This window comes from Podarcis erhardii (assembly GCF_964252035.2).
Source record: "Podarcis erhardii genome assembly, chromosome: 15".
NCBI classification, from domain to species: Eukaryota; Metazoa; Chordata; class Lepidosauria; order Squamata; family Lacertidae; genus Podarcis; species Podarcis erhardii.
Genome location: NC_138505.1, coordinates 21,453,697 through 21,597,875, shown reverse-complemented (window position 1 = coordinate 21,597,875; position 144,179 = coordinate 21,453,697). Strand labels below are relative to the sequence as shown.

Here is a 144,179-nt window from a genome sequence, read left to right as displayed (position 1 = left end):
CGTATGTCTGAAAGGAAGCAGAGGAACTTGTCTTACACTGGCTATTTGCACAGTGTTGTTTAGAAGGGACGTATCTCAGTCTGCTTTGCAAACAGAAGGTTCCAGGTTCAATCCCTGGCATCCCCAGGTAGGATTGGGAATGTCCCTTTTTGGACCTTCTGGAGAGCTACAGTCATTGTGGACAATACTGATCTAGATGGAGCAATGGCCTGAATAAATATAAGGTAGCTTACCTGTGTCTTATGTCTATTGGTGATGGATCTCCAGAGTCACCTGCTAAAAGATCCCTTAAACTGGAGATGCCAAGAATGGAACCTTCTGCATGCCAAGCACATCCTTTAGCTAGCTACCTGAGCTGTGGCTCTTCCCCATGAGCTCCAACACAGTTGGGAATCTGGTTGGGATGGAGGACTGCACTTGAGAGTGCCAGCAGAATCCAGGGAGCAGGTGTGCCTTGAAGTGGCATGGGTGGGGATGCAAGGTCAAAGAGGCAAGAGGATGGAACAACTCGCCTCTGAGGAAAAGTATGCAGTGTTTGGGGCTTTTTAGTTTAGGGAAAAGGTGAGTCAGGGATGGTATGATACAAGTCTATAGAATCATACCTGGCACAGAAAAAGTGGATGCAGAAATGTCCCGTCCCCCCCTCATAACACTATAACATGTGGACATTCAATGAAGTTGAGTGTTAGAAGACTCAAGAAGGGCTTCTTTACACAGTCCATCATTCAACTATGGAACTCTCTCCTGCAGGGGAAGCAGTGATGGACACCAATTTGGATGGCTTTCAAAGAGGACTGGACAAATTCACAGAGGATAAAGCTATCAGCGGCTGTGCCCTGCCTCCTTGGTTGGAAGCAGGAATGTTTCTGAATACCAGTTGCTAGAAGTTTCAGGAGGGGAAAGTGCTCTCATGCTTGGATCCTGCTTGCTGGTTTCCCATTGGGGCATCTGGCTGGCCACTTTGAGAACAGGATGCTGGCTCTTCTTATATTCTAGGAGGGAACGACCAACAACCAGAGGCAGAATATGGCCAACTGAAGACCAAAGAGTGGTCATTGCCCAAGCCTGACTTGGAAACATTATAGTTCAGCCAGGTCAGGTAGAAACAATGTGCTCTCTGGAGAATGTCCTTATGGTGTATCAATTAGTTTTCTTTCTTTTATATTCCACCTTCTTCCATTGTAGAACTAAAGGCTGCACAGTGGTACCTCGGGTTAAGTACTTAATTCGTTCCGGAGGTCCGTACTTAACCTGAAACTGTTCTTAACCTGAAGCACCACTTTAGCTAATGGGGCCTCCCGCTGCTGCCAGGCCACCGGAGCACAATTTCTGTTCTCATCCTGAAGCAAAGTACTTAACCCGAGGTACTATTTATGGGTTAGCGGAGTCTGTAACCTGAAGCGTATGTAACCTGAAGCATATGTGTGGTACCACTGTATACATGTGGTCTCCAGGCAGTCACCCATTTATCCACTGACCAGGTCCAGAGCTATTTTGCTTCAGTAAATTTCCATTTGTTGCTCTGCTCCCTTTCTACCTCTGGCATTGTTCACCACTCACTCCCGCATGGCCCCTGGGAGAATGCCCAGAAGGGAATGAGACCCTCAGGTTGGAAAAAAACAGCCCTGCCCTATTATCTTTCTTGGATCACATCTGCACCATACATTTAAAGCACATGGCATCCCCTCCAAGGAATCTTGGGAGCTGTAGTTTATGCCCCATACAGCTGGAATTCTCAGCACCCTTAAAAAACTACCGCTCCCAGGATTCTCTGGGGGAAGCCATGTGTGTGACATGGATGTGACCTTAGAGCCACTGTACCTGATCACCATTATGGTGCAGCAATAAACCTTAAGGAAATAATAAGACTCCAGGAAGCTCACAGGTAGGGCATGGAGGCAAAAGCCCTCCTTTACTGAACATAAGTAGAGTCTTGCTGCTGGGTCAGGCCAAAGGCCCATCCAGTATCCTGTTCCCACAGTGGCCAACCAGATGCCTATGGGAAGCCCACAAGCAGAACCTGAGCATAAGAACCTTCTCCCCTCCTGTGGCTTAAGACCATACTATAAGAGCAAAGAGAGAGCCTGCTGGTCCATCTATTCCAGCATCCTGTTCTCACGGGGTCAGCCAGGTGTGCAAAAATTGCCTTGATTGAGGGAGGGTGGAGAGAGATGCTCAGGGACCACCAGTGAGGAGCATCCTGCCTCCTGCCCCTCTGAGCACCGGCCGTTTGACACTCAAGCCGCTCGGCAGTTTGATGGACGAGGAAGTGCTGATACAGCCAGCACTGTCTTCCGACTAACATCGCTCGATACTTTGCCGAATGCATCCATTTATACGCCGTGATATATAAGGCTATCAAGCGGGTGCACTAATAGCTCCTGCGAGGATTGGGTTGGGCTCCCCTCCCCTCCCTTCCCGCGGTCCAGGGAGGAGGCGTAAATTTAGCAAAACAGCTTCACTAACCTTTGCCTGTCTATTATGCCCAGGCCTCTGGGGCCTGGTTGGAAATTCACATGTTGCCTAGGCTGGCCAAGAGTGGAGATGTTGGGGCCTCTGCCTGGCTGTAGCCAGCCCCACATTGCATGAAGGACTGGTCTGCTAGGAAGAATGAGGCACTGCCCCCAACAACCTCACTCTGTGCTGAGCCAGTCTTCACCTGCCTGCCTTCTTACACAAGCAGTCCAGAGGGTGGCCCTAGCTATTAGCAGCCTCCCCTTTCCATGCCCTTGTAGAACTCAGCATGGAGGAGGGGAAAACTAGAACTGGCTCTGCCTGTCATTGCCTCTGGCGCCACCTACTGTTGGCCTCCTGCCTTGCACCCTGCATTTCCCAATGGATGCCGGGCCACGGCCTTCACTGGCCCTGCTGTGCACCCTCCTTGAGTGTCTTTGGCTTGCTGGTTATGTCCTTGAGCTCTGATCTTGCCTCCTGCTTGCCTGGATGGAGGCTGTGTGAGAGTGTGCCTAGAAACCAGTCTGCCATCTTTCTCGCTCCACCCACGTTTGCCCTGTGACTGGTATGTGGCCCCCTGAAGGTCGCCCAGAAAGGAATGTGGCCCTCAGCATGACAACAGTCCTCCACCTCTGCCATTTGTTAAAGGCAGAATCTGGTTCCACACCATCATTCTTTCTGCTGAGTAAGTTGCTATGGCTCTTCTGGAGAGATAGCTCTGTATTGTTGTACCAAGCTGGCTCTCAGTCCATTCAATCAGTCAATGACTCAGTTCAAAGACAGGCGGTGTGGGGGGGAGATAAATTGGACTTTTTAGTGTCAAGAAAAGGCAAGTAGAGACTTTATCTCAGGGGTGTGGGTTCGAGCCCCACATAGGGTGAAATATTCCTGCATTGCAGGGGGTTGTGCTAGATCAGCCTTTCTCAACCTGTGGGTCCCCAGATGTTGTTGAACTGCAACTCCCATCACCCCTAGCTAGCAAAGCCAGAGCTCAGGGATGATGGGAGTTGTAGTCCAATAACATCTGGGGAACCACAGGTTGAGAACCGCTGCGCTAGATGGTCCTTGTGGTCCCTAACATCTCTGCAATTTATGAATATAAAATTATGCATGAAGAAGAGTTTGGAAGAAGAAGAGTTTGGATTTGATATCCCGCTTTATCACTACCCTAAGGAGTCTCAAAGCGGCCAACAATCTCCTTTCCCTTCCTCCCCCACAGCAAACATTCTGTGAGGTGAGTGAGGCTGAGAGATTTCAGAGAAGTGTGACTAGCCCAAGGTCACCCAGCAGCTGCATGTGGAGGAGCGGAGACGCGAACCCGGTTCACCAGATTACGAGTCCACTGCTCTTAACCACTACACCACACACAGCGCAGAGAAAATGGATAGAGCAAAGTTTTTGCTCTTTCTCTCAAAACACTGGAACTGAAGGTTGGGAGAGTCAGGACAAATAAAAGAAACAACTTATTTGTGCAGCACAGAATTAAGCTATGGAACTCACTGCCACAGGAGGCAGCGATGCCCATCAACCTGGATGGTTTTATAAGAGGACTGGACAAATCTGATGGATAAGGCTATCCATGCTGGCTATGTGTTGCTTCCACAGTCGCAGAGATTATGGTTCTGATGACGAGTTGGTGGAGACCTCAGGAGGGGAGAGTGGCTCTTGCGCTAAGGTCCTGCTTAAACGGGAAATTAAACGGGGTTGTTTCCCACAGTTGTCAGGGTGGCCACCGTAAGAATCGGATACTGGACATGTGGATACCTCAGTTGGTTAGAGCGTGGTGTTGATAACGCCAAGGTCACAGGTTCGATTCCCTTATGGGACAGCTGCATATCCCTGCATTGCAGGGGGCTGGACCAGATGATCCTCAGTGTCTCTTCCATCTCTGTAATTCTATAATTCCGAGTGCACTAGCAGAAGAAGAAGAAGAAGAAGAAGAAGAAGAAGAAGAAGAAGAAGAAGAAGAGTAGTAGTAGTACTAGTTTGGATTTGATATCCTGCCTTTCACTCCCGTTAAGGAGTCTCAAAGCGGCTAACATTCTCCTTTCCCTTCCTCCCCCACAACAAACACTCTGTGAGGTGAGTGAGGCTGAGAGACTTCACAGAAGTGTGACTGGCCCAAGGTCACCCAGCAGCTGCATGTGGAGGAGCGGAGACGCAAACCCGGTTCCCCAGATTACGAGACTACCGCTCTTAACCACTACACCACACTGGCTCTCCGCTAGATGGGCCACTCTTTTCAAGCCCACAGTTGGAAAGACAATAAGATTCCTACCAGAGTGGAATGGCAAACGAAGTTGTTGGACTATGAGGAAATGGCAAAGATGACCAGGAAAATCAGAAATCAGGAGGACCAAAACTTCAGCAAAGGATGAAGGAGATTTATATTATATTTGGGAGACCACTGTAAACAGCAGAATTCTTTAGCAGGTCTTAAAGAACTCTTGTAATGAAACAAAGACTTTGGACATAATGGAGAACTGGAAAATTAAAGTGACTTATAGTATGCAGTTGAAAAGGTTAAGTGAACAACCCAAGGAGGGGAGAAGGGGAGGCTAGAGATTCGGAATAACATGGTGCATTTGTTATTATGTGTGATTTTGAATGTGACTATTAATTTGTAGAACCAAATAAAAACTATTAAAAAAGAAGAAGGATGGGCCACTCTTCTTATGCATATTAGTCGGTTTAATGATTAACCACCTAAAGCCCTTGAATGGCCAACAGTCCTTTGACAGATGAGTTAAACCGCACCCCTTCTGGTTTCTAACTGGCTTGCAAAATTGGCAGAGAGGCACGGCTTAACCCGGCCTTTGTGGCCACCTCCCTTTGAGGCACAGATTACCCTGCGGATGTAGTCAAGTTTAACCAGCCCGGGCCACCGTGGCTTTTTTTGTGCGAGGCGTATAACGTTGGCGGCTCCATCTCATCCTCCTTGCGCGACAGCAGATAACATTCTGGGGTCAGTTTGCCCGGTGGGGTGTTTTCCTTGGGGACACTCTTCGCCGGCTGCCAATATTGTTCTTCTCTTCCAGAAGTGAAGCTTCCCTCCGCCCCCAACCTTTGAAGTCCCCAAGGTGGGGTGGGGGGCGGGGACGGTGGGAGGGAGGGAGGTATGATTCCAGAATCAAATATTCTGATTGTTTTGTGGGGAGACGATGCCATGCCACCCCGGTGCGAAACAAAAGAGGAAATCACCATAAACCGGGGGTGGGGTGGGGGTTACACACAGCTGCGATTAAAACGCAGCAATTGACTCGGGTCCCTCTCAGCTGTGGGGCAGGCCGAGTGGGATTAGATCTGATTCACAAAGGAAGGAGATTGTTTTATCGGGGGCGGGGGGGGGGAGAAGGAAGCAGGGCCAGGAAGGGTCTGCTCAGAACACATGTCAAAGCCCATCTTTACATTCCAGTGTCAAACCGTTTTGCTGAGAGAGAGACACGGCAAGGCGAATGGCATTTAGCTGCCTGGTGAGAAGAAGGAAGAGGCATTTCGAAATCAGCTGCATTTCAGGGGCTGGGAAGAAGGCAATGCAAAAGCGAGAAGGCAGTAGCTGAGTTACTTGAAAGGCTATGTAACCCCACCATGCAGGATTGGTGGTGGTCCTACTCCAGGTGCCCTAGCTCAAGGTAATTCAGCAGGTATCCTCTAGGAGCCAGGCTTTTTCACAATTCCTTACTAGCAATACATACCCTCCAACATTTCTCTGATGAAAATAGGGGTTAATAATAATAATACCCCACTCATTTGACTGGGTTGCCCCAGCCACTCTGGGTGGCTTCCAACATATATAAAAGCATAATAAAACATTAAACATTAAAAAAAGCCACCTTCCCTATACAGGGCTGCCTTCAGATAGCTTGGGGGCTGGATAACTCCATACCCTCCAACATTTCTCCAATGATAACAGAGACATCCTAAGGAAAAGTGGGACATTCTGGGATCAAATCAGAAACCGGGACAGCTTCTGTAAATCCAGGGGTGTCCGTGGAAAATAGAGACACTTGGAGGGTCTGGCCATATCAATATACCTCCCTCAGTGCACCTACATTCCATTTCTAAACAGTTGATATTCTGTGACATCACAGCAGCTCAGCAAATCGGTTTTGAGCATGGGAGGAACTTGCCAATATCTGCTAGATGGCAAACATTTTCAAAGCTCTCTCTCTCTCTCTTACCCACTCTCTCACAATATCATAGCTCAGTAATAAGAACACCTACTTTGCATGCACAAGGTCCCAGGTTCTAGGTAGGGTTAGGAGATACTCCTGCCCGAAACCTTTGGACAGCTGCTGCCACTCAGCGTGGGCAAGAATGAGCTGAATGGACCAATGGCCTGACTCTGTATAAGGCAGCTTCCTCACATCTGTGTTAAAAAAAGGCTTCTGAGTCTCACGGCACAAGGCAGAAACTGGAAACATCTGAAATGTATGGACGAGTGTGGAGAATATCTGGCCGGGGTTCCATGGCGAAGAGCTTAAGAACAATACAGGACAAAACTGCCTGTGTCTCTTTGCAATTGGATGTGCAGCTAAACAGGCCCCTGCAATTCTAGCTCCTTGCCTCCCGCTAGCTCAGATGGAGAAGTTTGCTCAAGCGGCCTGACGCTGTGCACCTCAGGATGCGCAAGGCTGTTAAACAGCTGCCCAGCGTCCTCCAGGCCACGTGCCCTGCAGGCAGCAAGCCTGCGCCTGCGACAGCTTTGCAGTTTTATCAAGTGCCCAATTAAAATACTCTCACTCTGGTCGAGAGACAGCTGTGTCCTGCAAAGGCTGGGGTGACTTGACGTGTCCAGTCCAGCCTCTCACACTCTCCCATTTGCAGTAACAGGGGCTGCCCTGTTCCCAGACGAGGGTCCCCTCCTTCCTTCTTTCCCGCCCTGCTGAGTTTTCTGCTTTGCACATCAGATACCATTTTTGTCTGAACTGCATGCGGTCGTGACGATCGAGGCTGGAGGTTTCGCTCCGCAGGATCATCGCCGACCATTTACATAGCCCCTTTCCCCCCACCCTCCAGATAATTGCTGCATCTCCCCTGAAGTAGAATATGAAGCCCTGCAGAGGCAAACCAGCTTTCTGATATATTGGAAAATATTCCTGCAAAATTGCAAGAAGGGTATATAAGAAAGAGCTCTGCTGGATCAGAGCAACGGCCCACCTAGTCCAACATCCTGTTCTCACAGCAGCCAACCATATTGCTCTCCCTTATTGTGGATTCCAGCAATGATCAAACCTGTCCTGCTTTCATCAGACTGCGAAGCCCATACTGCAGTGCGATTGTGAAGGACAGACCCCCCTACGGCAAGAAACTGCTCAAGCACTGTACCTGCACATACGCCATACATTTCAAGCACATGGCTTCCCCCAGAGAATCCTGGGAACTGTAGTTTACCCTTCATAGAGCTACAAACCTCAGCTCCCTGAACAAGCTACAGCTCCCAGGAGTCTTTGAGGTAAGTCATGGGCTTGAAATGTATGGCAGGCGCATGGCCTTAGATAATCATCTGCAGCTCTGCTTCATCTTTCCTTCCCCACTGTCTGAGATTAGATTCCTGGTAAGCAAAGGCAGTGTCAGGAGTTCAGCCTACACTCGAGTAGGACTCTGGCAGAGACACATGCCCGATTGGCATGTTCTCTCCCTCCTGTTCGAGTGTTTGGGAGCTTCATAAGCTTTCTTCAGCCCGAACATCACAGCAACTGATGCCAACAGACATTGGCACACTTAGGGATCTGCAGAGTTTGTGCATCTTGCGTGACAGACCTCAGCAACTCAGCATATTGGCTGATCTACTTTATTTACATATAAACACACACGGAGCACTGCAACACGGCTCCCTCTCTCTCTAGCATCAGACAGCAAAGAGAAAAAACAAACAAAGGACAATAGTCCCGCTTCACGGAACACAGCAACACAAACATCCTGTCTCTGTCACTTCCCACTCTGTGGAGTCAAAACATATACCGTCATGTGAAAGACAAAAATCCCATGACTGCAATCATAGATCAGGAATTCTAACAGGCAGGGCCTCCTCAGAGGTGGCACCATGCTTATGGAATGCCCTTCCCAGGGAGACTTGGCTAGTGCCAACTGCGTTATGATTCTGGCACCAGGAGAAAAATGTTTTTATTTGCTCTGGATTTCCAGCATGCAACATTTACTGGTTTAAATGACTGTTCTATCCACCTTGCTGAATTTTTATCTGATCTGCAGTATTCTTTTAATAGTGATTTTTATCTATATTGGAAGAGTGTGTCCTCTTAGCCGATGGCACTTTTTCTTATACAGAGTGCGCAGTGTTTAGCTAGGGAATCTTGTCTAGAGAGCAGACTTTAGTTGTTACAAGCACACAAACACTCAGAGACGCTTGTAGGTAAGAAAATAATAAAGTTGTCTGTTGTAGGAAAGGCAAGTTGGATAGAAAAGTTTCTAGTTCTCACCAAACTAATCTAGAGAAGGACAGGGAGCCATGCTTGTGCCTTTGTTCTCTCAGATGATAGCTCCTGAGTGACCTATCATCCTGAGATTCAAGAAGAAGTTGTAAAATAAGATGCCTCCTAAGACCTATCAGTCTAAACAACAAAGAGACAGAGAGAGAAGTCAGCATAGAGATCAAGGTACGGAAATTAGGCTAGAAATCTGGAGGTTCCTCACCTTCTCTGTCTTAACTCCATGCATTCCAATCTTTTGCAAGATGAGTTACACCCAAACTTCTAACCATCTACAGTGGTACCTCAGGTTACGTACTTAATTCATTCCGGAGGTCCGTACTTAACCTGAAACTGTTCTTAACCTGAAGCACCACTTTAGCTAATGAGGCCTCCTGCTGCTGCCGTGCCGCCGGAGCACGATTTCTGTTCTCTTCCTGAAGCAAAGTTCTTAACCTGAAGCACTATTTCTGGGTTAGCAGAGTCTGTAACCTGAAGCATATGTAACCCGAGGTACCACTGTACCTATTATTCATTCATTCTGTTGCTTTCTCTGTTTTTAATTCCCAGAGTGCTGTGCCATGAAGCTCTCTGAACAAATATGGAAGAGTGCTGTTAGACTTCCTCCACGTTATGGAGGCCTGGCTGGCCTCATCTACAAGTCAGGCATGTAGTGTTGCTGGTGTTATAAGAATTCTAAGGTCCCAAATATAAAATAAACGTTCCTAAATGTACAAGGCAAACACATATATAAGTATATAAACCACAAGTGCCTGAAATAGGAGAGCAATCCTGAAGCCATTTTGACTCTTCCAGTGACCTCAAATATTTCTCTGCAAGGAGGAAGGAAATGGCAAACCCTCCCCATTGTCTATTGCTTACCTGTCTAAAAGGCATATGCGTGTGTGAATAGGGTGAGCCTGTGACCTGGATTCAGGAATTAAAGTATTTACCATCACAAAAGAATGGCCAGGCTGCCCAGGTAAAGCAATCAGTGACCATTATCAAGTATCCTGGCAAACAGGATTTCTGCTGGAGACCACCTCTTTCTGTGACGTATGTATGATGTTTTCTTGAGTTACAGGGTGGGCAATTTCAAAAGTCTATATAAGGGCTTGCACACTATTGTTCTGGGTCCCTCCTGCCCCCTGTGTGTGGTCGTGAGCACCCTGCTGCAACAGTTAATAAAGATCAGGCTTACTAGCTTCCTTGCTTCTCAATATTCTCCGATTGGCATCGCTTCTCGGCCTTTTGGCTAAGATCAAGTGTAGTCTCAATATTCTCTGATTGGCCTCTGTTATTTTCTCCTTCCGATAGGGGACCTACTTACAGACTCTGTACGGGCTCTTGGATACCCCATAAGGGGAAAGGAGCAGTATTTTCTCATAACACTGGTCTCATGCGATGGAACGCTCTTCCAGCAGAGATTCAGCAGGCACCCTTGCTTCTGACTCCTAAGAGACTTATTTTCATGTTGATCCATCCAGTCTTCCTCTCCCCAGTCTTATGGGTCCACTCTTTTGTGGATTTAATAATTTCATTTATTTATACTCACTCGTGAGAAAGGCTTCAGGAGCAAACCCTGAGGGGAAGTCCCAGCCCATTACCTTGCAGAAATCTTCAGGAGAGTAGAGTCCCTAAGGCGGTTGCACACCTCCTTCCAGCAACTCCTGCAGCCAAGCTGGTGCCAGATGTATCGCTCTGCTTTCCTTTGGACCACATCAGTGAGGCTGAGAGGGGACAACCCAGGACCTCCATGCACACTGCCCAGGCTTGCACCCCAGAGAGGTCATTTTTGGTGCTGCTAATGCAGGGAAAACAATGCAGGAGGCAGCAGTGATGAGTTACTAGTCTTTGCAGCCACAGCAGGTGCTGTGATTCTCCAGCAGTTTGACTTCACCCTGGAGGTGCACTCAATTGTCTCTCAAGACAGCTGGACAACAACAACAACAATATATTTGTGAAATATTGTTGCACACTGCCTTGATGTTATGCATGAGATGGTGGTCTATAAATATTTTACAAATAAATAAATTTGATAACAAAAACCAACAGCCTTGCCGATTCTAAGGGGGGAGAAGTCTGGTAGTTTTGAGATTTTTTTGGGGGGGGGGATGTTTGGAGGGGGTGGTGCAACCTTGGGACCCCCTGTGTTCCATATGTGAACAATTTATTTTATTTATTTCCTGAATTTTATATTCTGCTTGATTGTAAAACAACGAAATTATCAGTAAAAACAGTGAAAAACATTTTTTTTTAAAAAAAAAAGCATTCAATTTTTAAATGAATAAATTGAAATTCAGATTAAAATATTTGGAGAGGCTTGCCTAAACAAAAATAAGAGCAGAAGAACAGCCTCCTAGATCAGGCCAATGATCCACTTAGACCAGCATCCTGTTCTCACAGTGGCCAACCAGCTACCCTTAATAGGAAACCAGTAAGCAGAATTCGTATAGTAAAAGCTATGGTTTTCCCAGTAGTGATGTATGGAAGTGAAAGCTGGACCATAAAGAAGGTTGATCGCTGAAGAATTGATGCTTTTGAATTATGGTGCTGGAGGAGACTCTTGAGAGTCCCATGGATTGCAAGAAGATCAAACGTATCCATTCTGAAGGAAATCAGCCCTGAGTGCTCACTGGAAGGACAGATCCTGAAGCTGAGGCTCCAATACTTTGGCCACCTCATGAGAAGAGAAGACTCCCTGGAAAAGACCCTGATGTTGGGAAAGATGGAGGGCACAAGGAGAAGGGGACGACAGAGGACGAGATGGTTGGACAGTGTTCTCGAAGCTGCCAGGATGACTTTGACCAAAGTGCGGGAGGCAGTGGAAGACAGGAGTGCCTGGCGTGCTCTGGTCCATGGGGTCACGAAGAGTCGGACATGACTAAACGACTAAACAAGAACAAGCAGAATTCGAGCACAAGAGCACTCTCCCCTCTGTGGTTTCCAGCAATTGGTATTCAGAAGCATTGTTGCCTCCAGCTGTGGAGGGTGGAGCATAGCCATCAACTCATGGTCTTCTCCTCCATGAATTTGTCCAATCCTCTTTTAAAGTCATCCAAGTTGGTGACCATCACTGCCTCCTGTGGCAGTTCAATCGTTTAACTATGTGCGGTTTGAAGAAGTGCTTTCTGTTGGGCAGAGAGAGGGGGGGGGTTTGGAAGAGATTCTTACTTGCTCATAGCAGAGTTAGCCCAATGGCAATTACTTCGAGCACATTAAAAATTGGTTAGATTTTCATCTGCCCTCATCCACCTTTAAACAAACATTCCACACCAAAACATTTAGGTTAGAATAAATCACAGGCATTTAGCTTTGTAAACAGGTGGACATTTTCACTTCCAAAAGTTTCAGAAGTTACAGCAACCACATCTCCATCCACTGGCCGTAAAATAAGAAAAGGGGTTCCAAGCAAATTAAAGGATTTAGTTTCTTTACAAAAAAAAAATAAAATCATGTGGTCGTTGCAAATGCAGGCAGTAGAAATATCATTTTAGAGAGTTTCATTCACTTGTTTTTTCTCTACAGCTGGGAGCCATGCTGCAGCTCCAGCTTCTTTGAGGAAGCTCAGAGAAAGGGAGGAAGCAAAGCCTGCTGGAAGCCTGCTAAGTCTCACCCACTGGCTACTTGAGCTCAAGGCTCAGGTTAACCCTTTCATGAACATGAGCTAATAACTAACTGTTACAACATTCCTCCCCACCAGGTGCCAAAAAGAGTAAAGTGAAGGCACCTGCCTGACGTCAATAGGCAAGGAGTTCCAAAGTGTGGGTGCTGCCACCCTAAAAGCTTGATTTCATTACAGCGGTGCCCCGCAAGACGAACGCCTCGCAAGACGGAAGACCCGCTAGACGAACGGGTTTTCTGTTTTGGAGGCGCTTCGCAAAACGAATTTCCCTATGGGCTTGCTTCGCAAGACGAAAATGTCTTGCGAGTTCCTGCGGGTTTTTTCCCTCCCCCCCCCTTTTCCTAAGCCGCTTATCAGCTGATCTGCTAAAAGCCGCTAAACCGCTAATAGCGCTAATCCGCTAAGCTGTCAATGGGCTTGCTTCGCAAGACGAAAAAACCGCTATAATAAGAGCCTCACGGAACGGATTAATTTCGACTTGTGAGGCACCAATGTATATATATGTAACATCACTAACAACAGAAAGTGTGGGTGTTTGCTCTGAGGAGCTTGCAATCCAAATGTATACAGTAAAGGAAACCAGAGAGGAAGGTTACAGGTAAGAAGGATCAGAATATTTTTCATTTCTGTGGGGGGGAAATTATGCAGATCTGTTTTTGCCTGAAGGCTGCTTTTATACTTCGAATACATCTGAACGACAAAAATCTCAAACGAAGAATCTTATTTGAATGCGTTTGCATAAAAAATTGATGCTGTATATAACACATTCTTTCTCTGAAAGTTTCTGATATTCCTATTATAAGTATCATTGGGTTTAACAGTTTTAAGAAAAGAACTGAATCTTGTGCAACTGAATATGTTAAATATTGTTGCCTTAAATCTCACCACCTAACCTCACCAAGATAAATTACAACAGCAAAACTTGGAAGAGTCATAAAGTTGGAAGGGAACCCGTAAGAGCCATCTAGTCTAATTCCCGGCAATGCAGGAATCACAGCTAAATAATCCCTGTTTAAAAAACTCCAAAGTTTAGGTAGTTAATTAAAAAAAAAAAATCAGATGAGGGATAAGGAAATATTTTGAGAAGCATTTCAAATTTCATATTTCATATTTTGAAATACACACACACACACACACACACACACACACACACACACCACTCAGAGTAGAATTGAGTGGAGAAACCTTATGCACCATTTCTGCTGATGCGAAACTTCATTCAAAAAATCAACCATGAATCAGACCATTTCGACAAACTTCTCGTCTTGTTTCAGCTCATTTCTCAACCTGCTTTTGGTGCTGGGGGTAAATATATGTCCCTGAAGTTCAGATTTTTGGTTTTGTTTGTTGGGTCACATAATCAAGAAACTGGGATCTTGGCTAGCAAACAATAAAGCTCCAGTATTCAGCTCTCAGTTTCACTGTTTGGCTTGTGTGTCCTGGTGGACCAGTGAAAGAGGCTCCAGTGGAAGTTTGCTAGTTGGGACCACTGGTCTTCAACTAGTAGGTCAGAATCCTCTCCTGGGTCACAGCCTGAACCAAGGTGGGTCACAACAGGAGCACTACCACCAAGCAGATACAGTGGAACCTCGTTTTTTGAGCGTCTCAGAAGCCAAACGATTTGGAACCCAAATGCTGAAAACTCGGAAGTGAATGCTTCCATTTTCAAATGCGCCTCAGAAGTCAAACAGCTTCAGGGGTGCATTTCTCCATTTTCTCAATGGACTTTGCCGACTGACCATTGCGCCTCAGTTGTCAAACATTTTGGAAGCCAAATGGTCTTCCAGAACGGATTACGTTCAACAACCAATGCTCCACTGTATAGGGCAAAAGAATAAGCAATGAATCCCCAAATACATAACTGGGCTTAAGGCAGGTCCTTGGTCTGAAATGGTTCAAGTCTAATGGTTTAGACTACCTTCAAAACTGGATCAGGGTTTGATTTGATACCTCCCCCCCCCCCGAGGTTTAAACTCCAAAACCCACAGCTGGACAACACCTTTGTTGTCTAGACTGCAGACCCTCCAAATGTCCCTATTTTCCAGGGACAGTCCTTGATTTACAGAAGCCGTCCCAGTTTCTAATTTGATGCAGGGGTACGCATACCTCAAACATTTTGTGAATCTTTGTACTTTTGTCCATTTACTGTATTTATTTTCCCCGATTTGAACTATAAAGTGGTGATTTTCTTGAGTCAAAATGAGAGTACCTCTTAACATTTTTTAAATACAAAAAAGCACTGGATGTCCCTATTTTCATCCAAGAAAAGTTGGAGGGTATGGAGTTAGTGACCCCTGAGCCATAGAGTTACCTTTAGTAACTCTGTCCTCCGAGGAGATAAGTACTGGTAACTATACAACCTTTAGAAGACATCTGAAGGCAGCCCTGTACAGGGAAGTTTCTTTTAATATTTTGTGTTTTACAGTGGTACTGCAGGTTACAAACACTTCGGGTTACAGACTCCGCTAACCCGGAAGTAGTACCTTGGGTTAAGAACTTTGCTTCAGGATGAGAACAGAAATCGTGCAGCGGCAGTGCGAGGCCCCATTAGCTAAAGTGGTGCTTCAAGTTAAGAACAGTTTCAGGTTAAGAACGGACCTCCAGAACGAATTAAATTCATAACCAGAGGTACCACTCTATCATGTTTTTATATGTGTTGGAAGTTGCCCAACATGTATAAAAATAATAGCCACGGTTGGAGGCAGCAATGCTGGTATTCAGGGGAAAACCAGAGGAAAGGGCTCTTCAGCATCAGTTTGGCCGCTGTGAGAACAGGATGCTGAAATAGATGGACCATTGGTTGGATCCAGGAGGAATCTTCTCATGTAGAGACATTCTAGGAGGGTGAAGGCAGGGCAACCCACAAAGTCTTGATCGAGGGTACATGGGGCTGGTCACCACGAGAGCTGGACGTGGGGACATATGGGCCGTTGGCCTGATCTCGCAGGCCCTTTGTGTGCGCTCATGCATTCCCATGTATGGGCTCGCGGTCCTTCACCCCAAGATATTCACAGCCTCTCCCCCGCCATAGCCCCAGATGGAACCATTGCCCGGAATGGAGAGGTTGCTGGAAATGGCAGGCAAGGCAGGCCAGAAGTAATCAACCCGCCGGGCGACCCTTCACCCCTTCCTCGGCGTTACACATGCCCGGGCTAATACACTTGAGTCCAGCTGCTTGAGCAGCTGACCCCCCTTCCTCCCCCCCAAAGGCCCCCTTGCTGACAAAAGGCCTATCTTCTCTCCACCTAAATGATTTAAATTCTAATCAAACATCATTTATAGTACATCTCGCAGCCGTCTCCTGGGAACGGCTCCCACGTGAGCTGTTGCCAGGGCAACCAGGGGGTCTCATTTCAGAAATGTCAGATTGCATTATTGTCTTCACACTTCTCTGATAACCTGGTGTCTCTCTCCTCCTCTCCAACATCCCTGTGGTTTTCACTGTCTCCCCCCCCCCCTTCAACTCCTCCCCGCACCAATCCGCTGCCCCCCCCCCTTTGCAAACCCCTGCATCCCAGGAGAAAATTACCAGCTCTATTTCATTACCTGCTCTAGCCTCCATCATCACCCCTCCTCTTACACACACACACACACACACACACACACACACACACACACACACACACACACTTCTCCCCTTTGGGGCTAGACTGTGTGGTCTGGTGTCATTTCATTTCACTCGATATGAAAATGAGACATGGATTTTGTGTATGCGCGCACCAGCGATGATAGCACAAGCACAGTTGTTCCTGCGAATCTCCCTGGAATCAGGCTGGGGGTTTTTTGGGGGGGGGGAGGTCGGGAGGCTACAGGTTCTAGACCTGGTTCCTGTCACCCACGGCTAGGAGACCCAGGAGAAATCTGGGGCTATAGGAGCAAGGTGCCTGCCACAGGCCTCTTACGTGGCTTTTAAAGATCCGTTTCAAAAGGGAAAACGTATTTTCAGCAAGGAACAGAGCTGTTCCTTGTACACCAAGTCATAAAACACACACATTTCAAAGACTCAAGGGAACTGTAGTTTTTTTAAAGGTGCTGGCAATTGCTGCTCCGTGAGGGGTAAACTATAGTTCCCATGGTTTTTGGGGGGGTATGTGTGTGTGGAATGTGCTTTACATTTGCAAAAGAGCAGTCTCTGTATAGGAGAAAGACCTCAGAGCAAAAGAGCAGTCTCGTCTAGGAGAAAGACCAGTCAGTCCCTCACTTTGATTTAGTCTGACACCTCATTGCATGGGACTGTCCTTTGGTTTGAAGGAGCCCAGAGCAAAATGCCCTCTGCATAACGCCTCCTACATCAGTGAACCAGCAGTGGGTGCCCAATTTTGCCTCACCAAAGAAGGATGCACAGATTTGCATGTGCTATTTTTTTCCTCTAAATGCAAATTTAGGGGGAAAAACTCCCCTAAATTTAAATAGAAATACAGTTCAACTCGCTGTACTGAGGAAGTTTGTGGGTCCCTCCAGATGTCCTTCATGTGTGATGATTTGTTCTCGCAGCAGACACACACGAACCTGCTTTCTTTTCTTTATAAATTTTTTATCAATTTTTCAACATATCGTTTTCAACAATAATTAAACGTACTTTTACATCTTATACAATTTTTTTACTTCCATCAATCACATCTGAAAATTGTCCAATCTATTCTCTTAATTTACATTTCTTATTTTCACTATTACAATTAAATCTCATAACTAATATCTCTCTTCTTTCTCTTCTTTGCAATATTTCATGTATTTCTCCTTACAAAACTTCTTGTAGTCCTACTAGCATAATTTGTTGATTACAGTTGCTCTTCAAATAATTCGTATATTTCTTCCAATCTTATGTAAATCTCTGGTCCCGCAGGTTTCGACTCCTTCCTGTCATTTTATCCAATTCTGCGTAGTCCATTAATTTTGTCTGCCATTCTTCTTTCGTCGGTATTTCTTCTTGCTTCCATTTCTGAGCCAACAATACTCTTGCCGCTCACACACAGACCTGCTTTCAACACTGTTGGTGCCTGCAAAAGTTTGCACTCCCCATTGCTTCTTGCTGAAATCCGGTAACTTTTTAACACCACAAATGTTCCAGTTATTGTTGATGACATTGATATCCTGCCATTCCTCCAAGTTGCTCAGGGAGCTCTCTTCAAGGAGCTCTCCTCTTCCTCCCCTTTTAAATCCTTATGACGAACCTGAGAGTTAAGCTTAGACTGAGAGACTATGACTAGCCTAGGGTCACCCAGTGAGTTTTGTGGCTGAGCAGGGATTTGACCCATGGTCTCCTAAGTCCTAGCCTGACACTCTTAACCACTATGCAACACTGTCCTTCTCTTGTTGCACTGGGGCACCAGGGTGTCGCTCCCGACAGCAAGAATGTGGTAACGCTGGAGAAGCGTGGCAGAAGAATGTGCAGCACGCCTGGCATAAATTCACACTAAGGCATTATTATTGCATCCATGACATGTTTCAGGCTACACCTGCAAAATACAGTGGACGCTCGGGTTGCGAATGTGATCTGTGTGGGATGCACGTTTGCAACCCGCAGCGTTCACAACCCGCGTCTGCATGTCTTCGCATGTGCGGGTTACGATTTGGTGCTTCTGCGCATGCACAAAGAGCGAATTAGCACTTCTGCGCATGTGCAACCGCCAAAATCTGGAAGTAACCCATTCCGGTACTTCTGGGTTTTGGTGGTCCATAACCCAAAAAAACGCAACCTGAAGTGGCTGTAACCTGAGGTATGACTGTAATCATAATGATTCCAGTCTTCAGGGTCCTGTGACCAGGAGGTCTATGGCCCCATTTTTAGCTTGAATTTAAAGTGCTATGATATCATTTTAACAGTCATGGCTTCCCCCAAAGGATTCTGGGAGACTTAGTTCGTTAAGGGTGCCAACAGTTGTTAGCAGGCGCACACACCCCATTCCAATCAGAGAGGTAAAATTCCCATAGTTCCCTGGGAAGAGGGATTGATTGTTAAACCACTCTGGGAATTGTAGCTCTGTGAGGGGAACAGGGGGCTCCTCACAATTCTCAGCACCCTTGCCAAACTACAGTTCCCAGGCTGTTTTGGGGGAAGCCATGTTTAAAGTGTCACGATTCTGCTTTGGATGCCTTGTGTGGATGGGGCATTAAAGATCAACTTCGTTGGACTGGTCATGTTGTTCGGATGTCTGATTATCGTCTTCCAAAGCAACTACTCTATTCCGAACTTAAAAATGGAAAGCACAGTGCTGGCGGTCAACAAAAGAGGTTTAAAGACTCTCTCAAGGCAAATCTTAAAAAATGTATAAACACCAACCATTCGGAAACACTGGCCTGCGAGCGCTCCAATTGGAGAACAGCCTTTACCAAAGGTGTCATGGGCTTTGAAGGCACTCGAACTCAGGACACAGGGAGAAATGTGTTAAGAGGAAGGCACGCTTGGCAAATCCACACCGTGATCAATTCCCACCTGGGAACCTATGTCCCCACTGTGGAAGGACGTGTGGATCCAGAATTGGTCTCCACAGTCACTTATGGGCTCACTGTTGAACCCGTGTTTATGGAAGACAATCTTACTCAGCTATGAGTGATCACCAAAGAAGAAAAAAGATTTATAAAATGCCATTGGAATGTGGAGCAGTCAGGGCTTGAAGTTGCCCACCCACAGGTAGCACTTTTATAGCAGGCAGATCAGGCACACAGGTCATCATCTTCTCCACGATGGGGAGATATTCCATGTTTTTATTGCCCTCCCCCCTCAGCCATTATTTCTAAATTTGCATCTATACTTACGCTCTAAAATTTTTGGGCACACCCACATAGCACATTCCACAGAAAGCCAATCCTTTGCCCTTCAAAATTTAGGAAATGTTCCCTCAGAAAATTACACATTATTTTAGCACATAGAACAATCCCATCTGTGGGCTCTCTTAATTACTCTAAATATTTCCTCTGCAGAAGGAAATATCTTGGAGACCCCTTTCCCAATAGTTCTTTCCCTTACAAACCCTACAAATCCTGCCTTAAGAGCATATTTTGTGTGTGAATAGGGTATGCCTGTGACCTGGATTCAAGAATCGAAGTATTTGCCATCTCAAAAGAATGGCCAGGCTGCCCAGGTAAAGCAACCAGTAAAACACTCTCAAATTTCTGTGATAGACCGCCTATTTCTGTGATGTATGTATGATGCTTTTAGGGTGGTCTTTGGTTAAGGGGTTGGGCAGTGTCTAAAGTTTTTAAAGAGACTTGCATACCTTTGCTCGGGTCTCGCTCACCTCTTTGCAAGGTGGGGGTGGGAACTCTGTTTTGCAACATAAAAATAAACACCTGCCTTGCTTTTCTGGATCCTGCCTCCATTTATTCTTCTCTGACCAACCATGAACTTAGGGGACTCAGAGTCCCTTGGGGAGTTGGGCAGCAAAAGCCATCCCCCCAATTTTTCTACAACACATATACCATATTTTTTGCTCTATAAGACTCACTTTTTCACTTCTAAAAAGTAAGGGGAAATGTGTGTGCGTCTTATGGAGTGAATGCAGGCTGCGCAGCTATCACAGAAGCCAGAACAGCAAGAGGGATTGCTGCTTTCGCTGCGCAGCGATCCCTCTTGCTGTTCTGGCTTCTGAGATTCAGATTTTTTTTTCCTTGTTTTCCTCCTCCAAAAACTAGGTGCATCTTGTGGTCTGGTGCGTCTTATAGAGCGAAAAATACGGTACATTAGATTTTGTGTAGCTTTCCTGCAAACTGGTCTCCTTTTACTTAGTAAGGCATCAGCGGCCAACCTGTTTAAAGGGCACCCCATATATATCTTCCCCAGGGACAAAATAAAGACACTGTTTGATCAGGGGCAGGGACCAGGAAACAGGGATTGTCCTTGGTTAGGGATGGGGGCAGAAATTAGATCCGGTTTGCATTCAAAGGCAAGCCTGCCTGATTTGCACATTCCAGACCAAAGCGAAACCGCAGCCCACCTTCAAAATTTGCCTTTCTCCAAATTCTGCAAGGAGGTTCCTCCAGCTAAGTAAAGTGTGCAAAGCTGCATGGGCGCAAAAGTGTGAGTAAAAAGACATGCGTTTGTGATAAATGAAATGTAAAAATTCATTGCATTGGGAAAAAATTCATTGCATTGAAGGAAACTAAAAACTGGGAGATCCCTATCCCTAGTAAATAGGATGCATGGATTTTGGGCAAATCCCCTGTTCTTTGGTTGCCCTTGATATCCAACTCCTTCATTGGCAACCCTTTCCTCATCCCTCCTCTTTCCTTTTCCTTGTGTGTCATGTGCTTTTAAACATTGGCCCGTAGGGCAGGGCCCTTATTTACACACTGTGTGTTAAGAAGAGTTTGGATTTGATTTCCCGCTTTATCACTACTCGAAGGAGTCTCAAAGCGGCTAACATTCTCCTTTCCCTTCCTCCCCCACAACAAACACTCTGTGAGGTGAGTGAGGCTGAGAAACTTCACAGAAGTGTGACTAGCCCAGGGTCACCCAGCAGCTGTATGTGGAAGAGCGGAGACGCGAACCTGGTTCACCAGATTACAAGTCTACCGCTCTTAACCACTACACCACACTGGCTCCCTGAGAATCTTTTTGACAAAGCGGTGTGGGGGATTATTATTAATGGCACTAATACAACATATGCCCCCTTAAAATCCCCCAATGGTTTTGGTTCCTGCCTGGCACGTGTGTGCGCCTGGGCACATTAGAAGGGAACACGTCCACTCGCAGACAGGCACTGCCAAGTCAGAGTGGGTGGGCTCTCTCTGATGAATGTGTGCGCCTGTAATGAACCTTCTCTGCGAAGAATAAACCCGCCCTGGCCCAGGCGGTTAATATTTAACTGAATCAAGAGCCATAAATATGGAAAATGGGACTTTTAATTAAATAAGCAGCTTTTAAAAAGACCCTTGGGCCGGAGAGGCTTTTGTTTAAATATGATTGATTGGTCTCCTTTTCTCGTCTGCTTGTTAAAAGTCCAACGAGAGGGGCTGCTTGGTCCCTGTCACACTCCAGAGGCCTGGCTGCTTACAGGGATGTCTTCCAGGTGGGCCGGGCACAGGGGGGCAATTTCTGAAAGAAGGAGAGTTTCGTATTTTAGTGGGGAAGGGCCTTAGCTTGGTGGTTGGAGAATCTCCTTTGCAGGCAGAAGGTTCACAGGTTCAATCCCCAACATCTGCAGGTGGGGCTGGGAATATCACCTGCCTAAAATCCCAGACAGCAGCTGCCAGTCAGTGCAGACGATACTGGCCTGGATGGGCCAATGTTCAGACTGATATAGGAGAACCTCCTATGTCCCTATTTAATTCAGCACTTCATTTATAACACTGAGGACTAGAACCTCATTGTTTTTCCTTTAGAGGAAGGGCTGCAACTCATTTCATTTCACTTTTAATTTGTATACAAACTTTCTATATTACTAAAAAAAAGGTTAAAAGGTAAAGGACCCCTGGATGATTAAGTCCATTCAAAGGTGACTATGGGGTTGTGGCACTTATCTCGCATTCAGGCCAAGGGAGCCGGCGTTTATTTACAGAGAGCTTTCTGGGTCATGTGGTTTACAAGCTGAAGAAACGACAAAACATACAACCATCACACACCTTACAACAACACGATCCAATGCAAATAATAATAATAATAATAATTAATAACAACAACGTAACTTTAACAACTTATATCAAAATAGTATTCAATAATCTATTAGAATATAATTCAATGGTACCTTGGTTTCCGAACGTAATCCGTTCTGTAAGACCGTTCAGCTTCCGAAACGTTAAAAAACTGAAGCGTTTTCTTCTGGAAGCATTTACTTACAGAAAACTCAATACGGAAGCCGCGTGGCACGTTTGACTTCTGAAAAGCGTTCAAAAACTGAAGCAGTTACTTCCGAGTTTCCGGCATTTGAAAACCAAAACGTTCAACTTCGGAGACGTTCGAAAACTGAGGTACCACTGTAGTACACAAAAAACAAATGTCAGCGAATAATGATTAGATATAAAATCACTCTTAACAATTACAACAATTAATTACTAGATTATAAGCAATGTAAATAACAGCAATAAAAATAAGGCAATAAATAAAACCACAATACAGGCAAATCTTGTTAAAGGATCAAATTGAGGAACAAAGAAACATAACTTGCAAAATGTTTTTTTTTCCAATCCCTGAACTCCTCCTCTCTCTCTTCCCAGCTGCTGCTTCTGCTGTTCTTAAAGTCATCGTCTGGGAGAGGCTCCTTGGGCTGGAGGGTGGGACAAGGCAGGTGGAATAAACCATTCCTTGACAGCCAGCACAAAATCTCTCTTTCCTCAGTTGTAGCGCATCTGCTTTGCATGCAGAAGGTCCCAGGTTCAACCCCCAAGCATCTCCAGGGGTGGGTTGGAATATCCCCTGCCTCAGACCCTGGAAACCCTGAGGCAGTGCCGGATTTACGTATAAGCTAAATAAGATATAGCTTAGGGCCCAAAAAAATTAAAGGAAAAGAAAACTGGATGTACATTTCCAAAATATAAGATAAAAAACAAATAAAATAAAACCTACATACAGTACAGCAACAGTGTTTTGTGTTGTAAGTCATGGGCCCCGCCTGCTAGGCTGCTCCCTCAAATACCACTGGTTTGTTCATTTCTATATATAGGGTGCCTACATTCTGCATGGACTGGTTACTTGGCAACATGTGCAAATGGCTTTAGATACCTATCAGGTCCATAAATTACCATATAGCATATATTCAACACACAAAAAAGTGACAATTTGTTGTTGACAAAGGACAGCTGGACATATAAAGGGCCCCATTACCTTCTGTAGCTTAGGGCCTCATCAAACCTAAATGTGGCCCTGCCCTGAGGAATAGATGTGAGCATGCTGACAAAAGTTGTGATGGCTTGAACCCTGGACAGGAATTCATACTGCAACAATTTGCCCGAGGTCTCATTTCTCCTTGTAATACATCAGTGAAGAAAAAAATAAACGCGCTCTTGGATCTCTGCATTGCCTCATTTGCAGGTGGAGTGTGCTGCCTTAGCTCTGCACCACCAAACAAAAATTGTATGCAGAAATGCACAAGCCATGTGCTATTCTAAAAATACAGCTGGTTACTTTATATTGAGTCAGAATATCAGTCCACCCTGTTCAGCTCACACAGACTGGCAGCAACTCTCCAGGGTTTTGGGCAGGAGGCTTCCCCCAAAGTATTTATACACGCAGCCTATGGAACTCCCTTCCACATGGGGCTTTGATGGCCACCAACTTGGATGGCTTTAAAAGAGGATTAGGCAGTTTCTTGGAGGCTAAGGCTAGCCATGATGGAAGCTAACAAATTTATGAGTTTGTTGTGAATAAATAACAAACTAATGAACTTATGATCAATCTTGGTTTGAATTATGCAAACAATAAATTTTGTTGGGTCAAAGTTAGGACTCATTTTCCAGAGGTACGGCCATACTAAGTTTGACTTGCAAAGCAACTAATTTTGGATCTCAGAAGTATCTCTTAGTCAAATGACCAGGACCAGCCCAACACGTTTTGCTGCCTGAGGCAAAGGTCAATATATCCCCTCTCTCCTGTTTCCATGTGCAAAAGCCAACCAGTTTGGCAGCTGCATCTTACTTTGGCACTGTAACTGGGTCAGAATCCCCTGCTGCACCTGAGAGATGCTGGCTAGATTAGGGCTGTCCAAGGATGAGCTCAAGGTGTTACTATTAGCATGTAAAGCTCTCAACATCATGAGACCAGTTTACCGGCAAGATTACCTTGCCCACTTCAATCAGGTTACAGGTCCCACATAACACCATCTTTTGGTATGGCAACACTTACAACTTTGGAACTCCTTGCTTGTTGACGCCAGGCAGACACCTTCACCATATTCTTTTTGGTACCTGCACAAAGCATTCTTGTTTAGACAAGACTACCCAAATGCTTGGGACGCGGGTGGCGCTGTGGGTAAAACCTCAGCGCCTAGGACTTGCCGATTGCATGGTCGGCAGTTCGAATCCCCGTGGCGGGGTGCGCTCCCGTCATTCGGTCCCAGCGCCTGCCAACCTAGCAGTTTGAAAGCACCCTCGGGTGCAAGTAGATAAATAGGGACCGCTTACCAGCGGGAAGGTAAACGGCGTTCTGTGTGCTGCGCTGGCTCGCCAGATGCAGCTTGTCACATTGGCCACGTGACCCGGAAGTGTCTGCGGACAGCGCTGGCTCCCGGCCTATAGAGTGAGATGAGCGCACAACCCTAGAGTCTGGCAAGACTGGCCCATACGGGCAGGGGTACCTTTACCTTTACCTTTTACCCAAATGCTTACAAAACTGATGTGAGTTTTAATCAGTTTTTAGTCTATTGCCATTTTAACTTTTCATTATTCCTCATTTTTCTTAGGTACAGTCATACTTTGGTTTTCAAACAGCTTAGGTCTCTAACATTTCGGCTCCCAAAGGCTGCAACCCCGGAAGTGAGTGTTCCAGTTTGCGAACTATTTTTGGAAGCCAAACATCCGACAGGGCTTCTGTGTCTTCTGATTGGTTGCAGGAGCTTCCCACAGCCAATCAGAAGCCACGCTTTGGTTTTTGAACGTTTTGGAAATCTAAAGGACTCCTGGAATGGATTCCGTTCAACTTCTAAGGTACGACTGTGTGTGTGTGTGTGTGTGTGTGTGTGTGTGTGTGTGTGTGTGTAAACCGCTTTGAGGTTTGTTTTCTGCAGTCAAGCAGTGTATCCCTTTTATGATATAAAATAAATTGCTGCCCACCCAGCAAATTATGAGGCGCCCATTGAAACCAATCAAATAGTCACAGACAGTAAGCTGCCTTGTGATGGTGCTCAGGGCCTTCCTATTGTGTGCCCTGGGGAGACTAGGACAAACCCCTTCGCCGCATGAATCATTTCGAAGCGGACAGTGCCCTCCAGATGTGAAAAGGAAACCCATGTCAAGTTCAAATGGCTTGATGAGGAGTAATTGCCCCCAGCTGTTTTAGGAATAACAGAACTGATAGCACAGAGGATGGAACTTGTGGGTTTGATTGATTGGTTGGTTGGTTGGATGGATAGACAGATACACAACTAAGTTCTACTTAGCAGAAGTGTACCTAGGATGCAGATAGCACTGTGGTCTAAACCACTGAGCCCCTTGGGCTTGCCAATCAGAAGGTTGGTGGTTCAAATCCACACAACAGGGGTGAGCTCCTGTTGCTCTGTCCAGCTCCTGCCAACCTAGCAGTTCGAAAGCATACCAGTGCAAGTAGATGAATAGGTACCGCTGCAGCAGGAAGGTAAACGGCGTTTCCGTGCGCTCTGGTTTCTGTCATAGTGTTCTGTTGTACCAGAAGGGGTTTGGTCATCCTGGCCACATGACCTGGAAAGCTGTCTGTAAGCAAACACTGGCTCCCTTGGCCTGAAATGAGATAGGCACTGCAATCCCATAGTCGCCTTTGACTGGACTTAACCGTCATGGGGTCTTTTACCTTTTACCTAGGGTCCCTTGCACCCTTTGGCAAGGAGATGTATCCACCCCCCCAATCACTTTACTTGAATAGATGCATTAGAAATTCCTACATTTTACACAACCCAAGGCGAGCAGAGGAGGAAGGGCAGGAAAAATTCACACACCTTTGTGTCACAGTACAAGAAGGCCATGAAGCTTCTTTTTGAGGTGGAATCTACATGCATATAAAAAGTGTTCTGAAAATGCTATTTTAAAAAGCGTTTTAAAAAATACATTGAATTTTCCATAAGGCTCACCTTCGCCATCTAGTGCCACATTATATATTGCACTAAAAACACACTACAAACATTTTATTTGCGGCTGTATAGCTGAGTCCACATGGGTCTCATCCCGCTGAGACAGCAGGGCTGTTTTGTCATGCAGGCATGCGTCATATACTCCATAGGTGACTTCGGCGTCCTTCCCTTTGGCGTGCACCCGCAGCAAGGGCCGGTTTCACTGATACCTGCGCACAACTCTGCAACTCAGAGTAAATCTGAAGGAACCTCAGCACATCACATCCATTATTTTTTATGGATATGCTCTGAGCGGGACTAACATTGGATACAAATCCAGGTGAGGGTGAAATATTGATGGCCAGCAGTCATTCCCAATGAAACCTCCACGCAGGTAGGAAACTTTAAGGCCACATTCACGCCATGCATTGAAGGCACTATGATGCCACTTCGAATAGTCTCAGCTTCCCCCAAAGAATTCTGGGTGCTGTGATTTGCTAAGGGTGCTGAAAATTTTTAGGTGACCCCCTTATTCCTCTCAGAGAGCTACAATTCCCAGAGTTCTCTGGGAAGATGGATTGACTGTTAAACCACTCTAGGAATTGCACAGTGCAATGGTTCCTAATGAGCTAAGTTCTTCAAAAGCCAAGCCAGAAGCCAAGGCTTTTGAAACTATTGACATTTCTACAGTAGTTTTTGTTATGTGAATGGTGCCATGGACCACCAACTGGGAACCACTGGTATATGGTACAGTGGTACCTTGGGTTAAGTACTTAATTCATTCCTGAGGTCCGTTCTTAACCTGAAACCGTTCTTAACCTGAAGCACCACTTTAGCTAATGGGGCCTCCCACTGCCACCGCGCCGCCGGAGCACAATTTCTGTTCTCATCCTGAAGCAAAGTTCTTAACCCAAGGTACTATTTATGGGTTAGCAGAGTCTGTAACCTGAAGCGTATGTAACCTGAAGTGTATGTAACCCAAGGTACCAGTCTTAAAAGAAGGACAGGAGAGCCTCTCTTTTATATGCAGAAGATCCCAGGTTCAAATCCCCAGCATCTCCAGGTAGGGCTGGGAGGGACTCCTGCCTGAAACCCTGGAGAGCACCTGCCAGTCAGTGTAGGCAATATTGAGCTTGATGGACATGGGGTCTTACTTGGGATACGCCAGCTTCTTTTTCCTCCCTTTTCAATCAACCTTTTGTTCGGAACAATGAGGGCTAGAATCTTGCATTATTTTTGCATATCCGTATCAGAGCTTTGTGTGCAGAAAGCCCCAGGATCGGTCCCCAGGTAGGGCTGTGAGAGACTCCCTGCCTGAAACCACTACCTGCCAGTGTAGACACTGCTAGTGTAGATGGACCAAGGGCTAGGCTCAGTAAAAAGCAGCTTTCAAGGTTTCCTCTTGGGCAGCCGAAGTGATGGAGGTGACTGTAAGTTGCCTCTGGCTCAGCTAAGGTGGCTGGTCTTGCTGAAGCTGTGTGTGTGTGTGTGGAGTGACATTGGAGCTTAGATGCGAGATGGTTACACATACACATACACATACACACACACACACCCTCACACCCTCACACCCTCCATGGCCCCCTCCTCACACGCTGCTCATCTGTGGTGGTTCGCAGCTACCTGAGCTAAGAAAAAAGAGAGAAGGGGGGGAGAGAGGCAACTCATCATCCGAGGGGTCCAGCCACTCGCCCCGTTGCCATGGCAGCAGCTGTGGCTTGGCGGAGGCAGGCATGAGTGATGGCGCAAGGATGTGCCCCAAGGCTCTCTCCATAAAGCCGGGATACGGCAGCTGTAAATCGCCCTCCTCGGAGCCGGTGGGCCTGGAGGAGGAGGCAGCCTCGGCCCTTCCTGCCAGGGAAGAAAAGAGGGAAGAAAAGCAAAAAAGAAAGGGATGGGGGGAGAGCGCAGCAAGGAAATATTGAAGGCTGTCTGGGCCCTTTTGATGGAAGGCACATGCCATCCCTGAGCATCTTTGGGGTGTCCAGGTGCATGCATGGATTGTGCAACAGACTGAACGCTGGCCTTGGATCTGGGAAGGAGGGGCATTGTTAGATTGCAGCTCTCTCTTCTGCCAGGAATCCATTGTCTTCGCTTCCCCCCTCCTCTTCCTCATCCAATTTCTTATTTCTTTCTCTTCATATGTGGCCACCAAAACTGGGCTGTTATCGTCCCTTCCTTCCTCTCCTTGTCTCTCCCTCCCTCCCTCTGTTTCTGCCTCCTTCCTTCCCTTCTGCCAATGCTGTTTCCAAAGACCAATCCAACTCTTTGGCTTGGTTTTTATGTAATAAGATCAATTCAAATCTCAAATTGTGGGACGAGCCCTGGCTCAGTGGCAAAGCATCTGCTCTGCATGCAGAAAGTTCCAGGTTGAATCCTCAGCCACTCCAGGTAGGCCTGGGTGTCTCCTCTGCCCAGAAACGAAAGCGATTTGTTGGTCAAAAGGTTCATCAACCTAAAGCAGTAAAATGAATAATGGTGGATTCGTGGAAGGTCAGGTCATCTTAATTGCAGAGAAAAGTGAAACTGAAAGTGTTAACCACGGGCTGCCTCTGAAGCAGACCCACTGAAATCGACAGAGAGGATTAATTTTGGCCGATTGATTTCAATCAATCGGCCAAAATTAGATGACGCCTTGTGCGTCTCCTTCCAGCAACTCCTGCAGCCAAGCTGGTGCCAAATGTCTTGCTCTGCTTTCCTTTGGACCAAATCAGTAAGGCAGACAGAGGGAGCATTGTCATCGGGGCAGCCCAGGACCTCCATACACACTGCCCAGGCTTGTGCCCCTGGGATGTCAGTTTGGTGCTACTAATGCAGCGGTTTGGCTTCACCCCTGGAGGTGCACTCCATTGTCTCTTGAGGCAGATGGGTGCCTACAACACCAACTTCTGAGCAGAACTTAGGCTACAGCCCTCTGTCTGCTATAGGACCGATCACATTTCAAACCATCCTCCAGCCGATTTGCAACAACCGGAAGGGCATGGCCCAGTCCAGTCGCTGTCTTTCAGCCTAACCTACCTCTCATGGTTGTTGTGAGGATAAAATGAGGAGGAGAATTGTGTGCACCAACTTGAGCACCTTGGAGGAAAGCTGGGGTATAAATGTAATAATCATAATACAGTGGTGCCCCGCAAGACGAATGCCTCGCAAGACGGAAAACTCGCTAGACGAAAGAGTTTTCCGTTTTGGAGGTGCTTTGCAAAACGAATTTCCTATGGGCTTGCTTCGCAAGACGAAAATGTCTTGCGAGTTCCTGCGGTTTTTCCCCCTCCCCCCCTTTTTCTAAGCCGCTAAGCCGCTTATCCGATAAGCCGATAAACCGCTAAAAGCCGCTGAAAGCCGCTAAGCTGCTAATAGCGCTAATCCGCTAAGCCGTCAATGGGTTTGCTTCGCAAGACGAAAAAACCGCTATACGAAGAGACTCACGGAACAGATTCTTTTCGTCTTGTGAGGCACCACTGTAATACAGAAGGTCACAGATTCAATCCCTGCAATCTCCTGGTAGTGCAGGGAATCTTCTCTATCTGAAACCCCAGAGTACTGCTGCTCAGTCAGTATAGATGGCGGCTCATAGAATAATAGAATTGTAGAGTTGGAAGGGACCCCACAGGCCATCTAGTCCAGCCCTCTGCAACGCAGGAATCTCAACTAAGGGAAAGGGACCCCTGACCATTAGGTCCAGTCGTGGCTGACTCTGGGGTTGCGGAGCTCATCTCGCTTTATTGGCCGAGAGAACCGGCGTACAGCTTCCGGGTCATGTGGCCAGCATGACTAAGCTGCTTCTGACGAACCAGAGCAGCGCACGGAAATGCCGTTTATCTTCCCGCCGGAGCAGTACCTATTTATCTACTTGCACTTTGACGTGCTTTCGAACTGCTAGGTGGGCAGGAGCAGGGACCGAGCAACGGGAGCTCACCCCATTGCGGGGATTCGAACTGCCGACCTTCTGATTGGCAAGTCCTAGGCTCTGTGGTTTAACCCACAGCGCCACCAGCGTCCTAATCTCAACTAAAGCATCCATTATATGCGTACTACTACCCTATGACTCAGATTTTCAGGAGCTTCACTGTGACCAGTCTTCCCTGTTCCGTAGTATTAGGAGACTGTTGGAGAGGCACCTTTCAGGGAAGGCAGAGCTTGCTACTGGAATACAACTTACCTAGGGATTGGTCTGAGTGTGTGATTGTTGCTGAAACTTGCCCTCTGTTAGTATTCAGCCTGAACCTTGCGAAAGGTTGCCTCGCCAGAGAGCAGAAGGGAGGGGGGGAGAAATCTTTGCCTTTCATTCCATAGATTTATTCTGCATTCTCTTTTTTTTTTTTTATAATAATTTTTATTGATTTTACAACATAAAGAAAAAAACAAAACAAACATAATGCGACTTCCCCAAACCTCCCCTTCACTGCATCCAAATTTCAAAATTTTTAGCAATTCTTCATCCCATTTTTATATTTAATTCTCTTTAAAAAGAGTTTCTGCTTTATAAATTTCGATTTATAGCTGTAATTCTTAGTGTCCAATCCCCTGACATCTTAACATTCCGAAATTTTACAACAATTTTTAAGATAGATTTTAAATTTTTTCCAGTCCTCCTCCACTGTCTCTTTCTTCTGGTCACGGATTCTGCCGGTCATCTCTGCCAGTCCCATAAATTCAGTCACCTTGGTCTGCCATTCTTCCAGAGTAGGTAATTCTTTAGTCTTCCAATACTTCGCCAAAAGGATTCTTGCTGCTGTTGTTGCGTACATAAAAAAGGTCCTATCTTTCTTTGGTACCAATTGGCCGACCATGCCCAAGAGAAAAGCCTCCGGTTTCTTTACAAATGTCCACTTAAGGATTTTCTTAATTTCATTATAGATCATTTCCCAGTAGGCCTTAATCTTTGGGCAGGTCCACCAAAGGTGATAAAAAGTTCCTTCACATTCATTACACTTCCAGCAATTGTTATTGGGCAAATGATATATCTTTGCAAGCTTGACTGGGGTCATGTACCACCTATAGATCATTTTCATTATGTTCTCTTTCAGGGCACTACATGCCGTAAATTTAATACCTGTGGTCCATAACTGCTCCCAGTCAGCAAACATAATATCATGACCAATATCTTGTGCCCACTTAATCATGGCTGATTTAACCGTTTCATCTTGTGTGTTCCATTTTAGCAGCAGATTATACATTCTAGACAAATTCTTAGTATTGGGTTCTAGCAATTCTGTTTCTAACTTTGACCTCTCCTTCTGAAATCCTAGTTTTCTGTCCTGCTTAAAAGTTTCATTAATCTGGTAATAATGTAACCAATCTCGGACTTTAGGTTTCAATTTCTCAAAACTCTGTAGTTTCAACTTTTCACCATCATATTCTATAATTTCACAGTATTTTGGCCAGTCTGTATCCATGTTCAATCTTTTTACCGCCTTAGCTTCCATTGGTGACAGCCACCTGGGGGTTTTACTTTCAAACAAATCTTTATATCGATTCCATACATTATACAATGCTTTCCTAATAATATGATTTTTAAAATTTCTGTGTACCTTTACCTTGTCATACCATAAATATGCATGCCAACCAAAACTATTATCATAACCTTCCAAGTCCAGAATATCTGTATTCTCAAGAAGTAGCCATGGTTTCAGCCAGCAAAAAGCTGCTGCTTCATAGTAAAGTTTTAAGTCCGGCAGGGCAAAGCCCCCTCTATCCTTTGCATCAGTCAAAATCTTGAATTTAATTCTGGGTTTTTTGCCCTGCCAGACAAATTTAGATATATCTTTCTGCCACTTCTTGAAACAGTCCATCTTATCTAAAATTTGCAATGTCTGGAACAAAAACAACAATCTCGGCAATACATTCATCTTAATTACAGCAATTCGGCCTAACAAGGAAAGTCTCAATCTTGACCATATATCAAAATCTTTCTTCACTTCAGCCCAGCATTTCTCATAATTATCTTTAAATAGATTCACATTCTTAGATGTTAAGTTCACCCCCAGATATTTTACCTTTTTAGTAATTTCCAAACCCGTTTCTCTTTGAAAACTATCTTTTTCCCCCACCGTGAGATTTTTTTCCAACACCTTTGTCTTGTGTTTATTCAATTTAAAACCTGCTACCTGACCAAATATTTCAATAAGTTCCAAAACTCTTTTTGTGCTAGTTTCTGGCTGTTGTAGTGTCAAAACTAGATCATCTGCAAATGCTCTTAACTTATAATGTTTGGTTCCGACCTGTATACCTTTAACCAGCTGGTCTCTTCTAATCATGTTAAGGAAAACCTCCAGTACCGATATAAACAATAGAGGGGAAATTGGGCATCCCTGTCGTGTCCCTTTCTCTATTGGAATTTCATCCATAACCATACCATTTACAATAAGTTTGGCCTTTTGCTCAGAATAAATTGCACTTATACCATTTTCAAAGTTCTTGCCTACCCCCATTCCTTGGAGATTCCTCTTCATAAAACTCCAACAAATATTGTCAAAGGCTTTCTCTGCATCCACAAAAATCAAAACAGCTTTTCTATTTATGTCAGTTTCCAAAAGTTCTAGAATATCTATAATATTCCTCACATTGTCTGACAAATGCCTGCCTGGTAGAAAGCCTGTTTGGTCCCTGTGAATCTCCTCTAACAGCACTTTTTTGAATCTTTTTGCTAGAATGTCTGCAAAAATTTTATAATCCACATTCAAAAGTGATATAGGGCGGTAATTCTTGACTTGATGTTTCTCAGTTTCTGTCTTTGGTATAAGTGAGATAAATGCTTCCTTCCACGATTCGGGAGCCTTTTTCCCCTCCAAAATTTGGTTGCAGACTTCTTTCAATGGTTGTATTAACCAATCCTTCAATACTTTATAATATCTCGCAGTTAATCCATCTGGCCCTGGTGATTTTCCCAGCTTCATATCCTGGATGGCACTCTCTATTTCTTGGTCTGTAATTTTCTCGTTTAAACTCCTTCTATTGTTTTCAGAGATTTTTGATAGTCCGTATTTTCCAATAAATTCTTCTATCTCCTGTTCATTTTTTGGCCCTTGTTTGTATAATTTCTTAAAGAAGCTTTGAAAACAATTACTTATCTCATTTGGTTTATTAATAGACTTCCCATCTACTTCGAGTGATGTCACTGTGTTCAATTTTTGTCTCTTTTTCAGTTGCCAAGACAGTAGCTTCCCACATTTATCTGCAGATTCAAAAGTCTTTTGTCTCATTTGTTTAATTTTCCATTCTATTTCCTGGTTCGTCAATTCCATATATTGTGTTTGATAAAATTTTATTTCTCTTAATATCTCCTGGGATTTAGGCTTAGATCTCAATTTCTTCTCCCCTTCTTTTATTAGATTCCAAATTTTCTCTTTCTTCTCATTCTGCTTTTTCCTCTTTATTGAATTCTGTTGTATTAGGAAGCCACGCATCACGGCTTTACTTGCGTCCCAAATGATTCTTTTTTCTGTATCTGATCTCAAATTGATCTCGAAGTAGTCTTTAAGTGTTTCTTGGGCCTTTTTGCAAATTTCCCCATCTCCAAAGAGAGTGTCATTCATTCTCCATCTGAAGGTTCCAGCTGTTGTCAGCTTCATTTCCATCTTGACAGCATTATGGTCAGAGCAGGTCTTTGGGCAGATTTCTGTTTTTTTAACCTTTGATGCCAGATTACTAGAAATCCATATTTGATCAATTCTAGTCCATGTCATTTTTGCTTCAGAGAAGAAAGTCCCCTCCCTTTCCAGAGGGTTCCTAGTTCTCCAAATATCGATCAGATCCATAGTGTCAGTCAGGTCAAAAAAAGTCTTTGGTAGTCTTCCGTCATTAGAAATTGTTTGTCTTTGGGCCTTATCCATGTTTGTAGAGACAACTCCATTCATGTCACCCATCATTATAATTTTAAAGTCCAAAAAGTCCATTAAAGTCTCATGCAACTTCTTAAAGAATTCAGCCTTCCCCTCATTTGGTGCATAAACTCCGACAATCAATATTTTTTCTCCATAAATTTGGATTTCCACTGCCAGGTATCTTCCTTGGTCATCCTTAAAGATCAATTTTGGTTCAAATTTTTCCTTGACATAAATCACAACTCCTCTTTTCTTGACTCTATCTGATGATATAAATTCTTGTCCTAATCTCTTGTTTGTTAAAAGTTTTCTATGTATCCTGGCAATGTGAGTTTCTTGTAAACAGATTACATCTAATTGTTCCTTCTTTAATAAATGAAATACTTGGCCCCTTTTTCGAGGGTGGTTCAAACCATTGCAGTTCCAGCTAAAGAGTTGCAGAGACATTTTGGTTACTGGGTAGACCTTCCACCGACTGCACCAAGTTGTTGTTCCTCCTCGGTCGGTGCTCGGTTCAGTCCAAATGATAGATTTGAGATGTCCGGTACTTCCTCCTCGCTGACAGTTCCTTTCTGAAGATCCTCTTGATTTCTTTCCAAAAAGATCTCTTTATCCTGGTTTGTTTTTATTTTAATTTTCTTCCCTTTGTAGCTAAAGGACAGCCCTTGTGGAAATTCCCACCTAAATGGGATGTTATTCTTCTTAAGTAGATCAACTAGTTCTTTAAATTGAGATCTAACCTCCAAAAAGTATTTAGGAATATCCTTAAAGATTTGAATCTGAGAATTTTTAATGACCAAGGCCTTCTGGAAATGTAGGTTCAATATTTTGTCTCTTTGTTCCTTTGATCCTAAGGTAATTAAACAATCTCTTGGCTTCTTCCCTTGCTTCCTGCCAATCCGAAAGGCTGAGGTTATCATGAATTCATCTTCCTCTCCATCTAGCTCATCATTCCAGAAGTCTTGAAATTTATCTGTAAGGAATTCCCCGAGCTTGTCCTCTTCCTCTTCTGGAACCAGTCTTAATTTCAGATTCTTACTTTTCCTTTCCAGTTCTAGTAGGGCTAATGCTGAATCATGTTCATGTACTTTTTTTACAATAGGCGCAAACTTTCCTTTGGTTTCTTCAGCGGTGGACCTAGCACTCTCAGCTATTTTCCTTGTTTCCGTAGATTCTTGAACCAAACGGTTTATGGAATCTGTATTAGATGAAATTGTTGTTGTATTCAGGTCTAGTCTTGTTGTCAACTCCGTCAATTTCTTTGAGTTCTCTGTAGACTGTTTAGTGAGTTCTGCAGATTGCTTGGTAAGTACTTCTAGTGACTGATTTATTTTAAGCAGGGCCTGTGTCATTGACTCCATTGATGCTGCTGTTATTTTTTCTTGTGCAGCTGCTGCTCCTGATAAGGAGCCTCTTTTTTGAGCTTGTTTTTGAGCCTGCTTTGTTTTACTTCTTGTTGAAATCTCTTCTGGCGGGTTGCTCATAACTCAAGGTCATTCACACAGGAAAGTTGCAAGTGGAAAATCCCACTGGATACTCCGTAATGTAGCTAAAGCCCTCTAGAGGAGGAAATTGTAACCATCCAAAGGCACCCAGAACAAAGAAACAGAAAGTCCAAAGGCAAAAGTCCCATTAAAAGTCTTTAGTTTGTAACACTTTACTGTTGAAATTGTAATCCACCAAAGTCCCAAGTATGTTTCAAAATAAGTCTTATTTTGTAGCCGCTGTCCTTTGACAGCTCACTTGACAGTTCCTTTTTTCAGGCGATCGCTGCTCCGGCAGCCTGACCAGAAGTGTCAGCAGCAGAGGTTTTTTATTCCTTATCCCTTTCTTTTGCAGGTTAAATTAATTCTGTTTCCTCCCCCCCTTCTCCTGCACTACAGGGGGGAGATCCTTTCGATGTCTGGTTTAATAAGAATTAAGAGGAAAGTCCGTTTAATCACAGCTCAGTCTTTCATTGCTCCGTTAATCATGCAGATCCGGGAGGCTGACTTCCTTAATTTTTGCCTTCCCGTTTTCAGCCAAATCTTCTAAATTTTTAAGTCCCGTTTTTAATTTTGCGTTCTTACTCACGGGTATTGTTGTTGCCAATCTTTAGTTTCAGAAAGGAATCGGCGCTCTCCGTTAATGGCGACGCGGCTTCACTCCGTAAGCTGGGTAGCGATCCTCAGCACCGCGCTCACCCCGATGCCGCTCCGGAGCCTTTAAAAAGGCTCTTTCACGATGCCGGGGGGGCGCAAAGGTGCCCACCGAATCTCCTTGCTCACAGGCTTCAGCGCCTGTGATTTTAGGGGTCCCCCGCTTGCCGTAGCGGGTAAGACCCGAACTTACGGAGCAGTCCTGCCTCGGAGCTCGAGGCTAGGACCGCCATCAAACGCTGGCGCCGACCGGAAGTCCTGATTTATTCTGCATTCTCACTCCCTCGTCGTGAACCCAAGGCATCCTCAACGGACTGACTCAGTAGAGAACAGCTTCCTGTGTAAACTCATGATCCACAGATTATGAGCACTGGCGATTTTTGCTCCAGTGGTTTCCCTTCGGTCAAGGCACAATCCTGAGCTTCCTGGTTTATTTATTTTTTTTCTCTGTTGAGTTTTAGTGGGATTTTAGGATGGTGCTCATACCCAGTGCTTTTTTTTCCTAAATAAAAATGTTTAGGGGTACTCTCATTTTCCTACTCACATTGAAATATTGCCCCTCAATGAGGCCAAACTTAGATTCAGGAAATATTTAGGGGTCTGCGTCCCGTCCCCCCCGAAATAAAGCACGGATCGTTCCTTTGCCTCTTGGCTCTGATTCTCCATGGCACAGCTCCTGGCTCCCCCGTGCCTGAAGGCTCATGCCTGATGGACAAAAAAAACAAGCAGAATCTATCCCGGCTGCTGGGGTAAACCTGCCCCCCCCCCCGGTACTCCAAATCACTGGGAAGAACTGCAAGGGGAACAACCCTCTCCACACCCCCTCCCCCAATCTCTAGGTAAGGAAGAGGAACAGAAACGGCACCCTCTGGTGGTGAGAGAGAATACTGCTAGACCTTCCTAGGAAGTGGAGACTCCATATTCTCCGGTTAATGTTGCTCGGCCAACTCTAAATTATCACCTCTCCCTGTTGCCACAGGGAACTCCAATAAGAAGGCAGCAGACACAACCATTCCACCTCATATATGCCGCTTACTTTTTCTTCTTTTTTTGTAAAAAAGAGGACTTAATAGCTCTGGCATTGTTTGACATTTGGGTTTTACTCACTGTAGAAAGCAGCACTAATTACTTCTGCGTCTCACTGCAGCGGCAGCAAGCTCAAGGATTTTTATGGAGTGCCGGAGACAGCTGTGGCAAAGTCCTACCTGCCGCCTGGCGTGGAACTGGTGAGATCCACATGCACCCCGATCCAACACCTCTTGTGCTATCAATACTTAGATCAGCCCAGAGGCAGTATGGTGTAGCAGTTAGTGCGTCGGACTATGACCTGGGAGACCAGGGTTCAAATCCCCACTGGGTGACCTTGCCCCAGTCACCTCTTCTCATCCTAACCAACCTCACAGGGTTGTTATGAGGACGAACAGCTCTGGCAGTAAGTCAGAGGGGAACGGTCGCCAGCAGGAGGCTGTGGGCTCTCCTTCCTTGGAGGTTTTTAAGCTGAGATGGAGGAGCCACCTGTCATGGATGCTTTAGCTGAGATCCCTGCATTGCAGGGGGTTGGACTAGATGACCTTTGGGGATCCCCCTTTCAACTCTACAATTCTATGATTCTATGAAATGGGGCAGAGAACCATGTACGCCACCTCGAGTTCCCTGGGCAAGAAGGTGGTGCATAGATGTGATAAATACAATGCAATAAAAACACACCTCAAGTAGGGGCCTGGGGAGGAATAAAAGAATGAAATCATTAGGGCAGGGATGGCGAGCCTCAGAGCTGGGGAGCAACGTGGCGCTTCAGATCTCTTTGGCCCTTGGGAATCCCCTCGGATCACACTCTTCAACATCCCTTCTTTCGCCTGGGTGGAATGTGCCATTGAACTCTGATGGAGGGTAGAGAGGGCCCTGCTGAACCAAGGGTCATGGTTTTGAGCCCCACCTTGGGTGAAAGATTTCTGTATTGCAGGGGGTTGGACTAGATGACTCTCACGGCCCCTTCCAACTCTTGAATTCTATGATTCTATGACCTGGCAGCTGGATCAAGCCAATAGCCCATCCAGTCCACGATCCTGTTCTCCCTTTTTGTATGCCACAACTGCAGCTAGAATTTTGCTGGCCAAATCACAAGAAGTACCAACAGTGGAGGAATGGCAGATGAAGATGATGGACTTTAGGGAGCTAGCCAACCTGACCGGAAGAGTCTGCGAGCAGAAGGAGGAGGAGTACCAGGAGGAATGGATGAAATTTAAAGGCTATTTAGCTAAATATGTTAAGATAATTTAAATAGAAACACTTGCAAGTACCAGATTGGTACTTAGGATTTAAATATGTGAAGTTATAGAATAATATATCTAAAGTTAAAATGGAAAGAAAGAAAGATGTTAATTGATTAAGTAAATTTTATGAGAAATTAGTTTTGGAAAACTGTTACAATGATATACATAGAAACTCAGCCAGGGGGATTCAGGGAAGTCACATAACAATGTTAACAGAAGTGGAATTATTATAGCTAGGATTTATGTTTTTTGTTTTTTTTTGATGTTTGTTATAAATTTGGAAAATCAATAAAATTTTTGAAAAAGAAAAAGATCCTGTTCTCCCAGCGGCCAACCGGATGCCGCAATGGGAAGCCCCGCAAGTAGGACCCTAGTGCAAGAGCTTCTCTCCCCTCCTCTGAGGTTTCCAGATTCAGAAGTATTGGTGATTCTGGCAGTGGAGGTAGAACAAAGCCATCGTGACTCGTAGCCACTGATCAAAGGCAACAGGGTGAGTGGTCCACCAACAAGGAAGCCTCACCAGCTTCAGCAGCCTGCTCAGGAGGACAGCTGAATGGGCTTGATGGACCACTGGCCTGATCTAGCAGGCTCCTCTTATGTTCTCATGTTTAATTACAACTCCCGTTAGCTTTGGCCCCTGGCCATTCATGCTAGGGCTGATGGGGTTTGTAGTTCCGCAACATCTGGAAAGCCAGAAGCTCCCCCACTTTTGTCCTACAACAACAACAATTTGTTACTTATACCCCACCCATCTGGCCGGGCCTCCCCAGCCACTCTGGGTGGCTTCCAACAAAACATTAAACATTAAAAACTTCCCTAAACAGGGCTGCCTTCAGATGTCTTCTGAAAGTCTGGTAATTGTTGTTCTCTTTGACATCTGGTGGGAGGGTGTTCCACAGAGCGGGTGCCACTACAGAGAAGGCCCTCTGCCTGGTTCCCTGTAACTTGGCTTCTTACAGTGAGGGAACTGCCAGAAGGCCCTTGAAGCTGGATCTCAGTGTCTGGGCTGAACGATGGGGGTGGAGATGCTCCTTCAGATATACTGGACCAAGGCCGTTTAGGGCTTTAAAGGTGAGCACCAACATTTTGAATTGTTTGGGACCTATGCCAATTCCATTCTTGGTGCTGGACATCTCTGCCCTTTTCAAAACGGGCTGCAGAAGGACTCCCGACGACCGTCCTGGCTGGATCTCCCTCCTCACTCCTTGTAAGATGCCTCCCTCCTCCGGCTCCTCCTTTCCCCAGCCAGGAAGCCGACAATGAAAATTCACACCTCCCGAGGAAATTATCTCCTCCTCGCTTAATTCTCAGGGCCGCAAGAGCTGCCTGGACAAGCCTGTGCAAGAGAGAGCAGTGGCAAACCATCCCCCGCTTCTTCTTCTCTCTTTCTTTCTTTTTTAAAAAAGGAGGGGAGGGAGCGAATCTTTCAAGGAGAAAATCCCCCACTGGCTCCACAAGGCAGAGGTGGGAATGAGATGCAGCTGTCTCTGGTGGGGCCCAGTGAGAGCTGCCGATTTCACGCTTCTGGATGCAGTAACTGGATTCGAAAGACGGCCAAGCGGATGCTCAAACGCCTCTCCTCTCCCAGCCCCTCGGTGGCTCAAAGAGTGCTATCAAATGGGGAGCAGCCTCTCCTCCCCACACCGCAAGTAGTGAAGGGCACCCATTGCAGCTGGACCACAGCCAAGAAGCCACAGCCAGCTTCCAGCAGAGATGAGCTAAGCTGTCCGTTTTTGTTCCTATCAGTTTATTATTATTATTATTATTATTATTAGTAGTAGTAGTAGTAGTAGTAGTAGTATATCCCAAGGTGGTACACACAATTCTCCTCCTCCTCATATTATCCTCACCACAACCCTGTGAGGTAGGTTAGGCTGAGAGAAGGCAACTGGCCCAAGGACACCCAATGAGCTTCATGCCCAATTGGGGTTTGAACCCTGGTCTCCCAAGTCCTAGTCCAGCACTCTAACCCAGGCTTCCTCAACCTCGGCCCTCCAGATGTTTTTGGCCTACAACTCCCATGATCCCTAGCTAGCAGGACCAGTGGTCAGGGATGATGGGAACTGCAGTCTCAAAACATCTGGAGGGCTGAGGTTGAGGAAGCCTGCTCTAACCACTACACCACATGGGCTCCTATTAATGCAGGTGGTGGTGGTGGGGAATGTTTTGCCCTCCGGATGTTGTGTAACCTTTGGCCCGCTATGCTTGCTAAGGGGTTTCTGGGAGTTGTAGTTCCGCAACATCCAGAGCCAACAGTTCTCCACACCTGCATCAGCGCCAGACATTTACAGCTCTCTTATCCCACAGTCACAGATTCCCACAGAGAATCCTTGGAGATGTAGTTTGTGAGGGATTCTTGAGAGCTGTTAGGAGACCCATATTCCCCTAACAGAGGTACCATTTCCAGAGTTCCCTGGAAAGAGGGGCGGACTGTCAAATCACTCTAATATTGTTTGTGTGCTTTCCAAAGGTGGGAAATGCAGAAACCGGATACTGAGTGTGCCACCGGCTTCATCCAGGATGGCTTGCCTTGCCTATCTTTGGGTGAATTTCTCCAGCTGGACCCATCTCCCATTTTGGACTCTTCTGCAGGGGGACTTTCCATGATAGAAGGCTGCAGCATTTAGGACTTATGAGTTCAGAGGAAAAGCAAGGGAGAGGTAACCTGGTTAGACAGTAATAAAATTATGCATACCATGGAAAAAGTGGATGGAGAAAAGTTTCCTTTCTTTCTCTCCTGATGCTAGAACTCGTAGATATCCCATGAAGATGAATGTAGGAAGAACGTTGGAGCAATTTCTTCACGCAGCACATAGCTAAACTGTGGAACTCCCTCCCACAGGATACAGTGATGGCCACTGGTAGATGGCTTTAAAAGAGGACAGGACAGATTCATGGAGGAGAAGGCTGTTGATGGCTACTAGCCCGGATGGCTATGCTCTGCCTCCACAGCTGGAGATAGTAAAATGCTTCTGAACACCACTTGCTGGCAACCACGAGAGGGGAGAGGGCTCTTGAGTTCAGGTCCTGCTTGTGGGTTACCCAAAGCCATCTGGTTGGACCCCACAGGAGAACAGGATGCTGGACTAGATGGGCCATTGGCCTGATCCAGCAGGTTCTTCTTAATGTTTTAATCTATTCTGGTGTCCCACACAACTCTGGTGCTTCAAACCCTACCAGGATTCCTATTTCTGCTCTTACATCCCTGGCTGCAAATGCTGTGAAACTGAAGGGAGAGCAAAATAATGGAATAGTGAACACTAATTGGGAGTAAAACAGAGAAACCAGGCAGTGGGAACAAAGGATAGGTTGTTTTATATTAGGACGTGCTCCTTACAAATAAGTTATGTACATATTTTCTCTCTTTCAAAACTATACAAGTTATTAAGGAAGGGCAAAAACTGAACTGCAGATAGCTTTTTCTTCCTTTTGCTGGTTCATCAAGCCGAGTTGTTGCTTTTCCTAGCCAGGAAACGGCAGGCGAATGAAAGTGATGAGTGCCATCGCTTTGAAGCTGCTTGTTCAAAGGACTCTCCTCTTTGGGGTTCACGGGACAGATCCACTTGGCTTTGAGGAGCGGCCAGAACCCCCTTGTTGCTCTCTCGGCCGTGACTCAGTTCTGAACTGGCGCTGGCAGGAGAGAGAAAAGATACAGAGTGTTACGTGGGTGGCTTGATCCTTGGAAGGGAGCATTCTGCCCAGCAGAACTTGGAGCACCAGGGAAGGACCTGAGGAAGCTCATGTAATTAGGACATTCTGACCCAATACCGCGGAGCTGCCCCTCCAGTTTCACGCTGCCCCCAGCCAGCCCCACCTTGCCTGCCTTCTTATTTACAGCTATTCCAAGGGCTGGCACTGCTTGCCTCCTGCTCTTTCGTCTTAGGCCTCATTCACACCAAATGTTTAAAGCAGTGCAATACCACTTTGAACAGCCATGGCTCCCTTCACAGAATCTTGGGAGCTATCCAGGGTGCTGAAAGTTGCTAGGGGACCTCCCCATCACCATTCCCCTTCCAGAGCTACGTTTTCCAGAATTCTCTGGGAACAGGGAATGAAGGTTAAGCCAGACTGTTAGGGGGGGTCACATAACAAGCACCCTTAAGCCTCTATCCCTCTTCCCAGGGAACTCTGGGAACTGTGGCTCTAGCAGAGGAATAGGGGTCTCCCAACAACTCAGCATCCTTGACAACCCCCAGTTTCCCCAATCGTATGGCATGAATGTGGCTTTAGTGCTGCCCCTTGCGAGGAGGAGGAGGGAGGACGAAGCTGGAATTTGTTGGCTCCACCTCTCAATGGCTCAGGCTCCACCTACGGCATGGGCTCCCCACGTTCTGCCCCACTGGACTCGACAGGCACCTGTCGCCTCTGAAGCACACTGCAGCCGAGAAGGTTTGGACAGACAGAAAGCAGTTCCGCAGATGCAGATCTAGGTGCTTGCAAACTATAAATGCGAAATAATTGGTTTGAGGGCCATTGGTTCTGCAATGGCATCTGGCAGAGCCCACCACCCCACAACTCTCCCCCCTCCCCACCCAGCAAGAATTGAAGAGCTTGGGGAGGGAAGAAAGTAAAGAAGGAAAGAGGGGAACGCAATCCCATCTGGGCAATGCATCACGCTGAAAACGGCGCCCCGCATTAAAAATTCACCAGCCAGTGAATTTTCAAGGGATTTGTAGTAATTAGATGACAAAATGCTGGCAAATCTCAAGCTTGCCGAAGATGTTACTGAGGGGTCAAAGACTCGACACTTTTGGCTGGGTAATTTGTAAGTGTCAATCACGCTCAGCCATCAGAGGGAGAGGCAAAGCTCTGGCGGCTGAATTCCAACTAAGTCCAAGGCTCCCAGCCCTTTAGTCACTCTCTCCCCTCCACTCTGCCTCCTCCCCGAATAATCTCAGAGGCCTGCATGCAAATGCAGAGGCTTCTCCTTCCCCTCTCAGACTTAATTCATTTATTTATACCCAGCGCCTCCAGAAGGAGAGAGTGCAAATTCCCTGTCTACATGTACCAATGATGCGCGCACACATATTCTGCGGGGATTCGCTCCCACAAGAGGGCCACCAACTTGGGAGAAGATTAGCACAGGTTCATGGGGGGTAGGGTTACCAATGGCTGCCGGCCATGATGGCTGTCTTTTGCCCCCGCTGTCACGAGGCAGTTTGGCTCCGAATGCAAATAAATAAAGCAGGGATTGGAAATCTCTGACCCTCCAGACGTTGTTGGACTCCCAACTCCTATCAGCCCCAGCCAGCATGACCAATGGCCAGAGATGGTGGGAGCTGTGATCCAACAGCGTCACTGGTTCCACAACCTAGTCTTACATTCTTAGGCATCCAGACTAGACTACTGCAATGTGCTCTGTGTGGCGCTGCCTTTGAAGACTGATTTTGAAACTGCCAATGGCCATGGAAGATGTAGTTCTGCAACGTATCTGGGGATAGAGGTTCCCTACCAATGAGCTAAATCTTTGAGCTTTCCTTCTTCTTTTTTTAAAAAAAGTACAGCCAAAATAAATTGAGGGTAGCTTTCATGGTACTCTGAAGGTTGTCCATGAGGAGTGCATTCCCAGCTAATGTCAAGTTTCCCACTTCATGCTGAGGTGTGGCACCTATGCTTGACTCTTCCTCTAGTCTGGGACTCTTCCCACTGTCTGAGATTGCTGGGCATTGCTGGCTGGAGTTGATGAGAGTTGGGATCCAGCAACACCTAGAGAGCCAGAGGTTCCTTATCCTTGCCTTAAGTCAGGGGGATAGGGAACACTGGGGCCTTCCAGATGTTTTGGAACTCCAACTACCACAATCCCTTATTCCCGGCGTTTCTGGCTGAGGCAGATGGAAGTCTTGCAACATCTGGAGAGCAAAAGGCTCCCCCACCTTCTGCCACAAAGCAACGTTGATTCGTTTCACCGGATGCCTACTTGTAAGCACTCTGGTCCTGGACTTGCCTTGATCCCACCTGCTTCAAATGGTGATGGAGAAATCAGTCCTAGTCTCAATTCAGGCACTGGGACCTCAAGCACTGCGGTCCAGGGACACAGAAAACTGCCTCACATGGAGTCACAAATCCGGAGGGCAGTCCCTAAGACAGTTGGATGGCGCCTTGTACGCCTCCTTCCAGCAACTCCTGAAGCCAGGCTGGTGCTAATCGTCTTGCTCTGCTTCCCTTTGGACCACATCAGTGAGGATGAGAGGGGGCGTCTTGTCCTCTGAGCAGCCCAGGACCTCCATACACACTGCCCAGGCTTGCAGCAGGTCACTTGGGTACTGCTAACGCAGTGGCTTGACTTCACCTGCAGGCACACTCCATTGTCTCTCAAGACAGATAGATGCCAACAACAACCGAATCAGACTGCTTTGGTGCATCAAGCTCAGTGTTGTCTGCATTGACAGAGCCACTGCCAGGCAGAGGGACTCTCCTAGACCAAACTGGAGACACCGGGGATTGAATCTGGGACCTGCATGCAAAGCAGATGATCTGCCACTGAGCTATGGCCCATCCCTTTACAGACACAGGAATACAGAAAGTTACCTAGGCAGCATCTTAAAAAGCAGAGACATCACCTTGCCGACAAAGGTCCGTATAGTTAAAGCTATGGTTTTCCCAGTAGTGATGTATGGAAGTGAGAGCTGGACCATAAAGAAGGCTGATCGCCAAATAATTGATGCTTTTGAATTATGGTGCTGGAGGAGACTCTTGAGAGTCCCATGGACTGCAAGAAGATTAAACCTATCCATTCTTAAGGAAATCAGCCCTGAGTGCTCACTGGAAGGACAGATCCTGAAGCTGAGACTCCAATGTTTTGGCCACCTCATGAGAAGAGAAGACTCCCTGGAAAAGACCCTGATGTTGGGAAAGATGGAGGGCACAAGGAGAAGGGGAGGACGAGATGGTTGGACAGTGTTCTCGAAGCTACGAACATGAGTTAGACCAAACTGCGGGAGGCAGCGGAAGACAGGAGTGCCTGGCGTGCTTTGGTCCAAGGGGTCATGAAGAGTCGGACACAACTAAATGACTAAACAACAACCTCAACCTTATGATGAGTCAGGCCATTTGCCTATCCAGGTCAGTATTACCTGCACCTCAGAAGGTGGCAGGCTCTCCTTCATCAGAGGCTTTTAAACAGAGGTTGGATGGCCATCGGTTGGGAAGTTTTCAGTTGCAATTCCTGCTACCAGAGGGGGCTGGACAAGATGAGCCTTGGAGATATCTTCCACCTCTACAGTTCTGTGATTCTGTGAGAGCGGACGTTGCTGTGACTCAGCTGAGCAGGCAGCGGAGAGAGCCAGGAAGAAGTTAACCAGGGCCCCAGGCGCCAAATGGGAAGCCCCCGCCAAGGCTGCTAAGCTGTCAGCCTGCCAGCCTTGCTCTCTCCTCCGTCTGCTAACAGAGATGCCTATTATTTTGCTGGCACCCTGGCCCTGGTTTGCATATTTCACTGATTCAGGTCACATCGCCGTACACACACATGCCACAGCCAACGTCTGTTGATATTCTCGGTCTCTCGCCCAGCTCCAGTTTGAGGTGAAAGCCTTCCTTATTAGCCAATTTGGATACCCATTTACTGTGAATTGCTCAGCCTGATTATTATTCATGAATGGATAAATCTGAAATCTCAGCTCCCTGCTACGCCATTTCTCCCTCTCCCGAATGAATACGCTTGGAGGGGGAAAACAGGGAGGCAGAAGTGCCGCTCATTCTCCGGGGCGCAAGGGAGAAGGATGCCTTCTTCCCTGCAGCCCCAAATTGGGGGGGGGCATTAAACCATATGGGATCCGATGCCCCCCCCCCCACTGAGAAACACGTGGATTTTTAATCCCCACCCCCAAATGTAAAGGGAAGCGGCATGGCAAAAGGCATGTTTGCTCCTAACTTGGCAGCAAGGGCAAAGGAGCTTCCTGGATATATAACCCGAGGTTTGGAAATGAAGGTACTGTCTCTGTGCACCTGATGCCTCCCTGCAGGAAGCACAGGCAGCTGCCCTGTAATCCAATTAACACAGCCCCTTGTTTAAACTTCCCGCTTCCCCACCCCCCTTTTATTTTTGAAAGGACAACCTAAGACATGGCCATCCTCAAAAGGACCACCTGAGGCGCCTCGGACTGCCATCGCAGACATTGTGTGTGATCCGTGCTGTGCCTGCCCTCTGGTTTTTCGAGTCAAGGCGTTGGTGTTAACTTTCCAAATACCAGGAAGGGGATCCTCAGGCCTATTACAGTTGTACCTTGGATTCCGAACACTTTGCAAGTGGAACGTTTTGGCTCCCAAATGCCGCAAACCCGGAAGTGAGTGTTCCGGTTTGCGAACGTTCTTTGGAACCCTAACATCTGATGTGGGTTCCATAGCTCCTGCATGGAGCTTCCTGCAGCCAATCAGAAGCCGCACTTTTGTTTCTGAACGTTTGGGAAGTGGAACGGACTTCCGGAATGGATTCCATTCGACCTCCAAGCTACGACTGTATTATCCTCAGGCCTGCTGCTGCTGCTGCTGCTGTTATGCCTGAACAGGACTCAAGGCAGCTAACAGGTAAAATAGGAACAGCTAAAACATGGGGGGGGGGGGGGAGAGAAAACATTTTAGAAAACCTAAACATTAATAAAGTCAGAACTCTCTCCCCCCCCCTCTCTCTTTCTGATCTATTAAAACATAGAAACCAAGTCCCCCAAAGCCTGCTGCAATAAAAAAAGTCTTCACCTGGCAGCAGAAGGACAAGGAGGGAGCAGAGTCTGACTTCCCTAGGGAGGGAGTTCCACAGTCTGGGAGCAGTCACCATGAAGGCCCTGTCATGCAGACACCTTGAGCCTGCCTGTGAGGGTGGCAGGATACAGCCCTCCAGGCTACTGGCTACTGGAACTCTCCCCAGGATATATCCCATCTCCCCAGACCACATACATTTCCCCAGCCTTGCTTTCTATCCTCTGTTACTAAGAAGGTAAGAAGAGCCTGCTGGATGAGGCCAATGGCTCAGCAAGTCCAGCATCCTGCTCTCTCAGTGGCCCAGAAAATGCCTTTTGGGGGCCCGCAAGCAGGACCCAAGCACAAGAGCATTCTCCCCTTCCTATGGTTTCCAGCAACAGGTGTTCATAAACCTTTGGCCATGAAGGCCAAGCACAGCCATCATGGCTGGTCACCACGGATAGCCTTGTTCTCTATGAATTTGTCCAATCCTCTTTAAAACCATCCAAGTGGGTACTCCTGTGGGAGTGAGTTCCGCAGATTAACTCTGCATGAAGCAGTCCTTCCTTTTATCTGTCTTGAACCTTCTGACACTCAGCTTAATCAAACGTCCACGAGTTCTACTGTTATGAGAGAGGGAGAGAAAAACTTTTCTCTACCACTTTTTCAAACCTTGCTGGGTTGCCTCCTGGCTTACCTTGATGGAGAATGAAGAGAGAGAGAGAGGAATGTGTACAGAAGCCAGTCAACTGTACAAAGGGGGCAACAAGCGCATTATTTGCTTTTCCCACTTTTGCCTATGGCTATGCCCACCAATGCAGGCACCTTGCCGCTTACTTGAGCTACTGACCTTCCCCACTGATCCCCAACTACCTCCTCCATTGACCAAGCAGCAAGTAGGTGGGAAAAGATCTCTCTCCGCCTGAGGCTCTGGAGAGCCACAGACAGTCAGGCATAAGACGAGCCCTGCAGGATCAGGTCCAAGGTTCATCTGGTTCCAGCATCCTCTTCTCACGATTCCCAACCAGATGGCCGTGGGGAAACCCTTGAGCAGGACCCGGGAGCAACAGCGCTCTCCCCACTTGCGATCCCCAGCAACCACTGCTCAGAGGCATGCAGGCTCTCTTGGTGGATGGAGAACATAGTGGATGGGGCTAGTAGTCATCACAGATAGCCTCCTCCTCCATGAATTTGTCTAATCCTGTTTTAAAACCACTCAAGTTGATGGCCATCACTTTCTCCCCTGGGAGTTTCATTGTCCATGAGTCCTAGTGTTATTCAAGAGGGAGGAAAGCTTTGTCCTATCCCACCTTCTCTGCACCAGGCACCACGGGATTAAAGACCATCTGAAGATGGTTCAGAAACTTCAGCAAATTTAGACAGCCCAGTTGCTCACTGGACATGCTTGGACTGCAACGATATTGCCCCTTATCAACAACTGCCATCATCCAATAATCACGAGTCCTTCCCTGGCTGACGAACAAAAAAAGTTAACTCTTCGACCTCCGCCACATCCTTCCCACCTCTGGAACCTAGACGTCGGAAGGCAGCCCTGTAGAGGAAAGTTTTTAATGTCTGATGTTTTGTGGTGCTTTTATGTTTTGCTGGAAGCCGCCCAGAGTGGCTGGGGCAACCCAGTCAGATGGGTGGCGTATAAATAATGAAATAATGAAATAATAATAATAATAATAATAATAATAATAATAAATCTGTTATGTTTTACCTTCCTGCTCGTCTCACTGAAAACAGGATGATTTTTAATAACTCCAGAGGTCTGTTAACAGATATAAGTCTTAAAACAGGCAGATATAAGTCACAAAAAAGGCCCCTTTATTCTGGATTGCCTATAGAAAGTGTGGGGAACCTTTAGCTCTCCAGATATCTCTTCCGAACACAGCAATAACCCTTCTCTTTCGAGTAATTAATAACAACAACAATCATTGAAACAAACAAGCCAACTGGAGTGTAAAATGTGAAGGGGCAGGATCCAGCCTTCCAGATATATAAAAGTGAATTATTATTATTATTATTATTATTACTACTACTACTACTACTACTACTACTACTACTACTACTACAATAATAATAACAACAACCTGCACTGCCTCAGAGTTATCTTCAAAACAAGCATAAAAACAGCCAACCAAGCAGTGCACTACTATTTAAAACTCTTAATTAAGACTGAAGTTTCACCCACTCTGGTGTAATTAATGAATTAACTTGCAATTCCCTCCCCCACCACTAAATTCATTGTGATTAGAATATTTCAGGGGAGGAGCAGCATTTATTTATTTATTTAACCCCCTCCCCCTGCAAGCCCCCCCAAAAACTCATCACGGAGGCCAGAGTCTCCTTTTGACGGAGAAACTGTCAACAAGTGGTCCTTGCAGCTGTGTGTGCAATTGTCCATCAGAAGAGATTCCTTTTATACTCGTAACATTATTAGGCCAAAACAAAACACTTTTTTTTAAAAGCCCCTAGTGAAAGGAGATAAACATCATTATTGGGGGGGGGGTGGTTTGAGATATTAAAAGTCTTCATCAAGGCTGGAAAGTTGGGGGGCTGGAAACAAAAACAAACCCAATTGCGTGCTGTGGGTGGGGAGGGGGAAATCAAACGGTTAAATTGATTTTCATAAAAATGCAAACTTCAGAAAGCGCTCTCTGTTCTCTTCAACCCCTCCCTCCTCGCCCCCCCCCCATCCCAACCTCTGGTGCCTTTGAACATCTGACTGGCAAGCATTTCATATTTCAATCTCAGCAGAACAAATTGAATTAGATGTTGAAACCAAGCTCGCCTCTGTACGCGAAAGCCTACCTGCTCTGCCTGCACTAATCCTTTGCCTTGGTACTGCAAGGGAGGCAGCCTGGGAGGGGGAATCCACCCTGCTATGGAAGACGGTATGGGGAGGGGAGATACATGCTGCCTGTGGCTGAACACTTTTGCTGCATGCTTGTTAGGGGTGTCCGTCTTGCTCGTTATTATCCATGAGCATCACTTGCAGCTGGGAGTGCTGAAGTGGGAGGCCGGGAGGCCAACAGTAGGTGGCGCCAGAGCCAATGACAGGCAGAACCAACTCAATCCTAGATGGGTTGCCTGCATTTGTATCTCGAAGGTAGCGTACATGGTTCTCTCTCCCCCTCCTCATTTAATCCCCACAACAAGCCTGTGGGGTAGGTTAGGCTAAGAGGCAGGCAGGGACTGGTCCCTTCCCCAAGGTCCCCTAAGAGAGCTCCGTGGCCAAGAGGGGATTTGAACTGCTCTCCGAGGCACTAATAGACCACTCTCCACTCTTGGCATTTATATGGGAGCCAGGGCTAGGCGATATCTGGTTTTCAACATTGCGATATATCACCAGCTGAACATTGCGATATACTGATATATCACGATGTCTGAAATAAGGATGGAGTTATGTAGAGGCATTGGCTGGCTTCATGGTTTTTGCGGCAATGTGATTTTTGCATAACACACACACACACACACACACACACACACACTCCACGATTTGCAATATATTGCCAGGTCAAAAATTATGAAACCAGTATCACGATATGGACTTGAAACTTTTTTTGAACTATCTATTGATAACATCGCCCAGCCCTAAGGGGTGCATTCATTTCAGTACACGGTTCTCAGTGAAGAATTGCCACCAACACCAGCTGAAGATTGACCTATGTTACATAGTGTGTTGACTAGAGTTGGCCACCGTGGTCCCCCCTTGGATGACTCCAACTCCTATCATCCTTGACCATTAGGGCTGATGGGAGCTAGAGTCCAATGACATTTGGCAGGCACCATGTTGGCTGCTTCTGGTGTAAACCCAGAGGGAGGGAGGCCAACAGTAGGTGGCGCCAGAGCTAATGACAGGCACAGGGAATGAAATTCTAGTTTTGTCCCTATCTTCCTCCTCCTTCACCTCCCTGCTGAATTATACACCTCCTACTACTAGCCATGATGGGTACATTCTCCAGTTGCTGGAGGGGAGAATTGTTCTCATGCTCAGGTCCTGTTTGCAGGTTTCCCAGGAGCATCTGGTTGGCCTAGATGGACCTGATCCAGCAGGGCTCTCCCTGAGATGTTCTTGAGACTGAGCTTGGTGGAACAGTGGCCCAGGAGCCCAAATGGACCAATCATCTCCACTGCTTACAAGGGCCAGAGGCTTGTGACTCAACTTCCTCTGGTGTTTTCTCTTGAAATTTAGCATGGTGCAAAATTAGCAGTGCCTACTGATGTACAGAAATGGCTGTGAGTGTATGTGGGTTGTTGTTGTTCTAAAACAGGGATGTCCAACTGGTCGACCATGATCAACAGCTTGATTCCCTGGTGATAGCAGTCGATTGTGGTCTCATTTTCCTCTGCCGGGGAAAAAGAGTAAAAGAGCACAATTGCATTTGCGCACGGATGCAAAATGGAAGATGGAGTTATCGCTGCTGGTGCGTTTTGCAGAACTCTGGCGCCTCCCCTCTAAAAAAAAAAAGATCAACAACCTTGGGTCCTCCCCATGGGTTGATCACTGCTAGTTTTTCCCCCCTGGAATAGATCACAGTCTCTTGGGAGTTGGACGTCCCTGTTCTAAAACAAGGAAAAACATTTTGTCCCCAGAAGTGGAAAGAATTATCCCAGCTATTTGGGGGAGGAAAAGATCTTTTACATACACTTGGCAAACAAAGCAGGCTTCACTGAGAAGCGAGCAAACTCTGTCCTTAAGAAACAGGAAGGTTACGGATCATAATGCATGTTGCTGCAGAAACGGCTTTAGACCCAGTCTTTAGGGGAATGTTTAGAGGACGCAGGTGGTGCTGTGGTCTAAACCACAGAGCCTAGGGCTTGCTGATCAGAGGGTCGGTGGTTCGAATCCCGTGACGGGGTGAGCTCCCATTGCTCGGTCCCTGCTCCTGCCAACCTAGCAGTTCGAAAGCACGTCAAGTGCAAGTAGATATATAGGTACCACTCTGGCGGGAAGGTAAATGGCGTTTCCATGCTCTGCTCTGGTTCGCCAGAAGCGGCTTAGTCATGCTGGCCACATGACCCGGAAGCTGTCTGCGGACAACCGCCGGCTCCCTCGGCCTATAGAGCGAGATAAGTGCCGCAACCCCAGAGTCGTCTGCGACTGGACCTAATGGTCAGGGGTACCTTTACCTTTAGGGGAATGTTGGATCAGCCTGGGTCACCCCATCCATAAGTACATAAGCAGAGTTCTGCTGGATCAGGCCAATGGCCCATCTAGTCTGGCATCGTCTTCTCACAGTGGCCAACCAGATGCTTGTTGCAGGACCTGAGCACAAGAGCCCTCTCCCCTCCTGTGCTTTCCAGCAAGTTGCGTTCAGAAGCATCGCTGCTTCTGACTTCTGCATTCTCTGGCTGCCGTCAAGGCATCTCTCCCTCTGTGATGGTTCAGAGTTTCCCCACCTCTCCCCCTTTGAGCCGCAGAGGTGCCATCACTGATCTGCATGGAAGACGGTCACAGACAACCTGTAATGGTGCGAGGAGCCCCCCAGCCAGCACCCGCATTACCTGAGACCATGTGCCCTCCCTCCCTCCCTCCCTCCTGCTCCTGGCCTATTGCTGTGCGGTACTCTTGCTGACGGGCCAAGCAGTGGGGCGGCCGCGACTCACTCTCCACCCCCCGGCAGATTACTGGGCTTTTGGGGGGGGGGAGACCCCTCGGCATTGGGGAAGCCTCTCGAGTGGCAGCTCAGGGCTCCATCTGGCCAACAATTGCCTCTCGAATACACCTGCCTCCTTGGTGGGAGGCATCGGGGGGCTCTCGTGATGAAAGGGAAGCTGCCGGCTAATCCCTGCCAGGTTAAGTCGCAGCCACCTTCCCACTGCGCTTCTGGAATAAGCACAGGGCCTCTGGAAGAGCTCTTAATTTCAGGGTGCCTCTGGATGCCTCTGACTCTGACATCTTCCTCTGGAGAGCACAGCTTGGATTCGGGGAGGGCAGCAGCCAATCTTGATGAGGGCCAGCGCTCAATGCCAGCAGCAGCAGCAGCAGCCAGAGGGAAGGCTTGGGGAACGTTCAGGGTGGCCAAAGATCTGAGAGCAAAACACTGCCTTCTGGCCTGTGAGGAGGCTTCAGTGAATGAAGGCATGCCTTTCACTATGTGCCCAATCAGTGGCCCAGATTATGAGGCTCGCCCACATAGGCGTAGCCAGGGGATGCAGCTGCACCACCTCCAAATCAAGTACAGTGGTACCTTGGGTTACAGACACTTCAGGTTACAGACGCTTCAGGTTACAGACTCCGCTAACCCAGAAATAGTACCTCGGGTTAAGAACTTTGCGTCAGGATGAGAACAGAAATCGCGTAGCGGCATCAGCGGAAGGCCCCATTAGCTAAAGTGGTACCTCGGGTTAAGAACAGTTTCAGGTTAAGAATGGACCCCCAGAACGAATTAAGTTCTTAACCCGAGGTACCACTGTAAATCAATAAAAATACTTAACTAACTGACCAATAAAGCCGCAGATAGCTCAGTTCTGCCCCCCCCCCCACCAAAGTCCTGCCCTCCCCTATCATATATCCTGGCTATGCCCATGCTTGCCCACATGTCATGGTTCTGCAGCAGTCCAGGATGAAATGGCAAGATTTGGGACAGGCAAAAGCAGGAATTTCTTCATGCACTGCACAGTTAAACTGTGGAACTCACTCCCACAGGAGGCAGTGACAACCAACACTTTGCAGGGCTCTGCTCTGCCTCCACTGTCGGAGGCAGCCATACTTCTGAATGCCAGATGCTGGAAACAACAGGAGGGGAGAGGACTCTTGTGCTCGGATCCTGCTTGCTGGTTTCCCAGAAAAGGCATCTGGTTGGCCACTGTGAGAACAGGATGCTGGACTTGATGGGCTGCTGGCCTGATCCAGCAGAGACTTCTTTTGTTCAATATTTATTGAATTTACACCCTGCCCTTCCGCCCCAAGGAGGCAAACAGGCACACAATTCAAAAGCAACCTGAAACAGCCAAGACGTTATAACTTAAGACATCTAAATATGGTAGAGGAGGACAGCACTCCCCCAACTTTGCAGTCCCCCTCAGGGTGGGGTGGGGGCATGAGGGAAAACAGCAAGCATGACTTCCAGAATGCAGGTCCTTCGTTTTAGGGAGCAGGAATGGTTTCTTGTCCTTGGCCCACTAGGAGCTTGGCCCACTAAGGGAAAATTGGAAAATGCCCCACCACGTTTGGACTGCCCTCAACCAGCCCCCACTTGCCTGCCTTCTTAACTGCAACCAGTCCTGGGGCCAGGCTTATTATTTTTTGAATTTATATACCACTCTATACCTGGAGGTCTTAGGGCAGTTTAGGAGGTCTCAAGGCTGTTAGCTTCCTCCTCCCCTTCTCCTTTTTTAATTCAACAGGGAGAAGGATATGCGGACAAAACTAGGACCCACTTGTTATGGGCCCCACCTACTGGTGGCCTTCCTCCCTTCTGCCCAATCGGAATCATCTGCCATTGCCTGTAACTCTGGGGTGCCCTACTTTAAGCTGAAGCCTTGTTGCTCCAGGTCAAAGGCATCCTTCCAAACATGCCTGGCTCTCGGGACTCTCTCCTCTGCCATCCTTTGAACTTCCCCACATCCACTTTCGCCCCTGGTCCTGTCCCCCTCCCCAAAGGTTGCCCACAGGGGAACGCAGCCCTTAGGCTTCAAAAAGACTGTTGACCTATTAGCAACATTATCTCCCACGTTCCCTCCAGGATAATCTGACGTTCAAGACTCCTCTCCCTTGAATCTTTATATTTCATAACGGCCCTACGAGGTAGGTTAGGCTGAAGGGCTGAGACAGTGGCCCCCAGGTCACCCAGCGTGCTTCACGGCTGAGCGGGGACTTGAACGCTAGTCTCCCAAGGTCCTAGTCCAGTGCTACAATTGGATGGAGGACCCTCTCTTATGCCTTCTTCCAAATAACCTTCCCTGTTATCAAGTTAATAGTAGAAAGGAAGAAAGAGATACCTCCCTTACCTCATTGTTCTGGGGCCAGTGGCATTAGCTGCTTTCCTCACCCCCTTCATCCTCCAGCTTCTCCAGGATTTCTTCCAGAACAGCTGATTGCTTTGTTTTCTTTGCGGTCGGGGAATCTGCAAGGGGCCAAGTGAGAAAAAGTTGAGGTTGTGTTGAGGGGGAAGCAGGCAGCTGTCGCTTTGTGCTCCCAGCAGCCAACCGGCATGAAGACATACCAGCTAGGACTGGGAATATGTCCCACCTGAAACCTTGTTCTCTGGCAACACAAAGTTGGGTGGGTCAATCGCCAGGCTCAGTAGAAGACAGCTTCCTTTCCGTATACTCTGCCAATGAGCTTTAGCCCTTCCCAATGGGGCACAATCCACCAGAATATTCTCCCCACATCTGTTATGCATGTTTGGCAACTGTGACGTATGTAACATGACCTCTGGAACTTTTTATTCATTGAGGAGGTCATGATGTGCTAAATGGTCCTAACCCCAACCCCAACCTTTTCTGTGTTTTATATTCTATGGATTTTCTAGCAAGAATCTCCAGAAGAGCACACATGGTTGTTTTCTCTGCCTTTCCCTCCCCCAGTGTGAACAAATGAATCAATTTATTTCGGTCGCTGACCAGAGTGTTCTCCCAATGAAGCCCTTGCCAATCGCTTCTCTGCCGCAAGGGCAGCAAGGTGATACCACTGCACAAAGACCGCCAGAAACCGAACCTGCCGCGGCGTAATGAGAGCTCGGCGGTGGCGGCAGCAGCAGCTGATGGCGGTGGTGGGAAGAATGGGGAGCTGGTGTGCAGATGCAGGGAAACCCCCGGGCAAGCGAGCGAGGCTGCGGCTCTAAATGCGGGAGAGGAAGCAGCTCCCCACCCCCCACCCCGATTCAGGTGGGGGTGGTGTCGGTAACATGGCAGGAACTGAGGCAGAAGGGTCACCGAGGCCGGTCCCCTCCTGCCGCAGCTCTCTCCGCAAGGCTGCTCCAGCCAGCAATCAGAAAAGACCCTCCAGGCAGTAACAGATGCTGCCGCCGCAGCCCAAATTTGGTCACCTCTGGGGCTGCGGAAGGGCAAGGCAGGGTGGCTGCAGCTAAGGATGCAAGGAAGGTCCCCGTGGGGTCAGGCCAGAGGCCCACCTAGCTGGCGCCTTGCCCACCAAGTGCCACGTGGGAGCTTGCAAACAGGCCGCAAGGGCAAAGAGCTTAGCCTGCAGAGACGGTGGCATTCAGAGCTGCACTCTGCTGTTTCCTGACTCCGATGGCTACGCCCTGTTGGAGGCAGCAAATGCTTCCAAATACCAGCTGCTGGAGACCGCAGGAGGGGAGAGGGCTCTTGGGCTTGGGGGTCCTGCTTGGCGGCTTGCTGCAGGCATCTGGTTGGCCACTGCAAGAACAGAATGCTGAACAAGATGGGCCACTGGTCTGATGCAGCAGGCTCGCGCAATTCCGCTGCAGCGCCACACCCAGATTTCCCTGGCTGTGGCCTCGCGGTCCTGCCTTTATCTTTAGGTGGCTTTGCCAACTGCCTCACAGCAGCCCATGAGGAGCGTTTAAGATGCAGGAGGAAAGAATTGCTCCCTGCTCTGACTGCTCACTGCTATGAACTTGAAATATTTCGTGGGCACCACACACACACTTTTCCCGAAGGGGTGGAACAGGACCTCTCAAAATCCTGACTTGCCGGAGGGGAAACTGAGGAAGGAGCTGAGGAACCGGCTGGGTCGTAAAGCGGAAAAGAAGAGGAGGCGTATTCCTGCCCCCTACACCTGACCGACAGCCATTAGCACCACAACAACATTGCAGAATAGCAATGTAGAGCCCCACTAAGTATAATTAACGGCCAAAGGAGGGCCTTCTGGCGGTTCCCTCACTGCGAGAAGTGAAGTTACAAGGAACCAGGCAGAGGGCCTTCTCGGTAGTGGCGCCCGCCCTGTGGAACGCCCTCCCATCAGATGTCAATAAGCAACTATCTGACATTTAGAAGACATCTGAAGACAACCCTGTTTAGGGAAGTTTTTAATGACTAATGTTTTAATGTATTTTTAATCTTTTTTGGAAGCCTCCCAGAGTGGCTGGGGAAACCCAACCAGATGGGCAGGGTAGATCTAAATGATGATGATGATGATGATGATGATGATGATGATCCTCCTCCTCCTCCTCCTCCTCCTCCTCTTAGCATCTCTTGCCTCACTGTGACGCCTCTGGCTTTCTTGTCTTCTACCCTCACTGTTCTTTCGTCTGCTCACTCCATCTCCATTTCCTTTTGTTTCTCAGCAAATTTTTCTTTACCCTTCTTCTCTAGCAACACCTTAGAGCTTCTTCCTGCTTCTAGACTCTGAGAGCCGCCTCCTCCCTGCCCATTGTTTATTGCATGCGTTGCCCACATTCCATGACTGGCCCTTCCCCTGGAGACTGTTCGTTAGCATTCCGTGACCTCACACTATTTCAACCAATCCTGGGTGCTGATGGGCAGAATAGGGGGAAATGAAGTCTCCCCACTCCTTCACCAAACTAAGTTTGGTTTAACTTCTTCAGGGCAAGTGTCAGTCATGGAATGTGGAAAGAGCATGCAAGAGGTGGCAAACAGGCTTCTTTTGGGGGAAACCCTAGGGAAAGGAAGAAAAACTAAGCAGTTGGCAGAGGAGTAAAGCCATATATACATTTTTTATACAGATATCTCCTTTACTATTTCCCAAACTCAGAGAAGGATCAAGTGAACAGCAGAGGCTCACTGTGAACATTCCTTGCAAAACACACACCCCCTTCTGCACTTCCTCCGCAATTTTAGAAAGCAGCTCTCCATGTGGGGAACAGCTGTTCAAAGCCCGATCTCAGCCATCAAAACACCCATCTCAAACAAACAAATAAAATGTACTTGCAGGACTCGGGGAGAGGGTGTAAAATAAACACATAGGACAAGCTGCTGCATTTTCTTTTAGCATTACAGCTGCTTCCGAAGATAAACAACAAGTAAATGTCACAAAACATCAATACGGGAGAAATTAACCTGACAAAAGCCGTGCTTTCCCCTGCTCCGTCCTCGACCAAACAATTTTGCATTTCTGGAGTCCCCCCATCTAATGATTTTTTTATTATTTTTCCAATTAATTCCTTGACAGAATGCCAGGACCAAGTTGTACTTCTGCTCTTGTACTTTTTACGAACGTTGCGGGAGATGGAATAGGCGGCGGGTGGGGGGGGGGAGTGACAGGAGCCCTTCCTATCCCACCAACGACTTGACGTAGCTTTGTCCAAGCGTCAGAGCTGAGAGCCAGGGAAGGCGTCATTTGGAGACAGGTGCCCACACCTGTTTCGAGGCTGGGACAAGATTACGATTTGGCTGCATGCATTTATTTATTTTTAATGGAGGTAGAAGTAATGTCTTGTCTCTACAGATTTGCTAACTCACTCTCGCTAAAAATAAAAATCTGATTGGGGGGCTAGGCGGGTGGATTTTTATTTTAAAAAAAGAACCTAAGACGAGTATGCTGGATCAGGCCAGTGGCCTATCTAGTTCTTCTTTCTTCTTTGGTGATCACTCGTAGCCGAGTAAAATTGTCTTCCATAAACACAGTTTTAACAATGAGTCCGTAAGTGACTGTGGAGGCCAACTCTCCTTTCTCCTAACATGTTTCTCCCTTGCGTCTTGAGTTTGAGTGTCTCCAAAGCCCATGGCACCTTTGGTAAAGGCTGTTCTCCAACTGGAGCGCTCGCAGGCCAGTGTTTCCCAGTTGTTGGTGTTTATACTACATTTTTTAAGATTTGCCTTGAGAAAGTCTTTAAACCTCTTTTGTTGACCACCAGCACTGCACTTTCCATTTTTAAGTTCGGAATACAGTAGTTGCTTTGGAAGACAATCATCAGGCCTCCGCACAACATGACCAGTCCAACAAAGTTGATGTTGAAGAATCATTGCTTCGACACTGGTGATCTTTGCCAGCATCCTGTTCTCACAGTGGCCAGCCATAAGATGCCCATAAGATGCCCATAGAGAAGCTGCAAGCAGGATATGAGCCCAATAGCACTCTGCCTACCTAAGATTCTCGGCCTAGCGCCTCTGACAGTGGAGGGAGAACATAGCCATTGTGACTCATAAAAGTAAAGGTAAAGGGACCCCTGACCATTAGGTCCAGTCGTGGCCGACTCTGGGGTTGTGGCGCTCATCTTGCTTTATTGGCCGAGGGAGCCGGCGTACAGCTTCCAGGTCATGTGGCCAGCATGACTAAGCCGCTTCTGGTGAACCAGAGCAGCGCACGGAAATGCCATTTACCTTCCCGCTGGAGCGGTACCTATTTATCTACTTGCACTTTGAAGTGCTTTCGAACTGCTAGGTTGGCAGGAGCTGGGACCGAGCAACGGGAGCTCACCCCGATGCGGGGATTCGAACCGCCGACCTTCTGATCGGCAAGTCCTAGGCTCTGTGGTTTAACCCACAGCACCACCTGCTTCCCTATTGTGGCTCATAGCCTTGTCCTCAATGCATCTGTCTATTCCTAAGCCATCCAAGTTGGTGGCCATCACTGCCTCTTGTGGGAGTTACGTTTCCATAGCTTAACTATGAGCTGCATGAAGAAGTCCTTTTGTTCTATCTGTCCTGATTCTTCCAACATTCAGCTTCATGGGACACCCACGATTTCTAGCATTATGAGAAAAAACTTTTCTCTACCCACTCTCTCTGTGCCATGCATCAATTTATAAACTTCACATGCCTCCTTTTACTTGCCTCGTCTCTAAACTAGAAAGTCCCAAGCGCTTAGGAACCCAGTTATGTCACACCTTGCCTACAAAGCTGGCAGACTCTCGCCCTTTTTCAAACACCCTCCCTTGTGGAGTGTTCCCTCAGCCTCCTCTCCCCTCTCCTTGAGAGTCATCTGGGCAACTGCCACCCCTGGTCTCTTGAACTGCCCCCTTCCACCCCAAAGAGAGGTGCCTCCTCACACTGCCCCACAGGGGCCTGTGAAGCCCTCCCTGACCAGCCCCAGAGGCACCAGTCACCTGCGGAGCTTGTAGCCAGAGCTGCTACAACAAACAGATGTGCAAGCCCTTGGGAGGGAGAGACGCAAGAGGGCATCAGAGGAGGGAGGGAAGGAAAGAGGGACAGAGGCCAGTGTTGTCCGCGACACCCCTGACCATCATTCATGGCACCCCAGGGGGCCATGGCACACAGGTTGAAAACCTCTGCTTTATGGCTTAATTTTTTGATTGTTTGCTTTCTTTTTCTTGTTTTGCACTTTTTGCTGTTGTTAACAAATCAATAACTTTTAAAAAATAAGTTTCTTAACCACTCTTTGTGCAAAGATTTCAGAGGAGGGGTGTGTGTCGTTCTGCACAAAGACCCTTTTGCAACAGCTTCATTAATTACACAGCAAAAAATGAAAAAAAGGGGACTCACCACAAGTTACAAAACTTTCTGGATAACCATCTATCACCTTCCTATACTCATGATCCGGGATAAGAACTTGTGCTATTTGATTGTTATTTTGCATCCACTGCCTAAACACAGGCTCCTGGGTTACGGTTATTTATCTGCAGGGTGGGTTTGTTTGTTTTTTAACTGAGTTCCCTTACTTTTTAAAAAATAAAATATTAATAATTTTTGTCTGGGTGTGCTGGAATGGATATACACCCAATGGCTCAACCAAAAACCCACCTATATCTGTAATCAATAAAGTTGTGGCCATTGCTACTCCAGATCATTGTCTGCTTACGTTTATTAATCACATCTTACATTTAACCACTGGTGGGGGGCTGTGGCACCGTGACTGGGCCCACAATAAACTAACTTCCTTTTTGGTGAGTTCCCCCACCTTTTTTTTCCAGAAAAAGCATTGTTTATCTGTATGATGTTGCTATATGTTGAAAGAATTTAATAAAAATTGGGAGGGGGGAGAGAAAAGAAACAACACAACACAACTAGGCTTGGATGAAGCACTTCTGCCTAAATCTGTTCTCATCATTTCAGCGCCTGACATATGAAACAGAGACACCCCCGCCTCCCCACATCCTGGACCCCCACGACCTCCCAAGCTTTCCATTTGCGTCTCGTCCCGCCCCCCTCTGTCCAAGGCGTGCTCGCTTCCCCCCCCCTCCATCCCAAGCCTCAGCCGGGCCTGAAAATTTCCCCTCCTGTCAGTTTAATTCTTTGATCGATGGGGAAGAGCAGGATGCTTGGCCTCGCGCAGCTGGCCTCCCAAGTTACCCCTGGCAGGAGACCGCCAGCCCTGCTGGTGACGGCTGAGTGAAATGTTTGTGGAGCGCACGGAACACAAGTCAATAGTAATTTAGCGGGATTGGGAGCGGGCACCTCCTCCGCACGAACCGCGGCTCCCGAGAGGGGGGAAGTGTGCACAGGATTATTACTGACTCACTCGGAAATATTTCCAAAACAAGCCTCCGATTAAAGGGGGTGGGGGGTGGGGAGGAAGGGCGGGGGGCCACAGGAGCCGGCGGCTGCCGTGCTCGGCACTAAAATGTCTCACAAACCCATCACGGAGCTCGCAAGCGGAGAGAGAGAAATTCAGGCAGTCACGAAGGAAGCTGGTTGCTCAGCTTGGGAGCAGAAGGAATGGGCGAGGCCCAGGATTTGGAGGAAGCCTTGCTGGGTTCTGGAAGGGATAGCGGTGCTCTTGAGAGGCCTTGCAATCCGGAATATGGACAGTAAGGCTGTCCGGGATCACTAGGTACAACGGCTATGTTCTCCCTCCTGTGCCAGAGGTAAGATGTCTCCAAATACCAGCTACAGTGGTACCTCTGGATGCGAACGGGATCCGTTCTGGAGCCGTGTTTGCTTCATGAGCAGAATGCAACCCGTGTCTGCGCGTGCGTGGGTCGTGATTCACTGCTTCTGCACATGTGGGTGACATCATTCTGAGCGTCTGTGCATGCGGCGAAACCAGGAAGTAACCCGCTCCGTTTTTTTCCGGGTCGCCACGGGACGCAACCTGAAAAGACGTAACCTGAACCAAACGTAACAAGAGGTATGACTGTACAGTGGTACCTCGGGTTAAGTACTTAATTCGTTCCGGAGGTCTGTTCTTAACCTGAAACTGTTCTTAACCTGAAGCACCACTTTAGCTAATGGGGCCTCCTGCTGCTGCCGCACCGCCGGAGCACGATTTCTGTTCTCATCCTGAAGCAAAGTTCTTAACCTGAAGCACTATTTCTGGGTTAGTGGAGTCTGTAACCTGAAGCGTATGTAACCTAAAGGTACCACTGTACTGGGAATTGCAATTGTGTTGCTCAGGTTCTGAAGCTCACTGGATGACCACTGCCACCAGCCATTGGCTCTCAGCGCAACCTGCCTCACAGGGTTGTTGTGGTGATTAAATGGGGGGGGGGGGGAACCACACACACCACCTTGAGGTCCTTGGAGAAAAGGTGTGTTATAAATGCAATAAATAAATAGATGAAGGAAGCAACGTTCCCATGTGTGAGGCTGAGGAGACGCATCAAACTGAGCTCTTGCAACATTCAACAGAAGTCAGGTTACACCAGCAAGGCCAACGAAAGGTACTTGGGGACGTCACTTTTAGAAAGCGTGGGGGGACACAAGGTGCTCCAAGGCAAGATTAAGAGACATTGAAGCCAGTGCCTGCAACATGATGAGAGGAACTTGATATCGACTTCAACGACAAACAGGTACGGCTCAGGAGGACTGGTGTGTCTCGCACCAGTAGCCTTCGCAGCCGAGAAAAGTAATGCATGTAGGGATTTGCCAGTATTTTGTTTAAGAATATACCCCCCACTTTAGTATTTAAGAAAAATGCTTAAGTGGCGTACAAAACTCGGTGCATAAAATCAGCAGTGGGAAAATGTTGACTGCCACATCATTATAGCAGTGGATAAAACACAAAGTCCCAAACTGCTGAGCACGGGAGCCCAACTTCAGTGACCAGATTCAGCACCTTCGGGGCAGGAGAAAGCCTGGGCAAATAAAAAAGTACCGTATTTTCTGCTCTATAAGACTCACTTTTTCCCTCCTAAAATGTAAGGGGAAATGTGTGTGCGTCTTATGGAGCGAATGCAGCCAGAACAGCAAGAGGGATTGCTGCTTTCACTGCACAGCGATCACTCTTGCTGTTCTGGTTTCTGAGATTCAGAATATTTTTTTTTCTTGTTTTCCTCCTCCAAAAACTAGGTGCGTCTTGTGGTCTGGTGCGTCTTATAGAGCGAAAAATACGGTATTTAAAAGACAATCCAAAGCAAATTAATAGAGGGGGAATCCTGTATGGCGGAACGGAGAGAGCTCCAAAGGCACTGGGAAAGTCAGCCAGGGAAAAGGAGTCAAGTTTTTACAGGATAACCACATATTCAAATAACACAGTCAGGATATGTATCAAGTTCGTTGGAAAGACAGAGGAAAACGATGATGGCTGTTCTGAAGCTGAGGTTGCCAAGGAGGTCCACAGGGGCACAATTCCTCTCTTGAGGGTCTACATCTTCTGAGCATCCCCCCACCCATTCACTGCCACCTTCGTCAAAACCCAAAAGAAATACAAAAGCTGCAAAGTGGATTCCCCCAAATTAGGGTTGACGTGATGTGGACAGTTCATGGCTTATCTGCATCAGAGGTGGAGAACCTCTGGCCTGGGTTCTGGCCAGGCTTTGGAATGGTACCCAGGCCACACATCCTCCTGAGGCTACACCCCATCACTGTCCCTGCTTGGCACTCTGATGCTTTTATCTGGTTGGAATGACCCCTTGTCCTGTCCTGTGTGAGTGTCTGGAGGAGGTTGGAGGATGGATAGCGGCTAACAGATTGAGGCTGAATCCTGACAAGACAGAAGTACTGTTTTGGCGGGACAGGGAACGGGTGTGGGTGGAGGACTCCCTGGTCCTGAATGGGGAAACTGTGCCCCTGAAGGACCAGGTGCACAGCCTGGGAGTCGTTTTGAACTCACAGCTGTCCATGGAGGCGCAGGTCAATTCTGTGTCCAGGGCAGCTGTCTACCAGCTCCATCTGGTATGCAGACTGAGACCCTACCTGCCCGCAGACTGTCTCGCCAGAGTGGTGCATGCTCTGGTTAGCTCCCGCTTTGACTACTGCAATGCGCTCTACATGGGGCTACCTTTGAAGGAGACTCGGAAACTGCAACTAATCCAGAATGCCACAGCTAGACTGGTGACTGGGAGTGGCCCCCGAGACCATATAACACTGGTCCTGAAAGACTTGACTCCCAGTACGTTTCCGAGCACAATTCAAAGTGTTGGTGCTGACTTTTAAGGCCCTAAATGGCCTCGGCCCAGTATACCTGAAGGAGCTTCTGCACCCCCATCGTTCTGCCCGGACACTGAGGTCCAGCTCCGAGGGCCTTCTGGTGGTTCCCTCACTGCGAGAAGTTACAGGGAACCAGGCAGAGGGCCTTCTCGGTAGTGGCGCCCACCCTGTGGAATGCCCTCCCACCAGATGTCAAGGAAATAAACAACTACCTGCCGCTTAGAAGACATCTGAAGGCAGCCCTGTATAGGGAGGTTTTTAATGTTTGATGTTTTATTGTGGTTTTAATATTCTGTTGGGAGCCACCCAGAGTGGCTGGGGAAACCCAGCCAGATGGGCGGGTATAAATATGATGATGATGATCCTTGAACTGTGATGATGCCTCTTGCGTCCCGGGGTGGAGATGGGTCACGTCTGCTTTTGCCACAGCCACTGCTGGCACGCGGACCCCAGAAGGCCATCTGTGAGAAAACACGGCCCTTGGGCTGGGGGCAGGGGCAGAAATCCCTCACTCCAGATAAACCCTGGGGAAAGAGCTCTGGTTCCAGAGACCCTGCCTATGTGCTGCCTGCCCCAGTAAAAGACAATCCTCAGCCTCAAGGAAAGCAGATTGGGGCTGGCTCCCTTTTTGCCCACGGAAGCCAGCCCTTCAGGGACAAGTGGCACGCTGCCAGCTGCAGAGGTTGCAGCGTCCAAGGTGAGTGGATAAGTGCACTGACCTTCTGCATGGAGTGGTCTGCCAGCAACAAAAGGGACCGGCGATGGAAGGAGGGGGGCAGAGAGGAAAGGCAGAGAGGAGCATGTAGCCAAATACTAAAACCCATTTCCTCCGACCCGAGAGAACAGCAAACAAAGATTTTTTGAGCAGATACCTCCGGCACCATTATGCTCTGTCCAACGGGTTTCTAGGTACTGCAGCCGGGAAATGGGGGCTGAAAGCCTCTCTCTGCTGTGGGCCTGCTGTTTGAAATGCCCTCTGGATGAATAGCACACAGCTAGCAGCGTTCGCTCTCTGCCCCCGCTTGCACTTGGCTTTTCTGCCAGCATCTTTCTCTCCCCCCCCCCAAAAAAACCCCCAAACACATCCCCAGAAGCATGTTCCCTCTTTGTTGGTTTGGAGAAGTGAGGGACAGACACGAGAAATAAAAATAAATAGTAGTCTAGGCTTTGGCGGAGGGGAAAAAGGCGATGCATACAATTAGTTGTTTGCAAATGTGTAAAACCTCATCAGGAAAGGGGGTGACTTGTTTCCTGCCTTTCAAAATTAAAAGCACTGGTTTCAGAAATGCATTTAGCACTCCATAGTCTGTGAGGGTTTGCTTCCGTTGCTCTGTGCATACCTCAAGGCCGGCCCTACCATTGGGGGAACATTAGTGGGGGACATTTGGCCCATCAAATGTTGCTGAACTACAGTGCCCAACATTGCTGGCCATTGGCCATGCTCGGTAGAGCCGACAGAAATGGCCATTCATATGGAGGGCCAAAGGCTCCCCACTCCTGCGTTAGGAAAAGTAAGGTGGCTGCCTCAGGTACGATATGCTGATAAAAACTGGAAGACACAAGACCTACCCACCTTGGAAGAATGGCAGATGCAAGTAATGGACTACATGGAAATGGCAGAAATGACCGGCAGAATACGAGATCAAGGTGAAGAGTCGGTGGAAGAAGATTGGAAGTTTAAAATCTACTTACAAAAACACTGTAAAATTTTTGAATGTTGATGACATTGAAATGAAATGAAGGGGTTCTAGTAAATAAGGTAAATAAGAGTATGAAAGAAGGGATAGATATTGAATGAAAATCTGAATAGTACAACAAGTGAAGGAATTGTTAAAGGATAAAACTAATAAGAATGAATTTGCTAAATCAATATTAAAGTGGAATACAAGAAAGGAAGGCGGGTGGAAGCCAGGAAAATAAGTTTATGAAGGATAAGAATATGAAAAGAGGCTCTTTTTTCTTTTTTATGTTAATTTTTAAAGCCATTTATGTTTGTTATAATTTCTCTTTTCTTTTTCTTTTTTTGCTGTGTTCTAATTGTTTGTTTGTCGGTTGTATTTTTGACTTTTGATATATATTGTTTTTCTTTTGTATTGTTTCTTTTTGTAAAACCTAATAAAATATTATTTAAAAAAAAAAAAGCCGGTCTGCTGTCTTCAGGTATGGTGGAGGATGCTGCCTGATGATAATGACGTCAGGTGTTTGAAAGAATTGTCCAACCTACCTGTCAAAGTCAGCCCATAGGGCTAGCGGGGTGGAAGGAAGATAGCGACTAAGCAGGATTGAGCTCTCTGCCCATCAGCTGATATGCAGGTAGTTCAATCCTGCTTTCTGCAAGGTGCAAGTGCGCTAGTGAGTTTGCGGCAGGGAACTTGCTCGTGTACCTGAAACAAACAGGATTGAATTCTACACCCGCCATCTCGTGAACAGGGAGTTCCAGTCTGCTTTCCACAGGGATTGTGTAGGCGATGCGTGGTTTGGAGGGGAAAGGCTTTGTGGGCCATATAGAGAGGCGTGGTGAGCCTAATCTGACCTGCAGGGCGGAGGTTCTCAACCCCTGGCATTGGATAAATTGATTCTGAGTTGACCCCCCAGGCCTCATCTACCCAATGATTCCGTTTCAACACCTTCCTCGATCTTGTGTGGATTCTTTCAACCTCAAGTCTGCAGTGGTGGGGTCCCAACGTTTACAACAACATGTGTGGATCCCCTTTTCAGCCTGAGGGCCACATTCCCCTTTGGGCAAACTCCCAAGGGCCGTGTGTCGTGGTGGGTGGGGCCAGAGGCAAAAGTGGGTGGAGCAAGAAACACAAAATGTTATCTTTGTGGTTTCAGCGCAGGCCCCTCTGCATCCTCCCTCCAGACAAGCAAGGGACTTGACATCAGCTCTTTTCCGAGAAGTGCAAGGTGGGCAGGGGGAGATTGAGCCAAAGGAAGACCATTGATCTACGTCTTATTCCCTGTGCTAGGCTGCGGGGGGGGGGGGGGCGAGAGCCTTACACTAATATTTGCCAACCAGTACATTTGCGCCTGTCAATGCTTGTCAATAGCTGCGTCGGACAGCAGTTTCCGTCTCTGGCCCTGTCAATGCTGGGACTCTGATCCAAAGAGACTAATCCACTGCTCCTCAGAGGAGCCTTCTCCCTTTCAGTAGGATTGCAATCCCCGTCAACAGAGGCAGCACAGCAGAAGCAGCGGCTAACTGGAGGGAGCTATGCGGGGCTTTGTGAATCCGGGTTTCAGGGCCCTCTTTAGGAAAAGAAGGGAGAACTTGATGGTGTAGTGGTCAGAGCATGGTAGGCAAACTAAGGCCCAGGGGCCGGATCCGGCCCAATCGCCTTCTAAATCTGGCCCACAGACAGTCTGGGAATCAGCATGTTTTTCATGATTAGAATGTGTCCTTTTATTTAAAATGCATCTCTGGGTTATTTGTGGGGACTGCCTGGTGTTTTTACACGAGTAGAATGTGTCCTTTTATTTAAAATGCACCTCTGGGTTATTTGTGGGGCATAGGAATTCATTCATTATTATTTTTTCAAAATATAGTCCAGCCCTCCACAAGGTCTGAGGGATAGTGGACCGGCCCCCTGCTGAAAAAGTTTGCTTAGCCCTGCGTTGGAGTGTTGGACTGGGATCTGGGAGAGACAAGGGTTCAAATCCCCACTCCGCCAAGAATTTCGTTGGGTATGACCTTGGCCCAGTCACTGCCTCTTTCAGCATAACCTACCTCACAGGGTTGTTGTGGGGATGGGATGAGATGGGGGAGAAGTATCCTTGAGATTAGGTGATTAGATGGGAGAGTACAACTGCAGCTGTTGGAAGGCAAAATGAGGCTAGTGAATGGGACCCATCTGCTACAAATACAGTCATACCTTGGAAGTCGAACGGAACCCATTTCAGGAGTCCGTTCGACTTCCAAAATGTTCAAAAACCAAATCGCAAGATTCTGGTTGGATGCAGGAAGCTCCTACAGCCAATCAGAAGCCCCGTCCGACGTTCGGCTTCCAAAAGAACGTTCGCAAACTGGAACAATCACTTCCGGGTTTGCGGCATTCGGGAGCCAAAATGTCCGAGTTCCAGGGTGTTCAGGATCGAAGGTACGACTGTACTAGAAGCCGGACACAGGAATGCAGGAGGCTGCCTTATACTGAATCAGGCCATCAGCCCATCTTGGTCAATGGCCCACACTGACTAGCAGCAACTCTCCGGGGTTATACTGAGTCATACCCTTGGTCCATCTAGCTCACTATAGTCTGCACTGACCGGCAGTAGCTCTGCCTGCCTGGTTTCAGGGGTCACTCCTGAAATGAAGATGTTGGGGATTGAACCTAGGACCACTAAGCTGCAGCCATCCCCCCACCCTCCAATATCCACGTGCACAACCTAATTCGAGCTATGGCAAAAGGGCAATAGGGTCGGGGCAAAGCTTGAACAAGTTGAGAGAAGAGCCATTCCTTATGAAGAACAGTCGAGGGAGCTGGGTATGTTTAGCCTGGAGAAGAGAAGACTAATAGGTGATATGATAAGCAGCTTTCAAATATCTGAAGGTCTATCCCTTGGGAGATGCAGCAAGCTTGTTTTCTGCTGCTCCAGGAGGTAGAGCCCAAATCAAGTTACAAGAAAGGCAATTTCGACGATACACTGGGGAGAAGTGTCTGACAGTAAGAACTGTTCAACGGTGGGACAGGCAGCCTCAGAAGGTGGTAGGACTCTCTATCATTGGAGGTTTTCAAACTGAGGTTGGGTGGTCTTCTGCCAGGGATTCCTTAGCTGTGATCCCTGCATTGCAGAGGGGTGGACCAGATGACCCCCATAGGTTTCCTTCCAATTCTACAATTCTGTGATTTCATTATTCTAGGTGCAACAATCTACAGTGGTACCTCGGGTTACAGACGCTTCAGGTTACATACACTTCAGGTTACAAACGCTTCAGGTTACAGACCAGAAATAGTACCTCGGGTTAAGAACTTTGCTTCAGGATGAGAACAGAAATCGTGCTCTGGTGGTGCAGCAGCAGCAGGAGGCCCCATTAGCTAAAGTGGTGCTTCAGGTTAAGAACAGTTTCAGGTTAAGAACAGATCTCCGGAACAAATTAAGTTCTTAACCTGAGGTACCACTGTATTGCCACAGCTCGGCCCTGACAGACAATGGCTTGCATGTTACAAAAAAAGCAGTATACAAATTCCACTAAATAATAATAATAGTAATCAGTGGAAACAAAATCAACAGAAATGACAACTGAAATAGTACATATGTGCTACAGTACCGTGAAAATGCTCTGCCGTTTTCCGCCTCAGGGCCTCCACTGTTTCCTCCGAGTCAGCCCATTCCAAGACCAGCCTCCTGCCGTACAAATGAGTGCTGTGGCAGAGGGCGTTGAAGGCTCTCTGTGGAAAAAGAAAGCAGGAAGGACGCTGTTCAGGTGGTTTTAAAGAAAAGTTGTCACCACTGCACCTCTCTCGTTCTGTCCTCCCCACAAATGTAGAGGTCGATGGAGCCCCGGTGTGCACCGAGTTTCCTTGGTAGGGGAACCGAATTGGTTCGGCTGGGCTTCCTGGTAAAGGAGCGTTTTCGAAGAAACAAGATCCATCACAAACTGAGCCATGTGAAAGATAAAGGGGGTGCATTTTTTCCTAAAAAGGCATTTTCTGATAGCACCTTCCCCCAAAAGTGTATGTACATGGTTGAAAGATAGGGAGTGAGGCTGGAAAGCTAGCTGCTCAACGCACAATATAAAGCTTGCTGCTTGAGACACAAGGGAAAGCTAGCTGCTCAAGTTGCAACAGAAAGCCGCCCACTGCCAATACAATAGATGTCTGCATTGATGTCTGAGCTAGATGTCTGCACTGAGTGACAGTGGCTCTCTGGGGTTTCAGACAGGGGTCTCTCCCAGCTCTAGCTGGCAATGCCTTGGACTGAACCTGGGACCTTCTGCATGCAAAGTAGATGTTCTAAACCAGGCATAGGCAAACTCGGCCCTCCAGATGTTTTGGGACTACAACTCCCATCATCCCTAGCTAACAGGACCAGTGGTCAGGGATGGTGGGAATTGTAGTCCCAAAACATCTGGAGGGCTGAGTTTGCCTCTGCCTGTTCTAACCACTGAGCTATGGCCCTCTCACTAGGATACACCTCATCCTGGTGGACAACATAAGGAAGTGCCTTGGACCACCCAGCTTAGCAGTGTCTGCACTGACTGGCAGAAGCTCTCCAGTGTTTCAGACTGGGGACATTCCCGGCCCTACCTGGAGATGCCACCTGGGACTTCTGGAACCCAAGGCAGGTGCTCTACCACTGAGCTATGCCCCTGGTTCTTCCCTTGGGCAGAGAGGACTCCTGCTTTTCTGCTGGAAGTTCTCCCAAGCCCAAGGGTGGAAGAGTCTTTGATGGGAGAGCTGCCATTGGAACATCCATCTCAGAGGCGGCCAGGCCTCACATCGTGTCATCAGGAAGATGGTGGAGTTTATCACAGAAGTGATGGGGTGATTTGGGTCATTTCTTGCAGACAACATGACTGTAGGTGGGCAGAAAAGGAGCTAGCTGGGGCTCAAAGGAAGAGGCCTTTCCTGGAAATGGGAACTGTAGAGAAGGCCTTCCCTGGGCATTGGAAAGGGTGCCTTTCCTTGGCACTAGCTGTGTCCTCTTCCGGAGAATGGGAATACTTTTTTCTTTATTTGCTTAAGGTTACCTTCTCCTGCAGTTGACATTCCTTGCAATGCCGCAAGCTTACGGTTGTTTTTATTTGCTGCTGCTGCTGTTGTGTGCGTGTTTCTAAATGCCTATTTTCACACCGAAATGTTACCCAATTAGCAGCGCAATGTGTTGGCTTAAATAAACACCGCTGTGGGGTGGAGGGAGAGGAGAGGAGAGGAGGAGCCAGCTGCAGGGAGTTGCAATAGCTGTTTATGTTGGCAGAAACCGTCGTCGTCCCCGCCCTGGCAAGCAACTGTGGCTCTAATTGTAGGCTCTCGTCTACTAATTTGTACTTTTTAATTTCACACTTCCCAGCGTCGCGTGCGAGAGGGAGAGCACGCGAGGTTGCGTTGCGCAAACCTGCATGCACATGAAGCCTTGACAGCTGGGCGCCACCAGATTCTCGAGGTCTCACCCAGGCGGAGTGTCATGTCAGTTCCAAAGCCCTACCAGTTTCCATTCAGCTTTTCACAGCCTTAAGGACAGGTGGTAAGAATGCTCTTAGAACCATATTGCACGAGTGGTGGTGTAATGGTTAGCATGTTGGACTAGGACCTGCAGGAGCAGGGTTCAAATCCCCGCTCGGCCACGAAGCTCACTGGGTGAACTAATAATATGTGTGACTCCATACTTAGCGAGACCAAGAGCTAAACGGAGCTTTGTGATGCCTCTGAATTTCCATTCCTATTTGCAGAAAGGCGACAGACTTCTGGGAAATGATACATGATGAATTTAAAAAAGATGTTTAAAATAGCCAAGAGGCCTAAAGCATTTCTTCTGGGGATTATAGGGGCAGAGATTCCAAAAGCTGTTTAGGTATACTCCTACCATAGCCAGAATTCTGTATGTGCAGAAGTGGAAGGAAGCCTCAATGAAAGAAGAATGGATTTTAAAAACAATGAACTGGGCGGAGATGGCAAAGTTGACAGCAAAAATAAGAGACCAAGAGAATGAGAACTTTGTCGAAGAGTGGAGGTTCTTTTCAGACTACAGTGGTACCTCGGGTTACAGACGCTTCAGGTTACAGACTCCGCTAACCTAGAAATAGTACCTTGGGTTAAGAACTTTGCTTCAGGATTAGAACAGAAATCGTGCGGCGGCAGCGCGGCAGCAGCAGGAGGCCCCATTGGCTAAAGTGGTACCTCAGGTTAAGAACAGTTTCAGGTTAAGAACGGACCTCCAGAACGAATTAAATTCTTAACCCAAGGTACCACTGTATTTGAGAAAAGAACTAAAGAAATGAAATGAAATTGCGAGCAGGATATTTGAATAATAGGCAAGGGAAGGAGAATAAATAAATGATTTTAATACAAGCTATAATACAATAAAAAATAAATGGCCGTTGTGGCAGCAGATAAAGGAATGCAACAGGAACATCACAACTTTTTTCCTTTTTTGTGAGGAATCCTATTCGGAATAAGGGAATTTCCCTTTAAAAATGGGAAATGTGGACAGCTATGTCACAGTGGGGGAAGCCAAAATGTAAGAAATTATTATATTGAATGAATAATGTCAAACTTTGTGTAAAAAAAACCCCTAAATAAATTATTATTAAAAAATGAATTTCCATTCCGGGGGGGGTGGGGGGGGAGTTGTCCTTTCCTTAATGTGCACATGTATCGGGTGTCAATCTACATGCAGTGCCCAGCATCAAATATCTGGCTTACTGTTGGTGCTGCACATGTTTCATTTTTAAAAATGAAATATACGAAGCATCTGTAAACATGGGTGTACAAGCAAATCTCCACCTGTCAGCCTGTTCTGTCTGTAAGGTAAAGGTAAAGGGACCCCTGACCATTAGGTCCAGTCATGGCCGACTCTGGGCCGACTCTGGGTTGTGGAGCTCATCTCACTTTATTGGCCGAGGGAGCTGGTGTACAGCTTCCGGATCATGTGGCCAGCAGGACTAAGCCGCTTCTGGCGAACCAGAGCAGCGCACAGAAACACCGTTTACCTTCCCGCCGGAACGGTACCTATTTATCTACTTGCACTTTGACGTGCTTTTGAACTGCTAGGTTGGCAGGAGCAGGGACCGAGCAACGGGAGCTCACCCCATCGCGGGGATTCGAACTGCCGACCTTCTGACCGGCAAGCCCTAGGCTCTGTGGTTTAACCCACAGTGCCACCCATGTCCCTCTGTCTGTATTCTGTCTGTATTGGGGCTTAAATCCCCCACACCTTGGGAGTCTTGTTGGCATGACTGTACATATAGCTCACAGATGCAAGGAGGGAGGGAGGGAGGCAACTGTCTGGGTTCCAGAGATGCCATAGATCAAGGAAGAAGGCTGCCCGAGTTCACCTCCCAGGGGGACAACAGCTCACCAGATCTAAATGCTCTTAATTTGGGGGACAGGGCCACTCTGCCTCTCAGCTCCCCGTTGCCCTATTAAATGCTCGGCCCAAAGAGCCTGGAGGCAAAGACCATTAGCAGGACACAAAAGGCAGACAACATTAGGCTGTTGATAGATTTCCCATTCTTCCTAAAAAACAAAGGCTCATCAGCGCTCGGGTGGAGGACGTTCCTTGCAGTGCCAGCTGAGCTCCTCCTGCTGCTGCTGCGAGGGGTCTGTGCCTCACTCCTAAATGGGTGGTTTCTTGGTCCAAAGGAGCAGCTGAATTTTTAATACTGCCAGCACCAGCCAGGAGGGAGGATAAGGATCCTGCAATCGACCAGGAAAACCAGGGGATCTACTTGTTGATCACAGCCGACTGGTTGAACATCTCTATTTTAGATTATAACTACCATCCTCCTGGACCATGGACCATACAGTCTGAGACTGAGGTTGTAGTCCAAAACTTTTAGATCAGTGGTGTCTCAAAGTGGAAGGAACCATTCTTGGGGGGGGGGGCAGTGGCATTACCCAGGCAGGGAGCCAAGAGGCAAGGGGGAAGCACAACATATGAACAGGTTGCTTCTAGATGTGGACTTTGTTCAGACATTTAGAACAAGTTTATACAGAATATAGTAGGTTATTATCAATCATACACATATTAGGACAATAATATTATAGTCATACCTCGGAAGTCGAACAGAATCCGTTCCGGAAGTCCATTTGACTTCCGAAACATTCAACTTCCAAAGCACGGCTTCTGATTGGCTGCAAGAAGCTCCTGGAGCCAATCGGAAGCCACGGAAGCCCCGTCAGACGTTCGGCTTCCCAAAGAACGTTCAAAAACCGGAACACTCACTTCCGGTTTTCGATCATTCGGGAGCCGGAATGTTCGACTCCCAAGGTGTTCGGGAGCTGAGGTACGACTGTATTCATATTTCTATATAACAATGTATGGAAATGTAACTGATTATATTTGGTGTAGATAGGTAGCCGTGTTGGTCTGCCATGGTCAAAACAAAATAAAAAAATTCCTTCCAGTAGCACCTTAAAGACCAACTGAGTTAGTTCTAGGTATGAGCTTTCGTGTGCATGCACACGAAAGCTCATACCTAGAACTAACTCAGTTGGTCTTTAAGGTGCTACTGGAAGGAATTTTTTTATTTTATATTTGGTGTATTATACTATATCTTTCTTAATGTATTTTTAAAGACTTTCTTCTCTTATTTATTTTTCTTTCATCACTTTATTCTCTATAACTTAAAATCTTTAAATAAAATATTAATTTCTTTTTTTAAAAAAAAGAGGCAAGGGGGCAGCAGGGGGAGCCTAGAGGTGAAAATGACTACCAGACTTTTAAAAGGCGGGTATCGCTGGCTCATGTTCATCTGTTTTGTTGAATTAATTAAACTGAGTAGTTTTTATTGGATTCTGAATAGATGTGCAAATAATTGTTCCTGTTTTGAATGTTTACTGCCTTGCTACCTTCCTTAGACGCTCTTGCAAACCACTCTTCCAAATAATGCTTTTTATGGGGTAGGGAATTCTGGGGGCGAGTTTATAGAGCCAAGGAGGCAGTGGCCTAAAAAGATCATTTGGGAGCTCCTGATCCAGAAGGGACTAAATTGGCTACCCTGGTGTTATAGGGTTAAGAACGTATGTACAGAAGACGACCATGCTGGCTATCAGGCCAATGGCCCATCAAGTCCAGCACTCTGTTCTCAAAGCAGCCAACCAGATCAGGCGTCAGCAAACTTTTTCAGCAGGGGGCCAGTCCACTGTCCCTCAGACCTTGTGGGGGGCCGGACTATTTTTTTGGGGGGGGGCGGGAATGATGAAGGAGCAACACGAGCCCTGGTGGCTGCTTACCCGTTTACCTGCTTACCTGCAGCGGCAGGACAATGAGTGGTGCACAAAAGGGCTCCGGAGAGGGGCTGCTTATAATGCAGCCGCTTGAGCGCTGCTGCTGCTGCTGGCACCAATAAAGCCCAGCCCCCTTCCTCCTCTAGGCAGGGCAGGGAGAAGCCAGGAGGAGGCACCGCCGGCGTCACCGTGTGAGGGAGAGGGAGGCAGAGGGAAAGAACGCGCACGCTGGCGAGCCACACGACAATTCCTGGACCGTCGGCAGACCGGATCCAGAAGGCAATTGGGCCTCATCTGGCCTGCGGCCCTTAGTTTGCCAACCCATGAGATATCCCAACAGGATGCCCCAGAGCAGCACCTGTGTGCAGGAGAACCTCTCCCCGCTTTTGACTCCCAACACTGGTACTCAGAGGCATGCTGCCTCCATCAATGGAGAGAGAACAAAGCCATCATGGCTAGCCACCGATAGTCTGATCCTCTGTAACAAACTGCTTATTGAAAGTAATTCGCTCTGATTCGTTGGGAGGTGGATGAAGCGACCCTGACTTTTAGCCTGATTCATTTGCAGGGGAGGTTAGGAGATGCTGCGCCGAAACAAGTGTGACCCCCACACTTTCTAGGGAATTTCCCCGTTATCTACCTTAATTGTCACGCAAGAGCGCCATATCAGCTTTAAATGCACAGGTAGGATTTGCCGGCACGCGACTGAATCTCACCCCAAGATCAGCCACGGACCGGAAGCGCCTCTCATTGCTCACCTTAGCATCCTGCTTTGTGAGGAAGTCCACGAAACCGAAACCACGGTGCTTTCCTGTTCCAGCCATTTTCTTCGGCAGGCGAACGGTTTTCAGTTCTCCAAAGGTACTAAAGGCAGGGGATTGGGGAGCAAGGGAGAGAAGAAGAACAATAAATAAATCAAAAGCAATAAATAATCAAGAGCATAAAGGGGGTGGTGGTTTACCTCCCTTTCAACACATGCTCATAGGCAGTGTTGGAAACTCAAGATATATAATCTAATCGCCAAATAGCACTTTAAACCTAGGTGTCCAGGAGCCTTTTCTGTTATTTTCATTTCTATACCACTTCATATTTCAAAGAACAAATCTCAAAGCAGTTTACAACACACTGAAACATCAAAACCATCCAGAATGAAACAAATTCAAGCTTGAAGGAAAATATTTCAGATCCTTCTCTAAGTGACGTTTTGCTTTCCGCAGTCCTGGCACCCAGAGATTCCCATGAAATGTTAGGAAGGACTTTCTAATGGTAAGAGTGGTTAGACAGCGGAACTGACTCCCTCGGAAGGTGGGGATCTCTCCTTCACCGGAGGTTTCTAAACATGGATTGGATGGCCACCTGTCTGTGATTCTTGGGCTGTGATTCCTGCATTGTAGATGGTTGGACTAATAAACTCCTGAGGTCACTTCCAACTCTACAATTCTATGATTCTAATGAAGGGGTCAGCAACATTTTTCAGCCGTGGGCTGGTCCACCATCCCTCAGACCATGTGGTGGGCTGGAGTATATTTTGAAAAAAATATATATGAACGAATTCCTATGCCCCACAAATAACCCAGAGATGCATTTTAAATAAAAGCACACATTCTACTCATGTAAAAACACGCTGATTCCCGAACCGTCCGCTGGCTGGATTTAGAAGGTGATTGGTCTGGTTCTGGCCTTAGGTTGCCAACCCCTGTTCTAATGCATGGACAACCCACCTATCTGCTAAAGCAAGTTCCTTCCTTACAGTGGACGAAGAATGTTGGATATGTGACCCACAGGCTGAAAAAAGCCCCCCCCCAGCCCCATTTTGTAGGGAAGCGAGTTCTTTCTTTGTAGACTTCTAAAGCCCTATCTCAACCTTTTTGAATCCACGGCTCCCTTGACCATCTACATTCTTCCTGTGACACCCCTGTGGGGCTCAGGAGCCCAGCTATGCCTGCAGAGCTGGCAGCCTCTGGCCCGTTTTTGAACACCCTCCCGTGTGGAGCGTTTCCTCGGCCTCCTCTCTTCTCCCCTCTCCTTAGGAGTCCTCTGGGCAGCTGCTGCTGCTGCCCCTGGTCTCTGAGCTGCCCCTGCCCCACAGACAGGTGCCTCCTCATACTGCCCCACAAGGGCCTTAGAAGAGGATGCCCCTAGCTTTAGTGGCCCAACGGAGACTGGCCAAAGGTGAACATGTGGCCAACACCTTATTTTGGGAGGAATCATTGGCAGCAACAGGCGCTGCTTGGCCTGCATGGTGGAAAGGCTCCCCTTCAGCACCGGGCACTCAACTCCCAGGTAGGCCTTGCACACAGCAAGCACAAGAAACGCCAGCACAGTGCCAGCCTGCCTGGCCTCCCACTTGTCTGTCCATTCCCAACAACAAAGACTGGTGGACTGACTGGGCTCCCTCGCCTGCTTGCTTGCTTACTCAGCTCCTGGCAACCAGCACCCCCTGGCCAGCCCCAGACGCACCATTCGCCTGCAGAGCTTGGAGCCAGGGCTGCTGCAACAAACAGCTGTGCAAGCCTTTGGGAGGCAGAGACTTGAGAGGGCATCAGAGGAGGGAGGGGAGGAAAGAGGGGCAGAGGCCAGTGCTGCCCGCAGCACCCCTGGCCATCATTCACGGCACCCCAGGGTGCCACAGCACACTGTTTGAAAACCCCTGCCCTATACGGTCTGGGCCCAAAACTATTGTTTTCAACTGGTTTGTTTTTATTGCTTTGCATTTTGTAATGTGGTTTGTAAATGCTGGGTGCCGCCTTGAGTCCCAACTTGGGAGAAAGGCAAGGTATAAATGCATCAATAGAGCCCAATGAATTATATACGCCTCGCTTTACGATCCAGTGTGTGCATGTGGTGCCGGGGGGGGGGGGCAGCAGCCTACCTGTCCCATAGATTTTAACTGCCCCCCTGCCCCACCTTGAAATTCCACTGTGATGTCCCCCCCCCCAAAGAACTAGTCGCTTCTTCGCCAGGTCTGCTTATCAACACCTATGCACAAATTGGGAACAATGAATATTTAATGTATGGGCTCCAGAATAAGAAGGGAGGGGGGATATTTTTCTCCAGCAACCTCCACGCTAGCGGGGCGGGGTTGGGGGGGGCGGCAGTTGGCTGGGCCAGTGCACCGGCTGGGAATAAACGCGGTAAAGTGCCGTAAACGCTCTCGTGAAATGATAGAAGCTAAATCCGGGGAGTTAACCTGCTGCACTGCCAGCATGACCAGGCATCCATCTGCCGAATTTCCTCGGGATGCGCCGTGTGTAAGTAGGGCATTATGAAGCCTCAAAATGAATCTGCACGTCTCCCTCCTCCTCCGAGCCTCCCCCCTCTCCCTGCCTCCCTTCCTCTTTTCTTTGAAAGCAGCATTAACGAAAACACAAAACAAACTAAAACATGGGAGAGGCGGCGGCGGCCTCGGAGAATCAGCAGCGCTGTCGGGAGGCTAAAGCAGCGGGAACCTTGCGCGTAATCTTCCAGGAGTCAGGGAAGGAAGGAAGTAAACAAGAAGCCGAGGGCCTTTGTTGTTAAGCGGGTCATTGTCGGCTGCAAAGTTGAGACTCCTACAACACCCCTTCGGGCGTTCTGCCAGCATGGAAGGACAGCGCATGATTGACTTCGGAGCCCTTGATAGATCTCTCACCCGCAGTTTCATATGATCTGCCTCTGAAGCCATCTTCGAGTGTGGCAGCACCGAGCCGTTGGAACTCCCTGCCTCTTGACACTTGGTGTACACTCCTTTTTGGCCCCCGTTTAAAACATTTGTCTTACCAGTCTACCAGTCACAGAGAGTGTTTACATATGTTTTAATCTCTCTCTTTTTAGTTTATGGATTATTTTCATTATCCTTTTAATGTTTTTTACGAACTGTGATACCTCGGGTTAAGAACTTAATTCATTCCGGAGGTCCGTTCTTAACCTGAAGCACCACTTTAGCTAATGGAGCCTCCCGCTGCCGCACGATTTCTGTTCTCATCCTGAACCAAAGTTCTTAACCCGAGGTACTATTTCTGGGTTAACGGAGTCTGTAACGTGAAGCGTCTGTAACGTGAAATGTCTGTAACCCGAGGTACCACTGTATCTGTATTTAACTGTTTTTTACTGATAAGGGCCAGTACAGTATACAGTGGAACTTCGGAAGCCGAACGCCTTGGAACTTGAACGTTTCGGCTCCCTAGCGATCGAAAACCGGAAGTGATTTTCAGAAGCCGAATGTCTGGCGTGGCTTCCGATTAGTTACAGGACACTCCTGCAGCCAATCGGAAGCCGCGCCTTGGTTTTCAAACTGTTTCGGGAGTCGAACGGACTCCCAGAATGGATTAAATTTGAAAGTGAAGGTACAACTAGTGCTTAAGCATTTTGGACTAGGACCTGGGAGACCAGGGTTCAAATCTGTACTCTGCCAATGAAGCTCATCGGGTGACCTTGGGCCATTCACTGTCTCTCAACCTAATCTACTCTCTCACAGGGCTGTTGTGGAGAATAACTGATGAGGGAGCGAGGAGGACCATGTATGCCACCTGGACTTCCTGGAGGAAGAAAAGCTAGGATATATATATGGATGGCTCAGCTGGTTAGAGCTTGGTGCCGATAACACCAAGGTTGCAGGCTTGATTCCCATATGGGGCAGATGCATTCCTGCATTGCAGGGGGTTGGACTAGATGATCCTCGGGGTCCCTTCCAACTCTACCATTCTATAATTCACGAAATAAATAAGTAAAATAAAAATAAAATTTAACACCTTTTTTTTTTAACGGAGGTTTTAATACAATGAAGCAGTATATAAATTTTGTTAAATAAGTAACACAGAAACAAATACATTTAAGCTGGCAGTCATCACCCCATCTTGGGGCGGTGAGTTCCAAAAGCTAATTCTGCATCATATAAAGAACCGATTCCCTTTTTCTGCCCCGTATCAAGGGCTCCTAAGTCACACGTGGAGTATTTGACCAGGATGTGAAATGACCCCACGTATGCAGTGATGCAGAAGCAAAGCTTCTTCATACATCAGCTAAATATTGTGGAGGAGAGTATAGATGCTGTGAGCCACAATGGAGGGGGTAGCCAGCACTGCTTTCTGCGGTCCCCCACCCCTACTTACAAGGAAGGGCTGTTGTTTCTTGTCTGAACCACTCTACAATGAAGCTGGTGAGGTTAAGAACCTGGACCCAAACGCTGACAGCTCTCGCTAAACTTTGCCTGCAGAGAAAGAACCTGGGGTTCCTTAGACCCTTAGGCAAGGAGCTGCATTTGGGGGACCCCCCCAAAAAATCCACTTTACTGCATGCCTTTGAGCTGCAATGTGAGAATGACAGGAAGCTTCTCCTGCCTTTGATCTCGCAGAGATAGCGGCAGAGCATCACCGCAAGCATATATGTCATACATCCCACAGTCTGACAGATTATTTTTGTGTGCGCACAAACACACGGGTCTGCACCCCCAGTGGGGGCCAGTTTTGCCAACCCCTAGGCACGCCACTGTCTGAATCAAGCCCTTTCAGATCTCATCCAAGAATGTAGCCACGCTAATCTCTAGTAGCAAAACAGAGAGGCCTCATTCCGACATGCTGACAATTCTCCTCTGCCGCGGCCACAAGATTGTAAGCTTTCACTTCCAACTTGAAGTAACCGGTTTTTGGTGACATCCAAACCAAACCCAGATGTAAACTTATGATTTAGGTTAGTGAAACAAAGACAGCTTCTAAACAACAGTTAACAACCCTGGCTTGTTTCTCCCGGGGTCCACAGAAGGGATTTAATGGGCACATGGCAGAATTTGTTTTATTTTACTTCATCCTAGGTTTTTTTTTGGGGGGGGGGTTTAAGCTGGCAAAAACAATACAAAGACAAGATAATGCTATAAAACTACGCCCAAATTGTCTTCACCTGAGAAGGGAGTACACCGGTAAGACTATAAACTCTCAAAAGGAGTACACAAGTCCTGTAAGTTTGAGCAACATTGCTCTAAATCAGTGTTATAAAACTAACCTCTGATTTGGGTTAGTTAAAAACAGCATCCTCTTGCCCAAAATTCTACTCTTCTGGATGCAAGGGATTTTTCCTTTTTTCCATGGAAGCATGTTCAAATTATGACAGCTCCTGCTTGCAATTTGAAGCGGTACAGTTCTGACCCAAGTCGATGACCTCAGTGAGAACAGGGCTGCAGTTATAACCCGAAAGTATATATGGGGGGAGCGAGGGTTGTATATGAGAGAGAGAGAGAGAGAGAGAGAGAGAGAGAGAGAGAGAGAGAGAGAGAAGGGGGGAGGTTTTTTGGAATCAACTGTTTTCTAGGCAGCCACAGGAAGGAGAGAAGATTCCAGCAGGCTTCCCTACCCACCAAGCCAGGGGGAACAATGGGGTAACCAAGGACTCCTTGTCCAGGGACACCCCCCTCCCTCCCCCACTGTGTTGATAATTAGAATCCATAACATGGCCATTGACATCCCCAAGCTGCGAAAAAAACGGAGGAGAGGGGGGGATGCTTTAATGCCCCCCTTCCTCTCCAAGCCCAAGCAAGCCGCTAACACCTCTCTTTTCCAATTACGATGTTCACCTTTTGAGGAGTGGGAGAAGGCACCAATTACCCTCTCCAGAGCACAATGTACCCTGCCTGTGAAGAATAATTTATGTTTTGATCAACAAGAAGAGTTCTCACGTTCCTAATTTGTTTTGTAGCATGGGATGGGGTTGGGGGTCTGTGCGCACATGAGTAGAAAGGGTGCGCACCGGGGGTGGGTGGGGAGCCTTCCCCCCCCCATGGAACCCAGGAATAATTATGGGCCTCTTGAGCTCTGGCAGCTAAAATGTGCACAAGCCCCTGTTTGTATGCAGATGCGTGGAGGTGGCAACAGGGAGGGGGGTGCGCTTAGATATAGTGTGTGTGTGTGTGTGTGCGCGCGCGCGCTTGCGTGCGTGCGTGCGCGTGTGCAAGACTGGACAGTAATTTGTTAAAGGGTCCTAGCACTGCACATGCAACTCAATGCATTCAACGGCATGCACCACAACAACCCTGTTACAGCAGAGATGCAGTGTGGTGCAATGGCGAGAGCATCGGACTAGAACCAGGGTTCGAATCCCCAGCACTGAAGCTCGCTGGGTGCGACCTTGGGCCAGTCCCTGCCACTCAGCCAAACCTACCTCACAGGGTTGTCATGGGGAATGGAGGAGAGGGAGCTATGTACGCTGTCTTGAGGGATATGAATGCAATAAGCAAATACAGTGGTACCTGGGGTTACATACACTTCAGATTACAGACGCTTCAGGTTACAGACTCTGCTAACCCAGAAATATTGCTTCAGGTTAAGAACTTTGCTTCAGGATGAGAACAGAAATCGTGCTCCGGCGGCACAGCGGCAGCGGGAGGCCCCATTAGCTAAAGTGCTGCTTCAGGTTAAGAACAGTTTCAGGTTAAGAACGGATCTCCAGAACGAATTAAGTACTTAACCTGAGGTACCACTGTAAATAAAATGTGTGAATAATTTGTTTTTTAAAGGCGCGGGATACCTGTATGCGACTTAGAAGGATACAACAACCCCCCAAGGATTTTATCTGTACTGGGGAGGTGTGGGGGAACCTCTTCCAGTCTGAGGGATGTGCTCCTCAGAGGGCAAGCTACCAGACTGCTGCATGCCAGGGGCAAAAGTGGGAGTGGCCAGAGGCAAAAGAGGTGTGTCCTGAAGACCAGAACAGAGAGGAAAGGAGGGTCACATTTGACCGCTGGACCCAAGGTTCTCCTGCACCGCCGACTCATACCTATTAATAGGCATTATCCAATATCCGTTGTGAGAGGCACAACAAGTATGTTGCATTATACAAGGGAAGGCCCTCGGGCCCAGCTAGCCCAGAATGGTTTCTTTTTTTCCTGTTACAGATAGGTAGCCGTGTTGGTCTGCCATAGTCAAAACAAAACAAATTCCTTCCAGTAGCACCTTAAAGACCAACTAAGTCAGTTCTTGGTATGAGCTTTCGTGTGCATGCACACTTCTTCAGATACACATGTATCTGAAGAAGGGTATCTGAAGAAGTGTGCATGCACACGAAAGCTCATACCAAGAACTGACTTAGTTGGTCTTTAAGGTGCTACTGGAAGGAATTTGTTTTCTTTTTTTCCTGACAGGCAAGTGGGTCTGAGGGGAGAGAGAGATTTTGTGCTGGCCACCATAGCTTCTTCCACTTGTCTTGCCCCTAGGAGCCTTTCCTAGACCATGACTTTGAGAAAAGCAGGAACAGCTGGGAAGAGAGGAGTACAGGGGTTATTTTAAAAAATAATAATTTTAAAAGTTGTGTGTCCCTGTTTCTCAAGTTGACCCTTTTACACGGTTTTGTATGCTCTGTTACCACATGCATTGTGACTTGCCATTATTTTATTGATTATTGTTGAATAATTCTTTATTCTGTCAGGTGTAAACTGTTTAATTACTATTATTTGTTGAAATTTAATTTTACTGTTTGCTTTTATATTCTAAGGGACGCGGGTGGCGCTGTGGGTAAAACCTCAGTGCCTAGGACTTGCTGATCGTATGGTCAGCGGTTTGAATCCCTGTGGCGGGGTGAGCTCCCTTCTTTCGGTCCCAGTTCCTGCTCACCTAGCAGTTCGAAAGCACTCCTAAGTGCAAGTAGATAAATAGGTACCGCTTTATAGCGGGAAGGTAAACGGCGTTTCCGTGTGCTGCGCTGGTGCTGGCTCACCAGAGCAGCTTCGTCACGCTGGCCACGTGACCCGGAAGTGTCTCCGGACAGCGCTGGCCCCCGGCCTCTTAAGTGAGATGGGCGCACAACCCTAGAATCGGACATGACTGGCCTATACAGGCAGGGGTACCTTTACCTTTTTACTTTATATTCTAATGGATTATTTAATGTTTCTTTATTTGATATGAGTTGTTTATTTGGTATAGGTTGTTGATTTGATCAAAGCCGTTTTATTTATTTATTTTATGTAAGCTGTTTATTTTATATAAGTTGTTGGTTTTAAAGTAACGTTTTTATTGCGATTTTTTTCCCCATTGGATCAGATCGTTATTGGGTATGTCTCTTTTGCTGTCTCTTTTGTTGTTTCTTCAGCTTCTAAGCCGCCTTGTGTATAGTTTAGAAGATAGAATATAGAAAAAGGGTGTGCAAATCAAAAGCGAAACAAAATGAAATCTGCAAGGTGAGTTGCTCACCCAGTCTTGCAAATGCATGCATCTATTTAACAAAATTGCACTTGACTGCAATAAAGCCTCAAGAGAGATTTACAAGCGCACGCACACAAAATCACCTTTTTTAAAACAACAATAACAACGGGTATTTAAGAACATACAAACATAGGAAGAACTGCTGGATCAGGCCAATGACCCATCTAGTCCAGCATTCTGTTCTTACAGTGGCCAACTAGATGCCCCAATGGGAAACACACAAATGGGACCTGAGTTCCAGAACACTATCACCCACCCTGCAGTTTGCAGGAACTGGTAATTCAGAATAAAAAAAATCCTTCCAGTAGCACCTTAAAGACCAACTGAGTTAGTTCTAGGTATGAGCTTTCGTGTGCATGCACAATTCAGAGGCATTCACTGCCTCCAGCTGTGAAGGAAGAGAAAGGGCATAAGGAATGTTATGGCCTCTTCCTCTAGGGATACAGTAGTACCTTGGGTTACATACGCTTCAGGTTACATACGCTTCAGGTTACAGACTCCACTAACCCAGAAATAGTACCTCGGGTTAAGAACTTTGCTTCAGGATGAGAACAGAAATAGTGCGGTGGCGGCGCTGCGGCAGCGGGAGGCCCCATTAGCTAAAGTGGTCTTCAGGTTAAGAACAGTTTCAGGTTAAGAACGGACCTCCGGAACGAATTAAGTACTTGACCTGAGGTACCACTGTATATCCAACCACACAGTTTTATTGCAGTCCATAAACCCAAAATACATGGATATATATGTCCAACCTTCTCTTAAAACCACCCAAGTTGGTGGCCATCACTGCCTCCTGTGAGAGTGGCAGAGTTTAAACTATGCGCTGGCATGAAGAAATACCGTATTTTTTGCTCTATAAGACTCACTTTTTCCCTCCTAAAAGGTAAGGGGAAATGTGTGTGCGTCTTATGGAGCGAATGTAGGCTGCGCAGCTATCCCAGAAGCCAGAACAGCAAGAGGGATTGCTATTTCACTGCGCAGCGATCCCTCTTGCTGTTCTGGCTTCTGAGATTCATTTTTTTCCCTTGTTTTCCTCCTCCAAAAACTAGGTGCGTCTTGTGGTCTGGTGCGTCTTATAGAGCAAGAAATACGGTGCTTTTCTTTTTGCTCTCTCTCTCACACACACACATAACCCCACACCTTCATTGGATGGCCCAACAACCCACGGCTGCTGTGGCTGCACCTTGTTCTCCAATCTCCCTTCTTCTGCATCTACCATCTTCCAAAAAGACAACCCAAAGCAAGAACAACAGGATGGAGCCAGGGAGGGGGAAAGAAAGTTTCCAGCCAGCTCTGGAGGATTTAAAAGGCATTCCAGGAGTCACAGATGGCAAACGAGCCATTGGAACAGATTTGCTCAGCAATTCCACTTCCCCAACCTGCCCACCTCCTCCCCCCTCCTCCCCCCGCAGTCTCCGTGGCACATTTTGCTTTCACAACAGCGTGCATGGGACTTCACAAGTAAAAAACAACAACAACAGAAAAAAGCAGAAATGAAAAGAACAAACACATTCCGACGACACCGAACGCTTCCCTCCATAAATCTTTATTATTAACCTGATTATCTGCAAAGCATTCTCTTCCGATGTGGCACAGAAGAACAAGCTGGTTTTTTCCACAACGGGAAGAAGCAGCCCGTTCAAATTGTGTGTGTGTCTGTGTGTGTGTGTGTGTGTGTGTGTGTGTCTTCAAGCTTAGCAAAGGATGGTGGGAGCTGCCTTGGGAAGGGTCTTAAATAGGCTCCCTCCTCAATCACACCCTCCCAAACCAGCCAAGGCTTTCCCTGAAGGCAGTGGCAGGGCAGCTGCAAGTTGCCACTTTAAAACCCAGTGTGGCAAAGTGGTTAGAGTGCTGGACTGGGACCTGGGGGACCAGGGTTCGAATACCAACTCAGCCCTGAAGCTCACCGGGTAGGTGAAATTGGGCCAGTTATTTCCTCTCAGCCTAACCTACCTTACAGGGTTGTTGTGAGGATGAACTAGGGGGGGGGGGGTAAGCATGTACACCACATTGAGCTCTTTGGTGGAAAAGGTGGGATATAAATGCAACAAACAAACAAACAAACAAACAAACAAAAACATTTACAAACCACTTAAAAATCTTAAAAGCACTTTAAAAAATAGAATACGGTTGCTGGTGCCAAGTCATTTGGCTTGTTCTTACAGCGGCCAACTAGATGCCCCAATGGGAAACACACAAATGGGACCTGAGTTCCAGAACACTATCACCCACCCTGCAGTTTGCAGGAACTGGTAATTCAGAGGCATTCACTGCCTCCAGCTGTGAAGGAAGAGAAAGGGCATCAGGAATAATAGCTGTTATGGCCTCTTCCTCTATGGATATATCCATATTGCAGTCCAACTGGCTTGGCACCAGCAGCCGTATTCTATTTACTTACTTATTCACTCACTCATTCATTCATTCCTGCAGGGATAGCTCCGTCGGCAGGGCATGAGACTCTTCATCTAAGGGTCGTGGGTTTGAACCCCATATTGGGCCAAAGATTCCTGCATTGCAGAGGGTTGGACTAGATGACCCTTGGGGTCCCTTCCAACTCTACCATTCGTTCATTTGTTTCTTTGTTTGCAGATTTAACAAAATAAGACATGGAAATAAAGATTATTAATAATAAAAAATGAATAATACTAATAGTGACCAAACCCCACCCCCAAACTCACCACCCATTTATATTACAGCTACAGATAGTCTTGGTACATGCATTGTAAGGTCAAGTTAATATAAGCCCTCTGTACGTCCTATAGGTGATTCACACGGAGCTGATGTCTACATGAAATTTGTTTAGACACAGCCTGGGCAGCGAGATCCTGAGACTGTGCTAAGTCTCTGTTTGAGAGGCCTACGAGATTGGAGGGATTAGAGCAGAAATGCAGAGTTAATGTTAGTTTTCCAGAAGGGAGAAAAATAAAGATATTGTGGCGATGCTGAGAATTAAATACAGTGGTACCTCAGGTTACATACGCTTCAGATTACAGACTCCGCTAACCCAGAAATAGGACCTTGGGTTAAGAACTTTGCTTCAGGATGAGAACAGAAATTGTGCTTTGGCGGCACGGCGGCAGCAGGAGGCCCCATTAGCTAAAGTGGTGCTTCAGGTTAAGAACAGTTTCAGGTTAAGAACAGACCTCCGGAACAAATTACAGTGCTACCTCAGGTTACATACGCTTCAGGTTACAGACTCCGCTAACCCAGAAATAGTACCTCGGGTTAAGATCTTTGCTTCAGGATGAGAACAGAAATCGTGCTCTGGCGGCACGGCGGCAGTGGGAGGCCCCAATAGTGGTGCTTCAAGTTAAGAACAGTTTCAGGTTAAGAACGGACCTCCGGAACCAATTAAGTACTTAACCCAAGGTACCACTGTAAGTTCTTAACCCGAAGTACCACTGTACTGGCTTTAAAAAAGCAAAAAGAAAAGAAAAGACTCCTTTATTTCAAACAAAGCCCAGGGAAAAGCAAGTTTCGGTTCTACGGCTGGCAGAGGCTTTGTGGGCCTGGATGAGCCGTGAATCGCAATCCTGCAGCCCCACCCACTCCCTGTCCCTGGCGTGGGGGTGAAGATGGGCTTCATTTCTGCAAAATGCATCCCATTGCCACAAAATCTCTCTCGTTTTTAACCACTGCAAAACAGCACCACCCGCCCCTCTGCAAACTATCTTTAAACATCTCTGCTTTGCACCAATTGGACGATTAGAGAGGGATAATAGCTGCTTTTCTCCATCCTATCTCATCCCTGTCTTCTCAGAAGGAAGGAATGAGTGTTCCGCCCAATAGGGCGAGCTTTTTTCCTCTGCCAAGGTTCCCATCCACGGTCAGTACCAGCCCCTTGGCGTAAGACGGTTAAATGAAACATGCAAGGCAGAAAATGCTCTCTCTCCCTACCCCTCAAAAAAGGCCCCCTCCCCTCCCCGCCATCCCACCCTTCGCTCTTCAGATGACTCCAGTTCAGCTAATCCCATTACAAGAAAATAACGTGGATAATTCAAGCTAATGAAATCATTACAAGGATGCAGGCAGCCAGAGGTGGACATTGAGAGCTAATTTAAACACTCTTTCTCCACACAGGAAATATCTGTAGGTGGAGGAGAAAGGAAGAAGGAGGGGAGGGGGAACCCCCTAAAAAAAGGCAGCCCTCCTCTCTCATTATTGCAGAGATCTGGGCAGCAAATTCAAGGGGAAATGGTCTGAACCATTTCTCTCCCCCCCCCCCTTCCCCATATTACTATGATCACAGTCATCAATAACGTCTCCTTGGTAACCTCGGGAGGGGGGGAATAATGAATGAACGATGTGCAAAAAGGAAAGGATGGGAATATACCTCCTGACACGCTACAGCAAGCCTGTTCCCTGTCTGCAGGAGGAAAGAGCGGAAGCTTTTCGACACATCCAAACATAAGAACTGAAGAGGAGGCTGCTGGATCAGGCCAGGGGCCCATCTTAGTCCAGCATCCTGCTCTCACAGGGGCCAGAGCCAGATGCCTGAAGGGAGACCGCAAGCAGAAACTGAGATTCAGAAGCGCTGCTGCCCAATTGCACAGGCAGAGCATAGCCCATCATTGCCAAAAGCCATCGACAGCCTCATCCTTCATGAATTTCTCCCGTCCTCTTTTAAAGTCAGCCAGGTTGGCAGCCGTCACTGCCTCCTGCAGAAGGGAGTTCCGCAGTTTAACGAGGCGCAGAGTGAAGAAGTCCGTCTTCAATCTTCCAGCGTTTGGCTTCAATGGATGCCCACGAGTTCTCATGTTGGGAGAGGGAGAAAAACCTTTCTCTATCTACTCTCTCCGTGCCATGCATGGTTATATAGTCAGGCATAGGCAAACTCAGCCCTCCAGATGTTTTGAGACTACAATTCCCATCATCCCTGACCACTGGTCCTGTTAGCTAGGGATGATGGGAGTTGTAGTTCCAAAACATCTGGAGGGCCGAGTTTGCCTATGCCTGATCTAAGTCCACTGAAATCTGCAGCAGAAGCCTTCTCAGATGGATGGATGCACAGTGGTTTATGATGAACATGCAGCTCTCATCCATCTGCAACTACTAACATAGGAAGCTGCCTTATATTGAGTTAGGCCCGTGGCTTATGTGGTTCAGTATCGTCTACACTGACTTGCAGCAGCTCTCCAGGGTTTCCAGGGGAGATGCTCTTTCCGTCCTACATGGAGATGCTGGAGATTGAACCCAGGACCTTTGGCATGTGAAGCTGATGCCCTCTCACTGGGCTACAGCCCTTCTCTGAGAGTGGCTGGATCTCACAGTGGTTGTGGCTGGGTTTTCCTGGTGTGGGTTTGAGTGTAAGATGACTCTGATGTTATCCCCTCTACCCTTGAAATGTTACAGATGCTACCAGTTCTGCCAGACAGGATGCAGGAATGAACCAGAGGAAGTGCTATTAAAATGCACTGAGTATAGCATTTCAAGAATCTCAACTTTTAATTTAAAACAAAATACAAAAAAACCAAGATGCTAGTCCTTATCACTGAGAAGATATTCTGGAATGTACAGAACAGTCTGCTTTACAAACCTCAAACTGGAAGGAACAAGCCCTTGTGAAGCAGTTCTCAAACAGCTGCCTCGGAAAAAGGCGTGGAACAACAACAACAACAACAAGCCCACTGGTTTGCAAGATATCCCTTTAAAAATTTGAATAAAGTTTCGTCGTGTCAGAAAATAGCAGAACTCTGAAGAGTTGGGGAATTTAAGTTATCTAAATCCACCCAGCTTGCACATTGCATATTGCCAATGAATCCAGGATGAAAGTGTATTGAATAAATAAAATCTGTGCATTCTAGGTATGTGGTTATTTTGCAAATCCTTTAATGCTTTTCTGCTCTCAGAATTCCCACCCACCCCATTCCACCAAGCTGCAGCGCTGGCAGTAACAAGATGCCAGACAGAGAAACCAGCACCATTTGGTTCCTCCAGTGTTTGAAACTCCCATTGTTCTAGGCGAATTTTGCGACAGGGAATTTCATCAGCGCATGCAGGTTCTGAGCTCTGGGCGCAGTACTGCGCCTAAGATTTCAGATTAAGACTGCAAAGTGGAAAGAAAGGAGGACCTTTTTCTGCCTCCCCACTTCCAGCTACTCTCTGAAGACTGGAGAAGAGACCCTCTTAAGAATATCAGGGGCGTGGGCAAGGGAAGGACTAGACCATGTGAAAAATGAACATAATATTTCAGCTGCAGTTCATTCATTTTCAGCTTTGTATTCTCGTTATTAAAAAAGCGTGCCTAGATATTCCGTTGTTGCGCCCATAACCTAGGTTTAATGTGCCATTTAGCTCCTAGCTTTCATACTCAGTTTCTAACACTGGTCTCCTCCTCTCTTTGAACTGTTTCTATTCCAGCTGGTTATACAAGAACCTTGCACCTAAGAATTAGTGCCCATGCTTAATTTTTCCTCCTCCCTCCAAACCCGTTTTCGTCTTCTGCCAACCTGAGGGGAGGGACTGCCTTGCTAATGAAGCTTCGGAGTTAACAATGCTTTAAATAAATGTACCGTATTTTTCGCCCTATAGGACGCACCGGCCCGTAGGATGCACCTAGTTTTTTGGGGGGGAAATAAAGGGGGGGGAATTTATCCCCCCCCCCAGCTGCGGGAACTTCCGCAGGGCTTCCTAGGCTGCGGGTATCTGCCTGAAGCGCGGGGTGCTCTGCTTCAGTTCGCCCCACGCTCCGGGCAAGCAGGCTGCTATCCACAGCCTAGGGAATACTGTGGGAACTCCCGCGGGCTCCCCAGGCTTACAGATAGCTTCCTGAAGCCTGGAGAGAGAGAGGGGTCGGTGTGCACCGACCCCTCTCGCTCTCCAAGCTTCAGCGAAAGCTTGCATTCGCCCCATAGGATGCACACACATTTCCCCTTCATTTTTGGAGGGGGAAAAGTGCGTCCTATAGGGCGAAAAATACGGTAATTCAGTTTCTTTAAATGGTGCAAACTATTTAAACCTTTCACCCTCAGAGTTGGGGATTCATACCCACTTGTCCCTTGATCTGTTATCAGACCCTAACTCCCATCATTCCTGATGGGCCATGTTGTGCTGGGGAAGATGGGAGTTAGCTGTCTGCCTTGTAAGAAGCTCTTCTGTGTCAGTTGATAAAAACATGGCGTTGATAACGCCAAAGTTGCAGGTTCGATCCCCAAAAGAGACAGCGGCATATTCTTGCTTTGCAGGGGGTTGAACTAATATCAGGGGTCAGCAAACTTTTTCAGCAGGGGGCCGGACCACTGTCCCTCAGACCTTGTGGGGGGGGCAGACTATTTATTTTTTTGGGGGGGAAATGAACGAATTCCTATGCCCCACAAATAAACCAGAGATGCATTTTAAATAAAAGGACACATTCTACTCATGTAAAAACATGCTGATTCCGGGACCGTCCACGGGCCGGATTTAGAAGGTGACTGAGCTGGATCCGGCCCCCGGGCCTTAGTTTGCTGACCCCTGGACTAGATGATCCTCAGGGTCCCTTCCAACTCTACCATTCTATAATTCTAAACCTTCTCCATTTCTGCTCTTTGCCAAAAAATGCTCCCCGCTCTTTCACGATTAGTTTAAGGAATTTCTCAGCCACCTTCAAAGTGCAAACATCTTCCCAGCGTGGCAAGCCGTATTTAAACATTTTGTGGCAAACATCAAAAAATCACCATTAAAACAAGCAAACAGAATCAAATCAAGCCAGCCACACACACACACACAATTACAAAACGCTAACTCACACTTAACGAAAACAACTTACAGGAGTGATGGTGAAGCTTTTCCAGCCCAAGGGCCGCATTCCCATCTAGGAAGACTTCCAGGGCCACATGGTTTGGGTGGCCAGAGGCAAAAGTGGCCAGAGCAGTGGATGAAAATGTTACCTTTGTACAGCCGACCAGTTTCTACACACAGCCTTCTACACTCCCATAACAGCAAGCAAGAGAGTCACATCACTGGGGTTTAAGAATGCATCCCAGCCAGGCAAAAAATCTGGGAGAGTATGAAGAAGGTTCTGACAAGGGGTGTGGCCCGAGGAGAGTCCTGAGGGCCAGATATGGAAACACGGAGAGCTCCATTTGGCCCTCAGGGCTGAGGTTCCCCACCCCTGACATACAGCAACGCAAATGAATGAAAAGCAGATTCGCTTCTTGAAAATCTTCAAATCACAGCTGAAAGAAAACAAGGAGGGAGTCGAGCGTACCTCTGAGGAGGAAGTTTCACAAATACGGAGCCACCATTAAGAAGGCCCTGCCCCTTGCAGCCGCCATCCTAACGTCCGTTGCTTCTACTCAGAAGAGGAACATAAGCAATCACGCCTTTTTGACTGGGTTGTTTGCAAAAGCTTGGTGGCCAAGCGCCTGATATTTAAGATGTTTTCAAAGTGTGTGGCTGTGTTTTTGCTTTTTGGAGGTTTTATTGCTTCGTCTGGTATTGTGGGATTTTTCTTTCGCGATATCTTTATCTCTGCCTATATGTACTGTATTTAGAAACTCTATAATAAACCATGTATTTATTTTTGTTAGTCACTTTTCAGGCACACATCCTGGCAGAGACTCATTCATCCATTTTAGAGACTGTTATGGTATAAAGCAGTCTTTCTCTTTTCTCCCTCTATCCTTCTCTCTGCGAATGAAATAAACAGCCCCTACCACCGCCACAGCTACCACAGGGGTGATGGGGGGAGAGAAAGAGTGGCACGCTTAGCATGAGTGCTGGCTTTAAAAATCCCCCTCCAGTAAAACCATCTGTTTCTGCCTCCCTCCCTCCCACTTTCGACCCGTTTTTCATTCATCCTGCAACACACGTTCCCCGAAACTGGCGAGGTGTCACAAGGCAAGCAAGGATCGGGCAGTCTCTGAATAAAATAACCAAAAAAAGGCAGCCGTGAGATATCATAATTAGAACGGTCATTAGCGGCACACTCAGCAGAGGGTCTTGCAAATGAAGTGTAGATTCGGGTCTCTTTTCAACCTACCGGGAATATGAACAATCAGTCGGATTAGTTAATGGGACCAGTTGCCAGGGGTGGCAGGAAACGAAAAATGACACTTTTTGCCGACAAGTTTTTTCCTTTTTTTAACATGCTGCTAAGAAAGCAGGTGACATTGGAGAAAGAGAGAGGAGCTACTCTCTAATCTTCAATTCAAGCCCCAGACCAAATGACTATGTCCTTATTTATCACATTTAGATATTTCGCTCCAAAATAGAGAGCACTCCCCACCCTGTTTTAACTTTACAACAACCCTGTGACGTATGCTCTGTGTGTGTGTGTGTGTGGGTGGGTGGGTGAGAGAGAGAGAGAGAGAGAGAGAGAGAGAGAACATGTGGCAGTGATAAGTAGGCCTGATACATCGCCCATGATCGTTTTGAGGGCCAGAGAGAAATGACGCCCTCACTCAGAGGTATATTGTGGGTGAGGCTTTTCTGTGCATTGGCTTCTCTACTGCCTCCTTCCTCCCTGTGCCGGACGCTGATGGTGGAGGGAACTGAGGCCGGGTGGCAAAGGCTGCTTGTTCCTCCCTCCGCTTTTCAACATCACAGCATATCACTATACAGTGGTACCTCGGGTTAAGTACTTAATTCATTCTGGAGGTCCGTACTTAACCTGAAACTGTTCTTAACCTGAAGCACCACTTTAGCTAATGGGACCTCCCGCTGCTGCGCAATTTCTGTTCTCATCCTGAAGCAAAGTTCTTAACCTGAGGTAATATTTCAGGGTTAGCGGAGTCTGTAACCTGAAGCGTATGTAACCTGAAGCGTATGTAGCCCGAGGTACCACTGTATTGCAATGTTTGGCTAGTGATACATCGTGATGTTGAAAAGCTAACATCGCCCAGCCCTAGCGATGAGAACAGAATGCTGAGCTAGATAGGCCTTTGGGCTGATGCAGGAGGTATTTTGTTGTGTTCTTATTATGGAGAGGGGCGTGTATGTGTGTTTCTTCACAACAAATGTCAGAATCTGGGTTAAAATCTGCTGGTTCAGCCCAGTGACCCATCTAGTCCAGCATCCTGTTCTCACAGTGGCCAACAACAGTGGGAAGCACACAAGAAGGACCCGAGCCACAAGAGCGGTTCTTCCTGTGGTTTCTTGCAATTGGTTCTTCTGAAGCATGACTTCCTCCAATGGCTTTCAAGGAGGATTGGACAAATTCACGGAGGATAAGCCTATCGATGGCTACTAGCCATGATGAGGATGCTGTGCTTTTCATCTGTGTTTGGGAGACAGTTATGCTTCTGAATACCAGTTGCAGGAAGCCACCAGAGAGGAAAGTGCTCTTGCGCTCATGTCCTGCTTGAGACTTCGCCATGGGCATCTTGTTAGCCACTGTGAGAACAGGATGCTGGACTAGATGGACCACTGGCCTGACCCAGCAGGTAAAACGTAAAGGGAACCCTGACCATTAGGTCCAATCGTGGCCGACTCTGGGGTTGCAGCGCTCATCTCGCTTTATTGGCCGAGGGAGCCAGTGTACAGCTTCCGGGTCATGTGGCCAGCATGACTAAGCCGCTTCTGGCGAACCAGAGCAGCGCACGGAAATGCCGTTTACCTTCCCACCGGAGCGGTACCTATTTATCTACTTGCACTTTGATGTGCTTTCGAACTGCTAGGTTGGCAGGAGCAGGGACCGAGCAACAGGAGCTCACCCCATCATGGGGATTCGAACCGCCGACCTTTTGATGACCTTCTGATCGGCAGGTCCTAGGCTCTGTGGTTTAACCAACAGCGCCACCCGCGTCCCTCAAAATACCTCTGAGCTGCAACCCTTTTGTAGTTCTGCAATAGCTAACTCTGCAGGATTACGGGGGAGGGGGGAGCAAGAGAATCTGTGGATGGGGAAAGGGGGTTAAACAGAAATGGGAACGCAGATCTGAGGTGGTGTTGCAGAAAGAATATATGAACATGAACACACACACACACACACACACACACACACACACCCCAAGTGATGACATGCATAAGTGAATGTGTAATCGCAGATCCACCACCACTGGCAAAGCGGTCACACTGCCTCTCCTCAGCGAAAAGTGTGATCTCTCTCTGGTGGAGCCAGTTCACACATAGACAGCTGCCAGTCATCAGCTGAGAGCCAGTCGGACCGAGACTGGGAAGAACCTAGGTTCAAATCTCCCCACATGTCATGGATTTTGCTGGATTGACCATCCATACTTCAGAGGGACAGTTATCCTGGGGAGGGGGCTGTGATTCAACAGCTGATCTGGTGTCTGGGTAAGCATAAGCAGTTAAAGGCAGATGCAGATGTTGCTCTGGGAATGTGGGCAACTGGAGGGCATGGGTTTGGCTGGGTGCAATTGTTAGATCAGGTCTGAGGTTGCTAGCCCCCTTGCAATCCACTGGCAGCTCACACTGTGAATTGTGTGCTTGGGTGTTTATTTAGGGAAGGGCAGGAGCTACGTGGTAGAGCATCTGCATTGCACACCAAAGGCTTTAGGTTCAACCCCCAGCCTCTCCAGTTTGCTTCAGCAGCCTCCTGCCTGAAAGCCCAGAGAACAGCTGCCCATCACTGCAGAGCAGGCATGGGGACAGAAATGCAGTGGTACGCTTGCGATGGTCACAGCAACACCTGTTCTAATATTATACGGGAATCTTATGGTTACAGAATAATAGCATTTAAGGATGCATTGCAATGTTCCGGTGCCACCGCACGCATAAGTGAAATCGCATAATGTGGGGTGCATCCCAATTTAATAGTGAGGGGTGCCAGGAATGGCATGTGGATGTGCAGCAGATGCTTGGAAAAGGCACCTCCCACCCTGGGGCAGCACTCCCAAGCAACTTCCAGGCAGCAATCCCAAGAAAGGGAAAGCCAATTTATTTATTTCACAGCGACCTGCATAGACGTGATTGCACACGAATGGGATACCTGTACAGATCTCCATGTGTTGCCTTTTCAGCTAGACCTACTATTTTCTGGAACGTGAACCCGGAGAAACGATTTAGAGTGCTCCAATATCTGCTTTCAGAGTGACTTAAGCTGTGCTTTCCTTGAAGTCCCATTGTACGTAACAGAACTTGCACCCCTTTCTCTTGACCCCAACTAACAGGATCAGCGGTCAAGGATGATGGGAGTTGTAGTCCCAAAACATCTGGAGGGCCGAGTTTGCCTATGCCTGCTCAACAACTCCCATCATCCCTGGTTGCTTGTTAGGGATGATGGGAGTTGTAGTTCAGTAACATCCGGAGGGACGGAAAGTGTCCCACGCTTGGTGAAGACAATGCCGAGATAAGACAGACCAATGCTCAGATTCAATATAAGGCAGCTTCCTAAGACTTAATAACCTGGGCCAATTTTCTCAAAATTGGAATCTGTGCTGCACTGTCTCAGCTCCCAGCCAGCCCCTGCCTGCCCGCCACACTTATGCTTTCAGTGCCCCTTAAGGCTTAGCTTTGGAGCATACCTCCCCCAGAGTGATCCTAGGAGCCCACTCTCAGCAGCTGACTCTCCTCCTTTCACTCTGATTGGCTCCAATCAGCACGAAGGGTGAGAAGGCTTCTTCTCAGTGGCTAAGAAATGTTCCCCTTTCATGCTGATTGGGTGGCTCTGGAATGCTGGATACAGGGGACTCTGCTGCAGAAATAGTGATGGGTCTTCCACCAACACCTCCCTCCTGGCAACCTTGGACCACTATATAGGGAAGCTTTGGCCCACTGGATGTTGCTCAACAACAGGCATAGGCAAACTCGGCCCTCCAGATGTTTTGGAACACCCATCATGCCTAACTAACAGGAACAGCGGTCAAGGATGATGGGAGTTGTAATCCCAAAACATCTGGAGGGCCGAGTTTACTTATGCCTGCTCAACAACTCCTCCCCTCATCCCTGGTTGCTTGTTAGGGATGATGGGAGTTGTAGTTCAGCAACATCTGGAGGAACAGAAAGTGTCCCACGCTTGGTGAAGACAATGCCGAGATAAGACGGACCAATGCTCAGATTCAATATAAGGCAGCTTCCTAAGACTTAATAACCTGGGCCAATTTTCTCAAAATTGGAATCCATGCTGCATTGTCTCAGCTCCCGGCCAGCCCCTGCCTGCCCGCCACCCTCTCCAACAGCCCACTCCCCGAATGATTACTTCTTGACAGCTTCTCAGCCGCAGCTGGAGCGGAGAATGACAGGCAGAGACAGGTACGTCTGCGTTGCTACAACTGTCACAGTAATTTAGCACTCCAGAGCGGCTCCCACGGAATAATTTAACCAAGGAGGAGGTGGGTGAATGGGTAGGGGTGGGTGCTGCTGGGTGGTGTTGCCCAAGGGATCTCAGTTGTCCTGCTAGCACAAGACTCTCTTCCCTCCGCCCCTGTGCCCATATCTAAGGAAAGGGGTAGATTTTGGAGGCTCCGTGCTTAATTGTGATGGCCTGGGACTCAGGCTCGGAAGCAGAGGAGTCTCAGCCCTTTGCCTCAGGTGGCATCTGAGCCAAGTCTGGGGCCTGATTCCGAAGAGCCTCAGTCTGCACACGTTCCCTTGCAACAAGCACCAGCTGGGCCGAGTCAGGGGCCTGAGCCTGCCCTGGCTCCAGATACGGGGAATACCTCGTTGCCTTCAGCTGGGTAATCACTTACAGCTGCTCCACTACCAGTTGGGTCAGGAGAAGCTGAGGTGGCTTCTGGGTCTAGTAACCCACTGACATCTCCCGAGCTGCAGAGACTAAGGTCTGAGAGAAAGAGACCTGAGTACTCACAGGAGGAGTGCTCGCCTTCGGGCAAAACAGGGAGGTGAGTCACCGGGGGATCAGGACCGCCCGTTACCCCGACAAAGATAAAGGGCGGTCGGACCCCGCCCCAGGTTGCAGGAGCAACATTGCTGTTTGCTAGTACCTGCCTGAGACCCTGTACCTGACCTTGCCTGGTTTCCTGCCTCATGTCCTGCCTTGGCCCTGTCGGACTGACTCCTCACGGAACCCCTGGATTTAGGACCGGACCTGGACAGTGTTGCTCGGGTTACTCCCGGGCCCAGCACATTAATAACCAGAGAAATGAAGGCATTATTAAGTCTACAAATAGGCGGCCAAGGCAAATCAAACCTGAACCGGGCCCTACTTCCATGACCCGGACTGGGTGGGGAGGGGGAACAGGAGAGGGCATGGCCACAGGCCCCTCCATGTCACCAACTGAACTGTCAACCGTGGCACCATCAACACAGCTGGTGGCGCCGCCCTCACCTTTGCCGTCCCCTTCATCAACCATCATCGGAGGGGGGTGAGTCTCTGCCCCACCACGGGTGGGGAATTCTGGTCTTCAGGAATCGTGGGAGGGGGCTGCTGTAAGATTGATGGCAATGCGCTACACGTTGGCGAGGGCTCCCGAGGTGGCATGGCAGGGGAGCCAGCCCGAAGGGCGCCCCCCCCCCGGGCCAAGGAGGGTCTCCTGGCTGGTGGTGGCCTGTGCCATGCTGCATAAAGTGGCAAAGACATGGAAGCTGCCACTTAGTCCTGTAGCTGGGATGTGGGCTGGGATGCTGGGGTCTAAGACCACCCCTGCCATGACAAGGATCCAAGAGCTTTAGAGGTGGAAGTAATCTAGTCCAATGTCCTGCAATGCAATTATCATAGGCTCCTCATCTCTGGATGGGCAACTGAGGCTCATATTTAATTGAATTACTCACCCTGGAATACAGTTTGGGAGTCATTGTACTAGTTATTACAGGAGTGGTTTCTGGGGAATTTCAGCAGCGAGTAATTGTTCAGATGTAGTGCAACAGGTTACTTACGCCCATCCACACCTGATTTGTTCACTGAAACTGAAGACGAGTTTTACAGAAGCCAGGTGGCCACATGGGGGTCACAATAGTGACCAAACTGCAAAAGAATGAACCTAGGAGGGAGGTGTCCTTATCAAAAATTAAATGATGCTTTCTTTTTTCTTTAAACTAAGTAGACTTTGAAGAACTTTACTTTGTATAATTCCAGAAAACGACTTTGGCTAGATTAATTATTTTAATGAGGGGAACAGGGAAAACGTGCACAGAAGATCAAATAAATGCAAATCCATTAAGGTTGTGGGGATTCTCATTAAGCATTTCCATTAAAGAAATGGCAAGATCTTGGAATGTGAAATAATTCTCCAAAAGAAAAGGAAGAGGTTGCTCGCTCTCTCCTTCAGGGCTTCAAAGCCAGGAAAATGGGCACAGAAAACTGAACTGGAGCCAGAAAGATCTGGCACAACCTTAGAAGAGAAATGAAAAAATTCTCTGTCGTTAGCTCATCTGCCACAGAGGCAATCGTTCTTAATGGGGTTTTCCGAGTAACGTCTACTACATATTTTGGAAAGTTGTTTGCTTGCTCTGCATTTGGACAGCTCTCAAGATATCATAGCCAAATCTGCCATGGCAGTTCCTAAGATCAAGGAGCAGGGTTTTCCCCCCTAATGTTTCTATACAACTGGGTGCCATTTTAAATCAAGATGGCAGACTGAAACTTTCAAAACGCCACTGATTATATAACAAAATCCTGGGAGAAAAGAGCAGGTTTCCGTCTATGTTGCAATACAACTGGACGCCATTTTGAACCAAGATTGCGAATCGAACCTTCAAAACTGCACTGATTCTGTGGTTTCTCAAAATTCCTAAACAGCACCAAGTACATTGACTGTAACCTTCTTAACAGATAAAATAAAAGGAACCACTTATAGAATACTACAGATGTTAGAATGATCTATCAAATTGTTAGATGACTTTTTTTAAAAAAAAAATGCACTCTATATTATTCTACCATTTTTATAATATGGTACTAAAAAGGGACCACACCTTTCCTTGTGCCTATATAGGAGCAACTGCTATTAATTTTAACTTTTCTGCAATTAACCTGCATTAATTTACAAAGCCCTGAACAACTTAGGTCTGGGGCACCGCAGGGACCATCTGTACCCTTATATCCCAGTTCGATGACTGAGATCATCTGTAGGAACATTGTTGTCCATTCCCTGAGGCTCATTTGATAGCAACAAGAAACTGAGCCTTTATTGCCATTGGCCCAATCCTGTGGAATACTCTATGTCAATAGAGATTCAGCAGGCGCCTTCTGTTTCAACTTTCAAAAGCCAGCTGAAAACTTTGCTATGGTGTCAGGCTTATTTATGCAGGCAACTAAGAATACTTCTTTCCATAACAGCTGATTTCTGATCTTAAAATTTGTATGGCTTTATGCATGGCTGTTGCAAACCACCCTGATTTCTTTAAGGAATAGGTAACTGCTTGGCCACTGTGAGATAAGGGAGCTGGGGTAGATGGGCCTTTGGACGGATCCAGGAGGATTAGACAAATCCATGCGCTCTACATGGGGCTACCTTTGAAGGTGACTCGGAAACTACAACTAATCCAAGATGCGGCAGCTAGACTGGTGACTGGGAGCGGCCACCAGAACTATATAACACCAGTCCTGAAAGACCTACATTGGCTCCCAGTATGTTTCCGAGCACAATTCAAAGTGTTGGTGCTGACCTTTAAAGCCCTAAACAGCCTCGGCCCTGGATACCTGAAGGAGCATCTCCACCCCCATCATTCAGCCCGGACCCTGAGGTCCAGCACTGAGGGTCTTCTGGTAGTTCCCTCATTGCAAGAAGTGAAGCTACAGGGAACCAGGCAGAGGAACTTCTCAGTAGTGGCGCCCGCCCTGTTAGAATGTCAGGTGTCAAGGAGATGAGTAACTATATAACCTTTAGAAGACATCTGAAGGTAGTCCTATATAGGGAAGCTTTTGAATGTTTACTGTTTTATGGTGTTTTTATATATGTTGGAAGCCTCCCACAGCGGCTGGTGCAACCCAGTCAGGTGTGTGGGATACAAATCATCATCATGACAGCTATGTTCACCTCCTGCTTTGAGGCCTTCCCACTTTTTGGTCACTGTGAGAACAGGATGCCTGGAAAGGTGGGCCATCAGCCTGATCCAGCAACAAATCTCTTCTTAGCTTCACTGTCCATGCTGGCTAGGAACACTGGGACTTGTATTCCGCCATGTTGGCTATACCTATCAGAGTCTCAACTCCGCCACCCCAAAAGCAGTGATGTGAAAAGACTATCCAGGGGCCATTAGCACACATCCTATTGTTTATTTCTTCTGTGGGCCCCAGCGCTTGGAGAAATACAAACAGCCCTAGCGGCCTTTGAAACAGTTTAAGATGGTGGTGTTGCGAGGTGCTTGTTTGGGGTGGGGAGCACCTACTTCGCCTCCTCCCCTCCGCCATTAATCAGATTTTAATCATATTCAGCATGATGCCAGAGGTGTCTGCAGCCAATAAGAGGTGATGGCAGCCAGCTGCACTTTACTGACAGAAGCTGTCAAAACAGCCTTGCAAACAGGAGCTGGAGAAGGAGGGGGGCGAGCTCGATGATAGTGCGAAAATGAGATACAAAACAAGGGGGCATGGGGAAAGGTGTGGGGATGTAGCTGCTCAAACCCCCCCCCCCAATTTGAGTAGCTTAGGGATAAAAAGGAAATATCCAAGCAAATGTTAAAGATGCGGCATAAACACTTAATCGTCGGTGGAGGTGGACACATACAAACACAAAGGGGTACCAGGTGGAGGAAGAGTGGTGGCTGCCACAGGGAGATAGTTGAAGACATTGCATCAGTGCTCCAAACATCCCTGCAGAAGAGATCAACTCTTGTTTCCATTATGCAGGTGGGGGAATCGAAACTTTGAGAGGTCATGGCTTACCAAATGAGGCTGGATTCTGAGATTTGTTGTGGACAAATCCAGCCCATAAGAAGCCCAGAGCAGCTCTCCTAGCTCAGACCAAAGAACTATTTAGTCCAGCATCTTGGTCTCTCACAGTGGCCAACCAGGTGCCCCAATGGGAAGACGAGCAGCTGGTCTTAAGAAGCATACTGGCTTGGTCAGGGAAGGTAGAACGCAGCCATTGTGGCTGTTGTTGCTTAGTCTTTTAGTCCTGTGCGACTCTTCATGACCCCATGGACCAGAGCACGCCAGGCACTTCTGTCTTCCACTGCCTCCCGCAGTTTGGTCAAACTCATGTTAGTAGCTTCAAGAACACTGTCCAACCATCTCATCCTCTGTCATCCCCTTCTCCTTGTGCCCTCCATCTTTCCCAACATCAGGGTCTTTTCCAGGGAGTCTTCTCTTCTCATGAGGTGGCCAAAGTATTGGAGCCTCAGCTTCAGGATATGTCCTTCCAGTGAGCACTCAGGGCTGATTTCTTTAAGAATGGATAGGTTTGATCTTCTTGCAGTCCATGGGACTCTCAAGGGTCTCCTCCAGCACCATAATTCAAAAGCATCAATACTTCGGCGATTAGCCTTCTTTATGGTCCAGCTCTCACTTCCATACATCACTACTGGGAAAACCATAGCTTTAACTATATGGACCTTTGTCAGCAAGGTGATGTCTCTGCTTTTTAAGATGCTGTCTAGGTTTGTCTTGGCTGTCATCACTACCTCTTGTGGAAGTGAGTTCCATAGTTCAACTACGCAGTGTGTGACAAACTTGCTTTCGTCTATCCTGAATCTTCTAACATTCAGCTTCTTTGGGTCAAATTCAAAGCTGATCTTATTCATGTCTATCATCTACAACATCCTCCTCAATCATCCACATCTATAATCATCCATATATTTTGAAGTTTCTTTGTCTGTCCATCTAATTCCTATGCATTCAGACAACTCATAATGGTATTGTAACAAAATTTGGCGTGATGGTTCCTGAGACTGAGGAGCAGGTTATCCCCTATGTTCGGCTACAAATTGGACGCCATTTTGAAGCAAGATGGCAGACCCGAACCTTTCAAAACTCCAATGCTTTTAAGAAAATTTGGCAGGATTGTATGCCATACCCAACAGCCTTAGAATGAAAATAGGTGTCATCGTCCCCCGGGCATTAAGAAGTAGGGATGGGCGATATCTGGTTTTCAATATTGCAATATATCATCAGCTAAACATCATGATATACCAATAGATCACAATGTCTGAAATAAGGATGGAGCTATGTAGAGGCATTGTCTAGCTTTGCGGTTTCTCCCACATTGTGATTTTTGCATAGCATGCACACATCATGATTCACAATATACTGCCAGGTCAAACATTAAGAAACCAATATCATGATATGGACTTGAAACCGGTTTTGGACGACACATCATGATTCACAATATATTGCCATGTCAAAAAATATGAAACAGATATCAAGATAGGAACTTCAAAACAGTTTTGGAAGATATATCACCCAGCCCTATTAAGAAGCTATACAAATAATTATCCATGTATAAATCTCAGTGTTTTTTGGTTTCTAAGAATTCCTAAGCAATGCCAGGAAGTACTGTCAGCTAGCATATATAAAATACAAACACAGATAAGGAAAAAGATTTAATCTTCTCCTTGATATGCTTGTTTTCTTCTCCTTAATATGCTTGTTTTATTCATACAGGAAGTTTTTGTTTACATAAAGGAAAGAAGATTTTATCTCCTATCTGTAGCCAAAACATAGGACAACCCAGTAAATGCTTAGGGATGAGAACATGAATAAATGTATGCAGAAGAGGTGGGAAAATCGGACTGGTCTTTCTCTACACCAGGGCTGGCCAATACAATAGCAGCTTCAAGTTCCCATCAGCCTGAGCCAGCATGGCCAACAGTCAAGGGTGATGAGAGTTGCAGTCCCACATCCAGAGAGCAGCATGCTGACTACTCATTCTCCGTACAGCCATGTAGGCATGGTTCTAGTCCTCAGGGAACCATAGGTAAAATTGCAGGCTACAAAGAGGGGAGTTTTTAAGGGGTATAAAGACCATACATAGCAGCTTATGAGGGCAGGTGTTATAGTCTCCTACAGCATTGGTTCCCAAGTGCTGGTCCACAAACCACAAGGGGTCCCTGGCACCATTCACGTAACATAACAAAAACTACCACAGAGAGATCAAAATTTTGAAAAGTAGGGGGTCCATGGCTTGGCTTTTGAAAAACAGGGGGCCCACAGCACTTTAGCCGATTGGGAACCACTGTCCCACAGGGTTCCTCACTCCTCTCAGATAAATATACGGAGCTGGGTGTTACCTTGGTGTAGGAGGTTAAATGCAAATACAGTGGTACCTCAGGTTAAGTACTTAATTCGTTCCAGAGGTCTGTTCTTAACCTGAAACTGTTCTTAACCTGAAGCACCACTTTAGCTAATGGGGCCTCCTGCTGCCCCCGCGCCGCCAGAGCATGATTTCTGTTCTCATCCTGAAGGAAAGTTCTTAACCTGAAGCACTATTTCTGGTTTAGCGGAGTCTGTAACCTGAAGCGTATGTAACCCGAGGTACCACTGTAAAATACAACAGCACCTAATTTCTCAAGAGGATATGCCTTCCCTGCAACCTGCCATGAAATTTTGGAGTAACCAGTTGTGTAGCTAAGAGGGGGTGGGGGGAAATTTGAAGGGAGAAGCACAACACAAGGCACCCAATCCCACCAGCTTCCCAGGTTAAAGGGTACTCAGGATGGGGAAGAAGCAAAATAAATAAATACCCCCCCCCCTTTTTAAAAAACAGCCAAAGCTGCTCCTTCAAGAAAGAAAAAATAATAATAAAGAAAAAAGCATCCATTTGGCAGGGAGGCCGTGTGCACCTTCCCCACCCAGCCCCTGCTAGGCTCCACTGGAACAGACACGATGCAGTCCTGCGTGACAGCACGAAATTAATACCATTTTGGGGAAAGCTGGCAGTGAATAATGAGAGTCTGAAATACCTTGTTTCCTCCGTTCGCCTCTTTTAACCCTTGCACTGCTGCAGCTCTCTAGCAGGACCACGGCATGAACACCGCCAAGTTTGGGAAATTTGTGGGGAGCACCGGCGAGGGTCCCAGGTAGCTGTTGGGAGTTGGGTGCAGGAATGGGGGGGTCATTGGGCAAGATGCTCTCTACCTGTGGGTCTCTTCTCCTTCTGAGTGAACCTACTCTCTCTTCCTTCTGTTATCTCCACTGCCTTCTCACCTGCCCACTGCCCATGGAACAACCAGCACCATCTTCCACATAGGAAAAACGATGAGCAAATGAACGATGTTGCAGTGTTTTTAGTTTAGAGAAAAGGAGGGCCAAGAGGCAATGTGACAGAAGTTGATAAAATTGTGCAGTGCGGAGAGAAAGTGGACAAAGTTATTCTCCTTTTCTCATGACACTGGAACTCCTAGACATCCAATGAAGATCAGTAATGTCCTCTGCGGATTTGTGCGATGCTCTCCAGACTGGTGACTGGGAGTGGCCGCCGAGACCGGTCCTGAAAGACCTACATTGGCTCCCAGTACGTTTCCGAGCACAATTCAAAGTGTTGGTGCTGACCTTTAAAGCCCTAAACGGCCTCGGTCCTGAAGGAGCGTCTCAACCCCCATCGTTCTGCCCAGACACCGAGGTCCAGCTCCGAGGGCCTTCTGGTGGTTCCCTCCCTGCGAGAAGCGAGGTTACAGGGAACCAGGCAGAGGGACTTCTCGGTAGTGGCGCCTTCCCTGTGGAACGCCCTCCCATCAGATGTCAAGGAAATAAGCAACTATCTTACTTTTAAAAGACATCTGAAGGCAGCCCTGTTTAGGGAAGTTTTTAGTGTTTAATGATGTATTGTGTTTTTAACATTCAGTTGGGAGCCACCCAGAGTGGCTGGGGACACCCTGCCAGATGGGTGGGGTATAAATAATAAATAATAAATTATTATTATTATTATTATTATTATTATTATCATTATTATCATTATCATCATTATCATCATTATTATCATTATTATTATACTGACTGGCAGCAGCTCCCTAGACAGGAGTTGTTCCTATCCCTAACCTAGGAGATGCCTGGAGCTCCATGGAAAACAGAAGATTCAGGGAGGATTTAAAAAAGGGGACTTTTTCATGCAGCTCTTAGTTAAACTATGGAACTCGCTTCTGCAGGAGGCAGCGACGGCTTTAAAAGAGGATTGGACAAATTCATGGAGGAGAGGGGTTATCAGTGGCCATGATGGCTGTGCTCTGCCTCCGTGGTCGAAAGCAGTGATGCACCTGAAAACCAGTTGCTGGAAACTGCAGGAGGGGAGAGGGCTCTTTTGTCAGGTCCAGCTTGCAGGTTTCCCATGGGCATATGGTTGGCCACTGTGAGAACAGGGTGTGGGTCTACATGGGCCACTGACCTGATCCAGAACCCTCTTCTTACTTTCTTCGACCGCCCTTCCTTCGCCTTCCCTTGCTGACTGGGAACCTGATTGCCAGCCTACCTTTGACAACATCACCTGCCTCTGATTCTTTCGACTTCAGTCTGTCCGTGCCAGAATGGGACCAGCTGGTGCCAGCTGTCTCAGAGCCTGGCTGAAGACACACAGACACACAGCACACACACACACACACCACAAATATATATTAGGCATTTTAAGAACTCAGCCACCGTCTACCTGCATTTGCACCTAAAACTACCAGGGAGAGTTTTCAATTCTGCTGCCAGCTAGAAAAATCCTTTGCCCACTGCCATTTCGATTGCAGTCACCGCAGGAGGAGAAAAACTACTTCTGAGAAGTGTTCATTTCAGTGTGCGTGTGTTTTGCAGGAGGGAAACGAAGACACTGCTGAGTTTTGTTTAGATGCTCTTCTGGAATATATATCTTTGCTCTAAAGCCCAGAGTGAAGGAGCTGCCCGGCACAAACAACTGACAGCAAGACTCCTTGTTCTCTGGAGCGAGGCTGTTATCTGTGGGTCTGGGCTCCTCTATGCATGGAACAAAAAAGAAAAGAAGAAGAAGAAACTAGCTGGCAGCCAGTGCAGTCAGACCAGGTTTGGCGTTATTTGCTCAAACTGCCTTGCCCCTGTGAGCAGCCTAGCTGCTGAATTCTGCAACAGCTGACGTTTCCAAACTGTCTTCAGAGGAAGCCCCACATATGTTGCACTGCGGCAATCTAACCCAGAGGTTAGGCTATCCCTGTCCAGAAAGGGGTGAAGCTGGACCACGGAGGCCACCTGAGCCTCAAGCGACAGTGATGGATCCAGCAGTAGCCCCAAGTTATGGACCCTCTCCTTCAGAGGGTGTGCAACCGCATTAAGAGCAGCCCAGGCACTGAGATCCAGCTCTGAGGGTCTTCTAGCGGTTCCCTCACTGCGAGAAGTAAGGTTACAGGGAACCAGGCAGTGAGGGCCTTCTCGGTAGTGGCACCCGCCCTGTGGAACATCCATCCATCAGATGTCACGGCGATACGTAACTATACAAGCTTTAGAGGACAACTGAAGGCAGCCCTGTATCGGGAAGTTTTTAATGTTTAAAGTTTTACAGTGGTACCTCAGGTTACATACGATTCAGGTTGCATACGCTTCAGGTTACAGACTCCGCTAACCCAGAAATAGTGCTTCAGGTTAAGAACTTTGCTTCAGGATGAGAACAGAAATCGTGCTCCGGCAGCGCGGCAGCAGCAGGAGGCCCCATTAGCTAAAGTGGTGCTTCAGGTTAAGAACAGTTTCAGGTGAAGAACGGACCTCTGGAACGAATTAAGTACTTAACCCGAGGTACCACTGTATTATGTTTTTATATACGTTGGAAGCCACCCAGAGTGGCAACCCAATCAGATGGGCAGGATACGAATAATAAAATTATTAATATTATTATTATGAGCAGGCTATGTTATGTCTCAGACACCTGATGAAGGGAACTGCCCACTAACAGTGCCTCAGCCTTATCTGGATTGAGCTTCACTTTAATGGCTCTCATCCAGTCCACTAACATGGCCAGTCCACACCTGCAGATGTCAACATAACCTTGAGGCTGGACTACTGCATACCCTCCAACATTCCTCCGATGAAAATAGGGACGTCCCATTACATAATGATGATTTTACTATTTATATCCCCCACATCTTACTGGAAAATAGGGACACTTGAAGGGTCTGCTACTGCAATGGGCTGCCCTTGGGCCTGGTTCGGAAGCTCCAGCTGATGTAGAACATGGTGGCCAGACAGCTGATGGGGCACATAGCTGACCCCATTGCCAAAATATTTGCACGGGCTGCCCATCTACCACCAATACAGGTTCAAGGTCTTGTGTTACTACAAAGCCTGAACAACTTAGGTCCAGGGTACCTTAGGGATCGGCTTAACCCTTACATGTAAACTTGACCACTGAGATTACCTCTCACGCCCTGACCTAGCCACTGTGATCCACGCGACGGTCACCTCCAGACTGGATTATTGTAACTCGCTCTACGTGGGGCTGCCCTTGAGACTGACCCAGAAACTCCAGCGGGTGCAAAATGCTGCAGCGAGACTCCTTACGGGGTCTTCGCTTAGAGATCACATTCATCCGGTGCTATACCAGCTGCACTGGCTCCCGGTGGAGTACAGGATCAGGTTTAAGGTGCTGGTTTTAACCTTCAAAGCCCTATACGGCCTAGGGCCCTCGTACCTACGGGACCGCCTCTCCTGGTATGCCCCACAGAGGAACTTACGATCTTCAAATAAAAACATCTTGAAGGTCCCAAGCCACAGAGAGGTTAGGCTGGCCTCAACTAGAGCCAGGGCTTTTTCGGCTGCGGCTCCAACCTGGTGGAACGCTCTCTCACAAGAGACAAGGGCCCTGCAGGACTTGACATCTTTCCGCAGGGCCTGCAAGACAGAGCTGTTCCACCTGGCCTTTGGTCAGGGCGCAGCCTGACTCGCTCCTCTGGCAATCTTTACAAAACTTTAGTTTATGGTTGCCATCAATTTTGATTTTAATTCATTTTAATCCATTTTTATAATGTTTTATAATGTTGTACTGTTTTAGTGTTGTTAGCCGCCCTGAGCCCGGCTTCGGCTGGGAAGGGCGGGATATAAATAAAATTTATTATTATTATTATTATTATTATTATTGGCAGTCCTGTGGAATACTCTGCCAACAGAGTTTCTGCTTTAGTCTTTAAACTCCTGCTGAAAGCTTTTCTATCGCCAAGCTTATATGCACGGGCAATTCAGAAAACATCTGCACGTAACAGTTACTCGATATCTGATTTTAAATGTTTACATGGTTTTTCATGGTATAGATATATACCTCTGTCGTAATCGCTTTGATTTCTTTTCTGATGAACAGCGATCTTCAAGCATTTTAATAAATAAATAACAATAAACATTTCAATGTTTTAAGCAAAATAATATTGGTCTAAGCTACAGCTACCTAAACCGCCAAACACAGCTGAGCAATTATTTGTTTAAGATACTTAGATGCTGTCCAATGACAAAAGATCTCTGGGTGTACTTCAGCAGAAGTTAAGAACACAATTAGGTAACAAAAGACATAGACCATAGAATCAAAATGCAGCATGAAAGCCAGCAATCACAGACTGCATGCGCAGAGCTTAATAACAATAAAAGGCAGAGGTTTTCACAAGTCAGAAATTTCGCAAATCCTTAAAACTCCAAATAAGCAAATAAAAGCAGAATAAATTACCAGTTGATATTACCTGGAGCCACGCACAAGCAAAAGAAAACCTGGTTCCCACACCCCACACCCCATACCAACAGAAACCCAGGATAATAGGAGTGAGATTCCCGGGGTCTCTGTGGCTAGGTCCCATACAAAATTCACACATGCTCTCACCATAAAATTACATGAGAATATAGGAAGTTGCCTTATACCAAGCCAGACCATTGATCCATCTAAGTTAACAGTGTCTACAATGATGGGAAATGGCGCTCCAAGGTTTCATCCTCTCCCAAGTTTTCAGGTTCCTGATCAAAGGGGCGATTTCCAAGCACATTCAGCTGAACATAGGTAGCACTGTCCTGCAGACCTACAAGCTCAATGCACGAAGTTTCAAGGGGGGGGGAGGGTGTGGCATGCAGGAGGGTCCCTGAGCATCTCATACAGCTCCATCCATTTAGAGTCCTTGCTCTAGGAGTCATCCACGTTTTAGGTCAATGGGCACAGTTGGATTTTTGAGGTCGTACCACGGGGGTGCCACCCACTCTGGTCATTTCTCTCACCCGCTCCTGTACACACACACGGACCCTACCCCTTGAGACAGAAAAGAGGGAGAAAATGCCCACACAATTCACTTTGGTAGGGATCTAAACAAGAGCCTCAAGCACATAGAGCTAAAAGATGAAGCGAGAAAGAGCGCCATTCTTCCACCTTCCTCCTTCAACACTCTGCATTTTCCAAGTTTTCCTCTATTGTATTTCGAACCAATTATCTTTCCCCTCCCTTTATGTTGTCTGTATGCTGATAAATGATTTCCCTCCACCCACCCCACATAAAAATGCTTTGGGTTCATAATAAACCATTTAAAGCACCTGGAGATCCTCCTTTGTTCTTTAAACCAGGTCAAAGCACTTGTCAATCAAGCTGGGCATTGATAATTCTGACTGGCAGTGGCTCTCCAGAGTTTCAGCCAGAGAAGGGTCTTTTCCTGTCACCTGGTACCTGATCCTTTTCCCTGAAGATGCCAAGAACTGAACTGTGGTCTACGTGCAGAGAAAGTGCTCTGACATTGAACTGACCCCCCTGCCCTAACGGCTTTCCTCCCTGGCTCCTAAAATAACCTCTGATCCCAAGCACTACATTTTCCTACCTCATTCATTTCTCTCCATGCTATACCTGCACTAGAATCGTGCTGAGTTCCAGAGTTCTAAACGTGGGATGGGGACTGAATGAAGCTTCTGCTCCTGCCAACTTTGCTCTCTTGCCTTTGACTGTCCCTTACTCAATGGGAAAAGCACTCTGCACATGCTCAGAGGAGCTTTTTTTTTTTTGCACGCGGGGAACCTAGTCAGACTAATGGGTGGTTAGCCAAGGGAGCAAGCAAGGAAGCAGCTCCTACCCGCGGTTCTTCTAAAATGGGACATTGGCCAAGCTCTTTTAACCCCTTGTTCCCCAATCCCAATGCTTCTCTCCCCCCCCCACACACACACTGCAAGACTACTGCTAACTCCACAAGCAGATATGCAAAGCAAAAAAAGGGATGGGTATATGCCACTGTCATGCAAAAGGGAAGGACTCCACCGATGCCCCTCTCGGCTCATTGCGCCTGGGAGCCTTCTCCCCTGTTTTTCAGAGCTGGCAGAGTAGTCAAAGGGCAAAGCAGCCATCACCAGTCCTTCAGTCCTCACTTAGTTAAAAATGCAGCAGTCATTGCAAAAGAGACAGAGAAATAGTCACCCGCTAGGAAATACAAGAGCGATAGATTTGACACCAGTCCTGAATTTTCCTGGGTTTCACAGGCAGGGGGCGAGGGGCGCTGGTCTTTGTATTCTGGCATTTACCCAGAAGGTCCCCGAACAAAATCAAAATCAAAACCAAACCACTGGGTAAATTCTAAGCCTTCAGCCTTTACACACTGTCAGGACAGGAACAACAACCAAAAACTAAAAAAAAAAAATAAAAAACGCTCTGGAGGGTGAGAAAACGACACATGCGTTTTTTGGGTCCACTGAGATGCTCTGAGCCACACTTGTGGCTTCTGAGAAAGGTACAAAGGCGAGGGGCACCCTTTTTGCTCCGAGCTGGGAAGCGAAATCCTATGTGTGCTTTGTGCTCCCTCTCCCTCTGCCATCTCGCACCCACCCCCAGCTAATTTGTAAGCTTGCAAATCCTGGTGGGGAAATGAGCGTTTCCTCCAGCTCAAACAGAAAGGGAAAAATAGCAAGTGCCCACAGAGGAGAGGAAACGTCTCTCCAGCCATTCCCATCATCAATGAAGGGGGGAACATCCCTGGCCCAGGCCAACAACCATTTCTAAGGATGCAGGTTAAGGCAACAGACGCCGGCTTCCACACACACAAGAACCTTGGTTTCTCCCACCTCCACCTGACCAGAGCCTTTAACCTCCACCGGCAGCTGTCATTGCCTAGCAAAGAGCATTCCAGGGAGAGCTTGAGCTCTCCTCTCCAGCAAAGGCTAAGAGTGCCCCCTGGCGGTCCGGCAAAGGAAGAGCAGTTGGTACCCACACAACCCTTCTATTCACAGGGGTGTAAAAAGCATAGAACCGTGGTGATACCAGGGTTCCCCGTTGAAGGGGTCTTGGGGGGAGGCATTGGCCATACGCCGAGAGGTTGTCATTGCTCTCCCCTCCAACGGCGGCAAAACGGGGGGCAGGCTCTCTGCTTGAACACACGTTTCTCCAGAGCCAGCCCAATCCCCACGCATTCTGGATAACCCTGAAGTCTCCCAGATCCCCGGGCAGGGAACTGGGAAGGATAAACTACATCTGAAACTTAATAAAGTTGTGGGCAATTTTAATCCCATAGCATGTTGTCTTGAGCCATTATTCTGCTCGGGGGTCGCCTGGGGTTGGGGGGACTCCGCCTGTCCATGCAATGACCGCTCCCCACATCAAATGGGGGGCACCTTTTGTGCGGTCATGCGTGCCCCCCCCCCAGATCCCAGTGTGGCTCCTGGTAGTTTGGGCTGGCTTCATCCTCCCCAGGCTGGATACCTGGAGGTCTCCGCCTACCCCAGCCATTCGCCCAATCCTGCCTGGGGAGGTATTGCCAGGGGATTGGCCAGGTAAGGGGACAGGCTTGTTAAGAGTAGGGAGGGGTCCTCCAAAGGTCATCCAGTCAAACCCCCTTGCAATGCAGGAATCACAACCTGCGGCAGCTGCTGCGCACAGGGACTGGTGGGGCAGGAGGCAGGGAGGTGGACCCAGAAGCAATGGCAGATGGCAGAGCTAACTAATGCTAGCTTTGGCTCCATCCTCCTCCCTGCTCAGTTCCAGAAGAGCATAATTGAGGGGAGGAAGATGCCCCGAATTAGGCCAATGGGTCCATCTCTCTCAATATTGTTGACACTGATCGGCAGCAGCACCCAAGGACATCTGATGGGTGGAAGGGAGAGGGGGGGTCTCTATTTTCCAACCCAACAATGGGGTCTCTTCCAGACTGTTGTAAGGGAGAGACAGAAAACCAGAGGGTGCAGAGGTGGAATGGCGTATCATTGAAGAGATTGTGGCAGGTAGGAACCCTGAACGAGAGTATACAATTCCATAACAGGCAGTGGTAGATCACACCCATCCCAACACCCTGTTAAAGGCAACCCCTCTTTGTTTTCAGCCAGTTCAACTTGGCTAACGAAAGCCACAGCTTTGCTAGTCCAGGGAGCCACAGCCCTTTGCTAGTCCAGGGAGCTGCAAAAGCCAGTGAAATAACACAGGCAGGAGTCCGGAGAAAGGAAAGACGATCGTGATAGCACTGTACTGAGCCAACTGAACAAGAACAGCATATAACTTGAGGGGGAAATACTCCAGGCCTTGTTCATAGGAGGAATACATTCAATGAAATGTATAAAGACAAAACTCCCTCAGAACTACACAGCCAATCAGAGCACACTATGTGAGGATCATGCCACAGTGATTGGTCACTAAGCAACACCTGCACTTGCCCCGCTCTGGGCTAGGTGACTTGAACATGAACAGAATCAACAAATCCCTACTGTTGCACTTCTAAGACACGGGACATTGAATGTGGCTACAAGAAATACCTCCTTACCTGAAAAGCTCTCTGATTTCTTTCACAGTTGCCTGGAAGGGGATATTACGCACTAAGATCTTGGAGCTCTTTTGCTTCTTGCTGGTTTGCTTCTTCCGGGCCGAGACCGCAGCTGACCTGATGGATCAAAAGAGACAGGGGTGAGCTCATCCCTCCATCACCCCCAGGATCTGCCTCCTCCCCAACTAACAGGAGTTTTTGTCAATGTCGGCACTGCTAAGTTTCCTCGGGGTGCAAGGGTGTACAGCTTTGCTCCAGACCAAGATCACTACCCTGGGCTGAAGCAGCAGCATAGATGCCAAAGCCAGCTGGCAAAAGATGCCCAACTCCACACGTCCATCAAATAGGAGAATCCACTGAAAAGTTTCGGCTCTTGGGAACTCCTGATATGGATGGTGGCGGCTGCTGGAACCTCAACTGCCCCCCAAACGCAAAAAGCTTACTGGGCTTGCAGCTTTCAAGTTTGTATAAAAATATGTGGAGTAATAATGATGATGATGATGATGATGATGAAGAAGAAATTTATACCCCACCCATCTGACTGGGTTTCCCCAGCTACTCTGGGTGGCTCCCAACCGAATGTTAAAAAAACAATACAGCATTAAACATTAAAAACTTCCCTAAACAGGGCTTCCTTCAGATGTCTTTTAAAAGCCAGGTGGTTGTTAATTTCCTTGACATCTGATGGGAGGACATTCCACATGGAGGGTGCCACTACTGAGAAGGCCCTCTGCCTGGTTCCCTGTAACCTCACTTCTCGCAGGGAGGGAACCGCCACGAGGCCCTCGGAGCTGGACCTCAGTGTCCAGGCTGAACAATGGGGGTGGGGACGCTCCTTCAGCTATGCTGGGCCGAGGCCATTTAGGGCTTTAAAGGTCAGCACCAACACTTTGAATTGTGCTCAGAAATGTCCTGGGAGCCAATGTAGGTCTTTCAGGACTGGTATTACATGGTCTTGGTGGCCACTCCCAGTCACCAGTCTAGCTGCTGCATTCTGGATTAGTTGTAGTTTCCAAGTCACCTTCAAAGGTAGCCCCACGTACAGAGTATTGCAGTAGTCCAAGTGGGAAATAACTAGAGCATGCACCATACTGGTGAGTTCAGCACTAGCTGAAAAAACAACATAAAAGGCCTGCAAGACCTGGAAAAAAACCATGCTGTTTGGTGGGGTTTTATCTCATATACAACAAATGCACACACAGACAGGACTCCCTCTCCATAGTGCAACGTGAAATTAAGTCTCTTCCAGATACACTGCACTGCCAGGAGGGGGGGGTTGCACCTCTATTAGGTTTATTGTATTGATTTGTTCAATTTACTTCAATAAAATTGGGTTGGTTTGTTTTTGTTTTTAAAGCAGGAGCTTTAGTTTGGGCAAGGCTAGGAGCAGGTGTCGATTCCTGCACTTCAGGGGGTTGGTCTGGATGACCCCTGGGGTCCCCTTTCCAACTGTACAATTCTAGGTTCAACTCCCAAGTCAGGAACTTACTTGACAGCTCTTTCGGAGATCTTCACTTCCAGCTGATGACCATCCACGGAGCAACCCTGTAAGAAAGCAAAGACTGCTAAGGGGGAATGCAAGAGACCTCCAAGTATAAGACACCCAAAGCCGCCTTATATCTAGAATCAGACCACTGGTCCATCTGGTTCAGTTTTGTCTACACTGACTGGCAGTGGCCCTTCAGGGTTTCAAGGCGAGGGCCCTATCTGGAGAGGCCAGGGATTGAACCTGGGACTTTCTGCACGCAAGGCAGATGATCAACCACTGCACTATGGCCCTTCCCCAACTTAGGAAGCGGACTTACGCCAGGTCAGACCATTTGTCCATCTATTCCAGTACTGCCTACTCTGACTGGCAGCAGCTCTCTCAGGCAGAGAACAGTCCTTTCTTGCTGCCTGGTCCCTTGTAAACTGGAGGGGCCAAGAATTGAACTCAGGACCTTCAGCACATCAAGCACGCACTCTTAACAAGCTACAGTCCCCACTCTCTGCATGTGGAAGAGAAGAGGCGTTCGGCCATTACCTGTAGCTGTTTGAGGGCTTTCTGAGCATGCTCTGGTTTCTTGTATTCCACAAATCCAAACCCCATGGAAAGGAGCGCTCCTGGAAAAGAAGTGCAAAAGGTGTTGGGGGCACTGGAGGGGAGAGAAAACATTACCTACCAGTTTTAGAGGGACAGAAATATCGGAAGCTGTCTAGGCGAGAGACCACAGTGACATGATGACTGGTGTTTGCTGATAGGGCAGAAAGCAGGGAGGCCAACAGTAGGTGGCGCCAGAGGCAATGGCAGGCTAAGCCAATTAATTCTTGGTTTGTTCCCATCCTCCTGCTTGATCAGTTCCACAACGGCAAAACATAGAGGAGGAAGTTGACAGCAGGGTCCATCGCATGGGCTGGTTTTTACGTAAAAAGGCAGGCAGGTGGGGCAGTGCCCCACTTGCTCCAACAGACCAGCCTCCACTGCACTGGCCCAACGAGCTGAAACTTTGCTGGTGGTGCTGCCACTGGGGTTGGCATTGAGCCATCACAGGGTCTCCCCCCTTTGTGCGATGCCCTCCCTGGCGAGGTGCATCTATCTCCCTCACTGTTGACTTTCAGGAAGACTCTCAGAAACATCCCTGTTTACCGAGGCATTTGACAGCTAAAATATCTTGTTCCTGGCAACCCTGTGAACCAGTGTCTTTATAACGCTTTTAACAATTCCTAGATTTTTAATTTTACCTTTCATTCTTGGTTTGTTTGCTGCCCTGGGCTTCTTCAGGATGAAGGGCCATATACACACTGAAATGCTAATAATAAGCATCATCATCGTTTATATTTTTATACAGTCGTACTTCAGAAGTCGAACTCCTTGTGAGTTAAACATTTTGGCTCCCGAACGCCGCAGACCCAGAAGTGAGTGTTCCGGTTTGTGAACGTTTTTTGGAACCCAAACGTCCGACGCGGCTTCCGATTGGCTGCAGGAACTTCCTGCAACCAACTGAAAGCCGTGCCTTGGTTTCCGAAAATTTTGGAAGTCGAACAGACTTCCGGAACGGATTCTGTTTGACTTCCAAGGTATGGCTGCATTGTTGTGTTATGTTTTTATATTGATGCAAACTCCTGTAATAAGATTCTTATGACACAATGATATTTTATTTATAATTTTAGGGAGGGAAATACATAAGTTGGTGCTTTTTGTGGCAGTACTTGATGGTACCAAGTAATGTTGACTCTTTTTCTGCTGCTCATGGCATCCATCCTGCTATAGCAACCCTTTGACCAAGATATGAGTTCCAGCACCTGTTATTTTCACCAAAAAAGGGGGGGAACGCACCCTAGAGCAGTTTTTGCCAACCTGGACTACAGGTGCCAAGGGCTAATTAATTGGACAAGAGGACGTACCAGCTTTATCTTTCTTCTTTGAGATGGCGCAACTCTTCACGGCTCCCACCTTGGAAAAAACCTGGAAGGAAAAAGTTGTGCACTTCTTAGTTTAATCCCAGAGGAGGGAAAAAATAAAAACAATTTGCAAACCACCCAGAAACAAAGGCTAAACTTGCACCACATTCCAGTATATTTCTGGAAGCGGCTTTTACTTCACGTAAAAAAAAGCTCAGATATAACGCAGACAGCTAACAGTTAGGAAAACTGCAGACGAACGGAACAGACTTCTGTTGTGAATGCAAAATAAAAGTTGAAGTTCCTGCCTTTCGTCAGAGGCCTGGGGAATAAACACAATGCACTCAGCCATTAGACACACACCTCTTGTAGAGTCTCCTCTTTGGTGACAAAGTTGAGGTTCTTTATGAAGAGTGTGCATCCAGGAATGCTTTCCTCCTCTTCTTCCTCATCCTCCTCTATTTCGGCTTCCACTGGCTGCGGCTGAGCTCCTTGGCTTCCACAATCACCTGCAAAATATCAGGCAGGATCACAGCCATCGCCACCTAGCAGCCAGTTACTCAGATTTAGTTTGGATTCCCACCCCTCCTAAAAAGAGGGGACATTATAACAAGCTTGCAACCTGGTGGTTAGCAAGCATTGCAGTTTACCCACTTTTTCAGGGACTCAAAACAGGCAGGTGGCACAAGTGAACATTGACACTCCTGAATGTTAAAGAGGATTCCAGACAGGCAAAAGAACTTCCTTTGCACGCCACAATTGAGGAATTTGTTCCCATGTGATGTTGTGACAGCCACCAGCTTGGATGGCTTTGAAAGAGAATCAGACACATTTGTGGAGGGTAAGACTAGACAGGGTGCTACCAGACAGGGGTGGCAGTGTTCCGCCTCCACTGTCAGAGGAAGCATTTATTTATTTTATTTGTTTCGTTTCATAAAATTCACATGCCGCTTGATTTGTGAAAAGATAACGCTCAAAGCAGTTTGCAAGAGGAAGAATTTTTTTTTAAATTATCAGTTGTTGTTTTTAAAACTATCTAAAACCTGGAAAGAAAAAATTAAAATCAAGGATAAGTGAATGAAAACACATGTAACTACATGTCTGGATAGGTTCGTCTACACAAGAACATTTTAAGCGGGTGCAAAAAAAAAGAGCACAGGGAAGGCGCTGGCCTGATTTCAAGAGGCAGGGAGTTCCAAAGTGTAGGTGAAATACTGATTTCTTACAAATGTGGAATGGGTGTCATGTTGCACCTGGTACAGACAGAAGAGATCCCAAAGGTAAACTGCCCCCAAGCTGTTAAGGGCTTTATATACAGTGGTACCTCAGGTTACATACGCTTCAGGTTACATACTCCGCTAACCCAGAAATATTACCTCGGGTTAAGAACTTTGCTTCAGGATAAGAACAAAAATCGTGCTCCGGCAGCACAGCGGCAGCAGGAGGCCCCATTAGTTAAAGTGGTGCTTCAAGTTAAGAACAGTTTCAGGTTAAGTACGGACCTCCAGAACGAATTAAGTACTTAACCCGAGGTACCACTGTACTAATAGTAACACCTTGAACGTGGCCCAGTAGCAAACTGGCAAACAGGGCAGGTCTGTAATATGCTGACAGTGTCGCACTCCTGTCAGCAATTGCGCATTAACTGCAGCTTCCAGATCCAGGGAAGCCCCACATAAGTTTTGGTGCGAGGTGGAGAAGCACACTGGGGGCAAGGGGAACACGACAAAACCCTTCTTCCTCTACACCAGCCATATTTGGCCTTCAGTCCTCCAGATATTTCTGAACTACACTTCCCAGCATCATTGACCACTGGACTATGCTGGCCGGAGACAACGTCTGAGGCTGAAGAAGCCCGCTCTACGCACTTCTGACCTGACGCATCCAGGCTGAACATTTGCAGAGCGCTTCTCTCTGTGTTTAGCCCCAAACCGGGGAACCTCAGACCCAGGGCCGCCCCCCCCAAAATGCGAGATATTTAAAAACATAGTCAAACCAACGATTCATGTCTTGCTAGATAGGCACACGGTAGGAGCTGATGCTCACAGAGTTTTCCTGCAAATTTGCTAGAGAGAGACTTTGTGAAAGACACTCTCAGTGGGAGGGCATAGCTATATGTAGTTTCCTACCTGCCTGGGCATAATCTCTTTCTGATCTCTTTCCACCAAGCCAGAAACATGAAAACATCTGCACTGGAGCTCAGGCTCCATCTCAAACAAGACTAAAGCACGTTTTTGTAAACGAATTGCGGTTTCAGGCTGCCTGAACAAAGCAGTTCTTATTCTTCAACAAATATTCTGAGTCAGTAAATGTTATTTTCACCTTTTACAAGACTGTTTATGTCAGTATTGTTTTGTGGGGAAGAAAAGGGGGGGGGAATACCATTTAAAACTAAAAGGCTAAAACTAGCCTATCTAAGCTTCCTTTTAAGCTGCAAAAGGGATGCCACTCTGCTGAACTCGCAAACGTGAGGAAGGAAGGATAATATCTAACAAATATATCCTCTTCTAGAATCTATTCAAATCCCAACAGGAAATTTGTCCCTGAACTTTGATAACGCTTGAATGATGAAGGGTATGCAGCTATGTAGAAACAAGCCGACTGCACGAATGGGGGGGGGTGAGGTTTCATTTGTTGCTCCACCCACTTTTGACTCTGGCCCTGCCCACTGCTGGAATGTGGCCCCCAGGAGGTCTCCCCGAAGGAAATGCGGCCCTCAGTCTGGAAAAAAAGAGTCCCCCTCCCCTTCATTTAAAGCCAGGCAAAAATTCCTATTACAGGCATTTTCTAAATGGGGGGGGGACGACCCTAGAGAGGCAGCGAATTAGCAAACATAGACATTCACTTTGTTGATTCTCTGGAAAAGAAACCAGATTAGAGCCATGGGGAATGAAGACACCCCCCCCTTTCCCCCCCGATCTACCGTTTCCACAATAATAATAAAACGAAGTCAGCCTCACGGAGCTCTTTTGTAATCAGACGGAGGAATTTACTGCCACTTTCCCCTGGGTGCCAGAGGCTGGCAGCGGAGACCCTTATCGGCCGCGAGCAGATTTCTGAGGGCCGCGGTGCTAAAAGCCCTTTATCTAGAGGTGAGGGTCCTGGCTGTGGGGAAAGGGGAATTTGCTTGCCGGGGCTGGCGTGCAGAAAGGACGTGTGGCTTTGCCTCTGTGCCTCCCTTCTCCTTTGGGAACGAGTACATACAAGCAGGAGATGGTGGGGTTTTTTTAAATGTTTTTTAAATTAGTGGGGGGGAGCAAAACACAAGTTGATAAATGAAAACAGAGGAGGGTCGTGTTGCCGAAATAAGGGCATCTGCAGCAGAGCTGGGAATTAAAAACATAAGAAGAGATCCCTGCTGGATCAAGGCAGTAGCCCAACTGGTCCAGCATCCTGTTCCTGGACCTGTGGGAAAACCTGCAAGCAGGATTCAAGAACAAGAGAATACTCCTGTGGCTTCTAGCAACTGGTATTCAGAATCATCGCTGCCTCGTGGAGGCAGAGCTTCGCCATCATGGCTAGCAGCCCTCTCCTCCACAAATTTGTCTAATCCTCTTTCTCAAGCCTCCCGAGCTGGCACATCCTGTGGCAGGGAGTTAATTATGTGCTACATGAAGAAGTACTTTTAACACACGAACAGGGCCTGCCAACCACAGATTTGCTCCTCCTTCTGCCCTCTCTGGCAGAGTCACCCAGGATGTGATCAGTGAGCCTGGGTTGTAACTGACCAAATTCTTTTCAGCAAAGCGGCAACGAAAATAATGGGCCAAAGTTAGGCCCTATTGGCAGAATTTTTAAATTTCATTTATTAAATTTCTTCACTGCCCTTCATCCGAGGATCACAGGGCGGTTTCCGTATAAAAACACAAAAATACGTAACATAGTAACAGACAAAAATGATATCCCCCAACCCACAAATTTAAAAGGCTATAGGTAAGCCTGTTAGGAGAGGAATATACCGTATTTTTTCGTGTATAAGACTAGGGTTTTCCCCCTAAAAATTAATGTTGAAAATTATTGGGCACCTTATACACGGATAGTGCTGAGGGTGGATTTTCTTAAATCTGAGTCCCCCAAAATAGAGAGTGTCTTATACATAGGGGTGTCTTATAGACGGAAAAATACGGTAATTAGGCCTGGCGCCTAATGATATGTAATGAAGGCGTCACACGAGTCTCCCTGGGGAGCCCGTTCTTGTCTTGCCCCTTTTCAGTCTTCCACACGAAGAAGGGCCTCAGATGATGATTGCATTACATGTACATTCATTTAAAGCTGCAGGATTGGACCCTGAGGAGCTTGGGCAAAGCATCTTTTAGAATTCCCTCTCCCTCTCTAGGAGGAGAGCGCTGCAGGATTCCAGCCCGCAATTTCTTCAGGAGGGAAAAGGTGACCGGCCACAGAGCAAGTGGGAAGTGGGGGTCTGGAGGCAAACCATTTAAAAACAACAACAACAAAAACACACACCCACACACACATACATTAAAAACAGACAGTGCATACCAGTTCCAGACTGTCCATCGCCTTCCTTCTTGCCTCCTGGAATCTCGGGTTCTCTCTTTGCAGGGCCGGAGAAGACACCCATAGGTGCCCATTCTAGATACAGGGGGATATTCTTGAACTGAGTGGTGGGGAGAAATATATCAGTGTTTGTAAAAAAAGAAAAGGTTCTGACCTCCTTTTTACTCCTTTGCCTAGTCCTCAGACCTTAGTTGGCACAAAAGAGTCTTTGAGAAAGTGTATTCTTGCAGAGTATTGCTGCTTTTATTCTTAACAAGTCTTCTTCTCCAACCACGACCAACAGCTTTTACACACACACACACACCAAATCCAAGCAGCTTTCTATCATCCAACCAACCCACACCCAACACAACCATTGACCACTCTATATATCTAGGTACAATTTGGTGAAAGGTTGCCTGAGTCATTGTAGGCCGCTGACTCATGCTGACTTAGTTCTTTTAGCATTAAAGAATCAGCGGCGAATTTTTAGCCGTGACAAAAAATTGCCATTAGTGCAAACAGCAGAAAGGAGAAGCCACTGCTTTAAACTTCCTAGCACCCGGGCTCATAAATTGTTATTTCAGTTTCTATTTTCGTACACCCCACCTTTCCTCCAAAAAGCTCAACATGGCACACTCTTCCCCATATTTCTCTCACAACAACCCTGTGAGGTAGGTTAGACTGTGAGGTGATGGCTGCTACCCAAGGTCACCCAGTGAGCTTAATGGCCGATTGGGGGATCTGAACCTTGGTCTCCCAGATCCTAGTCCGACACTCTTAACCACTGCATCACACTGGCAGTCAGATTCTTCCCAAAGGTTATTATTTTTTTACTGTTAATTTTTCTCGTAATCTAACCCACTCCATCTCCCATCTAAGAATTCTCAGACAGTGGTGGGTGTTATCCAGGACAAATGTCTACGTAGGTGCTCTCAGAAGCCAATCCCAATGGGCTTCCTGCTCAGTTATCATCAGCAATGTTTAGGCAACATGATGACCATGTACACACGCAATAGACAATCTTTATAGAATTCCTTCAAACCATAACAAGTACAAAATGAAAACAAAACAAATTCCTTCCAGTAGCACCTTAAAGACCAACTAAGTCAGTTCTTGGTATGAGCTTTCGTGTGCATGCACACTTCTTCAGATACACAGATGAGCTTGGTATGAGCTTTCGTGCATGCACACGAAAGCTCATACCAAGAACTGACTTAGTTGGTCTTTAAGGAGCTACTGGAAGGAATTTGTTTTGTTTTGACTATGGCAGACCAACACGGCTACCTATCTGTAAGTACAAAATGAAATCTTTAGTCTCAAAGTCTCTCATTATTACATGAGCACTGTTCCACAGCATTTGATACTTTCATTTACATACATTCATTCGATATAAGATGGGTTTATGAAGCAATTCCATATCCTCCCACCACGCTGACGAAGAATCCTACGAAACAGTAGTCAATATCCGGAATCACTGTTCAGTGTTGGACATCATATTTGCTGAATATACAAAGCTTCACAGCTTGTCTTTCAAAGTCTGGTACCTCGCTTCATTTAAAGATTTTCAGAGACTTTAAGACTAAAGATTTCATTTTGTACTTGTTATGGTTAAAAGGAATTCGATAAAGATTGTCTATTGCATATGTACATGGTCATTGTGTTGCCTAGACATTGCTGACATTCTCTTTGCAACACAGGGGTTTGTCCAGTTAATGGATGTAACAGATATAAATAAGTAAGAAAACAGAATTAAATTAAATTAAATGTAGTAGGAAAAGTCAGAGCTCCACGGAAATAGCCCTGCGGGTGCATAGTATTCCATGAGGCTACTTGGGAGGTGGGCAGCCACCTTGGCTAAGCCCAAGCTATGAACATTTATTCATTTATTTACTTAAGGAGCAAAAGGTGGTATGCATGGTTCTCAAAACACACACACCCCGGCCCTCCTCATTTCAACTGCAAACAACAGCCCTGTGAGGTAGGCTAGGCTGAGAGGCGGGGACTGTGGTCCAAGGGTCACCCACTGTGTCCTTCATGGCTGAGCAGGGGATCTGAACTGTGGTCTCCCAGGGCCTAGGCCAGTGCTCTAACCACTACACCGCACATCCTCACCTTCGAGTAAGCCAGTTTCATGAACGCCCGCTTAGCTTCAGTAGGCTCCAGGAACTCCACAATGGCTGTCACCCCTCCTTCGGGGAGCAGTACCCGGCCAAGACTGCCGTGGGCCCCAAAGGCCTTCTCTATATCGGCCGCCTCTGTTCCAGCAGGCAGGTTCTTCACCAGAATCACAGTCTTGCTCCGCTCACCGGCAGCCTGGAGGAAGAAGAGGGAAGATCGTGACTGCCCTACGAAGGAAGCTTTTGCAACGTTTGGGACTTCTTAGGCTGCAGAAAAGGCAAGTTAAGAGGCAACACAACAGAAGTTTACAAAAGCAGATAGACAAAAGTTTTCTTCCCTCTCTCATTTAGCCAGTACTCGTGGATGTCTTATGAAACTGTATGTTGGAAGATTCATGTAGTAAGGTTAAAGCTTACTGGGAAATGATATACAATGAATTGAAAAGGATGTTCAAAATAACTTGTATATAAAAAACAGCAGCTTTTCTTTTGGGAATTATAGGGACAGAACTACCTAAACTGTATAGAAATTTATTTATGCTGCTACAGCAGCAAGAATGTTACTTGCCCCAAAGTGGAAAGAAGCAGAAGTCCCAGAAAAGAAGGAATGGATACAAAAACTTATGGAATATGCAGAAATGGCAAAACATACCGGAAGAATAAGAAATCAAGATAACAAACTGTTTATAAAAGAATGGGAATGGTTTATTGGATAATTACAGATGAATTGTAAACAGATAAAAACATTAGCAGGGTTATTGTAATAACCTGCAGTTTTATAAGAGTATATATTTACAGTAGACAGTTAAATCAGCAAGTTAAATGAATTTGGATATGCAGAAGACATTAAAAAATAAATTTAAGAAACCGCAGAAAGTGGGGGAAGGAAGTCAAATTTTGAAATGTTAAATGGATTGTAAAATTGATGAAATGTATGAACGTGAAAGGTATAAAAACTTTTTTAAAAAAAAGTTGGCAGATTTGGGACAGGTAAAAAGAAAGGCCCTCTCTATGCAATGCATAGTTAAGCTATGGAACTCGCCTCTGCAGGAGGCAATGATAGCCACCAACTTGAATGGTTTGAAAAGGGGATTAGACAAATTAATAGAAGTCTATCAAAGGCTACTGGGGACGCGGGTGGCGCTGTGGGTTAAACCACAGAGCCTAGGACTTGCCGATCAGAAGGTCAGCGGTTCAAATCCCCGCGACGGGGTGAGATCCTGTTGCTCAGTCCCTGCTCCTGCGAACCTAGCAGTTCAAAAGCACGTCAAAGTGCAAGTAGATAACTAGGTACTGCTCCGGCGGAAAGGTAAACGGTGTTTCCGTGTGCTGCTCTGGTTTGGCAGAAGCGGCTTAGTCATGCTGGCCACATGACCTGGAAGCTGTGCACCAGCTCCCTTGGCCAATAAAGTGAGATGAGTGCCGCAACCCCAGAGTCGGTCACGACTGGACCTAATGGTCAGGGGTCCCCCCTTTATCAAAGGCTACTAGCCAGGATGGCTATGTTCTGCCCTTCATAGCTGGAGGCAGCAAGGCTTCTGAATCCCAGTTGCTGGAAAGCACAGGAGGGAACGCTCAAATCCTGCTTGCTGGTTTCCCACGGGCTGTGGCCATTGTGGGAACAGGATCCTGGACTAGATGAGCCATTGGCCTGATCCAGCAGCCTCTTCTTAGAATGGAAAGCAGGCGCAGGATTCATTTCCAACCGGGCTCCAAAATGCAGTCCACCTGGCCTCCCAAGTTATCCAGCACTTTCTGGGGGAAGAAAATGCCTCTCCTCCCAAGTGAGCCAAGCAGAGATTGTGCCTCTCTACAGGAACATACTGGGTGAAGGCCATGGGCTTGGTGGGAGAGCATCTGCCTTGCATTTAGGTCCCCAGTTTGATCCCCAGCATCTCCCACTAGGGCTGGAAGAGTCCCTTGTGTGACTCCCTGGAGAGCAGCTGCTAGTCCGTGTAAACAATCGCTAGCCTAAATTGACCGGTGATCTTCCTCTGTATAAGGCAGCTTCCTCTGTCTAAAGGGAAGGGCTGTAGGCTCAGTGGTTAGGATGCCTGCTTTGCATACGTAACGTCCCAGGTTCAACCCCCAAAATCTCCAGGAAGGGCTGGGGCAGGCTGGGGGGGGGGATGTCCCTGCCTGAAACCCAGGAGAACTGATGCAATTCAGTGCTGACAATCCAGAGCTAGATGGGCCAATGGTTGTTGTTTAGTCGTGTCCGAATCTTCGTGACCCCATGGACCAGAGCACGCCAGGCACTCCTGTATCCCACTGCCTCCCGCAGTTTGGTCAAACTCATGCTGGTAGCTTCGAGAGCACTATCCAACCACCTCGTCCTCTGTCGTCCCCTTCTCCTTGCGCCCTCCATTTTCCCCAACATCAGGGTCTTTTCCAGGGATCCTTCTCTTCTCATGAGGTGGCCAAAGTATTGGAGCCTCAGCTTCAGGATCTGTCCTTCCAGTGAGCACTCAGGGCTGATTTCCTTCAGAATTTCCTTCCTTCTTGCAGTCCATGGGACTCTCAAGAGTCTCCTCCAGCACCATAATTCAAAAGCATCAATTCTTCGGCAATCAGCCTTCTTTACGGTCCAGCTCTCACTTCCATACATCACTACTGGGAAAACCATAGCTTTAACTATACGGACCTTTGTTGGCAAGGTGATGTCTCTGCTTTTTAAGATGCTGTCTAGGGCCAATGGTATGACAGCATAAAACAGTTTCTTATGCTCCTATGTCTCAAAGGGGAGAAGCCATAGCTCAGTGGCTGAGAATACTGGAGAGCTGCTGCCAGCCAGTGTGGTCAATAATGAGCCAGTGATTTAAGATTGCAAAGCCAATGCACATTTACAGGGAGGGAAATCCCAGTAGAGGGGCAATTCTGACTGGAGGAAACTCCCTACTTGAAATCTTGGGCAGCTGCTGCCAGTCAGTGTGCACAATATTGAGCTAGATGGACCAATGGTCTGAACTCAGTAGAAGGCACACTTGCATCTTCCTCTCCTGGGAGCAGCACATGGTGTTTACCTGGCTGAAGGAATCCAGGCTGACGCCGTTGTCCAGCAGGAACTGTCGGACCCTCTGAACAAGCTCTGTTTCCCCCAGAGCCACTCTCACGGCTACGCTCCCCTTGCCTTCCTGCCAAGAGACAATAATATCACTTATTTATTTCATAAAATTTATATACACCACCTAATTTTTTTTAAAAAAACAAGAACCTCAAAGCAATCTACAAACAGACAAAAACAACTGCAACATCCAAAAGAATTAAAACCAGAAATAAACAAAATATGCATCTGCATTCTAGATGTTTGGGTAGGCTTGGACTAAACAAAAATGCTTTTATCAGGTGCCAAAATGAGTACACAGTGATGGCGCCAGCCTGATGTCAATAGACAGGGCGTTCCACAGTGCATTGCACTAGATGACCCTTGGGGTCCTTTCCAAGTCTGCAATTCTGTGATTCTACATAGGCAACATGTTCCCCTTGTTCTCCTGGCAAGAGAAGATTTTAGATACATAAATAGATATGGATATTGCCATTAACGTAGCTGAAAGACGGGATAGAGGTTTTAAAAAATGATATATAATGAACTGAAAAGGATGTTCAAAATAACATTTATTTTTTTAAAAAAGAAAACCAAAGTTTTCTTTAGGGAATCAGGGGACAGAACTGTATAGAAATTTATTTATGTATGCTACTAGAGCAGCAAGAATGTTACTTGCCCGAAAGTGGAAAGAAACAGAAGTCCCAGTAAAGGAAGAATGGATACAAAAACTTATGGAATATGCAGAAATGGCAAAACTTACTGGAAGAATAAGAAATCAAGATAGCAAACTGTTTATAAAAGAATGGGAATGGTTTGCTGGATATTTATAGTTGAATTGTAAACAAATAAAAACATTAGCAGGGTCATTGTAACAGCCTGCAGTTTTACAAGAGTATATATTTACAGTAGATAATTAAATGAGCAAGTTAAACGAATTTGGATATGCAGAAGATATGAAAAAATAAACTTAAGGAACTGCAGAAAGAGGGGGAAGAAAGTCAGATTTTGAAATGTTAAATGGATTGTAAAAGTGATGAAATGTATAAATTTTAAAAGCATAAATAAAAAACAATAAAAAATGATTTTTTAAGAGAAGACTCACGTGATCAAACACTTGGCTCTTCGTGGCGTTGTACTTCAGCGCAACAGCATCGGCGACTGCATTCACTCCCATGAAAAGGGTGTTCCAGTTATGAGAGCTATATTTGGGGGGGGGATAAAATAAATAAATGAATAAATAAATATCCCATTCGGTGTCAGTTTTGGAACTGAACTGATTTTACATATGCACTGTTTAAAACCTCTTATGAAATGAAGCATGGCATTTTGCAAGGCTAGGACTCGTGAACACCCGGTGAAGCTGAATGCTGGAAGATTCGGGCCATCTTCACGCAATGCGTCATTAAACTATGGAACTCCCTGCCACAGGAGGCAGCAATGGCCACCAGCTTGGATGGCTTTCAAGGAGGATTGGACAAATCCATGCCGGACAAGGCTATCGACGGCTACTAGCCATGACGACTATTAGGGCGGTTCATAAAAAACTTTTTTTTAAAAAAATGTCTGCTCCTAAAATGTCTTACTACATTAGGGATTATATATCTGTATCTGAAATTGCATGCATATCAGTTCATATCTTGACCCTCCTCCACGAAAATAGCTGTTTACTTGGCCATTTTCCTATGTCGTAAATGCTGAAATTTCAATTAAGTGGAGCAGGGTCAAGATATGAACTGATATGCATGAAATTTCAGGCTTGTGTTATGTCCTTATGCTGTATGTTTCTAATTGCTTTTTAAAAATTGTTTTTATATATGCAATTCTTTTGATTGTGTAAACCGCTTCTGGTGCAACAGAACAGCGTGACGGAAGCCAGAGCGCACGGAAACGCCGTTTACCTTCCTGCCACCTATTTGTCTACTTGCACCAGCGTGCTTTCGAATTGCTTGGTTGGCAGGAGCTGGGACAGAGTGATGGGAGCTCACTCAGTCGCGGGGATTCGAACCGCCGACCTTCTGATTGGCAAGCTCAAGAGGCTCACTAGTTTAGTCTACAGTGCCACCTTCACCCATATGTATGTTTCATAGAGATTCATTTTTAAATTTCTTCAGGGTGCCTTTGGGAAATGATTCATAAATAAAATAAATACAGTGGTACCTCAGGGTAAGTACTTAATTCGTTCTGGAGATCTGTTCTTAACCTGAAACTGTTCTTAACCTGAAGCACCACTTTAGCTAATGGGGCCTCCCACTGCTGCTGCGCCTCCGAAGCACAATTTCTGTTCTCATCCTGAAGCAAAGTTCTTAACCCGAGGTACTATTTCTGGGTTAGTGGAGTCTATAACCTGAAGCGTATGTAACCCAAGGTACCACTGTACACAGTTAGTAAGATTAGCAATAAGTAGGCAGCACTGGGGCTTAACGCACACAGAAACAAACCTGGAACTACTGGCTTTGTCCTTGGATGCCTTTTGCTTCTTGTAAGACGACGCCCCAGCAGCATCTGAATCCTCCCCTTCTTCCTTCTTAATGGTGGACGGCAAAACGTGCAGCATCCGGCCCTAGGAGAAAAGACAGCAACTCTGGAACTCCATGCCACATGAAAATAGACAACATAAAGAAAGAAAAAGAAAAAACCCTTCTCAAACTCTGGCCCCACTTCAGCAGCATCCTCCAAGTCTTCGGTGAACAGGAATGTTGTTAAATGACGTCTACTGAATGAAGCACTTCACCAGGGAAGGTGCTTCATAAAGGGGGAGCCACCACCATGAAGGTCCCGTTATGGGTCAGCACCCAGAGGCAGAACCAAAACCAAAAGGAGCTTCCCTTCCAACCACAGAGCCTGAGATGGTTCCAGGCTGGGTCTTTCCCATTCCTTGCAACCTGATCCTTAAAAAAGAAAAATTGAGAAACCTGGGATGGAACTTGTGGATTTCCTCACAAAGTGACAGCCCGTCCCAAATCAGTCGTACCTGGAAAACCTGCCCATCCACTTCTGCAAAGGCTTTCACGGCATGTTCCGGGATCATGTAGGTGATGAAAGCAAAACCTTTGGGTTTCTTGGTGAGACTGTCAATGGGGAAATGGATCTCAGAGAGGGGCCCTGGAGAGAACGAGAAACAAACACACAATTCCACAAAGAAACTTTTGTGGCTGCAGAACGCAGCAGCCAAAGAAGACACAATGCAGTGCTGAGGCAACAATTGCACCATAGATTTAAAGTGCTGTGATATCACTTTAAAAAAACTGTGGCTTCCCCCAAAGAATTCTGGGGGCTGTAGTTTGCGAAGGGTGCTGAGGGTTACTAGGGGACTCCTGCTATTTCCCTCACAGAGCTAGAACTCCAGAGCAATTTATTGTTCAACTGCCGAAGGCCTACCATATTTGGAAAATATTGCTTCCAAGTCTTCTTCGGTGCTGGAGTAGGGAAGGTTCCTCACAAAGAGCCTCCCAGATTCGGAGAGGTCTTCCTCCTCTTCATCATCCTTCTTCGTCCTTTGCCAGACCTGGGGCAGGTGTTTTGAAGGGAGTTTCGCCTTCCCAGCGCTCTCTTCAGGAAATACCTCGATGTACCGCCCACCTGTGAAAACAAAGCACAGACAGAGGGGAGAAATAAATATAAAAACACACAGCGCCAAAGGAAAACAGAATGAGAGAGAAGAGGAAAGAGGCAAACCTAGGTGGTCCAAGTTCAAAGTCATCTGCAAAGCTCTGATTATATTGTACCCAAATGGTACCCAAGTTTGTAATGTGTTTGTGACATTCACACACTATAATTTTAGACATTTATCTGAGTATCAGGAAAGAAAAGCATCTTTGGCAGACCTAGAAATTCAGAAACTAAATTGACTATTAAACCTCCTCGTGGATACATACCCATGTATTCGTGATTTCGTTTCAATGCTTTCTGCACCTCTTCCTCGCTGTTAAAATCAACAAACACATAACCTGGGAGAGGGATGAAAACACACAGGGAAGAACGTTATGAGGTTTCATTTAGGTCTTACAAAGAGCAGATTTTACGTTGGGGCAGGAGAGGAAGCTGCTTTATGCCGAGTCAGGCCATTGGTCCATTTAGCTCAGCATTGTCTACACTGACTGGCAGCAGCTCTCCAGGGTTGCAGATGGGAGTCCTTCCCCAGTCCTAACTGAAAATGCCAGAGATTGAACCCAGGACCTTCTGCATGCAAGGCAGATGCTCTGCCATCGAGCGATGACCCTTCGCCACAAAAAAAAATTCCCCACATCAAAGGTCACTTGTTATGGTGCTTGGAGACCTTCAGGTGACAAGCAACTAGTACGTTTAATGAATGAAATGAATGTTACCTGTCTTATTCCCATGGGCGTTCCTTGCAATCCTGATCGCCACTGGCCGGAGAGGCACAAGAAACTCCTTGATGTTTTGCTGCGGAGAGTAGAAGTTCAAGTCAGTTCACAGGGGAGCTGTTAAAAAGGTAAAGGGACCCCTGACCATTAGGTCCAGTCGTGGCCGACTCTGGGGTTGCGGCGCTCATCTCGCTTTATTGGCCGAGGGAGCCGGCGTACAGCTTCCGTGTCATGTGGCCAGCATGACTAAGCCGCTTCTGGCGAACCAGAGCAGCGCACGGAAAAGCCGTTTACCTTCCTGCCGGAGCAGTACCTATTTCTCTACTTGCACTTTGAGGTGCTTTCAAACTGCTAGGTGGGCAGGAGCAGGGACAGAGGAACGGGAGCTCACCACGTCACGGGGATTCGAACCGCCAACCTTCTGATCGGCAAGTCCTAGGCTCTGTGGTTTAACCCACAGCACCACCCGCATCCCTTGGGGAGTTGTTAGGCGGCCCCTATTCCCCACACTACAATTCTCAGAGTTTCTTGTGAAGAAGAATTGACTGTTCAGCCACAAGGGGAACTGTAGCTCTGGGAGAGGACATGGGGCCCCCCAACTTCATCATCACTATTCTATTTATATCTCACCTATTCCCCAGGCCGGGACTCAAAGCAGCTTGCAAAAATTAAAACGGTCTGGCTTCTCTAGAGGGAAGAGTTCCAAAATCTGGAAGCAGACACCAAAAAGGCCCTTCTCCTGCAACCCCACCAAGCATGGTAAGAAGGCCTTCCCCAAAGATCTCAGAGCTCGGGCAGGTTTGCATGGGATAATGCATTCCTGCAGATAGCCCGGACCTAAGCAATATATAGCAAACTACAGTTCCCAGGATTCTCTGGGAGACGTCAAGGCTGTTTAAAGTGGTATCACAGCGTTTTAAATGAATGGAGCGATTGGAGCCCTAGATAAGCTCCTGCAAAGGGCACCTACCTCTGTGACGTTGAACGGGGCGCCTCGCAGCTTCACCGTGTAGGGAGTGGTAGGCTCATTTGCACCGGCCGGAGTTTTTGCCTGTGCGAAGAAAGACACATGTCGTCAACGAAAGTCTAAAGAGGTATTTTTTGGTGGTTCCTTTATAACCTCTCTAGGCCAAGGCATGCTGGAACACAACACAAACCACCTAATATCAGGTCAGACAATCCGTTCAACATACCTAACACCTGCCTGGTTTGCACATCAACAGTGAGTGTGGACTAAGACCTGGGAGGCCACAGTTCAAATCCCAACTCAGCCATGCAGCTTACTAAGTGACCTTGGGCCAGTCGCTGCCTCTCAGCCCAACCCGCCTCGCAGGGTTGTTGTGAAGGTAAAATGGAGAGGAAGAGAACTTTGTATGCCACCTTGAGTTCCTTGGAACTCAAAGAAACAGAAACTAGCCTACTGTACAAAAGATAAAATTTACATTTATTACTCTGCCTCCCCCTTTAGACTCTGGCCCCGACCACTGCTGCTATGTGGCCTCCAGAAGGTTGCTGAGAACGGAATGTGGCCCTCGTCTTGAAAACTCTTCCCTTCCCTTAGACCAGTGTTGCCCAAACTTGGATCTCCAGCTGTTTTTGGACTACAACTCCCATCACCCCTAGCTAGCAAGACCAGTGGTCAGGGATGATGGGAACTGTAGTCTGAATAAGCTAGTCTACACTAGTCTACACTATAAGGAGAATGCCATCTAGGGTTGGCTTGCGGGTCTACCTGGGATGCAGCTTTCAATTTCTTCTTCTCCTTCGTGACACTTCCCTGTCCCTTGATCTTTTCATCCAGCCCAGGTCCCGTTGCGAGGACAGCGCCTGGGGCTTGCTTCTGGTGGGGCTCCTCATCCTCTGCCTCCTCTTCTCCTCCATCAAAGCCCCTGCTGTCTAACTCCTCGGTCTCACTCTCCTCCCCAGACGAAGGCAAGGACCCATCGCCCTTCACCACTTTAGACCTCAGGTAGTCCATGTCAGAGAGCTCCTGCCTGGCCGCCATCTTGCCCTCAGAGGTTTTTCCTGCAAGTTGGGAACAAGGGGAAGGAACAGAGAGTCACCTCCTTGTGTGCTTTTTGGGGAGTCTACCTGGTAAGCAAAGGACTTGCTCACAGAACAATATGGCTTCAGATTTAGAGAGGGAGACACCCATTCACCTCCCAGAGCTACAATTCCCAGAGTTGCCTATGAAGAGGGACTGACTGTTAAACCACTCTGGGAATGGCAGCTCTGTGAGGGTAACAGAGAGCCTCTCCGAACAAGTGCCATCACACTTAAGGAATTACAGTTAAGGGTGCTGAGAGCTGAAGACCCCAATATCCCAGGGAACTCAGAGAATTGTAGCTCTCTGAAGGTCCCCTGATCACTTTCAACACCCTATAAACAAAGTGCAGCTTCTAGAATTCTTTGGGCCTGTTTAAAGTGGTAGAGTAGCACTTTCAATGTGTGGTGTTAATGTGGCCATAGAGCAGGCATAGGCAAACTCAGCCCTCCAGATGCTTGGGGACTACAACTCCCATCATCCCCGACCGCTGGTCCTGTTAGCCAGGGATGATGTGAATTGTAGCCCCAAAACATCTGGAGGGCCGGGTTTGCCTATGCCTGCCATAGAGGGAGCAAGTCTCACTATTAGTAAATACCTATAGTGGCAGGGAGGGACGAAGGTGGCACTGTGGGTTAAACCACAGAGCCTAGGACTTGCCGATCAGAAGGTTGGCGGTTCGAATCCCCGCGACGGGGTGAGCTCCCGTTGTTCAGTCTCAGCTCCTGCCAACCTAGCAGTTCGAAAGCATGTCAAAGTGCAAGTAGATAAATAGGTACTGCTCCGGCGGGAAGGTAAATGGCGTTTCCATGTGCTGCTCTGGTTCGCCAGAAGCGGCTTAGTCATGCTGGCCACATGACCCGGAAGCTGTACGCCGGCTCCCTCGGCCAATAAAGCGAGATGAACGCCGCAACCCCAGAGTCGGTCACGACTGGACCTAATGATCATGGGTCCCTTTACCTTTTTATAGTGGCAGGAGAACTTTTTTCCCCTATAAAGATCTGATAATTCACTGGGAGGAAGCAGTCAGAGGCCTCGGCACATGGTGGACGGTGCCAGAGCCTGCTACAGGGCCCCCCAACAAACGAAAACAGAAGCAAATATCTCCAAAGAAAAAGAGACCCCTCAGTGGTGGCACCATGGCCGTTAAATGCTCTCCCTAGAGAGGCCGCCCTGGCACCTTCCTGTGGTCTTTTGCAAACCTGTGAAACGATTTTTTCTCCCAGCTTTCTTTTTTAAAAGAAACCAAACAAACCAATTTTGACAAGTACATAATTTAGCTTTAAATATATTTTACTTCCATGCAGAGTTTAAACATGGGATCAATGGACTAATCCAATAAAATTCCCTTGTGTTCCAGTGCCATTAGTTCATTTGTGAGATGAGTACTTTTGAATCATCTGGTTTTCATCCCTTCTTTCTTTTAGGAAAGCCTTTTATGCTGCAAACAGTGGCATTGTATTGTAAATATTCGTTTTGCATTCATATTACACAGGCCCCTTCACTGCATTGTGTTCAACACCTGCTGGAAACTTTTCTGTTTAGACATGTAATTTTATTACATCCGTAAATATGTTTAAAAAATGTGCCGGCTCTTATCTTGATAATTTTTTTGCGTCTACTTGTTATTAAAGTATGTTGACTCTATTGGTATATCCTTATTAATATTTTACATTGTTGTGACATAAAACAGTTGGAGGTATGTGGGTTTACAAAAAAAAAGAATTAAAAATTGATATAAAATTGCTTAACTAAATAAACGTTTCCTATTGCTTTGTAAATATACATATATATTGTGCATACATATTTATTGGGCTGCATCCAGCAGTATGAGTAGACCTATTGAAAACAATGGACATGGGTAACCTAGGCCTATTAATTTCAACAGGTCTACTTTGAGTAGATCTTAAGTTGGCTATGCAACCTGTTATATATTTTCATTTCTGTTTTATGGGCTCCACCAAGAAATCAGCATTACCGGGCAGCCTTTTAAGATATCAGTTTATATCCACCTAAGCCATATCCACAAGCAGAGTGGACCCATCGAAATCAATGGGCCAAACTTAGTCATGTCCATTAATCTCAGTGGGTTTCCTCTGAGTAGGACTAATATTGGTTAGGACTAATGAGATACTGAACTAAAATAAATAAAGCATCTTGCTCTATGAAGAAGGATTATACTGAAGGCAAATGAGCATATGGTCACAAATCCAATACATTCAGGACTGGCACAGTCCATAAGAAACCCAGTTGCAGCAGACTTAAAACTTAAAGTAACTTACAAGAACTTATTATAAGACTAAACCTTAACGCTATAGCATACAGAACACTAGAACCAAGAGGTAGAAAGAGAAAGTAAGAAACCCAGGCTCCTCCTGGCCTGACTATAATAGTCAGCACGACCTTGGCAGAAAGGATAACAAAACCAGTTTAAACCAGCTGTACTCAGCTTCCCAGGAGAAATAACCCAAACTAGAGCCTTCTGCCTGTTTCTTTCACATAGAAAGAAAACTTCCTAGAACCCTCTTGAATTAAGCAAAACAAGAAAGATCTCTACTCATCAGATCCATACTTTCTGTACTAAGAAATGCAAACTGACAATTCTGTACTCATGTGGCGTTGCAAAAACCAGGAAAATGACACTCATCCTTCTTCCCCCTCCCCCCTCAAAAAACACAGGTAATTAATGTGTTAAACCAGGGGTTGGCAACCTAAAGGCCCATTGGCCACAAGCAGCCCATGGGGGTCGTTGAACTGGCCCATGGACCCCTGCCGCCCGGCTCCTGTGCACCACACTAAACCGGTGCAGAGCAGAGCGGGGACTGCCTTCCACGACACTGGCCGGCTTCCCATTGGCTGCAGGAAGCTCCTGCAGCCAATGGGAAGCTGCGCACACCTCCTCTGCACCGGAAGGAGTGCCGGAAATAGCATTCGTGCATGCATGCGTACTCTGGCCCACCGCGGCGTCTGTGGGACCATGAACTGCCCCAAGCCACAAAAACTCCTGTGTTAAAACCTAATTAAACTGGGCACACCACAGCTCAATTCGGTTCAGGACGCAACCCCCTTCTCCCCTGTGAGGCTTGGAGTGGGTGTGTATGCATGCACAGCCCTGCTGTTCTGCCATACTAACTAGACCAGTGTTTCCCAAACTTGAGTCTCCAGCTGTTTTTGGACTACAACTCCCATCATCCCTAGCTGGCAGGACCAGTGGTCAGAGATGATGGGAATAGTAGTTCAAAAACAGCTGGCGACCCAAGTCTGAGAAACACTGAGCTAGAGTCTCCTTGCAGAGCAAAGCCACTTGTGAGATGCAGAGTCTCCCAAACAAGCCCTATGTCCAATTACCTCGGGTAATTCCCTCCTCTTGTTCCTCCTCTCCATCCTCGGCTTCCCTCTCGCTTAGGCTCTCCGACCCGTCGGAGTCAAAGTTCAGATAATCGTCCGTCTGCTTGGCTTTGCTCTTCTTGGGCTCCTCCACTTTGGCATCATTGGACCATGTGGCCGCCTTAGACCGCTTCTGGTGCACTGCCAGGAAGTCTTGAAACGTCTCCTCTTCTTCCAGCTGTCAAAAAGGAGAGATGGAAAAGGGGTCACCAAGGTCAGAGAGAACATCAAAAGCTGGCATGAAGGGGCTTCCCAGCACTGTAGCAGAGTCTGTCTTTCATGTGCAGAAGGTCCCCGGTTCCACCCCCGGCATTTCCTCTTTTCCCCCAAAACACACACACACACACACTTGTTTACATTGAACCATAATTCATATCCATATCTTTATGGGGTTCCCTGAACCCCCAGACTTCTCCCCCCCACCCGCCTTTGGCTTCCAAAATTTATCTTCCTTTTTAAACTGCATCTAATTGCCTTTAAATTAGACATGGATATGGGTGGCGCTGTGGGTTAAACCACAGAGCCTGGGACTTGCCGATCAGAAGGTCAGCAGTTCGAATCCCCATAACGGGGTGAGCTCCCGTTGCTCAGTCCCAGCTCCTGCCTACCTAGCAGTTCGAAAGCACGCCAAAGTGCAAGTAGATAAATAGGTACTGCTCTGGCGGGAAGGTAAACACTGTTTCTGTGCGCTGCTCTGGTTCGCCAGAAGCGGCTTAGTCAAGCTGTACGCCGGCTCCTTTGGCCAATAAAGCGAGATGAGCGCCGCAACTCCAGAGTCGGTCATGACTGGACCTAATGGTCAGGGGTCCCTTTACCTTTACCTTAATTACCTTTATCCAAATTATTATACAGTGGTACCTCGGTTTAAGAACAGCCCTGTTTACGAACAATTCGGTTTACAAACTCCGCAAAACCGAAAGTAGTGTCCCGGGTTGCAAACTTTACCTCGGTCTAAGAACGGAATCTGAACGGAATCCCACCGACAGTGGGAGGCCTCATTAGGGAAAGTGCACCTTGGTTTAAGAACAGTTTCGGTTTAAGAACAAGATTAAGTTTGTAAACCAAGGTACCACTGTAGTTCATTTTTATCCTTTGTCGTTTTAAGTTACAGTGCTATGTCAATCCTGCTAATGTTTTTAAATCTTTACAATGTTCTTTAATATATTCCATAAAGTTATGCCATTCTCCATTAATTTTTTTATCCTCTTGGTGCCTGATCTTCCCCATCAGCCTTGCCATCTCCGCATAGTCCATCGTCTTCATTATCCATTCTTCTTTCGATGGGGCTCTTCTTTCCATCCCTGGGCCAATAGTATTCTAGCCACGGTTGCCACATACATAAACAGTACTTTCTTATTCTGCGGTAATTCCACCCCTGGCATTTCCAATGTAGCATGCTTTATGGGAAGCTGGCAGTGAATCTGGTCAGACTAGGACCTGGGAGACCAGGGTTCAAATCCCCACTCGGCCATGAAGTTTACTAGGTGATCTTCTGCCAGTCACTGTCTCTTAGCCCACAACCAACCTCCCTGGTTTGTTTTGGGGGGATTATGTGAGATGAGGGAGAACCACATGCACAACCTTAAGCTCCTTTGAGAAAAAGGTGGGGTATAAATGCGGCCAATAAATAAATAGCTTATGCTTGCCTCCTTTAACTCCCCCGGTCGATTCTTCTTTTTCTTTTTCTCCTGAAAAATATGGGTTTTTAAAATGGTTACTTTAAATGACAGGAGACATTTAATACCAATTTGCAGTCAGCTCTCAAGGGAATAAAAGACAGGGCCAAGAAAACCAAACACCAGAGGTTTTCCTTAAGATATTTTTGACAAAGTTATTTTTTTAAAAAAATAAATCTTACTTGTTTTGCTTCTTTATTACCAGAACTTTTTGTAAACTTTTCAGGAGCTTCCTTTAACACTGGGGGCTTGAGAGAGTGTTTGCTCCAGGCTCTGGGTTTCTGTGGGTCCCCAAAAGACTTACAAAATTCAACCTGCAAAAGAATAAAAAATGGTTATGGCGCAGGTCTTTATGATTTGATGGCACATTAGACTCAAGTAAATATGGCATATATGAACTTTCACACAACATAAAGGCTACTTCCAGGAATATAGTGCATGTATAGTACTAATTTCTGTGGGGGGCTTTCTGGAAGAAAATCACAGAGAGATTAACACTAAACTTATGCTATATTATTTTATATTTCTGGAAGTAAATCATGTGCAGATATAGGCAAGGAAACGACAGGGAAATGGAATAAGCTGCTGTGTGAATGCAGTCAGTTGGATGCAACCCACTCCAGATTTTATTTTTATTTTTTTTTTGTCTTCCTGATAGGCAGCTAGGTTCAGAGTATTGCACAGCAATCCCGACTCTTTCTCCCCACCTGGTAAAAAAACAAAAAACCTCAACATCCCGCACCATTACTTGACATTATAGTGCATCTGAAAGACACCTCACCGTCACTCTGGCTGTGTCTATGAAGCTTTTGTTGAAATGGGCAAGGGCCACATTGGCTTCCTCTTCTGATTTAAAGCCAATAAACCCAAATTTGCGGAATTTGCCATCCTTGGTGAATTTCAAACTGCAGTCGGTCAGCGTGCCAAATGCAGCAAAGAGGTTCCGGAAGCGCTCTTCCTTCATCTAGAGGAAACAGATTTGTTCAAGCAGTGTTAAGAACACAACATGTCGGTAACGGGGAACTCAAAGCCCTTCAGGTCTTGCTGGACTAGAGCTCCCATCACAGGAAGCTGCCTTACACTGAGTCTGACCATTGGTCCACCTACCTTAGTACTGTCAACACTGACTCACAGTGGCTCTTCAGAATTACAGGCTAGGGTCTCTCCAAGCCCTACCAGGGATTGAACCTGAGACCTTCTGGAAGCAAAACAGATGTTCTGCCACTGAGCTGTGACCCACTTTTATCCCTAGCAATGGGGCTGATGGGAGCTGGGATTCCAAAACCATCTGGAGGACCACAGGCTCCCCATCCCTGCAGCAGACAGTCTGCGGCAGACAGCCACTGTGGGAGGCTGGAAGTTGGGCTAGGTAGATTTTTGGTCTAATCCATCAGGCCTGTTTTTATAATGAAGTGGCAAACATCTGTTGCTGGACTACAACTCCCATCATACCTGAGCTCTGGCCTTGCTAGCTAGGGGTGATGGGAGTTGTAGTTCAACAACATCTGGGAATCCACAGGTTGAGAAAGGCTGGTTTAGAGAAAAGGTGAAAAGGAAGCAGCACGATAGAGATGAATAGGATTATGCACAATGTAGAGAACATCCCCATCTCCCATAATGCTAGACATCCAATAAAACTGAATGCTGAAGCATTCAAAAAGAAGAAAAGAAATTTATCCCTGCAGCATAGTTAAACTATGGAATTCTCTCCCACAACAGACAGCGATCGACACCAACACGGATGGCTTTATAAGAAGCTTAGACAAATACTAGCCCCAATGGCTGTGTGCTAATTCCACTGCCAGAGGAAGTATGTCTCTGGATACCAGTTGCTGGGAATCACAAGCAGTGGGGAGTGCTGCTGTGTTAACATTTGTCCCTTAAGCACATAAAAACATAAGATCCCCGCTAGATCAGGCCTATGGCCCATCTAGTCCAGCCTCCTGTGCTCACCCTGGCCAACCAGATGGCTGTGGGGAAGCAGGATTCGAGCCCAAGAACAACTCCCCCCACCTATGAATCCCCTCAGCTGGGAACCAGAGGCATAATGCTTCTAACACTGGAAATAAAGCATAGCTATTATGGCTAGTAGCACGCAGTTGCCGTGATCCATCAGACTGTTAAGCTCTTGGCCCAGAGTCCCTTTACCCCACGCGAGTCACGTCCACACCAGCCCAAACTGCCTTCTCTGCACACCGCCTCTCACCCCGTTCGGCAGGTTCTTCACGATAAGTCGCGACATCTTGAAACAGCTGCGTTTTCTCCCCCTCTTTCAGGACCGGAATCCAAGCGAGAACCGCTTCAAGGGAGAAACAACATTACTCCGGGCAGCCACGCCGCTCCCTGGGCGCCGCCATGTTGCGATGTAGCTCGAGGTCACGTGACAAGAGGCTCCACACCCCCCCCCCATTAAAACGCATGCGCGGCGGAGGAAAAGCTCCTCCTCTGTTAAAGCGGCTGAGGCTAGATTGGGAAGTCACCCAAAGGGGAAGCAGAGCAAAAATGACGCCTGGTCGCCACTTCCGGTTCTGAGTGGAGTTTCTGCGGGGGGAATCCTCGCAAGGGAATAGGACCGGGGGACCATAGACATATAGAGTGACTTCCCTATTTTGCAATCATAGAGGCAAAACCAATCAAAATAGAAGAGACATATAACAACTGATATCCTTTTGAATGTGTTGTGCAAGCAGGGATTCTCGGTTTCTTTTTTTATTTTTATTTTATTATGCATTTTGTGTTTTTTTATATTGGGGTGTTTTTTTGGTGAACCGCCCTGAGATCTAGGGATGAAAGGCAGCAAAGAAATATTATAAATAAATTAATAGGAATAATAATTGGTAAGCAAATGAAAAGCCATACTGCATGAGTCTAGTGCTGCATTGAAAGCCCCCTTTAAATGTTTGTACACCTGTGCATTGTCGTATTGTTGTATTATGGATATCTAGTGATCTTTGAGACTTGTGGGTGAAGGGCATATTTATGTATTTCCATATAATATAAATAGCAACTTAACATTAACGGATGGAGAAGTCGTGGACATGGTTATAAGGTGCTTTGGGATTGGCTGAGAATACTAATTTCTACCACCAGGGGGCATTAAAATATTATATATGATACTGTACTTCCTTTCCCATCAGTGGGATTTCTTACCTGCTCTACTGTATTTTGGAATCTGTATAATCCACCTGAGAATAAACAGTCAAATATATACGTATTTCAGGGAAGCAATTTTGTGTCTGAAGCTTTTATTGACACAAAATTGCTTCCCTGAAATACGTATATATTTGACTGTTTATTACACAATTGTGTAATAATTGTGTACTATTTATGGCTGTAGAGATATACCCCGCTCCCTAAACACACTTTTCCAATTTCTGTTATTTCTGCACAATTTATTCTCAAATGTTTGCCATTTGGATTATTTTTATTTTTTATTTTTACTGATCTTGTTTGCCAAGCGGTTAGAGTGTCAGACTAGGATCTGGGAGACCAAGGTTCGAATCCACACTCAGCTTATTTGGTGGCCTTGGTTGGGCCTGACACTACCTCTCAGCCTCAACTACCTTGCAGGATTGTTGTGGAGATTAAATGAGGACGGGGAGAGTCATGTATGCCACCTTGATCTCTTTGGAGAAAAAAAGTGGGTTATGAAAGCAATAAACAAATCAATCTTCTTCTTCTTCTTCTTTGGCAATCACTCGTAGCCAAGTAAGATTGTCTTCCATAAACACAGTTTTTAACCATGAGTCCATAAGTGACTGTGGAGGCCAATTCTGGATCCACACGTCCTTCCACAGTGGGGACATAGGTTTCTGGGTGGGAGTTGATCACGGTGTGGATTTGCCAAGTGTGCCTTCCTCTTAGCACGTTGTTCCCTTGGGTCCTGAGTTTGAGTGTCTTCAAAGCCCATGACACCTTTGGTAAAGGCTGTTCTCCAACTGGAGCACTTGCAGGCCAGTGTTTCCCAATTGTTGGTGTTTATACTACATTTTTTAGATTTGCCTTGAGACAGTCTTTAAACCTCTTTTGTTGACTACCAGCATTACGCTTTCCATTTTTAAGTTCGGAATAGAGTAGTTGCTTTGGAAGACGATAATCAGGCATCCACACAACATGACCAGTCCAACGAAGTTGATGTTGAAGATTCATTGCTTCAACACTGGTGATCTTTGCTTCTTCCAGTACACTGGTATTAGTTCGCCTGTCTTCCCAAGTAAAATTTTTTGGAGACACGGTTGATGAAGCAATAAACCTGTGGTGGTTTTGGCAAGGTGTTGTTCCACACAGTCTCCAGGTGGTGGCAGTATTCTGGTTTTAAAACCTCATGTTCTGCCAAGCTTTGAAGGTGAACATGTTGATTCAGTCAAATTGAACAAGAAGCTGTTTCCCCCCTTCCCCCCCCAAACCCTGATGATTAAAGGCACTAATTGATGGCTGCAGGACATTGGTTGTGGCTAAGTCGCTGATAACAGCTGCAGAAGGATGCAAGGATGGAAGACCCAAAACCACAAGACCGTAAAACTCTCAACAGCCTCCTGCATAAACTCTTTCAAAGAGGGTGTGTTTGACAGTGGAACTCATGGACACAGGCTATACAGTGGTACCTTGGTTCTCAAACTTAATCCATTCCGGAAGTCCGTTCGACTCCTGAAACCGTTCGAAAACCAAGGCACGGCTTCTGATTGGCTCCGGAAACAATGCTGATAGCTGAAAAAGACCTTCGGCTTCCAAAAATGTTCGCAAACCAGAACACTCCAGAGCCAATTTGTTCGACAACTAAGCCATTTGAGAACCAAGGTACCACTGTATTGCACTAATATTTACACCATAGGGAAAACACTTCTTTAAAAAAATGTAAGCAGAGAGCTTATAATTGAATTGGGTTTTGAGGTAGATATTTTTTAAAAAAACTAAAACAAAACAGTGCAACTGTTATTCCTTGCTAGGTACGAGCTACTGGTGCTCTAGTCTGAGTTTAATCTCGTATTGCAAAACCACTCGTGACTTTCACTGTCACTTGGTCGAGAAATTTAACATGAGATCCCTGCTGGTATCAGGCAACCCCTGCCCCCAAACATTCAGTCCTGTTCTCAGAGTGGCCAACTGAAGCAGGATCTGAGCACAACAGCATTTCCTTTGTCTGCCCTGAATCTTCCAGGGTTTCACTTTCAGGGTGAGGATTTAAAATGTTGCCTGTTTTAAAATTTATTTGCTTATCCTCTTAATCCTCATTCTTCACTGTAACCAAGTGTTAAGTGCATGGATCAGCAATTCGCCCCCCATTCTTCTCTCCTCCCCTATTTTCTTCTGTTGTCAATTTTAGATTATAAGTCCCATCACCTCCTAGCTAATAGAAGGGGAAGAAATGGAGGCCTTGAGAGATTTTACTTTCTTGGGTTCCATGATCACTGCAGATGGTGACAGCAGCCATGAAATTAAAAGACGCCTGCTTCTTGAGAGAAAAGCGATGACAAACCTAGACAGCATCTTAAAAAGCAGAGACATCACCTTGCCATCAAAGGTCCGTGTAGTTAAAGCTATGGTTTTCCCAGTAGTGATGTATGGAAGTGAGAGCTGGACCATAAAGAAGGCTGATCGCCGAAGAATTGATGCTTTTGAATTCTGGTGCTAGAGGAGACTCTTGAGAGTTCCGTGGACTGCAAGAAGATCAAACCTCTCCATTCTTAAGGAAAGCAGCCCTGAGTGCTCACTGGAAGGACAGATCCTGAAGCTGAGACCCCAATACTTTGGCCATCTTATGAGAAGAGAAGACTCCCTGGAAAAGACCCTGATGTTGGGAAAGATTGAGGGCACAAGGAGAAGGGGACGACAGAGGACGAGATGGCTGGACAGTGTTCTCGAAGCTACAAACATGAGTCTGACCAAACTGCAGGAGGCAGTGGAAGACAGGAGTGCCTGGCGTGCTCTGGTCCATGGGGTCACGAAGAGTCAGACACGACTAAACGACTAAACAACAACAACAACAAAGTGGGAGATACCTGC

The 144,179-nt window shown here is 47.1% G+C and overlaps 1 protein-coding gene across 2 annotated transcripts; it reads right to left on the bottom strand.

Moving 5' to 3' along the window:
• Positions 1–41,703: 41,703 nt before the first annotated feature.
• Positions 41,704–140,561, bottom strand: RBM19 (RNA binding motif protein 19). 2 transcript variants are annotated; one of them, XM_081841771.1, is made up of 25 exons: positions 140,383–140,561; positions 138,958–139,140; positions 138,359–138,490; positions 138,147–138,188; positions 136,462–136,678; positions 132,802–133,094; positions 132,040–132,120; positions 131,070–131,148; positions 130,620–130,691; positions 130,123–130,323; positions 129,716–129,846; positions 129,183–129,304; positions 127,847–127,943; positions 126,722–126,832; positions 123,694–123,894; positions 121,582–121,699; positions 117,445–117,590; positions 117,085–117,145; positions 115,724–115,803; positions 115,190–115,245; positions 113,701–113,817; positions 75,895–76,000; positions 69,517–69,637; positions 55,047–55,162; positions 41,704–42,041 (listed from the first exon to the last, which is right to left on the bottom strand). In XM_081841771.1, the coding sequence occupies exons 1-24, from the start codon at positions 140,416–140,418 to the stop codon at positions 55,071–55,073; spliced, it is 2,895 nt and encodes a 964-aa protein (XP_081697897.1). In that variant the 5' UTR covers positions 140,419–140,561; the 3' UTR covers positions 41,704–42,041; positions 55,047–55,070. The 2 variants fall into 2 exon arrangements, 1 of the variants encoding a protein (XP_081697897.1); XR_014151408.1 differs by lacking the exons at positions 41,704–42,041; positions 55,047–55,162; positions 69,517–69,637; positions 75,895–76,000; positions 113,701–113,817 and having other exon boundaries at positions 117,085–117,144; positions 117,443–117,590.
• Positions 140,562–144,179: the final 3,618 nt, after the last annotated feature.

Coding starts and splice junctions, on each gene's coding strand:
- RBM19 (XM_081841771.1), bottom strand. CDS start 140,418: ATGTCGCGACTTATCGTGAAGAACCTGCCGAACGGG. Junction 132,121..132,801: donor AATTGAAAGCTGCATCCCAG/GTAGACCCGCAA, acceptor TTCTTCGCACAG/GCAAAAACTCCGGCCGGTGC. Junction 76,001..113,700: donor GAAATCAGAGAGCTTTTCAG/GTAAGGAGGTAT, acceptor CCCTGCCTTTAG/TACCTTTGGAGAACTGAAAA.